The sequence below is a fragment of the Saccopteryx leptura genome, chromosome 6 (genome assembly GCF_036850995.1).
Source record: "Saccopteryx leptura isolate mSacLep1 chromosome 6, mSacLep1_pri_phased_curated, whole genome shotgun sequence".
Classification (NCBI taxonomy): Eukaryota; Metazoa; Chordata; class Mammalia; order Chiroptera; family Emballonuridae; genus Saccopteryx; species Saccopteryx leptura.
In genome coordinates this window covers 188,695,308-188,835,575 of record NC_089508.1, presented here as the reverse complement: position 1 = coordinate 188,835,575, position 140,268 = coordinate 188,695,308, and the positions used below count along the sequence as shown (strand labels likewise).

At 52.7% G+C, this 140,268-nt stretch overlaps 3 protein-coding genes across 5 annotated transcripts in view; 2 read left to right on the top strand and 1 right to left on the bottom strand.

Moving 5' to 3' along the window:
• UBTD2 (ubiquitin domain containing 2) overlaps positions 1–25,295 on the top strand; it is a 39,134-nt gene extending 13,839 nt beyond the window's left edge. For 2 of the 3 annotated variants that reach the window (XM_066342633.1, XM_066342634.1), the window contains exons 2-3: positions 15,294–15,530; positions 22,732–25,295. In XM_066342633.1, coding sequence (XP_066198730.1) covers positions 15,294–15,530; positions 22,732–23,129 — 635 coding nt within the window. In that variant the 3' untranslated portion in view covers positions 23,130–25,295. Of the gene's footprint in view, positions 1–9,321; positions 9,449–15,293; positions 15,531–22,731 lie in introns of those variants that run through there. The other variant, XM_066342635.1, reaches the window with a different exon arrangement.
• A 6,859-nt stretch (positions 25,296–32,154) lies between these two features.
• On the bottom strand, positions 32,155–37,894 carry EFCAB9 (EF-hand calcium binding domain 9). Its single transcript, XM_066343714.1, has 5 exons — positions 37,756–37,894; positions 34,656–34,804; positions 33,705–33,881; positions 32,421–32,565; positions 32,155–32,162 (listed from the first exon to the last, which is right to left on the bottom strand). Exons 1-5 carry the CDS (start codon positions 37,892–37,894, stop codon positions 32,155–32,157), a joined length of 618 nt encoding a protein of 205 aa, XP_066199811.1.
• Positions 37,895–44,022: 6,128 nt separating this feature from the next.
• STK10 (serine/threonine kinase 10) lies at positions 44,023–139,167 on the top strand. Its single transcript, XM_066388213.1, has 19 exons — positions 44,023–44,463; positions 63,902–64,066; positions 87,261–87,309; positions 89,740–89,889; positions 99,650–99,722; positions 101,280–101,474; positions 101,979–102,060; positions 108,411–108,545; positions 110,520–111,128; positions 114,191–114,321; positions 116,371–116,494; positions 116,956–117,135; positions 118,902–118,994; positions 122,178–122,307; positions 124,045–124,169; positions 126,904–127,092; positions 127,606–127,731; positions 131,697–131,810; positions 136,053–139,167. The coding sequence occupies exons 1-19, from the start codon at positions 44,308–44,310 to the stop codon at positions 136,191–136,193; spliced, it is 2,967 nt and encodes a 988-aa protein (XP_066244310.1). The 5' UTR covers positions 44,023–44,307; the 3' UTR covers positions 136,194–139,167.
• Positions 139,168–140,268: the final 1,101 nt, after the last annotated feature.

Here is a 140,268-nt window from a genome sequence, read left to right as displayed (position 1 = left end):
CGGCCTGGCATGCAGAAGTCCCGGGTTCGATTCCCGGCCAGGGAACACAGGAGAAGCTCCCATCTGCTTCTCCACCCCTCCCCCTCTCCTTCCTCTCTGTCTCTCTCTTCTCCTCCCGCAGCGAGGCTCCATTGGAGCAAAGATGGCCCGGGCGCTGGGGATGGCTCCTTGGCCTCTGCCCCAGGCGACTGAGCGACGCCCCCTGGTGGGCAGAGCATCGCCCTCTGGTGGTCGTGCCGGGTGGATCCCAGTCGGGTGCATGCGGGAGTCTGTCTGACTGTCTCTTCCCATTTCCAGCTTCAGAAAAATACAAAAAAAAAAAAAAAAAAAAGGCGGGTAGTCGTCTTTGATCTCAGTCAACAAATTATGTTGCATTTCACAAGATAAAAATTTTGAACCGAGATCTTAATTATCTAACTGGAGCAAATGCACAAAAGTAATATTGCTCATCTTCTTTTGTGTCCCTTTACTCGGTTATCTTTTTTCATCGTTACCTCTGCTGTCTCTCCCAGACTGAATGTTTTCATCTTAAAACCCAGTTTATTTAAGCTTGACTTGAATTAGCAGTTGAACTTTGTGGGGAAACAAGTTTTCTTGTGGTCTTTAAAGGGCAAGGGAAGAGGGCTTTGTCTCCTCGGGAGAGCTTCGTGAAGTTTTTCTAGGCCTGTGCTCCTAAGCCACACTGAGGGGAGTATAGAAAAATCCAGTTGTCTCATGTCATAAAGTGATGATTGCCTGAGGGACGAGTTGGAGATCGTATGGACTCCTCTCTGATTTATATAGCTGGTCATTAAAGGACGGGGATCAGAACCCAGAAGGGAGTGTCTGCACTTCCAGTGTCAGCATTTGGACCCACCTCCTGTTTTATAGCAGATTGAAGGAGCCGAGAACCTCTCCCTTCTGGAGTGCCTCACTCAGAAGCGGGACGGGATGGGGAACGTATCATGGTCCCGTAACATGGTTTCATTATAATAGCTTGTGCTTTTTCTGGCAGTCACCGATAATAAATTTCTGCCTTGGACTTCACTTACCCTGGGGAAAAGTTTTTTTTTTTTGTATTTTTCTGAAGCTGGAAATGGCAAGAGACAGTCAGACAGACTCCCGCATGCGCCCGACCGGGATCCATCCGGCACGCCCACCAGGGGGCGACGCTCTGCCCACCAGGGGGCGATGCTCTGCCCCTCCGGGGCGTTGCTCTGTCGCGACCAGAGCCACTCCAGCACCTGGGGCAGAGGCCAAGGAGCCATCCCCAGCGCCCGGGCCATCTTGCCTCCAATGGAGCCTCGCTGCGGGAGGGGAAGAGAGAGACAGAGAGGAAGGAGAGGGGGAGGGGTGAAGAAGGAGATGGGCGCTTCTCCTGTGTGCCCTGGCCGGGAATCGAACCCGGGACTTCTGCACGCCAGGCTGACGCTCTACCACTGAGCCAACCGGCCAGGGCTGGGAAAAGTTTTTTAACTTAATGATGATTAAAAACTTTTGGGCCTTTGATCATTGTTGAGTTGCCAAAATTTAACACACAAGTTCTATTTGAACAGACTCCTCTGTGAATGTGACTTTTGCTGCTGTGGGTTTGTGATGGTCACACCATGTCACAGATGATGACTCTTGTCCTAGTGACTCAGAATAGTTTATATGCCCTTTAAATTCTCAGAATTTTCAAGTGGAAAAGTGAGGTGTGCCACTACATATAACAAATAGGGCCTGACCAGGTGGTGGCGCAGTGGATAGAGCATTGGACTGGGATGCGGAAGGTCCCAGGTTCGAGACCCCGAGGTCGCCAGCTTGAGCGCGGGCTCATCTGGCTTGAGCAAAGAGCTCACCAGCTTGGACCCAAGGTCGCTGACTCCAGCAGGAGGTTACTCGGTCTGCTGAAGGCCTGCAGTCAGGGCACATGTGAGAAAGCAAGCAATGAACAACTAAGAAGTCACAACGCACAACGAGAAACTGATGATTGATGCTTCTCGTCTCTCTCCGTTCCTGTCTGTCCCTGTCTATCTCTGCCTCTGTAAAAACAAACAAACAAACAAAAAACAAATAAGACGTATTGAAAAGTAACCTGAGAAACAAAATGATACCCAACACTTCTGGAGTGAACATTGAATTCTTACAACACTTAAGTTGTAACAGGAGCTCTGAGAATGGGGAGAATTGCTTATCTGTTATTGAATGAAATGTAATACTCTTGGAAGCAAGATGGAGACTGCATTGATCCATCATGGGATAGAAAACAGGTTCTTGTGCTTGTTTGTATGTTTGTTTTCTACATACCAAGGGCAAGTGTACTGACTAGAAGTTACAATGTAACTGCAGAATGCAAGCAAATGATTAACATTTTCCCCTTTTTTTTTGGGGGGGGGGTGCTGCTTTGGCTCCCTGGGAAGTCAGAGAAAAGGGGGCCTTGGAGAGGTTCAGGGATTTAGCCCGGGACTCGCTGCAACTCCCATTGCTCCCCTGGTTGCAAGTCTGGGAGGATCGCTTAGCAGGGGTCCCCAAACTTTTTACACAGGGTGCCAGTTCACTGTCCCTCAGACTATTGGAGGGCCGCCACATACAAGTGCTCCTCTCACTGACCACTAATGAAAGAGGTGCCCCTTCCAGAAGTGTGTCGGGGGGGGGGGGGGAGGCTGGATAAATGGCCTCAGGAGACCACGGTTTGGGGACGCCTGGCTTAGAGTTTAGGAGATGCACGCCTGTGGGGGAAGGGGAGGGAGAAGGGAAGGGTGCCCGCATGCTCCTGGGAGAGAGAGCAAGCTCGTTAAGCATTTTATTTTATTTTTATTTAAAAATTTGAATGAATTTATTGATTTCTGAGAGAGAGCAGGGGGGAGAAAGAGACAAAACTTTGATCTGGTCCTGTATGTGCCCTGACCGGAGATCAAACCCGCACACTGTGTATTGGCACAGTGCTCTAACCAACCAAGCTATCAGGCCAGGGCCTTCTGTAATTGCTTTTTGGGTTTTTTAAAATTGATTTTTAGAGAGAGGAGAGAGATAAGAGAGAAAGAAGGAAGAAAAGCAGGAAGTAGTAGTAGTTGCTTCCTGCATGTGCCTTGACTGGGAAGCCCGGGGTTTCAAACTGGGACCTCAGCATCCCAGGTCAACGCTTCATCCACTGTGCCACCAGGGGGCAGGCCCTGTAATTTTAATAAATGGATGGTAAATAGGGACAGAGCTTAATTTCATTGTTGTAGTAGTAGTTGCTTCCTGCATGTGCCTTGACTGGGAAGCCCGGGGTTTCAAACTGGGACCTCAGCATCCCAGGTCAACGCTTCATCCACTGTGCCACCAGGGGGCAGGCCCCGTAATTTTAATAAATGGATGGTAAATAGGGACAGAGCTTAATTTCATTGTTAAAGGTAGGTTTTTAAATTTGGGACAAGGATGAATCTGAAAGTCTTATGTGTGGGAAGTTATCAGAGGGAGGAAAGTAAGTTTTCAAATGAAGCATGAGGGAGGTTAAAGAAGATACTGGGATGATGCTCTAACCAGTTGAGCTACCTGGCCAGGGCCTTACCTGTTCCTAAAAACAGAGGGCTTTGACTGCTTTTGGAAACCTATTAAGGAGAAGCACGTGGCAGATGAACAAAATTTCAAGTAAAATGTGTTTACTCACATTTTTGCCAGGCTCTTAAACATGAGAATTTCTCAAGCAAAGGAGGCTTTTCAGATTGAAAAGGGAGACCCCCTTGAATAGAGAAACTTACGGACTGCCAGTGGCGTTCCTGCCCTTGGCAGGGTTGGGACCAACCAGCATGATTTCTGTGATTGGTATGTGCTGGAAAATCGTGTTGTTTCAGCACTTAGGATCAATGCCACCATGTATGCCATGCTAAGCACTGGGTCACGCCTTTGAAACCCCATGGGGCCCCAAGACCTTACAGGTGGAGTGATCATCCAGTTTTGCTTTGGGAGGGTAGGTAAAAGTCTGGGACTATGTTGAAAAGTCTAGTAATTTTTATTTATTTTTTGAGAACAAGGGAGAGAAGGAGAGACAAGAAGGGAGAGAAATGAGAAACATCAAGTGATAGCTGTGGCACTTTAGTTGTTCCTTGATTGCTTCTCATGTGCCTTGACTGGGGGCTCCAGCCGAGCCAGCAGCCATGGGATCGTGTCTGATCCTGCGCACTCAAGCTGGCGACCTTGGTTTCAAACCTGGGACTTCAGTGGCCCAGGTTGATGCTCTATCCACTGCGCCACCACTCCTCAGGCTATTCTGGTAACCTTTTTTTGGCTTTATTTATTTATTTTTTGTGACAGAGACAGAGGGACAGATACAGACAGACAGGAAGGGAGAGAAATGAGAAGCATCAATTTTTCGTTGCGGCACCTTAGTTGTTCATTGATTGTTTTCTCATCTGTGCCTTGACTGGGGGACTACAGCAGACCGAGTGACCCCTTGCTCAAGCCAGCGACCTTGGGCTCAAGCTGGCGACCTTGGGGCCTCGAACTTGGGTCCGACACTCTATCTTCTGCACCACCACCTGGTCAGGCTATTCTGGTAACTCTTAAAGCCATGAGGTACTCTAGTTCTAGTGGCTAAGAATATGAACTTTGGAGTTAGTCAGTCTGGGTTTGAATCCCATCTATATTATTTAGCTGTCTGATCTTTGGGAGATTTTAAAAAATCTTAATTTTAGAGCATTTTTATTTTTACCTGCATTTAACAGACATTTATGTGTTGTTTTTTATATGTTAGGCACTGATCTAATTGTGTGATAAGCATTACCTCATTAAATTTTGTATCCTATCAATAGATATTATTGTTATCTCCCTTACCCTCTCCCCCAGGAGGTACTTGACCTTTTTAAGTTTGTTTCCTCCCCTGGCAGATGGGTCCATTGATTGGATCATTGTCCTGAATGCAAAGGTGGTGGATTCGGTCTCTGGTCAGGGTACATACAGGAACGGATGGATCTTTCTCTCTCAGTCTCTCTCCCTCTCTCTTTAAATAAATAAATTAAAAAAAAATTTTTAAGTTTCCTCATTTTACGATGGAGTTGAGTGGATTCAGTGGGACACTATATAGATGGCCCTCTGTATAGTGGGTAGACCAGGCGTGGCCAACAGTTTTTGCCCCCGGGCCAGATTAGAAAGAACTTTTTTCACAGGCCGGATGAAATATTAAAATTAAAAAATGTTAAATACAAAAACGATTCGTTTAAGTAAACAAAATTTTATTATGTAATTTATGAATAAATGTGAGTAAAAAATTTTAATATACAATATTATTTTAATAAATATTTTAATAAAAATATAATTACATACCGTATAAATATCCAAACTATCACAATCAATCAAGACAATATTTAATTAATATAATGAGTTTGAAGGGGTTATATCGCAAATAAAACAATTATTTCGTTTTACATACAGCCTGGACACGTTTTCAGTTATCAACTACAGCTATTGTCTATGCTACAATGCCACTTGATTCAGCACACTTGACCACAAAAATAACAAATTGTTGACCTTGGATGCGCACTGGCAAACTCCGCCTAAAAGAATGTGGGTTTCACATCACCGCTAAACGTCAAACAGTTCATATCGAGTACAGACGAGTACAAAAGTTGTAAATCTTTATAATGGAATTTTTTTAAAAAATAAAGAAGTATCGCAAATCCATTCGACCAATCATTGGAAGTTAACCCTAGATTAGTCACACACAGAATTCTTTTCCGCGTATCACTATCTTCTTACATATCTCGATTTCCAATAATCAAAGACGCTTCCGCTTCTGAGTAGCTGAGATTTTAAAGTAGCGGAGAATATTAAAAATTTAATCGCAGGCTGCATAAACTCATTATGCGGGCCAGATCCAACCCGCGAGCCGTATGTTGGCCAGGCCTGGGCTAGACCATAGTAATAGTAAGCATTCTTTGTTGATTATTATTTTTTCTGAGAAAAGCAACATTTTGTGGCAAATGGCTACCCTTTATCAATGATATGACAATCAGAGTGGTAGGGTCGTCCCTGTGAGGTCTTCTAAATGCTCACAGGAACATTCCTGAAGAGTTTTGAGTCAAGAGTCTAGTTCTCTCTAGACACAAACAGCACCCTTAACCGTAAGTGTGTTGGTTCTTTGGGAGGCCAAGTGGGGTTTAAGGCTAATACCGTAACCGCTGTCCCAAACACAAATCTGTATCCAAGGGATTGTCTATCAGAGGGTCACCGGTCTTTTTTCTGTTTTAAAACTTTTAATTTAATGATGTTTATTATCTAGCCTTATTCAGATTTATCCAGTTGTCCCAAAATGTCTTTTATAACTTTTTTCTCTACCATGTTTCAAAGTTCATGTTCTGTCTCATTTAGTATACTAATTCTCAACTGGGAACAGTTTTGCCCTCTGGGGTATAATATTTGGCACTGTCTGAAGATGTTTAAATTCTTTCCTTTATTCTTTGTATTTTCTATAAACAAGAAGGTTTACAAGTTTAAGTAGATTCAAGTTAAAACATTTTGGGTAACAATGCTTTGTGTTTGTTTTGTATACTTCATATTGCAGCACACTAGGAGGCTAAGTTTATCTATTGATGATCCTACCTTAATCACTTTTACAGGTTTGTAGAAGAGTGGTAGTTTTTTGTTTGTTTGTTTTTGTTACAGAGAGAGAGAGGCAGAAAGACAGGAAGGGAGAGAGATGAGACGCATCAATTCTTTGTTGCGGCACCTTCGTTGTTCTTTTTTTTTTTTTTTTTTTTTTGTATTTTTCCGAAGCTGGAAATGGGGAGAGACAGTCAGACAGACTCCCGCATGCGCCCGACCGACCGGGATCCACCTGGCACGCCCACCAGGGGGCGATGCTCTGCCCCTCCAGGGCGTTGCTCTGTCGTGACCAGAGCCACTCTAGCACCTGGGGCAGAGGCCAAGGAGCCATCCCCAGCGCCCGGGCCATCTCTGCTCCAATGGAGCCTCGGCTGCGGGAGGGGAGGAGAGAGACAGAGAGGAAGGAGAGGGGGAGGGGTGGAGAAGCAGATGGGCACTTCTCCTGTGTGCCCTGGCTGGGAATCGAACCCGGGACTTCTGCACGCCAGGCCGATGCTCTACCACTGAGCCAACCGGCCAGGGCCATCATTTTTTTTTTAATTATTTATTTATTCATTTTTAGAAAGCAGAGGGAGAGACAGAGAGAGAGAGAGAGGAGAGACAGAGAGAGAAGGGGGGAAGGAGCTGGAAGCATCAACTCCCATATGTGCCTTGACCAGGCAAGCCCAGGGTTTTGAACCGGCGACCTCAGCATTTCCAGGTTGAGGCTTTATCCACTGCGCCACCACAGGTCAGGCTTCGTTGTTCATTGATTGCTTCCTCATGTGTGCCTTGACGGGGGTTGGGGGTTGGCTACAGCAGAGTAAGTGACCCCTTGCTCAAGCTAGTGACCTTGGGCTTCAAGTCAGCAACCTTTGGGCTCAAACTCATGACCATGGGGCCCTGTCTATGATTCCACGTGGAAGCCAGCGACCCTGCACTCAAGCTGGTGAGCCCATGCTCAAGCCTGTGAGCTTGGGGTTTTGAACCTGGGTCCTCTGCATCCCGGTTTGACGCTTTCTCCACTGTGCCACCACCTGGTCAGGCAAAAGAGTGGTTCTTTTAAAAGGTTCTTTTAAATATGTCCTTCTTTCCTTTCTTTATTACTGGAGCTCTTCGGTAAGGAAGAGCCTTTCTTCTCTCATCTTCCCCTTTTAGTCATGGCTATCCTGTTTTCTTCAGAACTTCATTCTGTTCCCTTGATGTAAATATTCATATGCCTTACACATTTTTAATTGTAGTGGTTTCATAGTATGTTTTAATGCTTGTAGGCCAGCTCCCACGTTGTGCTTCTCAGAATTCTCTTAACTGTTCTTGCTTGTTTTTCCATGTGTGTATTTTTATATGCTTTTTTTAAGCACATGATTTTAATTGAGTGTATTCATCATCTGGAAGGCATTTGTAGAATTCTGTTAGATTTTTTGTGGAGGAGAGAAGTTCAGGGTCTCATCACCCTTTTTAAAATTGACTTTAGAGAGAGAAAGGAAGGAGAGAGATGAGAAATATCAACTCATAGTAGCTTCACTTTAGTTGTTCATTGATAGCTTCCCATATGTGCCTTGCCACTGGGGCCTCATGCTGAGCCAGTAACCACTTGCTCAAGGTGGCAACCTTTGGGCTCAACCCAGTGACCCTGGGATTATGTCAGTGATTCCATGCTCAAACTTGCGAGCCTATACTCAAGCTGGCAATCTCAGGGTTTTGAACTGTGGACCTCAGCATCCCAACTCCATGCTCTATCCACTGCGCCACCAGGGATCAGGCTCTGTGTGTATTTTATTTATTTATTTATTTATTTATTTATTTATTTATTTATTTATTTATTTTTCTGAAGCTGGAAACGGGGAGAGACAGTCAGACAGACTTACACATGCACCCGACCGGGATCCACCCGGCATTCCCACCAGGGGGCGACGCTCTGCCCCTCTGGGGCTTCGCTCTGTTGCGACCAGAGCCACTCTAGCGCCTGGGGCAGAGGCCAAGGAGCCATCCCCAGCGCCTGGGCCATCTTTGCTCCAATGGAGCCGTGCTGCAGGAGGGGAAGAGAGAGACAGAGAGGAAGGAGAGGGGGAGGGGTGGAGAAGCAGATTGGCGCTTCTCCTGTGTGCCCTGGCCGGGAATCGAACCCAGGACTTCCGCACACCAGGCCGACGCTCTACCACTGAGCCAACCGGCCAGGGCCTGTATGTATTTTAGAATCAATTCATCTAGCTTCAGAAAGTATTTAAAAAAATATTTTCATTGAAATTGTTAAATGTAGATATTAACATAAGAATTGACATTTTTATAATGTTAAAGTCCAAGTACAAGAGATGTCTTTTTTTTTTTTAAGCTAGAGAGACAGAGGGAAAGGGACAGACAGGAACAGACAGACAGGAAGGTAGAGAGATGAGAAACATCAGTTCTTCGTTGCGGCACCTTAGTTCATTGATTGCTTTCTCATATGTTCCTTGACCGGGGGTGGGGATGGGGGTGCCACAGCAGAGTGAGTGAGCCCTTGCTTAAGCCTGAGACCTTGGGCTCAAGCTGGTGAGCCCATGCTCAAGCCGGATGAGCCCACATTCAAGCCGGCGACCTTGGGATTTCGAACCGGGATCCCCTGCATCCCAGTCTGATGCTCTAACCAATGTGCCACCCACTGGTCAGGCGAGATGTCTTCATTTTATTTGAGTCTAACTTTTGCAACTTTCAGGAGTTTGATATATGTTTCCTGATATAGGTGTTGCATTACATTTTATATCCTGATACCATATTTATTTCTCTTATAGATTTGATGGGGTTAAGGAACTGGTGCTGCTTGCTTGACTTTTCCTTTGTCCAGTCAGATATTCCATTGGTTATAATGAAGCTGAGGAAAGATGGACCAGTGCTACTAGAAAAAACTCAACACATGTTTTATTATGCGGGACCCTTTGTGATTGATTGGGTATGTAAATGAAAACACATTTCTCAGTCCAGGAAAGGGTAAGACGTGGAGTGCTCTACGGGAAAGAGGACCCTGGACTTTGAATCTAGTGATAGGGTCAGTGTTCTACTCCTTTTCATCTTGAGCAAGTCTTCTATCCTTGGTAGCTGTTGCTCCTTTCCATACAGCAGTGAGGCTGGCACGTATCTAAGGGCTCCTCCACCTTCAAACCTCAGACAGTACAGAGGGTATGGGTATGATACCACCTGGTGGCAGGTTAATGCTCTTAATTTAGGCATTTTAGTTCCTTACTCCCATTTTTATTTTGGCAGTTCATTGCTTTAGATAGCAGGAATGTATGTATTATGTATGTATGCATATATAGTGCATTCTAAATTTACATGAGAAGAAAATATTTTACAAGCACCCTTTTAGGCTAGCACAATCTGTTATGGGATGGTTTTGTAGGATCTATTCTTAACTTGAGTGACAGGAAAATTTCCCTTTCATTTTCATGATCTTAAGACTCATTTTTTCATATAGGACTGTTTTTACAGCAGTCATAGTCCTTACTCCTTTACAGTGTTCAGAATTCTTTGAAACAACATTTTTATTTATTTATTTATTTATTTGTATTGTTCTGAAGTTGGAAATGGGGAGGCAGTCAGACAGACTCCTGCATGCACCTGACCGGGATCCACCTGGCATGCCCACCAGGGGGCGATGCTCTGCCCATCTGGGGCGTCGCTCTGTTGCGACCAGAGCCATTCTAGCGCCTGAGGCAGAGGCCACAGAGCCATCCCCAGCGCCCAGGCCAACTTTGCTCCAGTGGAGCCTCGGCTGCAGGAGGGGAAGAGAGAGACAGAGAGGAAGGAGAGGGGGAGGGGTGGAGAGGCAGATGGGCACTTCTCCTGTGTGCCCTGGCCGGGAATCAAACCCGGGACTCCTGCACGCCAGGCCGACGCTCTACCACTGAGCCAACCGACCAAGGCCTTGAAACAACATTTTGTCCTTTGAGGATCCTCTCTTTAAATATTAACACACATACCCCCTCCCCCGTGGGCTGTTGTTTTAAGGAAACTGCCTCCAGTTTTCAGTCTGTTGAAGCTGTTATTCCTGGAGTCATATCTTGAAATTTACCATGTCCATACATTATGGCCTCTTGTTTCTTCATCTGAAGAGTCCATTTATTAAATCAGGGTCTTCAAAGATGGTCCAAAAATAGGAAAATGCTGATAAACATATTTCACTTTGGAAATCATTATTTTTATTCAAGGAAATGTTAAAACTAGTTTTTTGCAAAATGCATATAATTGTGGAGTAAAAATATTTAAGACTATATTGCTATTTAGATCTGAGAAGCAAGACTTTCTTGGTTTTTTTTCCATGTTAAAGCTACTTATTTGTCACAGTACGAAGAAATGTTGAAAGGTCATAAGGGAAGATGGGAGTAGATGAATGTGATTAAGAGGCTTCTGAGAAGGGGTGTTTTTGGCAACATTTTGAAAGTTAGTTGCCCTGGCTGGTGGCTCAGTGTATAGAGCATCGGCCTGGGGAATGGACTTCCTGGGTTTGATTCCCAGTCAGGGCACACAGAAGTGACATCTGCTTCTCCCCCTCTCCCTCTCCCCCTTCTCTCCCTCTTCCCCTCCTGCAGCCAATAACTCGATTGATTCGAGTGTGGCCCCAGACACTGAGGATAGCTCGGTTGGTCTAAGTGCATCAGCCTCAGGTGCTAAAGATAGCTCAGTGCTTGATCATTGGCCCTAGATGGGGTTGCCAGGTAGATCCTGGTCAGGGCACATGTGGGAGCTTGCCTCACTATCTCTCTTCCTCTCACCTTAAAAAAAAAAGTTAATGTTGCTTGATAGGAAAAAATTGTGATTTGTTTTTTAAATGTTTATTTTATTGATTTTAGAAAGAGGAAGGGAGAGAACGAGAGAGACAGGAACATTGATCTGTTACTATATATGCCCTTACCAGAAATTGAACCAGCAACCTCTGTGCTTCGTAATGATGTTCTAACCAACTGAGCTATCTGACCAGGGCAAAAAAAAGGTGTTTTCTGCCTGACGAGGCGGTGGCGCAGTAGATAGAGCATCGGACTGGGATGCAGAGGACCCAGGTTCGAGACCCCGAGGTCACCAGCTTGAGCACAGGCTCATCTAGCTTGAGCAAAAAAAAACTCACCTGCTTGGACCTAAGGTCGCTGGCTCGAGTAAGGGGTCATTCGGTCTGCTGTAGCCCCACAGTCAAGGCACATGAGAAAGCAATCAATGAACAACTAAAGTGTCTCAATGAAAAACTGATGATTGATGCTTCTCATCTCTCTCCGTTCCTGTCTATCCCTCTCTGACTCTCTCTGTCCCTGTGTAAAAATAAGATGTTTTCTTTTTTTTTTTTCATTTTTCTGAAGCTGGAAACAGGGAGAGACAGTCAGACAGACTCCCGCATGCGCCCGACCGGGATCCACCCGGCACGCCCACCAGGGGCTACGCTCTGCCCACCAGGGGGCGATGCTCTGCCCATCCTGGGCGTCACCATGTTGCTACCAGAGCCACTCTAGCGCCTGAGGCAGAGGCCACAGAGCCATCCCCAGCGCCCGGGCCATCTTTGCTCCAATGGAGCCTTGGCTGCGGGAGGGGAAGAGAGAGACAGAGGAAAGTGCGGTGGAGGGGTCGAGAAGCAAATGGGTGCTTCTCCTGTGTGCCCTGGCCGGGAATCGAACCGGGGTCCTCTGCACACTAGGCCGACGCTCTGCCGCTGAGCCAACCGGCCAGGGCAAAATAAGATGTTTTCTGAAGTAACTTAGATTGCTTTGTAAAAATCAAATTTTTTCATCTTTTGTTTCTTATATGTTAAATCATGGACTGAAACTAATTATGGTTGCTTGTCTCTACAATTTAAAGATTTAGAAACAAATTTGGGAATTAAGAGCTATTTCCCATTCATTGTTAGAGCATTAGTACTTATTGCCAGACATGTGAATGATACTGAGCATGTCTGTTAGTACAGGAGTCAGAAGGTGTGTGAAATAGATACATCTGAAAGTTTCAGAGCATAAAATATAATATAATCGGGTATACATATTTCATATCTGCATAATTGATAATGGTTGATGGTGCAAACATAGCTACTTAGCTCCCAGGCAGATTTCTTTGTCCAACTATTTTCAGAAACCAGGTTTGTGATACCAGCTAAAATCAAAGCGCAAGATTTAGTGAGCAAATTCCTAGAAAAATGTACTCTGATAAATGCACAGGAAGTGCATGACAATCATAGAACAATTCTTTAAGTACTTTTATAATGGCAATGCGATAGTCAAATACTCTGTATTGCCTATGTTTGTGGTATAGAGAAAAATAATGAAGACCCGGACAGATAAAAGCAAGTTTACTTCCTGTCACAAACATTTGTTTTTGCCTTACTTTTGCACAAAGTAATTACTTTTGGAACTTTTGACAGCATATAGATTGGACAGTGGATGTGGAATGGTCATTATCCTTTGGCAGCATAATGTATCATCAGTCCTTTTTATGAGACTTTGTTCTTACGCCTCTACAGGTGCAGGAATGCGAAGTAAAGCTACCTCATATTTGTAAGGAAGGTGCTTTTGCTTTTTCCAAAGTATTGTCTACCTTACTCTGAGGTGATTTTCCTGGTGGGTCCCTCTGCTAGAGGGCCTCTTTCAGTTTCTCTGGTTTAAGTACCAGGTTGTGCAGGTTTTTGCTGCTATTTTGGCCTTTGCCTTGTGATTCTCACCATGACAGAATTATACCAAGTTATCTCTCCAATACGTGTAATACCTAGGAGGCTAGACAATTCTCTGGAACCACTCAGGTGTCTACCCTTCATGTCCTGTTGTTCATTCCCTGCTCAGTAAATTAATGCTCGATGTAATATATTCCCTAAATGATTTTTGACTCATCTAAAGGTTAATGTAGCAGAAGATAAAACTTACCTTTCATTTTACCTTTTTGGTGAAATTGGTAGGGGGTGGATTCTGATTAACTGATACATTCAGAATACCTTTTGGAGAGTAATGCTCTGCCTGCATTTATCTGTATTATTTGGAAGGTGCTGTGAAGTCATTAGTAGATTGTGTATTTTTCACTTTTGAATTAAACCCACTACCGAGTAGTTCTCCTAGTCTGCTGTATATCTACCTCCTTTAGAACTCCACTGGCTTGTATTTCACTGGGACAAGTTAGAGGGCCAAAAAGTACAGTGAGTCGAAGTATTGAGTGTTTTAAGAGAAAACCGGTGGGTGTGGCATGGTGTGTCACGCGCAGGTGAGAGGAGGAGACCGGATGTGTACGGCCTGGAAGTCAAGTGGCTGACCAGGTCAGAGGTGTGGTTCAATCCGAGTGTTGAACCGGATACACCTTGCAGCATCAGTTGGTCCTGTCCTCTGGGAACACCGTCTGGTGTAGGATATAGAGATTGCCCAGGAGCTGGAGTCATTTTTTTTATTTCTCTAATGAGTAGCCCAAATTTCATGTAGCCCTTGGCCACGGAGGGAGTGGTTAACTTCATGGATTCTTTAGAACCATTTTGGGAGTAATTTTTAAAAAATTAGTGTTCTTCCTACAATTAAATATAGAACATTGAATATTGATGCACACCCTCTCCTTCCCACCTGTTCTGTCATTTATGTCCCACCCACTCTCACCCAGCACTTTATTGGGCTTCAGTCTTTTTACCTCTTCTTCCATCGCTCATCTGTTTCCTGTCTGGCACTGTGTGAGGGAAGAGTGGCTGTGTCAATGTGAGAGCAGTGGTTAGGTGCCACCAAGTGTCTGGGTGCAGAGAAGCTGCTTCGGACTCTTTCTAGAACTTCTATGTAACAGTCCCCTGGGGTGAAACAGCAGTGGACTCTTGTCCTCTTTTCCTTCTTCTCTGGGGTTGAAACTAGAGTAAGGTGTTGTAGATCTCCTGTGCTTGGCGCTTCTCCGTTGGTCAGGTCTCAAGGTCACCTGTTCCAGTCCTGGCTCCTGCAGAGAGTAGAGCACTGACTGTGTCCCCTTTCGCACCCCGTTCTAAAGGAGCTCCTGTGTGAGGGTCAGGGCCGGGCAGTCACAGCTCCTGACTGAGGCCCAGAGGGGTTAGAGAAAGCACTCCTGCCGTCAGTTTCCTCGTGCAGCTGGTGGCCGAGTTGTTCCTCTGGACCCCGCAAAGCAGTCTTTGCCCTCCTTGGGGTTTCTCAACGCTCCTGCTTGCAGGCTTCCCGAGTTCGGGGTCCTGAGGCTTAACCTGCTTGTTGCCATTTGGTTCTTCCTAGTATCGCACTTCTCAAAGCATCTCTTTATGGCACTCTGACTTTTTAAATCCTGTCATTGTTTGGTCAAACAATTATATTTTTCAGTGTAATTTTCCCCCATTGATTTGTAAGATTTGGGAGGGAAGGAGAGACAGACAGTGGGGGAGAGGGCAGAGGAGAGAGAGAGAGAGAGAGAGAGAGAGAGAGAGAGGAGAGCATCAACTCACTGTTCCACTTAGTTGTGCTATTTAGTTATGCACTCATTGGCTGCTTCTCAGTATGGGCCCTGACCAGGGATTGAACCTGTGACATTGGCCAGGGGCTGGATATTTATTTATTTATTTCCTTATTTACGGATAATTGTGAACATCATCCTTTGGAGAAGGCATACCGAGGGGGAAGGAGGTGCTGACGTGTCGTTGAAAGTTTTGGATAGAGGCAAATGTCTCCATTTGCTCTTTAGGGGAATTGCCGAATGCAAGAATTAGCTGGTAGGCAAACTTCTAGCTATAATTTGGATGAAAGAACCAGAGTAATGACCAGATAATTCTTAACACATCTTTTGTAAATTTTGGTTTTGATGTCAGCCTTTTATTTTTTTCTCAGTTGCTTTAGGTCGCAACCAGCCTTTGAAGAAGGAGAAACCCAAATGGAAGAGCGATTACCCCATGACAGACGGACAGCTGCGCAGCAAGAGGGACGAGTTCTGGGACACCGCGCCTGCGTTTGAGGGCCGGAAAGAGATCTGGGATGCCTTGAAGGCGGCGGCGCACGCTTTTGAGAGCAACGATCATGAACTGGCCCAGGCCATCATCGACGGTGCAAACATCACGCTGCCACACGGTAGGTGGGCCTCAAGGACAAAGGGGGACAGGCAGCTCGTGCTGATGCCAGAAACCCAGTGCGAAGGGTTTGTTTTGCTTGCTGTGCATTATCCTCCTTCCCTCCCTCCCCCTTTTTTTTTTTTTTTTTTTTGCATTTTTCTGAAGCTGGAAACAGGGAGAGACAGTCAGACAGACTCCCGCATGCGCCCGACCGGGATCCACCCGGCACGCCCACCATGGGGCGACGCTCTGCCCACCAGGGGGCGATGCTCTGCCCCTCCGGGGCGTCGCTCTGCCGCGACCAGAGCCACTCTAGCGCCTGGGGCAGAGGCCAAGGAGCCATCCCCAGCGCCCGGGCCATCTTTGCTCCAATGGAGCCTTGGCTGCGGGAGGGGAAGAGAGAGACAGAGAGGAAAGTGCGGCGGAGGGGTGGAGAAGCAAATGGGCGCTTCTCCTGTGTGCCCTGGCCGGGAATCGAACCCGGGTCCTCCGCACGCTAGGCCGACGCCCTACCGCTGAGCCAACCGGCCAGGGCCCTTTTTTTTTTATTATAGCTAAAAAGGAGCATTTCTCTTTTCCTGTTTGTATATCTTTTAGCTGGAGATAGGTTTACTTGGTGTGTCTATATTATATAGAAGATTAAAAAGGATTTTTAAAGGTGTCTACTCCCTTTTCTTTCTAATTTTCTAGAAAGCTTGTTTTTATTTCATTAGCATCTACAATTAGTATTTTCCAGCTCCCTGTGATTCAAATGCGAAAGCTCTCCTCTTGCCCTTCCTCTGTAGGGGAGGGGCTGCTCCCGTTGCTCAAACACTGAACTCCAGCCTTCTTACTCCTTGTGGCTGAACCTGGCCAGTTCTTCATTTGAGCTTTTCAAGACTTGTTTCTTTTGTCCCTTTTCATGCTGAGAGGTATGGGAGGTAGAAAAAGGTAATTCTTAAAAACTACTCATTTTAAATCACTTTCAAAATGTAGGTAGGATAGGAGTCTCCCCTTTTTCCTGGTCTTATCTCAGAATATCAAATGTGAATAAATTAAATTATGTATTATGCAATTTAAGATTTTTAAGATTAAGACACTTAATCTTAAACACATAAAGCATAACTAAAAAAAAAAAGCATAACTAGAGCGTGTATCGGAGCCGTCATGATGAAAGAACACTTGGACTGAGAATCAAGAATAGAAGACTAATAACTCATGTTTTTTAATTGCTATTTCTCGAGCTTGTAATCATCACTTACAATAATCCTCTTTGAAACAGCTGATAAAACTAAAGCACAGAGAGGTTTTGTCAGTTTTTTCAAGATAAAATCATAGAATGAGGATTCTGAACTCAAGTCCTGAATCCAACAGTAACTAAGGCAGCTTGATGACATGGTCACCTCGTTTCTTCTGTTTTCTATAAAGTGACTACACAAGTAATCTTCAAAGTTAATTTCATATCTAACATTTGAGGACCTTCCTACACTATATAGAATACTGATGACCCTTGAATAACATGGGTTTGAGCTACTCAGGTCCACTTATATGCAGATATTTTCAATAAGTACCTTAAATGTATGTATGGTCTCTTCCTCTTATGATTTTTCTATTTTATTGTAAGAATATAGTATATAATACCTATAACATAAAAAATATTTGTTAACCTACTGTTTGTGTTATGGGTAAGGCTTCTGGTCAACAGTAGGCTATTAGTAAAGTTTTGGGGGAGTCAAAAGTTAAATATGGATTTTAGATTGTGTGGGGGACAGCACCCCTAACCCCCATGCTGTTTAAGGGTCAAGTGTACTTTACAATGATAGGCTTCTGTTAAAACAAAACAGTCCTGGCTGGATACCTCGGTTGGTTAGAACTTCGTCCTGAAGCATAGAAGTTGCCAGTTTGGTCCCTGGTCAGGGTACCTATGGGAACAGATTGATGTTACTGTCTTTCTCTCCCTTTCTCTCTAAAATCAAATTAAAAAAAAAAAAAAATACTGCCCGACCAGGCAGTGGTGCAGTGGATAGAGCATTGGCCTGGAACTCAAAGGACCCAGGTTTGAAACCCCAAGCTTTCCTGCTTGAGCACGGGCTCACCAGCTTGAGTTGCAGGGTCACTGGCTTGAGTGTGGGATCATAGACATGCCCTCATGGTTGCTGGCTTGAAGCCCAAGGTTGCTGGCTTTGAGCCTAAGGTCACTGGCTTGAGTAAGGGGTCACTCGCTCAGCTGGAGCCCCCCGGTCAAGGCACATATGAGAAAGTAATCAATGAACAACTAAGATGCATCAACGAAGAATTGATGCTTCTCATCTCTCTCCCTTCCTGTTTGTCCCTATCTGCCCCTCTCTCTGTCTCCCTTAAAAAAAAATACTAAAGAGAAACAAATGGATTCTCTAAGACACGGAGAGTCAGGAAACGTGTATGTGTTGGCCTTGTTTCTCTTTCCCTCAAGTGTCAGAGGCCCATTAAGAAGGAGGCCATGAATCCTGGTTTCCTTAAAGGTCTCTATAAGAATTTGTTATTTACTAAGCTTAATTAGTTAATTCATGAATGTCAAGCTTAGAATGAAAGTATGAAGATACTGCACATAAACAGGAGAGAGGATTTCACCAGACTGTGGTGTTTAGAAATGGAACAGAGCCTTAGTCCAGGATCCGATGGCTGAGTGATCATGTTGTTCCATCCTTCCCCTCCCTCTGTCCTCAAGAAGACAGCAATAACTGGGAGTTACAAAATGTCAATACCCACTTATCTGCTGCCTTCACCCTTTTCATGAGAGCAACAGAGCCCCTCAGATAGCTGAGGGGGGAGCTTGTCCCGGAGTCAGCGGGCTTACCTCTGTAGACGACCTCCTTCCTTTGCCGTCCTGGGTGGTGGGGGCGGAGGGCAAGCAGGGTTCTGACGTGTTCCCACCGAAGACGCTCTGCCAACGTCTACTTCTACAAAGCCAAGTCACCTTGAAGTAAATGTGCTATCCAAGTGCTTATGGCCTTTTCCTCTGTCCCTAATGAAGAGCTGGATAGGAAACTCAGCATTCCCCGGCCTGACCTATGGTGGCGCAGTGGATAAAATGTCTACCTGGAACACTTAGGTCGCTGATTCGAAACCCTGGGCTTGCCTGGTCAAGGCACATATGGCAGTTGATGCTTCCTGCTCCTACCCCCTATCTTTATCTCTCTCTCTCTCTCGCTCTCTCTCTCTCTCTCTCTCCACCCCCCCAAAATGAATAATAATAAAAAACAACTCAGTGTTCCCCTAGAAATGCAGCAAAGTGTTACACAAGCTCTTACTCATGTGCTAACCCATCTACAACTTGAGCTATTTTGGTGGGATGAGGTAGCTAAACCTGCTTCTCTTACAGTCTGACTATCAGATCTAAGCTTGATGTAATTCCTAGCAAAGTGTTTGCATGGAAGAGCCTACAATTTCTCAGTCTTGAAAGACTGCTCATTACATTAGGATGAAGGGTGACTTTGATGACCCTTTGGCATTGTGATTCAGCTTTATAGAGATCCCCAAGAAGCCGAAAGCAGTGGGCTCGCACTTCATGAAACTTTGATCCTGTGATATTATTGGTGAGCTCTCCCCCATAAGCCTAATTCTGAGATTTAAAGGAGGCAACGTTACTGTTTTCTCTGTGTTTGTTCGATACACCAAGCAATTTTTATGTGTTTTATTATTTAATCCTTAGACCAACTTTGTGAGGTAGATACTATAATCCTTGAAGAAACAGACCAATATGTCAAAAATTATGATCTAAATTAAAATTTAGGTGTGGTCGGCCTGACCAGTGGTGGCACAGTGGATAGAGCATTGACCTGGGATGCTGAGGACTCAGGTTCGAAACCCTGGGGCTGCCAGCTTCAGCATAGCACCATCAACATGATTCCAGGGTCACTGGCTTGAAGCGCAAGGTCACTGGCTTGCCTTGCGCCCCCTGGTCAAGGCACATATGAGAAACAATCAATAAACAACTAAGGTGCTGCAACTGCGAGTTGATGCTTCCCCTCTCTCTCTCCCCCCCTCCCTCCCTTCCCCCCCCTCCCCCTCTCTCTCTCACTCAGACAATTTCAGTGACCCACTCCAGAGCCACTGCTCTTTCCGTCAGACTCAGTGTTCTCCCGTGTCTGTCCCTCCACCGGACTGCACAGTGGGCTGCCTCCATCCTAGGTCTAACTACCCTTCCTTCTCTTACATTCTTTCTGTCGTTTCAGTGTTTTGCCCTTTTCAGCTGTATCCCACTCTGTGTGTGAACCTTCCTTTGCCAGAGGAAGTCACATTTGTTGAAAAGTAAAATTTGTGCCTTCTGGATCAGTTAGAAAAGAGAAGTCAGGAATAAAGATTATATTTCCACAGGCTTTGGAAGAAACCCCCATGTGACCAAAGCTTCGCCGTTTTAGGCCGTAGCCTGCTTAGTTGCCTTGAGGAGAGCAGCTTTCTGTAGCGGATTGCAGTGTATTCTAAATGGCACGTGTCTCAACTGTATTCAGGTGTGTGCAACAGCACCTAAGTGTACTGTGAACCCGTCACTACCATAAAGACAACATTTTCATGTCCTCAGAAACTTTCTTGTGCAAAAATTGATTTTTTGGCCCTGGCCGGTTGGCTCAGCAGTAGAGCGTCGGCCTAGCGTGCGGAGGACCCGGGTTCGATTCCCGGCCAGGGCACACAGGAGAAGCGCCCATTTGCTTCTCCACCCCTCCGCCGCACTTTCCTCTCTGTCTCTCTCTTCCCCTCCCGCAGCCAAGGCTCCATTGGAGCAAAGATGGCCCGGGCGCTGGGGATGGCTCTGTGGCCTCTGCCCCAGGTGCGAGAGTGGCTCTGGTCGCAATATGGCGACGCCCAGGATGGGCAGAGCATCGCCCCTGGTGGGCGTGCCGGGTGGATCCCGGTCGGGCGCATGCGGGAGTCTGTCTGACTGTCTCTCCTCGTTTCCAGCTTCAGAAAAATGAAAAAAAAAAAAAAAAAAATTGATTTTTTAAGTTTTACAAATTTCACTTATGTAGTCAGGCAAGTCTGAAGTGGTAAAAATTGTAAGAGTGAGCTGCAGTCTTACAGGAATGAGCCCCGAGGGATGAGGCGGAGGCCGCTGAGCGCTTACAAAGACAGGTTTCTTTTTAACCTGAAAGACTGCCTGAGAAAAAGTTGTTACTTCCCGGCATTTAGTATTATACATCTATTTTTATTACTTGGCATGTGATCTAGTTTTATCTTTATACTTTTGTGAAGTATTTTGAAGCCTAATTAGAAACAGCCATAGAAAAACAGTTGACCAAGGAAAAGAGAACATCTGAGCCAGTCAAGCAAGCATCTTTGGGAAATTGAGTCTGAAACCCGAACAGAAGGTGGAGTCCTGGCAGCTTTCTTCCTGCCGAGGGGAGCTTCCAGGGCTTCCTGACCCGGGGAGGCGAGGCCCTGGCAGCCCTTTATCCTGGCGGCCATCTGTCTCGGCCAGGACTCAGGGCTGCGGTGGGTTTGCAAGAAGGAAAAAGGATACGAGTGTGTCCTTCCACAGAGGACGCTTGGCTAGAACGCCTGTAGAACTAACGAAGACTTGCTAAATGACCCGCACCCTGTGCGGCCATTGGGGTGATTAAAACCTTTTACGAATTGCAAATGCAAACAAATGGAAGTGATTTTGGAAAGGTAGGAAAGTCTCTATGTTATGAACTGTTAGAGTGGTTCCTTCCCTTTTGTGTTTAAACATGCTGGGGTGTTTTTAAAGCAAAACTATCCATCTTTTAAATACACCCTATTTTTTTCCCCACATTCCTCACAAATACCATAGATAAGACAGTGACATTAATATGTCTATTTTGTCACTGCATGTGGTGGCCTCACAGCACTGAAGCTTCTATCAATAACCATTTTCTTTTGCCTAATTATCTGGTTCCTTTCTTGACCTGTGGTTAACATCACTGGCAAAGATGTTGTTGGACTATTGATTTCTTGCTACTTGTCATGTAGTTTTGGTTTTTCATCCCTCTTGTATTTGTCCTCTGCTTTTTTTCCGCCCAAGCTTGTTTTCTCCTTCCCGTTAACCATATCACTGACCCAGACACCAAAGCCTGTCGTTTTTTTTGTTTTTCGGTTTTTTTTGTATTTTTCTGAAGCTGGAAACGGGGAGAGACAGTCAGACAGACTCCCGCATGCACCCGACCGGGATCCACCCGGCACGCCCACCAGGGGCGAAGCTCTGCCCCTCCAGGGCGTCGCTCTGTGCGACCAGAGCCAGTCTAGCGCCTGGGGCAGAGGCCAAGGAGCCATCCCCAGCGCCCGGGCCATCTTTGCTCCAATGGAGCCTTGGCTGCGGGAGGGGAAGAGAGAGACAGAGAGGAAAGAGAGGGGGGTGGAGAAGCAAATGGGCGCTTCTCCTATGTGCCCTGGCCGGGAACCGAACCCGGGTCCCCTGCACGCCAGGCCAACGCTCTACCGCTGGGCCAACCGGCCAGGGCCCAAAAGCCTGTAGTCTTATTCCTGTGTTACGCATTTACTTCTTCAGGAATCACATTATTTCACTGTTACTTACTACCTGTGATCCTGGACAGGTTACTTTCTGCTTCAGTGTACCCATTTATAAAATGGGCATAATTGCCATAAAGCCTATTGTGAGTGCTTCGACAGAGCTAGAACTAGTAAGCACTCTTTTTTCCCAGTTATATTAAACTATAATTGACTTACATCACTGTAAATTTAATGTGTGCAGCATAATGGTTTGCCTTACATATAGTGTGAAGTGATTACTAAAGTAAGTTTGACAGCCATCGTCTCACATAGAGATAGTACTAAGCACTATGTGTTTGCCTTTATGTTTAAACCTGTACATTTAAAATTATTATTCTAAAAACTGCCTTCACCCTTTTTCCAATACGACACCTTTTCAGTTACCTGCAGATAATTCAACTGAAGTATCTCACTGAACCTGACACAGTTGAAAAACGAAGCGAAGAATCTTGTAACCCTAAATTCTTCTTTCCTTTTCGCTTTCTGTCATGTAACCTGCCACTTTCCAGAGACTGCCCCAGAGCCATCTCTTTCCATTGCCATGGTCAGGCAATTATTTTAACAAGGTCCCTGGATTCTAATCAGTCATTCTCCCTTCATACACATCATCAGTTGACAGTGACTGACCTTACTTTAATATTTTTCTCTACAGTGGCAAGCTAGCCGGAGATGCTCGAGCATTTTGTAAGGTGTAAACAAACATGCGTTCGTTGTAACTCTTCCGTCTTCTTCCGCAGGCGCGCTTACGGAGTGCTATGATGAGCTGGGGAACAGATACCAGCTTCCGGTCTACTGCCTGGCACCCCCCATCAACATGATAGAGGAGAAGAGCGACATAGAGACTCTGGACATTCCGGAGCCGCCTCCCAACTCCGGGTACGAATGTCAGCTCCGCCTGCGCCTGTCCACCGGCAAAGACCTGCGGCTGGCGGTGCGCAGCACGGACTCCGTGTATCACATGAAGAGGCGGCTGCACGCCGCCGAGGGGGTGGAGCCCGGCAGCCAGCGCTGGTTCTTCTCCGGCAGGCCTCTCACCGACAAGATGAAGCTGGAGGAGCTGAAGATCCCCAAGGACTATGTTGTGCAGGTCATAATGAGCCAGCCTCTGCAGAGCCCGACGCCCGTTGAGAACTGAGCTGGTCCTCTCGGCTGGTCCCCAGCTCCCTCCCTCCCTCCCCTGCCCCTTTTTATCGTTGTTTCCTACTCTATGGCGTGAAATGTATTTTCACTGCTCTGAATTCCGTATAATGGATTTAGTTCTGAGGAATTACCAGTGCGAAATTCCATCTGTGATGGAGACCAACAAAAATAATTAATTAATAAAACACAAAGAGCTAGCCCTTGAGACTCATGTAATGAACAGTTTCTAATTTGCGGGGCAGTTAAGAAATAGATAACCATTTATTTTAGAACACCCAGCAACTAGGTAACGGCTATATTTAAATGGTCTGGACTGTAAATAGAACATTGCATCCATGGAGAACAGCACCAAGCACCTTGTGAGTACAGAGTTTTTATAAAAATATAATTTCTAGACATCATCAATTACAGTTATAAAACTTGAGCTTTTTGAAATGAAAACTGTCAAGAGCAGCAGATGAGGGTTGCTTCTCTTCTGGTTGCTCAGTTGCTATTTAGTCATAAAGGGTTAGAGACGGGCACATTATGTTTCAGCATCGCTTTCCCTTCCCGCGTGGTGAGCTGTTTATTTACATTCACATGAAATGTTGGTGCCTTCCAGCACGCTGGCGGCGGCCCCTTCTGGAACACGAGGCCATAATTTAGTCAGTGCAATCAGACCTCTGATTTTCAACTGATACTCGGTTGAGAAGTCTCTTGTTCTCTGGCTGCACCAGTCTCCTGAAATGTCTGTAACGAAGCTGTTTCCATAGCCAGGCTTAGAAGGCCACTATTACATAATACCTAATTGTTCTCCCCACTCTGCGTGGAACTTTTCAGAGATAACTGTGCCCCCAAATGCATGGATCCTGGGCCAGGGAATGCAAGGAATCAAGTAGAGCTGTTCCCACTGTGGGGAATCAAGTCATTCTCTTTTCTCCCCTAGTGTGCAGGAAGGGTGTACAGAAACCCGTTCCATCTGTGCCCGGGAGAATCGTGCCTCAGTCTTTCAGAGAGCATTTCAATTCCTAATTTTCTAATGTGCAAGATAGACTGGTGTCACTTAAACAGCAGTGAGACCAAATGGTGAATGAAATGTTGCTTTATACTTGAGTACTTTCCAGTTTGCTGTTACCTTAGTGATGAGAGATGACAGTTTTTCTCTCTGATCTTTCCTGGCAAAGAGGCAAATTAAGAACCCGCAGATTGGATGATAGAGGAGTGAAAAATCCGGGGAGATAAGCTGATTCTTTAGTCCTGTGGCTGGAATAAAGCTGCCGAGGATTATATTTAACCTGGAGCCTTTCGAAGGTCGGTTCCATTAGTGAGGGGGGCTAGCACACGATTGCTGCCCCTCGGGAACCCAGAGCTGGGAAGTCAGGGGAGGGGTCCCCGGCTGTGTGCAGCGGGAACTCACCGTCCCTCCACACCTGTCTAGAGGGAGGCACCATTATTCATTTTAAAGGCGAAACAACACTGCTAATTAGTGTAAAGGCAATGTTTAAAACGGTATTAAACCTCCTGTAGCCTGTTAGATACAATATTTATAATTGTAACACGTCTTGTTTCTGAGAGCTTTACTTCCCTTTTTAATGCAGTTAATTTGAAAGATTGTGGCTACATTTAATTTAGGTTTGCTGATAATTGAATCTAAATCCAAGAGGATACAGCAGCATTAATTACAGAGGAGTATTTTTATATAGGGAGGTGGAGGTCTTTCAGTATAATGCTCCAACAAAGTTTTAATTTTCTGCCACATTAAATAGCAAGCAACTTCTCTCAAAGTTTGTCAACTGGGAAAAGAAAAGGGTTTCAACTTATTTTCTTAAGCAAATTTGGTGATATCATGAAGAATCTATGGTTGGTAGATTTTTGTTGTTGTTGAGGATTTGAGCTCTCAAAAGAGTTTATTTTAAAGGAACATATACTTTGAATAACAGTTTTCTGGGCATGTTTAACTAACCTAGGTGAGAAAACCATGGTGCTGTTTAATTGTAAATAGGTTGGTATAAGATTGGACCAATACTTGATGTGTATAATTTTAGTATGTAGGGTTTTTGTGCTTTTTTAAAAAAAAATGTTCAATTTTTCTCCTTGTCTTTGCCTTTTTTGTTTTATTATTATTATTACTCTCTACAATAAGGGTGATCTGCCTCACTCTAATAAAACCTCTAAAAAGGTTTTCTTCCTTTTTACAACCTCAGCTGAATAAATAAGTTTATTATCACCAGCCTTAGGCTCTGCTATGCCAAACCATACACGGTCGCTTATAGATACGCTTTATCTTCCCCATTGAAATCCTGGTCTGAAATATCTTAGTTGTTTTCTTTCCTGTTTCTCTAGCGAGAGAAACAGAAAGGGAGAGAGATGAGAAGCATCAACTGGTAGTTGCAGCACTTTAGTTGTTCAATTGGGTGCTTTCTCATACGTGCCTTAACCTGGGGGCTCCAGCTGAGCCAATGACCCCTTGCTCAAGCCAGCGACTTTGGGCTTCAAGTCAGTGATCATGGAGTCATGTCTATGATCCCACGCTGAAGCCAGCGACCTCAGGGTTTCGAACCTGGGTCCTCAGTGCCTCAGGCCAGTGCTCTATCCACTGCGCCACCTCCTGGTTAGGCTGCTTTTTTCTTTTAAGAATCTCCTAATTCAGTTTTTCAGAAGCCCTGAACTCATTTCTTAATCCATTTTGGATCAAAGTGACAACAAATTGTTACTTTTTAATTTAAAATAGGTGACACACATGCCTGGGGGGAAATCCAAACATAACAAAGGGAAAGGTCTTTCACTCTAGCTCCTCATCTCCTATTGCTCCTCCCCAGAGTAACATCTGTTAACAGTTTTCTGTGTGTCTTAAAAGATACTCTAGCACAGGCCTGACCCGTGGTGCTGCAGTGGATAGAGCCTCGACCAGGAATGCCGAGGTCACTGGTTCGAAACCCCAGGCTTGCCGTGCCGCACCAGGGCACATAGAAGAAGCTGCTGCAAATTGATGCTTGCTGCTTCTCCTCCTCCCTCCCTCTCTCTCTCTCTCTCCTCTCTAAAAATCAATAAATCTAAAAAACAAAAGTTCAAGATACTCTAGCACAGCAGTTCTCAAACTTGATCATGCCTCAGAATCGCCTAGAAGGCTTATTAAAGAAGAGATGGTGGGGCTCTTTCCCCCAGCGGCTCCAAGCACGCAGGTCTGAGTGGGCCCAATAATTGATATTTCTGTAAGTTCCAGGAGATTCTGCTGGTGGTGTGGGGATCCCGGTGTGAGACCTCTTCTGGTGTGTATGCGTATATCCAACCACCTGACTCCTGTTTTCCCATAAAGACATACGTGACTCTACGCCTTTGGTTTTTCTTTAAAACTGTGCATCTTGGGTTGTCCATGTAAACAGACCAGCTCTACCTCGTTCCTTTTCCCGCTGGTAGCATCCCGCTGACTGGACTGCCACGGTGACATCGGACTTAGTTCTGGGCATGGGGGCCCTTTCAGTCTGTTGCCGCTGTGACCCGTGCTGCCATGGAGTGTCCTTTTCTGGAGGACACTTGTCTGCACATCTGTTGAATGCACTTCTTAGGTAGAGTTGCCAGCTCAGAGCATACAGGTTCAGGGAGTAGGTGCTGAGCTGCCCTCCAGGTAGGTTGTACCGGTTTAATACTCGAGCAGTACGGCTGCTCCTATTTCCTGTACCCGACCCAGGTAAGGGACAGTCTGCGGCCTCTGGTTTTCACTGCGTTTTCTTTGAGTGAAGTTTAGCATTTGAAAGTCCACTGATACTTTTTCCCTGTGAATTCTCTTTATGTTTGCCAATTTCCTAGTGCCTTTTGGTCTTTATCCTCCTAGTTTGCAAATACTCTTTCTATATTAATGAAATTAGTCATTTTCTATCATGTGTTGCCATTTGTTTTTTGTTTTTATGTAATTTACCATGTACAGATTTCAAGTTTTCCATGGTCAGATCCATCAGTCTTGTATTTTATGACTTTGGGGTTTTGTAACTTCAAAAAGTTCGACCCACTATGAGATTATAAAAAATTTTCCTATGCATTCTTTTTTTTTTTTTTTTCCTGAAGCTGGAAACTGGGAGACAGTCAGACAGACTCCCGCATGCGCCCGACTGGGATCCACCCGGCATGCCCACCAGGGGGCGATGCTCTGTCCATCCGGGGCGATGCTCTGCCCATCCGGGACGTCGCTCTGTTGTGACCAGAGCCACTCTAGCGCCTGGGGCAGAGGACAAGGAGCCATCCCCAGCGTCCAGGCTAACTTTGCTCCAATGGAGCCATGGCTGTGGGAGGGGAAGAGAGAGACAGAGAGGAAGGAGAGGGGGAAGGGTGGAGAAGCAGATGGGTGCTTCTCCTGTGTGCCCTGGCCGGGAATCGAACCCGGGACTTCCGCATGCCAGGCCGATGCTCTACCGCTGAGTCAACCGGCCAGGGCCTCTTATGCATTTTTTATGGTGTCATTATATGCAGCTTATTTTGATGAAAGGAATGGAGTACCACCCAGATTTACTTTTTTCCAACTACCTACCCCATTTTTTTTCTTAATACTATTTATTGAATAATTTTTATCTTTCTTCCATTGATGTGAAAAAAAATCACTCTTAAGACACTTGTTGACGATCCATTTTCAATGATCTCTTCTGGTTAATTGGACCAATTCGCAGATATGCCTCACGTCCCCCTCCAACCCTCACGTGCTGTGATTTGGCACTTCCGGAGAAAGAGAGGAGAGTGCGGCTGCCCCCTCCCTTGCTGTGGCCAGTCTCCCCTGATCTCTCTCTCCTCTGGCTGGCTCACATCGGTGGCTGCCATCTCAGCAGGGGTCAGCAGAGGTGTTTTGGCTTTTCCTGGTCTTCGTTTTGGGTAGGAAGCACGTGATGACAATACACGAGAGCTAAGGACTGGTAGAAAAGCGACTGCACTTGGCTTCGTTAGCTTCCTTGCCACGCCTGTCCTCTTCGTGGCTGAGAGATGGTGGAGGACCCAGCCCCGTGGTCCTGGGCTGGAACTGTGGTCGTGTGCCCTCAGCCAAGCCTGCTGATCACCTGCCCCTGCAGCTGGGGCTCCTCTCACCCCGAACATGCTCTGTTGACCGGGGAATTCTAATGTAACTGGGACGTAGTCGTAACACAATGTTACTGCCATCCAAAGTGTACTATCGGTACTTGGTCTAATAAGCTAGACCCTTAAAGCACAGTGGGCCCTGGCTGGTTAGCTCAGTTGGTAGAGCATCATCCCGAAATGCCAGGCTTGCGAGTTCAACCCATGGTCAGGGCACATACGGATAGCTGCCCATGACTGTAAAACTAAATGGAACAAGCCTGACCTGTGGTGGCGCTGTGGATAAAGCGTCAACCTGGAAATGCTGAGGTCGCCGGTTCGAAACCCTGGGCTTGCCTGGTCAAGGCACATATGGGAGTTGATGCTTCCAGCTCCTCCCCCCTTCTCTCTCTCTCTCTCTCTCCCTCTCTGTCTCTCTTTCTCTCTCTCTGTCTCTCCCTCTCCTCTCTAAAAAATGAATAAATAAATTAAAAAAAACCCCAAAAAACTAAATGGAACAACAAATGAATGCTCTCCCTCCCTTCTTCCCTTTCTCCCTCCTTTCCTCCCTTTTCTCTCTCTCCTTCCCTTCTTTTCTCTGTCTTTCTAAAATCAGTAATTTTAAAAAGCACAGTGGATTGACTCAGTGTGAAATAATGAAATTTAATTGATTTATGCAAACTGTTTAAAAAATTTAAGTCACATAAGTGTAGTTGAGGAAAAAAGTCCTAATGCGAATGTTGACATTACTTTCTTTGTTGTACTTCTAGTCCCAAAAGAGTGTCATTTTACTAATGGTGCCGTTGAATTTTAGTTTTTACACTGAGTTTGAGCCCATCAGAGGTAAATTGTTCAGTTTCCTGACTGTATTCCAGAACCACATAGTTTATGAAAATGCTCTTCAAAGGAACCTTAGCAGTTGGGTCATGATACCTTTTAATTATTTACTTAAAAAAATTAAAGACTTTATTCATTTTTTTAGAGAGAAGAGAGAGAGAGAAAGGGGGAAGGGGCAGGAAGCATTAACTCCCATACGTGCCTTGACCAGGGTTTTGAACCAGCGACCTCAGTGTTCCAGGTCGATGCTTTATCCACTGCGCCACCACAGGTCAGGCCTCATAATACTAGTCACCCCGGTGGCTTCCAGGAAGGAAGGGAATATTGTACTACCTGCTCATATCTGAAACTCCAGCTATTAAATTTAATATTAACTTAAAATAAATTTGAAGTAATTGAATTGAGTAATGTAAATATTTAAGTTTTAGTTTACGATTTATTTAGTCAAAATTAAAACCTACTGACCTATTATCTTTCGCTCTCGCCTCCCTCACTGCCCCCATTCTGAAACAAAAGGTGTATAGTATCTTCATTACTTGAGAGACGATGTCCAAAAAGAAATACACCTTGGTGACCTTTTCTGTGTCTCAGGACTGTGCCCACTGGAAAATGGGCAGGAAGTCTTCCTAAGAGCCCAGGGCATTTCTCCTGCCGGAGCTCTTCCTAGAGCCTCAGGCGCTCTGGTGGCAAAGCCATCTCCCAGATGCTGCGGAAGAGGCAGAAACCTGGGCTAGGAAAAGCTTAGTTAGTGGTGAGACCCTCTGAAATGATGGCTTTTCTCTCGCTGTCATTTCCAGCTGGATAGCACTGGCCTCTCAGTACAATCCTCGGTGGTGTCCTGGTGTCCAGACTTGTTTGCCAAAAGTCTAGCAGTGACTTGGGTTTGTTTTTTGGGTTTTTTTGGGTTTTTTTTTTTTTTTTGCTAACTTCATTCAGTTTTTGTAGTACCCTTGTGGGGATGAGGAAGACGTTTAGGCTGCTAACCCCAGAGACTGAGAGGGGCAGACGGGAAGGGAGAGAGAGAAGCATCAATTTTTCATTGTGGCACCTTAGTTGTTCATTGATTGCTTTCTCATATGTGCCTTGACCGGGGGGCTACAGCAGACTGAGTGACCCCTAGCTCAAGCCAGTGACCTTGAGCTTCAAGCCAGCAACCTTTGGGCTCAAGCCAGTGACCATGGGGTCATGTCTATGATCCCACGCTCAAGCCAGCGACCCCTCACTCAAGCTGGTGAGCCCACGCTGAAGCCGGTGACATCAGGGTTTTGAACCTGGGTGCTCTCTGTGTACCAGGCCAACACTCTATCCACTGTGCCACTGCCTGGTCAGGCTGTTCATAGTAATGAACATGATTTCTGTAAGAACAGGTTTGACTTCTGAATGGCAACCTTAGATAAGCAGTGTTCTTTTCTGTTGCACCTTGTCAAAATGATTTTTGATGATTATTTGGTCCTCTGGAACTCATTGGATGCCTTATAATCAGTTATATTGCATAATGCATCCTTAAGAAATCCTTTGTTTATAATTTATTGATTTGAGAGAGAGAGAGACAGAAATATTGACCTGTTCCACTCATTTGTACATTCATTGGTTGATACTTTTTTTTTTTTTAATTTTTTAATTGATTTTAGAGAGGAGAGAAAGGCTTCGGGTAGAGGGAAACGGGAAGCATTGGCTCACAGTTGTTTCTCGTCTGTGCCTTGACCAGGCAAGACCGGGGCTTTGAACCGGTGACCTCAGCCTTCCAGATGCGTTTTCCAATGCGCCACCACAGGTCAGGCCGTTGGTTGATTCTTGTGTGTGCCCTGACCAGGGATCCAACCCGAACCCACAACCTCAGTGTATCGGGATGGTGCTTAACCAGCTGAGCTATTTGGCCAGGGCTGAACTGTATAGTTCTTGACTCGCCAAGTTTGTTCCTCAGAAATTTATGGTAGAAGAAGTAATTATTAGCATCATGCAGAAGGAACTTCTTCTGAGCCACTGAAATGCTAGCCTGAAACTTTTAACACAAGCTGCTAAAACCAAAGTGAGTTACTTGGCTCTCTTGCTCTGAGCCCAGGCATGTAGTTGACCTTGAATTTGAATCTTCTCCTACATTAGTGAGCCATATGTTCTTGGATAAAGTCTTAATTTCTATAGGCCTCAACTTTCTCATTTGTAAATTGAGGTAACACCTAATTCTGAGGCTTATGAGAATAAATAAATTCACGCATCTAATGTACCTGTCTAACCCACAGCAAGCACTTACTAAATCAGGGGTCCCCAAACTACGGCCCGCGGGCCACATGCAGCCCCCTGAGGCCATTTATCCGGCCCCCGCTGCACTTCCGGAAGGGACACCTCTTTCATTGGTGGTCAATGAAAGGAGCACATTGACCATCTCATTAGCCAAAAGCAGGCCCATAGTTCCCATTGAAATACTGGTCAGTTTCTTGATTTAAATTTACTTGTTTTTTATTTTAAATATTGTATTTGTTCCCGTTTTGTTTTTTTTTACTTTAAAATAAGATATGTGCAGTGTGCATAGGGATTTGTTCATAGTTTTTTTTTATAGTCCGGCCCTCCAATGGTCTGAGGGACAGTGAACTGGCCCCCTGTGTAAAAAGTTTGGGGACCCCTGTACTAAATGGTAGTTGTTATCATTAACTTCATGGTACAGTCAGGTAGAGAGGATTCCTAAGTCCCATGCTAAAAACGTTTAAAAATTATTCAAGGCATTAATTATACAAGAAAAATAAACTTATGAAAGTGCATGTAATACTTACTTTCCCCGAGCAGATTTGATATGTTTGCTTGATCACCTAACCCATTAGAGCAGCGGTTCTCAACCTGTGGGTCGCGACCCCAGCGGGGGTCGAACGACCAAAACACGGGGGTCACCTAGGCCCACAGATTGAGAACCGCTGCATTAGAGAGTAACTGAGGTTCTAGGAAGGACCTAGATGTCCTAATGTCCTAATGCCCCAAATGTCCTAAAACGTGGTTTCCCAGATGCTCGGCGCACTTCACCGTTTGCTGCTCTGCAGGTCTTGCCTCCAGGCAGTGTTAGCCTGAGGACTGGGGGGGTAGGAAAGCTTCGGAAAGCCCTGAGCCGCCAGCGACCAGTCCTGCGAAAGTGTCACCTCCTTTCCTCAGCTTGGCTCCAGGAAGCCTTAGTCACTGGAGACTCAGGGGCCTAACGGACAGGCGGCAGCAGACATGGGACATGTGTATGCACAAAGCCCAGGTGGCCACGTCACAGGACATTATTGCGAGTCAGTCGTGTATGAAGTCAGTAGGTTGCTAACGCTAAGGACCTGCGGAGGAACGCTGGTTTGAACCTTTCATATATCGAAGTCGGTGTAAAGATACTCATTTTGGTGTTCAAATTTATTTTTAAACGTGAACAGTTGTAATTATATTATAATTTCAGATTGATTTATTTCCAGAAGACTCTTCGGTTTCCTCATAAATCTGTGGGGCGCATTCTTTCTGAGCTGAGCTTGCTCTTTCTGTGTCTCCTCCTCCGCCTGCAGCCTCTTCTGGTACTTGTGCATGGTGAACCGAGTGAGCAGCTTAAATTCCTTGTAATTAAGACACTTTTGTGGGGGGGGTGGGAAGAAAAGAAAAAATGATTTCAAGAAGAATTTGATACTTTGTTTCAGATGACAGCAGGATTGTAATCATTTCTTATTTAAAAACTTGGAAACTTAAAGCAACTCGGTAATTAGGACAAAATTATCGTTTGATTGTCGTCTAGGAGCCAGGAACACAGAGTCTATTATAGACTCTAAAAGGGGCCCTGGCCGGTTGGCTCAGCGGTAGAGCATCGGCCTGGCGCGCGGGGAACCCGGGTTCGATTCCCGGCCAGGGCACATAGGAGAAGCGCGCCCATCTGCTTCTCCACTCCCCCCCTCCTTCCTCTCTGTCTCTCTCTTCCCCTCCCGCAGCCAAGGCTCCATTGGAGCAAAGATGGCCCGGGCGCTGGGGATGGCTCCTTGGCCTCTGCCCCAGGCGCTAGAGTGGCTCTGGTCACGGCAGAGCATCGCCCCCTGGTGGGCAGAGCGTCGCCCCTGGTGGGCGTGCCGGGTGGATCCCGGTCGGGCGCACATGCAGGAGTCTGTCTGACTGTCTCTCCCTGTTTCCAGCTTCAGAAAAAATACAAAAAAAAAAAAATAATAAAGGAACCAAGAGTCAAAAATAAATAAAATAAAATAAAATCAATACAAGGAACCAAGGGTCGCTTTCTCCTAACACGTCACGGCCAGATGCCTCAGACGCGAGCTGCCTGCCTTGGCCTCAGCGCCAGTTCCCCAGCAGGGACTCCGCCCTGCGCAGGCGCACTCCCTGCCTTCCCAAGGCTGTCTCTTACGCCTCTGCTCCTTTGCTCCCATCATAGAATTGCTTCTTTTCTGCTTACTCCAATCTGTATGTCCTCTCCAACGCCTGCTCCCAACCGTATCGGTATATATCTTTCTCTAAACGTCTTAAGCAGTATTTCCGTCACTAAGCTCCTGTAATTTTGTAGCCATATTATGGGATGTAGCACTCAGCTATTCAGCCGTCTCTCTTCCACGGGCCTGTAAATCTCCAGTGTGTTCTGATCCCAGCACCATGACGTGCTCAAGCAGGTTTTCCCGCCCTCCTCCTCACCCGTCTCTGCTGTAGGTAGTAGGACATTGTCCTCTGCCTTATGGTAGAGAGGCCACCAGGCTACACTGGGAGGGGCTGCACTTACACGGTCACCTGTGATGTCCAAGTCGCCATAGAACTCTTGGAGTTGCTCTTTTTTAATGTTGAAGAGGAATTCGTACATGTACAAGTCCTCTGCACCAATCCTCAGCTCCCCGTTGATGTCAAGCAGCTCAAAAACAAGCCTGGAATGGCGGAAGAGAAATTGCTCTTCCAACTGGTTCTGTGTGGAGAGACAAGGATAAGACAAGAAACGGTGTTGTTGGTGCAGCTCGCTAACCTTGCTGCCTCCAGTCTCCTCTGCTCCCTCATCCGTGCCCTAGAGAGCTAAAGGCAGATGGCAGAGTCACAGGAGCTCAGGGTGGAAAGGGCTCTGCGGTCAGTGCCTCAAGTCCTGCTTCAGCATCTGCCTTCAAGGGGAACTGAGGCCACCTGTGGCGATCAGCTCCGCCAGCCAGAGCCCGAGCCCCTAGGACCATCTCCTTTCAGGAAGCATTGCAGCATGGGAAGGAAAATGCTGAGGACGCCGATCCCTTTCCCCAGGGAGTGGGCGGTAGGGAAATACCCGTGAGAAGTGTGTGCCAGGCAAGGTGGGACCCAAAGAAGGGTGTTTCTCATCTCGAGCCTTCATCCCTCCAGAAGATTCTCTGAGAAGGGGTCATGAAGGGGGTAAGGCGCTTGGGGTTCCTGGTGGTTCTGAGAAACACCAGCTAGAACAGGCGAGGACAGGCATGCCGAGGAGGGGTGTGGGGTCTTCCTCGGAGAGGCAGTGTGGGCGGGTCGGAGACGGGCAGGTGGCCAGGGGGGAGGCTGGGCACCTGGTCCAGTGCCTAGGGTACTGATGTACCGTTTTGGAAACCGGTCATTCTCCCTTACATTGTTGAGTGAAAGGAAGACGATTTCTGGTGTACTCTTGAATTCGGTGTGACCTGTTAGTAACATGGCTGCAGCTGCCAAGCTAAGCCCCCTCTGTCCCGGGTCCTGGCTTGATACTCGCCTGCCGTGCCAGCAGCATGCAAACCAGCATGTAGAACTCTTCGAAACCGATCTCGCCCATAGTCTCCCAGTCCAGCAGGTCGAACACGCTCATGATTTGTTTCCGGTTCCAGTTGGTCACGTGACGAAGGAAGTGGTAGAACAGCACGTCTGTTACGGGGGGAGACGGGGGAGGGGGAGATGGGGGGTTCTGGACCAGATCCGGAGGGCTCAGCTCGGGAGCCTCGTCCATGGCCCTGAGGTTGGAAGCTTGTGAACCGGGAAGAGCAATGCTAGTCTTTTGTTCCTGGCTTTGCCACCGTACCTCCCACGATTCCTCAGACCGTAGCTGCCCTTGAGCGGCGTGGGAAAGCATGTGCCTCGGAGGGTGGGCAGGCTCAGACCCCGGACCCTGCTCACGCACACTCGATGGCGTGGACTGGTGTGGATAGGTGACCGGTGAAACGCACAGGGTGCTCTTGGTACGTGGAAGGAAGGGCTTAATTCTCACTGGGGACCTGGGACACTTGCAGAAGCTGACATTTTACCTGGGCCTTTCACTGGAGATAGTTAAAACAAGAGACATTAAAAAAAAAATTGGTCCTGGCAGGTTGGCTCAGTGGTAGAGTGTCAGCCTGGCGTGCAGAAGTCCCGGGTTCGATTCCTGGCCAGGGCACACAGGAGAAGCGCCCATCTGCTTCTCCACCCCTCCCCCTCTCCCTCCTCTCTGTCTCTCTCTTCCCCTCCCGCAGCTGAGGCTCCATTGGAACAAAGATGGCCCAGGCGCTGGGGATGGCTCCTTGGCTTCTGTCCCAGGCGCTAGAGTGGCTCTGGTTGCGGCAGAGATACGCCCCGGAGGGGCAGAGCATCTCCCCCTGGTGGGCATGCTGGGTGGATCCCGGTCGGGCGCATGCGGGAGTGTGTCTGACTGTCTCTCCTGGTTTCTAGCTTCAGAAAAATACAAAAAAAAAAAATCATTCCTCTTCTATAAAAGTATCAATACAGCTCATGCTTATTATAGGGAGTGCATTTGGCTATGAGGACAAGGAACAGTGCTATGGCACGCTGGTCCTGTTCCATGCTGCGTGACCTGCAGTAGGCATTCCACTCCCTAGAGGCACGTGTACCAAATCGGACTCGGGACATCTTGACATCTCCTATGGGACCCGGTCAGCACGTCTAACAAATCCCAGGTGGTGCGGCCGCTGCTGAGCACCCCCTTCAGTGGCAGAGCCAGGAACCTGAATGTGGTCGGCCTGACCCCGCAGCCTGGCTCCTCCCAGGGTGGAGCCATGCCTTTTGGACCTTAGCTGAGGCATATTCAGTCATATACAATCAGAAAAATACCGTCATTTAAAGAACAGGGGAGGCTTGTGCTAAAATCCCACTCACTCATCATCTGTCTCGGTGTAGGAGATGGGAGGAAGTTGGCGGTGCCGTTCTGCACTGGGGCGTGGCTGTCCACCCAGATCGCCCGCGCTAGCTGAAGGGGTTTGCATGCGCTCCTTTGTCTACACGTGTCCCCCCTTGCCCACTGGTTACAGAAACTTTCTACCACAAAAGATGGGGGCTCCACAAAACACATACAGCATCTCTGCAGTTTGGAGTCCCAGGGGAACACAGGGAACCAGTTGTCACGATGTCATGGTTTGGGGGCTTCTGATGGTTTCTTGATGTTCCTTTCCTGCCCACCCCCTGTATGAGCATGTGGGAACAATAACGTATCTGTACACAATGTTGTTTGTGGAGTTGCTCTTTGGCAGAGGTTTAGTGTGGGGCTCAGGAGCTACTTAACCAATGTTGTAAACCAGCCGGCCCTGGCCCACTCAAGTCTCCAAAGGCTTAAGTCACACGGCCTCCCCAGAAGGCAGCACTGAACACTGTGCCTTCACTCGTTCAGGTCACTACCTAATCCCCTGGCGACCAGAAGACACGAGCAAGTGTGGTTCCCTCTGCGTATTGCATCATCAGGGACTGACTTAGTTACTAAGGAGATCAGACGTTTGCTTCTCAGCAAACATTCCGGCGAGACGAAGAGGGGGCTCTGGAGTCAGAAAGCTGTGGGCTTTCGTTCAGAGTTCTCGGTTTACAACCCGGTGCCCTGCCGTTGCATTATCTAGGACTGAGTACCTGGGTTACTGGGAGGATTTGGGGACAGACAGGCCTTGTGTGAATCTACACATGTATGGAGAAAAACAGGCATGTACTCATGAGAAAAGGAAGGTGTCCTTTTATTACATTTTAAAGATTGAACGAACTCTTAAGAACCTTTAGGGGGAAACCCCTTACTCACAAATGACATTAATCTCTCTCAGGTCACAATGAGTGGATAGGACACCTTATTTATACCCAGTTCCAAAAAAACAACAACAACCCTAAAACCTAGCCTGACCTGTGGTAGTGCAGTGGATAAAGTGTCAACCTGAACACTGAGATCGCAGGCAGGTTCAAAACCCTGGGCTTGCCTGGTCAAGGCACATATGGGAGTTGATGCTTCCTGCTCCTCCCCCTTCTCTCTCTCTCTTTCTCTCTCTGTCTTTCTCTCTCTCTCTCTCCTCTAAAAATGAATTCAAACAAACAAACAAACAAAAAAAGCTAAAGTATTTTAACTGGTCTTCTGTAAGTTTGTGCTTTCAAAGGCAGGGTAAAGATTGTTAGTACTTTTTGGTCATTCACAAATACCAAGAATTAGTTGGGATCTTGTAGATCGTCTTTCTGATTCAAACCTCCCATTTGACAAATAAGAAGTCTTGCTGAGGTGTGTGTGTGTAGGGGGGGTCTCAGCCCCAAGGCATCATTATAATGATGACAAACACAAAGTCCTTACCATGTGCTAACCATCTTCCATACTTTGCCTCATTTAATTACCTTCCCCCCCCCAACTATGAGACGGGGGGGACTCCATTATAACCCTCATTTACAGAAGAGGGAAGTGAGATTGATTTAAAGAGGGTGATGATGACATGTTCTCCCAGATCACCCAGGGGTAGTGGGTGAAGCCAAGAATTAAGCCCACAGCCTGCAGTTCCATCCTCCTCACTGAATCGCCACCAGTCTTAAGTCTCAGTGGGCGATGAAAAACCAGGTAACAACCCAGAGGAAACCTTTCTGGAAGTACCGACCGTTCAAGGTGTTGTTGTTGTGCACATCCAGGAGGTGGAAGTACTGCAGCAAGGCATTCACGTTCCTCACGGACAGTAAGCAGTATTGCTTGTCCAGGTACAGGTACCACAGAAAGGACCCTTCCTTCAGCTGCACCATGGTGAGGCGACAGGTGAGGTAACTAACCCGGCCACCTGACAGAGAAGAGGGAATGTTCCGCCCCGGAACTAGAATGTTGGATGCAGAGACACTCCGCTCCGGGAGAAGGGGTCTTTCTAGATTAAAGTCATCATAGGAAACGGCTGACAAAAAAGGACGACGGCTCTCCAGGGATCACTCTGTCAAGTTATAGGACTGTCTCACCACCGTGCTGTTCTGCCGAGACATAGACTATCGAATGTCAACTATAATTGAAAGGAAAAAAAAAATGACACTGGCTTCCTCCCAGGTCTCCAGCCTTACCCCGATCTCTCGTTAACTCGATGATCTCTCTGTCATTAAAATCGAACCAGCTCTAAATGGAAACCACAGACTGGAAACGAGTGAGAGACTGGACACGTATGAAACCATGCTACACAGCCTAGGTCAGGAGTCCCCAAACTTTTTACACAGGGGGCCAGTACACTGTCCCTCAGACCATTGGAGGGCCGGACTATAAAAAACAAACAAACTAGGAACAAATCCCTATGCACACTGCACATATCTTATTTTAAAGTAAAAAACAAAATGGGAACAAATACAATATTTAAAATAAAGAACAAGTAAATTTAAATCAACAAACTGACCAGTATTTCAATGGGAACTATGCTCCTCTCACTGACCACCAATGAAAGAGGTGCCCCTTCCGGAAGTGCTGCGAGGGCCGGATAAATGACCTCAGGGGGCCGCATGTGGCCCGCGGGCCGTAGTTTGGGGACCCCTGGCCTAGGTGGTTCTTAGAGGAGTGTTTATTTGTAGTATACATGCATCCATTTTAGAAGACAAGAAAAAAAAAAAGAAAAATATATGAAGTATTAAAAGAACCTAGAATAAGTAAAATAAAACCAAAGAGAAGAAATTTTTAAAGAAGATGCAAACAAGTGAACCAGAAAACAAAGCAGTGAACTTGGTTTGATCAGGGCCTTTTCTCCTTCATGTTATTTTAATGGAAATTTTCAAATGTATCCCAAAGTCGATTAGTATAATAAAGTTACATGTAGTCATCACCCAGCACCTCAGGGCCAATCTTGTTTCCGTTTTTCCCACCCACTACCACCCGCACTGTTATTTATTTTAATTTTTTTTTTTTTTTAATTTTACAGAGACCGAGAGTGAGTCAGAGAGAGGGATAGACAGAGACAGACAGACAGGAACCGAGAGAGATGAGAAGCATCAATCGTTAGTTTTTCGTTGCGTGTTGCAACACCTTAGTTGTTCATTGACTGCTTTCTCATATGTGCCTTGACCGCGGGCCTTCAGCAGACCGAGTAACCCCTTCTGGAGCCAGCGACCTTGGATTCAAGCTGGTGGGCTTTCACTCAAACCAGATGAGCCCGCGCTCAAGTTGGCGACCTCAGGGTCTCGAACCTGGGTCCTCTGCATCCCAGTCCGACGCTCTATCCACTGCGCCACTTCCTGGTCAGGCTATTTATTTATTTATTTATTTATTTATAGGAAAGGAGAGAGAAGCAGCAACTCATTGATCCACTTAGTTGTGCATTGATTGCTTCTCATATGTGCCTCAACAGGGGTATCAAACCAACGACCTTGGGCGACCTCGGGGTTTCAAACCGGTGACCACAATGTTCCGGGTCAATGCTCTATCCTCCGCTCCACCACTAGCCAGGCGTCACTGTATTATTTTGAAGCAGATCTCAAAATTTGAATATATATTTAAAAAATGGTGACTTAAAAAAAAAAAAAAAAACACTACCACATACTATTATTATACCTTAAAATCAGTCACAATCAAATCAGCCTTGGCTGGGTAGCGCGGTTGGTTCGAGTATGGTCTCCATGTCCAGAGGTGGCCTGTTTGACTCCCAGTCAGGGCACATGCAGAAAGAGGTATTTCTGTCTCCCTGGCTCTCCCCTCCTTCCTCTCTAAAATCAGTCAATAAATTTTTTAAAAATATTTTATTTAGAGAGAGAGAGAGAGAGAGAGAAAGGGGGGAGGAGCAGGAAGTATCAACTCCCATATGTGCTTTGACCAGGCAAGCCCAGGGCTTTGAACCGGGGACCTCAGTGTTCCAGGTTGACGCTTTATCCACTGTGCCACTACAGGTCAGGCCTCTTTTTTTAATATTTATTTTTAGTAAGAATGGATCTTAAATGGTCACTACGTGAGGTGATAGATAAGTTAACTAGCCTTATTGTGGTGATCACTTCACAATGCATAGCTGAGGGGGGAGCTTGTCCCGGAGTCAGCGGGCTTACCTCTGTAGACGACCTCCTTCCTTTGCCGTCCTGGGTGGTGGGGGCGGAGGGAAAGCAGGGTTCTGACGTGTTCCCACCGAAGACGCTCTGCCAACGTCTACTTCTACAAAGCCAAGTCACCTTGAAGTAAATGTGCTGCTATCCAAGTGCTTATGGCCTTTTCCTCTGTCCCTAATGAAGAGCTGGAATGGAAACTCAGCGTTCCCCGGCCTGACCTGTGATGGCGCAGTGGATAAAATGTCTACCTGGAACACTTAGGTCGCTGGTTCGAAACCCTGGGCTTGCCTGGTCAAGGCACATATGGGAGTTGATACTTCCTGCTCCTCCCCTCCCCTAAAATGAATAAATAAATAAATAAATAAATAAAATTTTTTTTAAAGATCTGTTCTTTTAGCAACATTCAAGCATACAATACAGTATTGTTAAGGAAGTCCCCATGCTATCTATATATGAGTTGCCCCAGAATGTATTCATCTTCTTTTTTTTTTTTTTTTTTTTTGTATTTTTCTGAAGCTGGAAACAGGGAAGCAGTCAGACAGACTCCCGCATGCGCCCAACCGGGATCCACCTGGCGCGCCCACCAGAGGGTGATGCTCTGCCCATCCGGGGGGTCGCTCTGTCGACCAGAGCCACTCTAGCGCCTGGGGCAGAGGCCAAGGAGCCATCCCCAGCGCCCGGGCCATCTTTGCTCCAATGCAGCCTCGGCTGAGGGAGGGGAAGAGAGAGACAGAGAGGAAGGGGGGGGGGTGGAGAAGCAGATGGGCGCTTCTCCTGTGTGCCCTGGCCGGGAATCGAACCCGGGACTTCCGCACGCCAGGCCGACGCTCTACCACTGAGCCAACCGGCCAGGGCCTGTATTCATCTTCTAACTGAAAGTTGTGCCCTGTGACCACCTTCATTTCCTTATCCCTCAAAACCAGTCCACTCTCTGAGTTCAGATTTCAGTTTAGTTTTGTTTTGATTCTACATATAAGTGAAATCATACAACCCTTTTAAATACTAGCTCTGAAACCCAGGGTGTATTTTATACTTACAGCTCATCTCTATTTGGGCTAGTTACGTTTTGAGTGCTTGAACAAGCCACATTCGGCCAGTGGCTACCATATCGGACAGCACAGGCTTGGAGGATAACTTTGGTTTTCATTGATGGGTTGGGGGACAGAAGAAAGCCTATGAGTATGGTGATTACCAGAGGGCAAGGGGAACGGGGGTAGGCAATAAAGTAAAAAGTAAATAAGTAAAAGACGAAAGTTTCTCTCACTTTCACATGACTTTTCAAAGTGGTCACAATTTTTAAAGCTTGACTGATTTTAGAGAGAAGGGAAGGAAGAGAGCGAAACATTGATTCGTTGTGCCGCCCATCCATGCCGCCACAGGTTGACTACTGTATGTGCCCCTACCAGGGATGGGACACCCGCCATCTGAGCTATGCAGCCGGCTGGTCACACTTTTTATTCACATTAAGTATGAGCACGGCATTGAGCACTACAAAAGAGAGAAAAAGGAAGCCTATGACCCAGTTAAAGTGGGGAGTCGAACAGAACACTCACCATTTAAAGACCTGTATAGCTTGACCTGTGGTGGCGCAGTGGCGAAAGCATCCACCTAGAACACTGAGGTCCTGGGTTCAAAGAAACCCTGTGCTTGCCTGGTCAAGGTACATGTGGGAGTTGATGGTTCCTGCTCCCCTCATCCCTCTCTCTCTTTCACCCCCCCCCCCCCCGCCAATGAATAAATAAAATCTTTAAAAAGAGCTCTATAACCTTACCAGGCAGTGATGCAGTGGATAGAGCGTCGGACTGGGATTGGAGGACCCAGGTTGGAGACCCCGAGGTCGCCAGCTTAAGTGCGAGCTCATCTGGTTTGAGCAAGGCTCACCAGCTTGAGCCCAAGGTCGCTGGCTCAAGCAAGGGGTCACTCAGTCTGCTGTAGCGCCCCCCCCCCCCCCCCCCCCCCGTCAAGGCACATATGAGAAAGCAATCAATGAACAACTAAGGAACCGCAATGAAGAATTAATGTTTCTCATCTCTCTCCCTCCTGTCTGTATCTGTCCCTCTCTCTGACTCTCTCTGTCTCTCTCACACACACACAGAAAAGAGCTGTATACAGAACATAGCAGGTAACTGGTAGAGGAGCAAGTCAAACGACCAGGGTGGTCGAGAATGATGGTGCTCAAGGAAGCTTTCATTTTATCTTGTAACAAGCTCATTTTATTTAAATTGGGAAGTCAAACCAGAAACTTTTTTTTTTTTAACAGACAGACAGAGAGAGAGAGATAGACAGGGACAGACAGGAACAGAGAGATGAGAAGCATCAATCATCAGTTTTTCGTTGCGACACGCTAGTTGTTCATTGATTACTTTCTCATATGTGCCTTGACCGCGGGCCTTCAGCAGACTAAGTAACCACTTGCTCGAGCCAGCGACCTTGGGCTGAAGCTGCTGAGCTTTGCTCAAAGCAAATGAGCCCTCGCTCAAGCTGGCGACCTCAGGGTCTCGAACCTGGGTCTTCCACATCCCAGTCCGACGCTTTAACCACTGAGCCACCGCCTGGTCAGGCGAACCAGAAACTTTTTTTTTTTAATTTAAAAAAAAAATTGACCTGTGGTGGCGCAGTGGATAAAGCATCGACCTGGACTGCTGAGGTCGCCAGTTCGAAACCCTGGGCTTGCCTGGTCCAGGCACATATGGGAGTTGATGCTTCCTGCTCCTCCCCCTTCTCTCTCTCTCTCTCTTTCTCTCTCTCCTCTAAAATGAATAAATAAAAATAATTAAAAAAAATTTATTTATTCATTTTAGAGAGGAGAGAGAGAGAGACAGAGAGGGAGAGAGAGAGGAGAGACAGAGAGAGAAGGTGGGGAGGAGCTGGAAGCATCAACTCCCATATGTGCCTTGACTAGGCAAGCCCAGGGTTTCGAACTGGCGACCTCAGCATTTCCAGGTCGATGCTTTATCCACTGTGCCACCACAGGTCAGGCCCCAGAAACTTTTTTTTAAAAAGACTTTCCTTATTGATTTTAGAGAGAGGAGAGAGACAGAAAGAGGGCAGGGAGGAGCGGGAAGCATCAACTCCTCCTTGCTTCATAGTTGCTGTACTTGGTGGAGTTGCTTCCTAGTACAATAGTCGCTTCTCATTTGTGCCTTGACCCAGCAAGTCCAGGGTTATCCACTGCGCCCCCATAGGTTAGCCAAGAATCAGAAGCTTTTAATATGCAAATATCGCTGAAGTCCCATCATGAAGCTTGTGGTAAGTTTGTGCCAAGGGAGCTGTTCTTCCCAGCCCTCTGGTCCCGGCCGGCTCTGGATCTCGGTTTCGGAGTCCCTGGGAAGCAGGAAACGATCCGGGAAACCGCGGCCTCCAGGGACTGACCGCCGTCGCAGGGGCGCAGCATTCCGGCAGCAGGGGGCAGCACTGAGCCGGGGAACCCGCACCAGATCCGCGGGCAGGATGTGTCGCCCGGGGCTGGTGCAAGGGACGCCCCCACCTGGAAGTGGGCGGGAGCCAAGCAGCCTCGTGGGGGAGTTGCGGGGCGGATTCAATGCTTAATGCCAGTTCACCTTCACGGTTGGCCCTCGGGCAACAATTAGTGCGCGCTCTCGAAACGCCAATTCGCTTCCTCTCTCGTTCTCATAGAAATTTTGGGAGTCACAAGGAGCAGCTGGCCTCCCAAACCCAGGACGGTCCCGCCGAAGGGTCCCCAGAGCTTTTCAAAGCCCAGCCCTGAGCGCGCAGGCTGGCGGCGGACTACAGTTTCCAGAGTGCCCTGCGGCGACGGGCGGAGCCCGGGCACGCCCGCAGCCAATTAGGGGGTCTACGGCGCCGCCGGGGAGCGGCAGGTGGAGCCGGGCCGGTGGGCGGGCGCAGGCGGGCTCCCAGGCAGGGTGTGGGCCGCGGCGCTAGCGGGCCGGGCACGCGGTAGGCGTTCCCCGAGACGGGACCGGACGGGGGCGGGGTCCGCGGTCGCCGGAGCGGTTCCGGGTGCGCCCGCGGCACGCAGCCCCGGGCGCACTTGACCGGGTCGGGCTGCGGGGAAGGGCGGGTCTGGGGAGGACCCCCGAGCGCCGCAGCGTCCTCCAGCTCCTCCTCCGCGGCCGCGGGAGCCGCAGCCCGAGCCCCAGCAGGCGCCACCTCGCCGTCCGGCTCGCGCGCCCCCAGCCATGGCTTTCGCCAATTTCCGCCGCATCCTGCGCCTGTCTACCTTCGAGAAGAGAAAGTCCCGTGAATATGAGCACGTCCGGCGGGACCTGGACCCCAATGAAGTGTGGGAGATCGTGGGCGAGTTGGGCGACGGCGCCTTCGGCAAGGTTTACAAGGTGAGGGCGCTGGGGGTGGGTGGCTCCGGTCAGCCCGATCCACGGCTCCGGAGGGCGCAGAGGGGCTGCCCGGCCCTATACTCGGGGTTGGGGGCTCCTGTTCTGGGGACCCTTGTTCTGGGGACTCAGCCCGGCTGAGTCTGCGCGCTGGGCGCTCCTCTGGACACGGCTTCTGCTCCCCAGCTCCGTTTCTGAGCACTTCCTGTGCGTCTGGCACTGCGCTGGGTGCCGCAGGGGGAGACAGAGGGGCGCTTATAGGACCCTAATTAGCCTCTGTGAGGGCCGCCCGTGGCACCCGCGGTACGACCGCGATGCTCCGCAGACTTTTTAAGGAGCGCCCTCACACCAGGTGTGAGAATGCGCAGGACGGTGCGGCAGCGAGCCGGCGGCTTCTGGAAGGCTTAGGACCGGTGGAGTTGGGTCACACCTGAAGCTGATCCAGAGACTGGAAAGGGCGGGGGCAGGGGTGGGGGGTGGGAAGGAGAGGGTTGCCCTGCGGGCTCCTATTTGATTCTGTGCCTGAGTCACAGCTGGGGACTCTCCCCGCCCGCAGTCACCTTTCCCCTGCAGGAACTCAGGGCAGAGGGCTTTTTGTGGAAGGGTGGTTGGCGTAGAGCTGAGTAATTCTAGATATGTTTGCAGCAGGACATTGTTTGGTTCTTGCCTCTGTGAATCAATTCCGAGTTGTAGTGTAGACCCACACGCTGAGGGATTGACTCCACCCTTTTCCCGGTCTCCTCTTCTCCAGGAAAACCTGGAGAGAATCCTTCAGGAGGGCAGGCACCTCCTTCCCAAGGCACGAACCCTCCTTGGGGCTCCTGTAGCTTGTCGACCGCTCTGACCCCGAGATTGCCCTTTTCGGAGGCTGGACCTCTCAGAACGGGCTTCTCTTCCCACCCCGCCCACGTCCCCCTCAGGACTTGACCATTTTGCCTTGAAAGTGGCCGAGAGATCCGTTACCCAAGCGCCCTGTCTGGAAGGGTGGTGTTAGCACCACCTGGGCGCCCGTTGGAACGGCAGGTCCCACTCTAGACCTCCTAAGTCAGAGTCTTGTAGCACGATCCCCAGGTAATAGTTTAAGCACGTTCAAGTTTGACAAGCCTCGCTCTGGAGGCACTTTTGAGGCCAACTAGGCCCATCTGGGTGCCTGTTTTGTTACCTTCCCCTGCCCCCTGTGAGCTGGCACTTCCTGTTCCAGGGTGGAACCCCCACTGGAGCAAAGGTTCTCTGTTTGCAGAGGCAGGCCTCCGTGCCAGTCACACCCGGGGCTCTCGGGCTGCCTTGCTTTGCTGCCCTTCTCTGCCAGAGGGTTCTGCACACATTCGGGGCCATGGGCACCTTCTCTAGCAGGCACGTCTTTTCCTTTCCCTTCTTGAGCTTCACCTTCCTCCTAGCGGGACCAGGACAGTGAGCCTTATGGCTCCCCCTGGACACCCTGCCATTGTCCTTGCCTTCCCTGGATAGAGCCTGTGCTTCCAAATGTGCTCTGACCCCCAGGAGGGCAGCTGGACCCTCGGGCAGCTCGCCACACCCTTCCCTTTCTCCAGAAGGCTCAGTTGGTGTTTTCAGCGCATGCCATTGGCTGTCCAGCATCTAGTATTCTCTGTTAGGGGATGGCTTTCAATTGTGTTCTCGTCCCTCTCCCCCAGTATAGTTAGTACCCTGGCTTCGTGTCCTGGTTCATCTTCTTTCAAACCTAAATGCAGAACTTTTTGCTTTTATGCTGGTCAGATTTCCCCTGGTCGGTTTCAGTTGTCATTTCCTCCTGCTTGGATGGTATAAAACTCCCCTGCTACTCTGAAGTTTTCATGCAAAGGAGCTCATCTGTTCGCAAGTTATGTTGTCTCGTCCTGGCCCTTCAGAGCCGGGCTGACCCTTCTCAGAGTGTGTCTAGGTCTCCGCGCTGTGAACTGGCTGCACCACAGCCCCCTCCCCTCTACCTCCCAACTCATCATTAAGAGCAGGGAAAGCTAAGACCAAGAGATCTGTGTGATGGCTGATACGCCTGGACAAGTTTATTATGTTACCTCTCTGACCTCAGTGTGTGACTTTCCTGATCTAGCCCAGCCTTGTGCTGTGTACGGGGATGAATAGGACCCAGAGAGAGGAAGGAACTAGAACCCAAGGCTCCGGGCTTTAGTTTAACACTTCCCTTAGTTGCCAGCTAAGGAGGATGCATTTTGGATCAGAGGTCCCTGTCACCCAGGCCTCCAGCCCTGGAAACATGCTGCTTATTGAGGCATGTTTGAGAGTTGAAGTTGAAGCAGGTGTTGGTTTCCTCAAGACTCCTCAGGGGCCGTAACTCCTTCCCACTCCATGGTTTCCTGGCGTGGCCACCAGGGCGGCCCAGGGTAGAGGTGCCGATCAGGTTTATGGCTGAGACCAGAACTAGCGTTGTGACGTGGTCCGTGGGAACCCGTTGGCTGTGAGCTGGGAGAGTGAAGGCCAGCACCATTTTTCTGTGTTAGAACCAGCAGGTCCCGGCAGCCTCATGGGACGTCTTTCCGGGGGGACTCTCCCAGGTTGTTGGGTGCTGGTCAGGAGAGGACTGTGACTGGAGCTCTCCTGACGAGGGGCTTGCCCAGGCTCAAGGCCTAAGCACCAGCGGTCTGGAGATCTGAAGCCCCTGCTTCCTCTTCTCCCTGCTGAGCCATGTCTTGGCCTCAGAAGAAAAAAAAGAAGTGGGTAGGGTTGATTTTTGAGCCAATTCAAGCTCCTCCTTACCTAATCCTGTGCAGTTGCCAATTAATTTCCAAAGAAAATAAATTTCTAGTTCATTACTTGATGCAAAGTAAAGGTCACAAGCTACCTAGTTTCGAAATTCTTGCCCTGCATACTAATCCTTCCTCTGAAGACAAGGTTGAAAGGGGAGGAAGTGTTTGTTACCTTGTTGAGGAAGAAAAGCCACCATCAGCGGGGTGTGCATGCTGTCATAGCAGCGGGTTAAACAGTTACACACTTACGTGAACACAGAGCGCACCCACATGAAGTTGGGTTAGCAGGCCGAGGTGATTTTTCTGCTTCTTGAACATTGCTTGGGCTCTGGCTGGGTAGCTCAGCTGGTTAGAGCTCTGTCCTGATACACCAAGGTTACTGGTTCCATCCCTGGTCAGGGCACAGACTAAGAATCAACCAATAAGTGCATAAATAAATGGATCGACAGAGTCTTGTCTCTCTCTCTCTCCCTTCCTCTCTCTCTAACATAAATAACTAAATAGCTTGGGTTTTGATCTTATGTTGTCTTTAAGCTTTTAAAAGCTTTACAAGTTTGCAAAATTTGGGGTATACTACAATATATTTTAAATGAAAAAGCAGACAATTGCTCTAACACTCATCAACTGCTGTCAACATGTTGATGTATTTCCTTCCTGACCTTACAGATTTTTATGGTGAAAGCAATTTTTTTTAAAGGCAGGGTTCTAATCAACCATATCTACGGTGTTGCCTGCTGTCTTCCATTCCTAATGCCGCTTCCTGTATTATTCTAAATGCTTCACACATAACTTCCGGATGGCTCAGCACCTCTCGATACTCATCTTATTAGATATTTAAGTAGTTGCTCTCTCTCACCTTTCTACTGGTGAGAAGTTAAAATGGATTCGGTGCTGATCCTGGACCAGGCGTGGTGCCAAGTACTTCCTGTGCTACAGCCGCCTCTGTGGTAACACGAACTTGAACTTGGTTCCTGTGAACCTTGAGCTGAGCAAGGGCGCGCAGTCAGAAGGCCTTGTTAGGAAAATAGGGCTAAGGACTCAACACTCAGAAACTTCATCAGGAGTGCAGTTTTGTTTTTTATAAATAAATAATTTTTTATTAATTTTAATGGGGTGACATCAATAAATCAGGGTACATGTATTCAAAGAAAACATGTCCAGGTTATCTTGTCATTCAATTATGTTGCATACCCATCACTCAAAGTCAGATTGTCCTCCATCACCTTCTATCCAGTTTTCTTTGTGCCCCTCCCCCTCTCCCTCTCCCTCCCCCCCCCCCCAACCACCATACTCTTGTCCATGTCTCTTAGTCTCGTTTTTATGTCCCACCAATGTATGGAGTCATGCAGTTCTTGTTTTTTTTCTGATTTACTTAGTTCATTCCGTATAATGTTATCAAGATCCCACCATTTTGTTGTAAACGATCCGATGTCATCATTTCTTATGGCTGAGTAGCATACCCTAGTGTATATGTGCCACATCTTCTCTATCCAGTCTTCTATTTTTTTATTTTTTATTTATTTTTTTAGGAGCGCAGTTTTTTAGAACAAGATACAAACCTAAGAGAAGCAGTGGTCCAGTTTTAGACCCGATTTGCCGATAAGAAGTATAAAAACATAACAATCACTAGGGTGCCGTAACTGGGGGAAAAAGGCCTGCAGGGAGCGTATGGTGGGGGGCCTGGGGGCGGGTTGCAGGGGAGGAAGGAGGGAAGTCTGAAGTCAGGCTGGACCTAGGCCCAGATGTGGGTGGGTGTGGCCCAGCATGTCGAGCAGATGCTGGAGGTGTGCGCCTGCGCGTTCTGTGCGTCCTTTGCCGCTTGGTGAAGTTTTCTGCGTCCAGCTTGTGTTTCTGGAAGATAAAACTGCGCCTTCGCAAGTGCGAATATAGCCGTTTGGTGAAGTTGTTCCCTAATGCACCAGCGGTGTTGAGACGGAACTGGTGTTTGCAGAGTGAGTGTTACAGCCAAGTTGGCTGTACATCGATGAACAGCGATAGCCCTCCCATGGGGACCTCAGGTGCCCTCCGGCTCAGAGAGCCATTGTTAGTTAACCCACATCCTTCAAGTGCCACATCCTGCCCTGCTGGCCCGGTTCAGACAAAGCAGAAGTGGGTGAGGTAGGAGCCCTCCCTGCCTGGCCTTTTCCCTCCACCTCCTCTCCTGCCCCGCAGCTTTAAAGCCCGGTTTCCGTCCGTCCAGTGTGCCCCCTCCCCCTCCGGAAGGAGATCCGGCCCCAGGCAGTAACCTTGTTTCCGCTCAGCCTAGTGTTTTTAAGCACAAGTCCATGCTATTGTGAGTAGGTTCCTGGCTGGCTCCTAAAATGTAGGTGGCCTGAGCTTCCTGGGAATGTCGCCTGCCTAGAGGGTCAGCTTGCGAGTCCAGGATGGTGTGAATCAGACGACTAACAGAATCCCTGCCTGCAGGCTCCCCGAGGGCCCCCTGTCCTGAGGTTCCCGAGCTTGAGGGAAATCCCCAGGGCGGCCTCCAGGAAACGGCCCTGGAGAGCCACTCCCAGGCCCAGCTGAGGGCAGTGGAGCAGGGGGTTAAGGGAAGAAATTTGGGGCTCAGTAAGGACCTGGGTTTCAATCCCCCAAGCAAGTGACCTCTCCCTCAGAGCTTCAGGCTCTTGAATGTAAATAGAGGTGATAATTGGGAGGATTAGGGAGGGTTGAGAGGAGTTTAGGACCACCTGACCGGCCCCTGGGAAGTGGGCAGGAAAGGAAGGTAGTTTATGATGATGTGCTTGGTATATCATTCAGAGGGGGTCCTGGCCGGTCCCTGCTGTTTGCCTGGGGACGCAGCACAAAGATGACTGTTGACAGCTTGTTTCTTTTACCAGGCCTTCCCCACGTTGGCGCTATTTGGGGCAGGTAATCCTTCATTCTGGGGGCCGTCCTGCACAATGTAGAATGTTAAGCAGCATCCTTACCTCTACCCACTAGAAGTACCACCAGTGCCAGCACCCCCTGACCCATGACAATCAGAAATGTCTCCAGACATCACCACGTGTCCCCTGGAGGGCAAAATCACCCCAGTTGTGCGCCACTGCTTCACACAAACGAACAAGCCTCGATTCGGTTCAGCAAGCCATGCTGGCTCACCTCGGTGTGTCCAGTCGCTGGGTGTTCAGTCAAAGACTCGGGCCTTGTAGCCAGGCATACCAGGGTTCGAATCCCGGCCGTCCCTCTCAGCAGCTGTGTGATGTCAGGCGGGTGGCTTGTCTCCGAGCTTCAGCTTCCCCGTGGGTATGGTGGGGCTGAGACTGCTGCCCACCCCACAGAGCTGCTGGAAGCGTTAAACAAGCAGCTCACACCAGGGCTACAGCAGTCGGTCTGTCGGAGGTGCTGCGGATGGGCCAGTGGCCTTCCTGCTGCTCTCAGTGCCACGTGGGGGACAGGAAGGTCAAGTTCGGCTGGGATGAGAGAGTGTGTTGGGACAGAGGCTTGCACGAGCAGGGAAGACTTCTGCTTGGCAGGATGGGTGAGATGGTGACAGAAAGCTGGAGAGAGGCCGGACAGCGAGGCCTGAGGTTGCCAACAGGTGGCCCTGGAGCCTGGTGTGACTCCTCTGCAGCTGAACCAAGTTTGAAGCGACTGCCTGCATTTTGACATTCGAGGATTCCACACAAACGCTCAGGTTTCTCTCTGTCTTCTTGGGGAAGGTCAGATGAGCCGGCACCCCTGGCCTGCACGGCTGCGGACCACGTCGGCAGGAGCTGTGGAGCGGCCGTCCGAGCCAGCGCCATCCAGAGGAAATGGAACACAAGCCTCCTGTGCTAGTGGACACTTTCCAGTGGCTTCGTTCAAACTAGGAAAGAAACAGGAGAAGTGAATTTTCTTGAATAGTTTAGTTAACCCAGTGTACCTCAAGTATTATCATGTTAGCGTGTAATCACTATAGAATGCTTCAGGCTTTGAAATCGGTGTGTGTTTTAGCTCATCGTCCATCGCAGTCTGGACAAGCCCCCGGTCTGGGGCTCAGAAGGGGCGGGTGGCTACTGTACTGGGCAGTGCAGATCTGGTCTCTCCTGGTCACTCCCACTTAGTGCCCTCCCCCTACCTAGCCCACTCTACACATTTCTGTTGCCCGCGCAAGCCCGGTGGTCAGTGGGTGTGGAAACGGGGCTCAGCCTGGAAGGCTGGCCCGGCAGGGCCAGATCTAGAACAGTATTTGAGGGCCGAGTCTAGAGAGCCTTGAATGCCAAGCTCAGGGGTTAAGATGTGACCGTTTTAAAGCTCAGCTAATGGCCTGCTTGCCCCAAACCCTTGGGCCTGACCAGGTCAGCCTCCCGTAGTGTTAGAGAGGGGCGCTCATCCCCAGACGGGAGAGAGGTTTGCCCAGATAATTGGGGGATGCCAGAGCCAGGTTTCCTAGCTGTCTGAGGCCACCGATGAGTGAAGGCTGGGGCAGAGTGGCCATGTCCTGGTGGCCGAGGCAGGCAGGGGTGGTGGGAAAGGCCAGAGCCGAGGTTGGGTTCCAAGTCAGAGCCCAGGGAGGGGAAGTGACTGATGAAAGGTGACCGGCCTGAGGATGAGATGCGGTATGTGGGTAGGAGTCATGGAAGATTCTAGAGAGGGAGGCGGGGTACTCGGGAGGAGGAAGGGAAGCAGAGAAGGTGAGACGGGAAGGGAAGCGCAGGTTGGTCAGGGCCAGAGATGGCACGGGAACGGGGTGAGGGCTGGGTGGTAAGACCTGGCTCTGTCTCTTGTGGGCTCTGTGGTCCTGAGAGAATGACTGAGCTGTGACTCAGTTTCTCTAGCTGTGAAATGGCTGTAGGAATGGTGCTGCCTCGCTGGGTTGTTGGAGGATGAAATGACTGAGGCAAACCACTTGGCCCAGGATGTTGGAAGGGCTCATGTAAGTGTTAGTCATTAGACTTATTAATTGAGCACCTGCTGTGTGCCAGGCACTGTGAGTCCCAAGGTGAATGAGGTAAATGAATAGGCAGTTGACTTTTGCTCCATTCTTATCTGTCCAGTGTTTAGCTTATACTAGCCCCGTAAAAGGCGGGTTAATATCCTCACTTCACCTCTGATGAAGCCCAGAGAGGTACAGTGACTTGCTAAGGGTCACACAGCTGTTCTGTGGCAAGGTTGGGACTTGAACCCAGATCTCTAGCCAGGAGCCTGGCCCTTTCTTTCTTTTTTTTCAGATTTTGTTTATTGATTTTGGAGAGGGGGAACAGGAAGCATCAACTCATAGTAGTTATTTCTTGTATGTGCCTTTACCTGGGCACGCCCGGGGCTCGAATTGGTGACCTCAGCACTTGAGGTTGACGCTTTGCCCGCTGCAGGCAGGACCTTTTCTATTTTCTACTGTACAGGAGGTGGGGGAAGACAAAGGGGCTTATTGGGAGGATGGGGTCCTGGGTCGCTCCAGTGAGGCGTCTCCCCACACGCAGCCTTGGTGTTTCTGCGCCCAGGAATGTGTCCGCTCTTCCCAGGCCTCCCCAGCTGCAGCTGGGCTGAGCCCCCTGAGGGTGCTGGTGGCCTCTCCTGCAGAGGAAGTGGTGGCTGCGTGGGCAGGGCAGCAGAGGAAGTGACAGGGGACGGGTGGGGGTCAGGGTGGGGAAGCTGGGTGCTCCTGGGGCCCTGGAGGGCGTCTGAAGTGCTGCCTGCCACCAGCACAGGGGGGACCGACCCGAAGCAGCCTCCTCCTCCTCTCCCTCCCCCTCTCCCCTCCACTGCACGCCCCTCCCACTTCCTCCATCTCTCTCTTCTCCTTTCTCTCTGCTGTCCCCTTTGCTACATTTCTTTTTTTTCTTCCCTCCTCCTTCGTTTACGTAATTTCTTTTTACTTACAAGTCCTATCACAGCCAGAATTCAGGCTATGCCGGTGACTAGAGTGTTAACGCTAAGCGGCCTCTGTCCGGTGAGGAGGGGCAGGGGGTCCCCGTCTTCTACCTGCAGCTCTCTTCCTGTGACTGTGCACTGGTGTCTGGGTCTCAACGCACATGTCCCCCCCTCAGAGAGGCCTGCCCTGACACACACACACACACACACACACACACACACACTTACCGATCTCCTGGATAATGGGCCTGCTCCTGGTAGATGCCTGGCTAGTCTCTCTGCCCAACGAATGAACCACGAATAAGTGCCAGGCCCAGCTTCCTCCCCGTCCAGGGGGGCCTGGTGCTGTGGTGATGAGTGAGGTCAGTTCTGAGCCTTTCTCCTGGCTTCACCGCCTACTTCCTGTGTGGCCTCGGCTATGTTGCCTGACCTCTCTGAGCCTCAGCATCTTGATCTGTAAAACGCAGCCCCAAATAGTGTTTCCCTCAGGGAATTTGTAAAGATTGAGTCACGGAGCCAGACCTTGATGAGGCGTCCAGCACAGAGGGTGGACAAGTGACCGTGACTGTCATTGTCTACATGGTCGTGATGATGATGGTTTCTGTGGGTGGACTGGACTGGATTGCCCAGCTTCCTGCGGAGTGATGGAGGTGTGTCCCCAGGAGGCCGCTCCTGGATGCTGGGGTGTCGGCTTCCTGCGGAGCGGCGGGCATCTCGCCTCCCGCTGGGATTCTGGGAAGATGAAGGCTCCAGCCCAGCCCTTGGCAAGTTCGCTGCCAGGGGAAGGCTGTCTCCGCGCTGTGCCCGCCCCGTGGGTGGTCAGTGCAGGGTAGCCGAGGCTGCTCTGGGGGCCGGAAGAGCCGTGTTCGTGCCCTGGAGGGAGACACCATCTCTGGGGCCTTGTGTTCCTCCCCCCCGCCTTCCTGGAAAGTTCCTGCCTGACTTATCTGGCAGCCCGGCCCGGTTCTTGGCCCTCTGAGGCAGTCCCCACCGTCAAAGCTGGCTTTGTCACGCCGAGGCAGTGACCGTCACAGCTGGCGGTGTCCCTGGTAGTCCCGAGACTTTCTGCCTTGGGCTCGCCTCTCGGTGGGCTGTGCTTCTGCATAGGGGGGGGGGGTCCGAGCTCTTTCTCAAGCCTTCGTCCCCGGGCACCCTCACCACTCCACCCCCACTTTGGGGTGACAGCAGCCCCATCGCTGGGGCCGAGGAGAGGTGACCGGTGTGCCCCGTGAACGAGGGGCCTGGGCCAGTGCCCCTTCTGATCTGCCTGCAGGACCGGCTGCCGTGCCCAGCAGGGAGCCCCTCTGCAGGCCTGTGAGCACCCACACCTCCCGCAAGAGCCGGCCTCGGAGGCCCTGACTTGGTGGAGCTCCTCATCCTGCCAGTCCCAGCGTGGCCCCTGTCTTTGCCGCATGACCTAGGCCAAGAGACGCCACCCCTCTAGAGGGGTCTTGGTTTCCTTTGCTACAAAATTGGGATAACAGATTTGCTCTCAAGCGGGACATAGTGGTCTTTACACCCGCGATCTTATGAGGCCCGGGCCCAGGGACACATGGCCAGGATACGGCCGAAGCAGCCAGTGAACACTTGAATGATGCCCAGTGTTAGCAGGGGGACAGAGGGGACCGACCCGCTTGTATGATCAACGTCAGTGTAATGTGGCCCAGCCATTTGGAGGGCCGTCTGGCCACAGGTCATTCAAGTCCCGGGCTTCTGGGTGCAGCACCGTGGGACCGGTGTGGAGGGAGGGGCCTGACAGTGGGGGGGGCTGGCCAGCTCTGTGGTGGGCCCTCCGGCCAGGGGGACAGTCTGCAGCTGCTCCAGGTGGCGCTGAGGAAGATCTGGGTGATCCGAGGGGCTTTTCGTAACATCTGCCAAATAAAAGGGGAAAGCGGTAAGCTAGCGTGTACAGTTCCACCCCGATCTGTAGAGGATGGGGAACCGCACGACGCGCCCGGCCCTGTTCTGGGCATCGCCCACGGGTTAACCCAGCGAGGGCTTGCAGGAGCCCTCAGAGCAGGAACTGCCGGCATCTTGATTGTACCAGGGGGGCAGAGAGGTCACGGAGGTCCCCTGGGGTCACGTGGCTGGGAAGCCTGGGGCTGGCTTGCCCGACACACAGGTCCGGGTCCTCGGGACTACCGGGAGGCGGTGCTCCAGGAATGCTGAAGGGACTCGGGCTGGTTTTTCTTCTTTGTACTCTTCTATTTGGAAGGTTCTTTTAATGAGTACATGATGTTTTATAGAACAATAAAAAAAAAAAAAGAAAACAGGACCAGAAGTACTGCCGTTGGGAAACCCTGAGTAACCTTCGTCTCTTGAGGTTTGGGACTGCCCAGAAAGCAGGGCTGCGGGGTCCACGGTCCCCCAAGGTGGTGGTGGAGGTTGGGGCCATGAAGCCCGAAGGTGCCTGGGTGGCGCGCAGAGCAGGGGGGGGAGCAGGGGAGGCCTGGGAGCCGAGCTTCCTTCTCTCCCTCCTCTCCCTCCTCTTCGCCCTTGACCCTGGACGGCCCCCTGCAGGGATGACTCAGCACCAGTCCTCTGGCCCAGGGAGCGTGGGGAAGGTGGGAGCCCCTCTCACCTTCCTTATCAGGGATCGGCGGGCTCGAGTTCCTCAGCGCTTTTGAAGAGCTGAGATCAGCCGGCTCCCACGTCCCTGGCCAAGTTGGCCGGTTAGTCCGGCTCTTCGGCCAAGACCAGGATGCGGTATCTCTGGGGCCGGTCCTGTGTGGGTTTTGGTTTTTTCTAAGCTGGCCCCGGGAGGATTTTGAGGCTCGGCGTTTCCCTGCCGTGCCAGGATGGCTCGCCAAGCTTCTCCTCCCTCCCGAGGGAACGAGGGGAGGGAACGAGGGTCGTTACTATTATGACGTGCCTGTCTTTGGAAGCCGTGTCACTCCTCTGCTTTTGTGTCTCATACTCTTGGTCGTCCTGAAGCGACGCTTGTTCTGAAGCTCCGCCGTCTCTTGTGTGTCGCCAAGCCGAAACTTGGCCCTGGCGGTCATTGATCAGGATGGCGTCTCTCCACCTGCAGGCTTGTTAACTGTGTGTGTCTTCAAGAGGAAGAAGGCCCATCTGCCTGACCTGTGGTGGCGCAGTGGATCAAGCGTCGACCTGGAAATGCTGAGGTCGCCGGTTCAAAACCCTGGGCTTGCCTGGTCAAGGCACATATGGGAATTGATGCTTCCGGCTCCTCCCCCCTTCTCTCTCTGTCTCTCCCTCTCCTCTCTAAAGATGAATAAATTAAAAAAAAAAAAAAAAAAAAAGAAGGCCTATCTTCCAGAATCAGAGAACCGCTCGACATTCAGGAATCTAAATGTATTGAGGGGGAAATGGACTTCTTGTCACTTTTCTTTCTCCTCTTATGTGGAGGGCGTCATTTCTGTTTGCAAGGAGGTGCAGACACCCAATTCATTCATCCATCTACCTGCCAACCTTCCCTTCTTCTCTCTCTCTCATCCCTCCACCCACCCACCCTCCCTGCCATTTATCCATCCACCCACCTGCCCACCCTCCCATCAACCCACCCACTCCCTCCCCCATCTACCTGTCTGCCCACCATTCTCCGTCTTCCCCGTGACCTGCCCCCCCATCTCTCTACTGCCCGTCTGTGCCAGGCTCTGTGGGGGCAGCCTGAAACGAAGTCGTCGTAGGCTGAGCCTTCCGGAGCTCACAGCCAGGTTAGAGAGGAACTTGGGACACGAATGACCGGGTGTCCCGAGTGGCACCGGGTGGTCGGTGATAGGAAGGTGTGAAGAGACTCCAGTGGGGGCGGTGGGAAGGAGTTCTGGGAGCATTTCGTGGGGTGGGCTCCGGTCCGGTTAGACCTGGTGGAAGGGTTAAACTCGGGTGGGGGAAGGCAGTCCAGGTGGAGGGAGGGCATGAAAGTAGCATAGTGGGATGGGCGTGGGGAGATAGTGGAATCCTGGACAGGTAGACGACGTGGGCACATCACCAGGGCGGTGAGCACCAGGCCAGGGAGTGTGGGCTTCATCGTGTTGGCGGCTGGGGGCCGCTGGAGGTGTGTCCTGGGAGCGCTGGGGTTGGAAGCGGTGGAGGAGGAGGCGGGGAAGCAGGACTGGCCACACCAGCAGCTTCTGGTGGGGAGGAGCCACTGAGGGGAAGGAGCCCCAGGCAGACAGAGAAACCTGAGTTCAAGTCCTGGCAGCCTCTTTTTAGCGGTGTGACCTGGGACAGGCCGCAGTCTCCACCTGGCCCTTCATTTTCTGTTCCGGTGGAGGAGGTGGCAGGCAGTCCCTCTGCCTCAGGGACTTCTGCTGGGACAAGGCAGGGTGCTCCTTATCCTGCCCCGGGACTACAGGGGGCCTTGGCGGGCCTTTCTTAGCCACAGGCCCGCAGGACTCAAGCCCCCGGAAGGCCCCGTGCCGTGGTGCGTACACGGCTTCGCTCTGTGACCGACTCGTGCCCGCCAGCCAGGGGCGCTTTGGGAGTCTGACCCCAAGGCCACAGTGGCCCCGTCCTTCCTGGCTCTGTGCTGCCCTCCGACCACCCTCTGTAGTCTGTGTCGGGCCCGTCCCCTGCCTGTGGCTGGTTCTGTCGGGACCCTGGTTCCCTCTGACCCTGGTCAGATGTCCTCCCTCCTCAATCCAGGCCTTTTCCTGCGATTGGCAGCAGTCACCACCATGCAGGGACAGACACCACCGCTGCTGTGTATCTTGGGACCCAGACCAAGCCCCTCTTTGGTTCCAGGGGCCTGAACCACATTGGACACATGCCTGGCACAGCCGTCCGTCCGGAATCCAGAGCACAGGGAGAACGGAAAGCGTTAGCCTTGACTGCTCCGTTCTTTGGCTCCGACCCACCGGCCCAGGCTGCTCATCTGACGGGTCAGCTGGGAGCCGTCCCTTGCGCCGGGTTGCTAGGAGACCTCACTAGCAAGTGATCTCCCCTGAGCTGCCTCTTCCCACTCTCTGCTCCCAGCCCTTTGCTCCTTCCCAGAGAAAGAAATACCTGTGTCTGAGGCTGGGGTGGGGATATGGGATGGGGTTTTTAAGAATACGTTTGGGTTTTTTTTGTTTTGTTTTTTGTTTTTTCCTTGTGCAGCCTCGTGTGCACGGCTGCCTACTAGAACTTCCTGCAGGAATTGGAGTGTACTGTATGTGTTTTATTCAGGATGGTAGCTGCTCACCTCAGATGGTGATTAAGCACTTGAACTGTGTGTGGCTAATGCAAGTGGGGAATTAAATTGTCATTTCATGTAATTTACGTGGCCACGGTGTCGCATGTAGCCACCATGTTGGACAGTGCAGCTCAAGTGGGTTCCTGAGAGGATAGGCAAGGTCAGGATGAAGTGGTCACTGTCTGGACACCAGCCCGGTCTGTCCTCTCTGGGACCCCTGTGGATAACTGCCAGGGGTCACTGGGTGCAGTCACCATCTAAGAGCCACTGGCTTCGTTACGCTGTGTGTCCGGCTTGCCTCTCTGTATAGGCGCAGTTTTCCCAAAGTGATAACCTCGCTGTAATTTTATTATCCTGCTTTGTTGACTTACTACTTTTTGGCTTAATTACTTCTTCTCATTACTATGTCTTCTTCCTATTTATTATTTTAAAGGGTTGCTTACTATCCCACTGAGTTAATCCCGCCCTTGTCTTTTTTTTTTTTTTTTTTTTTTTTTTACAGAGACAGAGAGTCAGAGAGAGGGATAGATGGGGACAGACAGACAGGAACGGAGAGAGATGAGAAGCATCAATCATCAGTTTTTCTTAGTGACACCTTAGTTGTTCATTGATTGCTTTCTCATATGTGCCTTGACCATGGGCCTTCAGCAGACCGAGTAACCCCTTGCTCGAGCCAGCGACCTTGGGTCCAAGCTGGTGAGCTTTGATCAAACCAGATGAGCCCGCGCTGAAGCTGGAGGCCTCGGGGTCTAGAATCTGGGTCCTCTACATCCCAGTCCGACACTCTATCCACTGTGCCACCGCCTGGTCAGACAAACCCATCGTTGTCTTTTTTATTTTATTTTTTTTATTCATTTTTAGAGAGGAGAGAGAGGAGAGAGAGACCGAGAGAGAGAAGGGGGGAGGAGCTGGAAGCATCAACTCCCATATGTGCCTTGATCAGGCAAGCCCAGGGTTTTGAACCGGCGACCTCAGCATTTCCAGGTCGACGCTTTATCCACTGCACCACCACAGGTCAGGCCCAATCGTTGTCTTAACAGTTGAACAGCTAAGGTTATTTCCACTTTTTGGCCATTATTATGGATTAATATGAAGATGATCTTAGTACATTAACATTTTTAAAAAAATTATTGATTGTTTTTAGAGAGAAGTGGAAAGGGGTGGGGTAGAAACATCAATGTGTTGTTACACATATTTTGGCATGCATTGATTAGTTCTTGTATGTGCTGTGACTGGGGAGTGAACTTGCAACCTTGGCGTATCGGGTCGATGCTCTAAGCATCTGAGCTACCCGGCCAGGGCTGATCTTAGGGCATTTCATTTGTTGCCCTTTTTGAAATTATTTCCTGGCCTTAAATGATCAAGAATGAGAGATAGATATTAGGCTTAAGAAAAAAAAAAAAGACATTTTAAAGCAGGGGTCTCAAATTCGCGGCCCGCCGAACAATTTTGTGCGGCCCGCAGACTAATCCACGAAGTTCAAAATATTTTGGATAAAATTAAGTAAGCCTAGGGGCCTACTTGTATTTTTCATTTCTCTAGCATCCTAGCTAGATATTAGCTTAGTTAACAGCAGTTGTGATGCGAACTACAGTTTCTGGTCGTTTTGTGACACTGAGTAAACTGCATGTACGATTGTGCTTGTTGTACTGATTTTTTTTTGTTTTCAACTGCAGTGAGAAAAGTGTTGCGTAACAGTTGCCTTTTGTAGACCTAGTGCGGCCCGCCGAACGCTGTGATCTTGCTCTGCGGCCCACATGCTGAGTTGAGTTTGAGACCCCTGTTTTAAAGGCTTCTATAACCTCTTGCTAAGTTTTGTCCCTAAAAGATGGAATCTGTAGTCTCGTCAGTGATGAGCACCCACTCATTTGGTCGAGAGCGCTGGGTGTTGTCGTTAGTCCTTGTCTTGTTTATTTAATAAGCATGGAAATCCACGTTTTTGGAGGAAGATTCTTCCGGCAGAAGAATCTCGTGGCTTCTGTTTGCCTGTGGCCCGTTAGTGACCGTCCGGGTTATCAGTCAGCCCCTCCGAGGGGTCCCAGTGAAGGGCCCTTCCCAGCTCACAGTGCACGTGGGGGTGAGGGGGGCCCTCGTCACACGTGTCCCAGGGGCTGGAACCGCACTGGCGTGGAGAAGTGTACTTCCATACGTATTTGTGGAACACCCCCAGAGACGGGGAGCTAATTTCCATTTTAGGGGACAGTGGCGCAAGTCCAGAGGGGGCCGCGTGGTTCACGTAACTGGGGGGCAGACGGCCTTCAGGAACAGCCGGCTGCAGGTGTTCACAGACCGACCGCCCCTGCCCTCCTGCACGTGTGAGCCCTGTGCGCCCTGCTTCCCCGTCCTGACCTCAGCCTCAGGCGGGCTCTCCGGAGGAGTGGTAAGATGGGTGGGCTTCAAGACCCTCCAGCCTTCCCTCTGTCACTGTAGCAATCCCCCCCCTCCCCAGAAAGAGAAAAGCCTTTTTCCTCTTACCTTTAGCAACCCCCCCCCTCAAAAAAAAACCCAAAACAAACCAAAAAACTAACAGGTACAGCCCTGTGGCCTGTTTTGGGGCACATGACTGCATCACTGGCTGTGACTGGAAGGGGCCCGGCCGAGTGGCCGGGCCTGGGCTGTGCACCTGGACCAGGCGGGCTCAGCCCCTCATGAGGCCCTTGCACAGAGAGCGAGGGAGGTGGACGCGGTCCCGTTCCCCTGCTGCGCTGTTAGGACTCATCTCGGGGCAGCTCCGTGTCTCCCAGACCTGTGTGGCCCCGGGACCATCCCCTGCGGGTTCTTGGCTCCCGTGTTCTCATTGACTCTGCTCGGGGCAGGTGGTGGTCCCCTGTGTGTAGATGGGGCGGCTGTCACCAGTTGGACCCTGGTCACTGCACTCACCTCTGTGGACTGTGTTTCCCCATCTGCAGCAGAGTGGGGGTTAGGGAGTTGGTGTTAGGACTGTGGCCGGCGTTCTTTCTGGTCCCTAAGTTCTGTGATATCAGTTCTTCCTTTGGAGGAGGAGGCAGGGGACACAGTGCCTCCTAGAAAAAGACACCGTGATGCCAGCCTGCAGCCCGGAGGGCAGGGGAGGGCCTGGGGGCCGCCCCCTGCTGGCTGCCCCTGTGTGGCTGACTTTCAGGAGGCCTCTAGCCTCTGGCTGGCTGGGCCCCTTGGGTGGGGTGGGGCAGGGCTCCCAGTAGGCAAGGCTGTCCCCACCTCCTCCAGGCTGGGCCCCCAGCTGCACAAGGGGGAGGATTGTTCCTGCAGAGGTGCCAACGCTAGAAAACACAAGCGGCCACTGTCTCTGCTCTCCAGGGTGTGGGCCGAGGGTTTAGCCATGCCGGCCAGCAGTGGACGGCCGGGTAGGAGCCCCAGCCCTGCCTCGGCCAGGGGGAGAGACGGACGTCAGAGGCCGCTTGTTCTTTGTGTGACTCCTTGTCTGTCACCTCCCACGGGTGCCTCGTCCACGTGGACCACCCTTTGCTTTCCAAGACCTTCCCTCTCTCCCTATGATGCCCTCAGATCAGACCACAGAGATTGTGGGCATCCCTGTGCAGAGAGGGAAACTGAGGCCCAGAGAGGACCCTTGCAGAATTCATAGGCACCTCTGGCAAAGCGGTCAGGAACATGGACTTTGAAGCCACAGAGAAAGGCCTGACTTCAGCTCCTAGCCCTTTGCAACCCTGGGCAAGTGGCTTGACCTCTCTGAGCATCACTTTTCTTATATGTAAGATGAGGCTCTTAATAGTGGTTCCATGTGGGAGTCACTTAACGGAGGGGACCGAACAGTGTACTCCCTAGTTCGGTTCCAGGCTCAGCTAGTTTTCAGGTTGCCCCCCTCCCCCGGGAGATGGGGGGCGGGTAGGAATCCCCTCTCCCCCCCTAGTTCCAGGCCTGCCTCAGGCATAGCTGGATGCTAGCGGTACAGAAGGGCTTGGGACCATCTCCCGGGTCTCAGCAATTGTTCTGAGGCCGCATTTCATTGGCTGCCTGGATCGCATCCATACCTGAGCTGGTCCCCGTGGTCTGATTGGCCAGGATGAGTCATCCACCCGCCCACTTCCAGAGATAGGGGTAGAATTCACTCCATTGCCTCTTTGGGGCTTGGGAATGAGGGGAGGGGTTGCTCTGCTGCAGAGAAAAGTCTGGCTGGGGTGCGTTCTGTTCGAGGAGGGCAGTGACTCCAACCCACAGATGCCCCCTCTGTGCACAGACTGCCTTGTTCACTGGAAAAGTGCCACACACTGACACGGGCTCAGTAGATAACGGTTGAGTGACTGACTAGGGAATACGCAGCCGTGGGCAGTGAGAACAGGGGAGACCACAGGCCGATCCTGGGTGGGGCCTCTCCGCGCCTCTGCCTGCTCCTCTGGGAAACGGGCTCGATGGCTGACACCTGCCTGGATGGCCTGTGGGCCGAGCAAATTCTGGCAGCTGCACTGTTCCCCAGCTGCCAAGCGTGCTGTTGGCTGTGGTTGGCATTTGTCTTTAGCGAAGGGAGATGGAACGGAGCAGGGAACTGGGCTCTGTCCAGGGAGGGCCTGTTGGGAAGTGATTCAGAGCCCAGGCAGGCTTGTGTTTGGGTCCGGCCTGCACCGCCCACCCCCCCACTTGATGTGTGACCTGAGGCAAATCACTGTGCATCTCTGGAGCTCAGAGTCCTCTTCTGCAAATTATGCATGCTGCTGTTCGTGGCCAAGCCCTGGGTGGGAGACGGAGTGAGAGGCTCCCTGGGCGCCTGCTCACGCAGGGTTCGCTGTTTTTATCATCAGCCGTTACTGCGTCCTCTGTGGCCTCCGGGAGGTGGATGGCCACCTCAGCCAGGCTTTATTTTGGCCACGTCACTTTGTGTGCCACGGCTGCTGCTAACCCCTTCCTGGCAGGCGCCCGTCCCTGGAAGCTGAGCCAGGAGCTGGGCAGCGGTGTCCCCAGGGTGGATGGAGGCGCCCCGCCGGAGGCCCGCCCCGTGTTCAATGCTGCCTTTCAGGGTGGGTGGCAAGGCAGGCTGGGTGCGCTCCTGGGGTCCGCACCCCGCCGGGGCCTCCCCCGCCTCCAGGAGCAAACATCCCTTTTAATAAGGAAACCCAGAGAAAGGTGCCAGGCAGCCTCCTTCCTCCAGGCGTGGAAGGTGCTGGTGGAGGGCTGGCCTTTGCCCAGATTCTCCCCAGTGACTCCCTGGCCGGGGGCGGGGAGGGCATGGATGCCAGGGCCACCCGCAAAGCCTTCCACCTGAACATGGTACAGAGAGTGGAGTGCCCTTTGACCCTCTCTTCCCTCAGGCTGCCTCCCAGCCTGCTGGCAGGCAGTATCTTTCCAGAATTTTCCATGCATTCCTATTACATGTGAGCATCGACGAAAGTGTCTTTTCCAGTTTTTCTGTAAAAGGACCATGCCATGTTTATTGTTCAGTGTTGTACTTTTTTTTTTTTTTATATATATCTATATTTTTCTGAAGTGAGAGGCAGGGAAGGAGAGAGACTCCTGCATGCGCTGACCGGGATCCACCTGGCATGCCCACTAGGGGGTGTTGCTTTGTTGCAATCGGAGCCGTTCTAGCGCCAGAGGCGGAGGCCATGAAGCCATCCTCAGCGCCTGGTCCAACTTTGCTCCAATGGATCCTCGGCTGCGGGAGGGGAAGAGAGAGACAGAGAGGAAGGAGAGGGGGAGGGGTGGAGAAGCAGATGGGCGCTTCTTCTGTGTGCCCTGGCTGGGAATCGAACCTGGGACTCCTACACGCCAGGCCGCCACTCTACGAGTGAGCCAATTGGCCAGGGCCTTGTATCTGTTGACCTTCCATGTCCCTTCTTTGCAGGCCAAGAACAAGGAGACAGGTGCCCTGGCCGCCGCCAAAGTGATTGAGACCAAGAGTGAGGAGGAGCTGGAGGACTACATCGTGGAGATCGAGATCCTGGCCACCTGCGACCACCCCTACATCGTGAAGCTTCTGGGCGCCTACTTCCACGACGCCAAGCTGTGGGTAAGGCATCGCCCACCCGGCCGGGCCCCGTGGCCTGGGCCCCAGGGCTTCAGCTCTCTCTCAGCATCTGCCTGGAAGGCAGGGGCCGGGGAAGGACAGAGGGAGGTAGGGGGCTCCTGGTCCCCTGCCGCCCCCTTTCTGCACACCCCCTCCACTGGTGGGGTTGGCTCAGAGCAGGAAGGAACTCAAAAGCCTCTGGCCTGTCCTCAAATCCTGGCTCTGCTGCCTGTAAGGTGGATAACGCTGCGTGAGTTCTTTCCTGCTCTGTGCCTCGGTTTCTCCATCTGTAAAGTGGGTATGATAGTACCTAGCCCACAGCATTGTTACAGGGATTAAATGAGGTAATTTGTGGTAGGTACTTCTTTTTCTTTTTCTTTTTTTGTGACAGAGACAGAGAGAGGTACAGGTAGGGGGCAGACAGACTGGAAAGGAGAGAGATGAGAAGCATCAATTCTTTGTTGCACCACCTTAGTTCATTGATTGCTTTCTTATATGTGCCTTGACTGGGGGGGGCTACAGCAGACCAAGTGACCCCTTGCTCAAGCCAGAGACCTTGGGCTCAAGCTGGTGAGCTTTGCTCAAATCAGATGAGCCTGTGCTCAAACTGGCGACCTCGGGGTCTCGAACCTGGGTCCTATGCATCCCAGTCTGACGCTCTATCCACTGTACCACTGCTTGGTCAGGCCATGGTAGGTACTTGTTTTTTTGTGTTTTTTTTTTGTATTTTTCTGAAGCTGGAAACGGGGAAGCAGTCAGACAGACTCCCGCATGCGCCCGACCGGGATCCACCCGACACGCCCACCAGGGGGCGATGCTCTGCCCATCCGGGGTGTCACTCTGTCACGACCAGAGCCACTCTAGCGCCTGGGGCAGAGGCCAAGGAGCCATCCCCAGCGCCCGGGCCATCTTTTGCTCCAATGGAGCCTCGGCTGCGGGAGGGGAAGAGAGAGACAGAGAGGAAGGAGAGGGGGAGGGGTGGAGAAGCAGATGGGCGCCTCTCCTGTGTGCCCTGGCTGGGAATCAAACCCAGGACTTCTGCACGCCAGGCCGACGCTCTACCACTGAGCCAAACAGCCAGGGCCTTATGGTAGGTACTTCTAAGAGCATCTGGCACAGATAAGAGGTGAGTGAACAGTTGTGTGGTGTTGGCTACTGTGTTACTTGTACCAGTAAAATCGTTACTACCACTGCGTTGCTGCCACGTGGGTGTTCTTTCCAATGGCAGCCCTAAGGAAGGGAAGCCTTTAACAGCCCCCCCTCTTCCGTCTATGCACAGGGCAGGTGCAGCTTCGAGCCCCCCTTCCAAACGCAGCATCGCTCGTCCGCTCACGAGGTGTCCCGGGGTGCCCTGGTTTTTCTCGGACTGGCCTGCCCTGCATAGCGTCTCCCCCTTGACGTTCTCGTTGGTGTTCATGCCTCTCCGTTGAAAAACCCCACGCTTCCTAGACGGCTCGTGTCTCACCAGACGTTTTCTCAGCCAGTATTATATATGTAAACAGCGTGTGTGTATCCTCAAAACCCAGTACAATTGTAACAAAACGGTGTGCTGGCGACTTCTCTGGTGCATTCTGGATGCAATTGGAAGGCTGGTGGAGTCACATGTGGACACTCTGTGGAGGTTGCCCAGGCTCGGTGGACTGGAGTCCCCGGGAGGGGGGGGGCGGGACTGGGGGGGGCCTTTCTCTTGGCACTGCACACAGCGGGCTTACTGACAACTGTGAGTGATGCCTTGGGGGTCAGCAGGGGGTGTTTTCAGCATGTCACCTCCTAGCGTGCTAGTTTCCAATGCCTGGAAACAGTGTCACTATGTTTTAGTTACATTTTAAGAAATCAGTGGGGAGTTTGGAGTTGACATGTGATGCTTTACAATTTTTCCACATAATATAATGGGAAATAGACTCCTGCTTAGCTTTTTATTTTGTTGCACAGAATGCCTGAGTTTTAGGAGTAGAACTATTAATGTTTAATGTGGAAATTTGGGAAAAGGATCCTGTGGCCTCAGGCACCAAAGAAGGTTTAGAAACGACGTTGAAGGTCACGCCTTCGTTCAGCAGGGAGGAAGGAAGCAAGGCCGTCTCTGAGGTTGGGTGTGAACTGGACCCCACCCGGAGCTCTGGCCACTAAAACTGGCTCCCCTCCCCCGTGACACAGGGCAAGTTCCCTTCCTTCTCTGAGCGTCTCCTCAGGGGGTCTCCTAGTTGTCACTGCGGGGGGTAAAACCACTGCCTCCATCTGGTGTCAGCTGACGCCTCAAAGCCCTTCCTCATCCACGGTCTCCCGGCACCTCGGGAGGTGAGCAGGGCATGGAGACTGGTCACCCTTTCCCAGAGGAGGGGACAGAGGTCCAGGGAGGGTGGACCCCTCGCACAGGGTCACACAGCTGAGGCCCCTGAAGCTGCTGCCTACGGGTTTTCTCTGTCCTGATTCATGGAGCCGCTTTTTAAAATGTTCTTTCTTTCTTTTAAGAAATTAGCCTGACCAGGCGGTGGCACAGTGGATAGAGTGTCAGACTGGGATGCAGAGGACCCAGGTTCGAGACTCCCAAGGTCGCCGGCTTGAGCGCAGGCTCATCTGGTTTGAGCAAAAAAAGCCCACCAGCTTGAACCCAAGGTCACTGGCTCAAGCAAGGGGTTACTCGGTCTGCTGAAGGCCCGCAGTCAAGGCACATATGAGAGGGCAGTCAATGAACAACTAAGGTGTTGCAACGTGCAATGAAAAACTGATGATTGATGTTTCTCATCTCTCTCCGTTCCTGTCTGTCTGTCCCTGTCTATCCCTCTCTCTGACTCACTCTCTGTCTCTGTAAAACATAAATAAATAAAATTAAAAAAAAAAAGAAATTAAACGATTACAGTGGACCCTTCAACAGCACAGGTTTGAACCACGCAGTTAATATGTGGATTTTTTTCCCAATAAATACCTGTACTGTCTTCTCTCGGAGGTTGGGTGTCCGCGGATGTGGAGGGCTACTGCTGTGCATTGTTCTGCGCCATTTTATACAGGGGACAGTCAGCACCCGCAGATTTGGGTACAGCGGGGACCCTGGAACCGATTCCCCATGGATATCCAGGGACAACTAGTGCGGTTTGGGGGAGTTGGAAGTTACAAGCAGATTTTCAACTGCTTGGTGTCGGCACCCCTAGCCCCTGCATTGTTCAGGAGTCAGCTGTGATGTTTATGGTCATCAGGGGAAAATGAGAGTATGTAGAAAAGCTAAACAAACAAAAAAAGATGAATACCATCCAAATTTTTATACCAGAGATAACCACCGGTTCCTATAGACACACACTCCCCATACCCACAGGGTTTGAAAAAGGATGGATTGGCCTGACCTGTGGTGGCGCAGTGGATAAAGCGTCAACCTGGAAATGCTGAGGTTGCCGGTTCAAAACCCTGGGCTTGCCTGGTCAAGGCACATATGGGAGTTGATGCTTCCTGCTCCTCCCCCCTTCTCTCTCTCTCTCTCTCTCTCTCTCTCTCTCTCTCTTTCTCTGTCCCCTCTCTATAATGAATAAATAAAATCTTAAAAAAAAAAAATTAAAAAAAAAAAAAGAAAAAGGATGGATTTGTACCATACCTGTTACTCTCCTTAAACCTTTCAGCCTATTCTTTTTGTGTAAGATACATTTTGTGTAAGATTCCGTGTCAGGAGGGATTAGACTTGCTTCTTGACTGTTACATAGAATTCCATCATTCTGACCGTGCTGTGTTCTACTGAGGAGCATTTAGATCAGGCTTCCCCAAACTACGGCCCGCGGGCCACATGCGGCCCCCTGAGGCCATTTATCTGGCCCCCACCACACTTCCAGAAGGGGCACCTCTTTCATTGATGATCAGTGAGAGGAGCACTGTATGTGGCGGCCCTCCAATGATCTGAGGGACAGTGAACTGGTCCCCTGTGTAAAAAGTTTGGGGAACCCTGATCCTTCCCTTTTATTTTTATTTTTGGTTATAAAGAACTCTGGTGGACATCTTTGAATTTCTGTGTTGTTGCCTGAGGACCTCTTTAGGAGAACTTGAAAGGTTTTTAAGTGTCCACCGCCACACCGGCCCTGCAGAGCCACGTTTGATGTTAGTTATACAAAGGGGTTTCCCCATCTCCCCACTCCCCGTCCGCCCATTAATCTGTCCGTCCGTCCTGCCGTCCATCCACACAAGCCTGGATGGGACTGCTGGTTATATGCCCATTAAGGAAAAACACTGCCTTTGATGTGTCTGTGCCCATTACTGATGGTGGCTGGTGGTACCAAGGTCATGACTTTCTCGGGTCCCACAACAGCAGCCAGTTGTTATCAAGGGCGACCTGTGTGTGCTACGTGCATCGAGCCATTTCTTCTTCCTTCTGTGACATTGTTATCACCATCTTACAGATGAGAACAAGAAACAAAGAGGCTAAGCGCCCCCGCCCCTGCCCCCAAGGTCACATGGGCTGAACTGGAACACCGGATAGCGATAAAGGACACTTTGTAACTGGACTGTAACCGTCTGAGGTTATTTAAATAGATACAGCAGAATGTTTTTGCCCCCTGAGTTGTCACTTTAGGCTGGTCTTTTGTTACTCAGAGCTGCTGCTATCGCAGAACCGGGTTCTTACCCTCCCGTTTTTGTAGCTGCCCCAACAGCTGCCTACATTTGCTACTTTGTAAACCTTGTAAAGCGCTAGCTCCTCATTTTGGGGACTTGTTTTAGACCTTGTGAAATCAAGGAGGGTGGATCCAGTGGGACAGAAGGCTTCCAGCAGAAAGGATGGCACAGGCAGTGGCCTGGAGGCAGGAAGGCGTGGCCTGCTTGGGGGATGGGCAGACAAGGGTTTAGGCTGTACTTGGTCAAAACTGAGGATGGGGAAAGTCATTGGAGGCGGTGTTGCGCAGGGCCTTGAATGCCGCGGAGGTGAAGAGTTTGCACTTGATCTTTTAGGTCTGTTCTCCAAGTACAGCCCTCGGCCCCCAGAGCAGTTCCTGGGACCTTGTTAGCAATGCAAAATATCAGGTCTCAGCCCAGACCTGCTGAATTCGGGGACTCTGGGGTGGTGCCCAGTAATCTGTGTTTCTATGTGATGGGTGCTTGCTTAAGGTTGAGAACTAGTGTTTTAGGTAACAGGGACCCAGGGAAAATTTTCCCAGGGGAGAGACCCATGTTCTGTGTTTTAGAAAGAACTTATGTTTGAGGGAGCAAGATTAAAAGCGTTAAATTAAGGCTGGTAAGGCAGTGAGTGGTAAGGACAGGCGAGGCCAGAAGCCCACAGTTGGAATATGGGAATGTCACTGAGTCAAGACAGGCTTCAGAGGAAGGAGCATTTGAACTGGACCTTGAAGGATGCATAGGAGTTCTCCAGAGGGCTGCGAGACTCTCAGGTGAGGGACGGCATGTGTGGAAGAGTGGGGGGGATGTCTTGTTCTGTGATACAGGGTTGAGGGGTACACCGACCCTGCAGGATGGTTCTTGGCCCGTCTCGTGCCAGGATCGGGCCTCATGCGGGGCTGTAGGAGCCAGCTTTTCGGTGTGGGTGTCTTTGACAAAACCAATCCTAGACCGGGAGGTCTGCTCTCTGGGACTTTGGGATGAGAAGTTGGCTGTTGCCTAAAGTGTCTTTGGCCCCTTCCCCGACACGACATCCAAGAACAGACTTTCCCCCTGGACGGGGCAGAGGTCATCCACCATGCCACCCGCCTACAATCTGACAAGATTAGCTCATTCCCCCCCTCCCCCTAGAATTTGTAATCCTAGCAGAACCCTGTCAGTGGTTTCTTATGACCACTTCTGCTTTTGAACATCAAATGGCACAAGTGGAAGGAGAAAGCCCCAAATGGTTCTGGACCAGTGCCACCCCATTGAAATACAATAGAAATATAATTATAAGCCCTGGCCGGTTGGCTCAGTGGTAGAGCGTCGGCCTGGCGTGCAGAAGTCCCAGGTTCGATTCCTGGCCAGGGCACATAGGAGAAGCGCCCATCTGCTTCTCCACCCCTCCTCCTCTCCTTCCTCTCTGTCTCTCTCTTCCCCTCCCGCAGCCGAGGCTCCATTGGAGCAAAGATGGCCCAGGCGCTGGGGATGGCTCCTTGGCCTCTGCCCCAGGCGCTAGAGTTGCTCTGGTCACGACAGAGCGATGCCCCGGAGGGGCAGAGCATCGCCCCCTGGTGGGCAGAACATCACCCCTCGTGGGCGTGCCAGGTGGATCCCGGTCGGGCACATGCGGGAGTCTGTCTGACTGTCTCTCCCCGTTTCCAGCTTCAGGAAAAAAAAAAAAAAAAAAAATTAAAAAAAAAAGAAATATAATTAATATAATTATAAATGTTCTAATAGCCACAGTAAGAAGAGCAAAAAAAAAAAAAAAAAAAAAACCCAAAAGAAAAACAACCCCAGGTAAAATTAGTCTAAATAATATTATTTACTTAACCTGGCATATCAAAAATATTATCATTCTGACATGTAAAAATTATTGAGATAATTTACTTAAAAAAAAAATTCTAAGCCTTCAGATCCAGTGTGCATTTTACTTAGAGCACATCTCAAGGCAGGGACTGAATTTTCCTCAGAAATCTACGTTGAGATGTCGTGAGGCTTATGGTAGACAAAAGAGTCACATCCCCAGTGTTCCAACATTCCTTTTAAAAATTTTTTTGATTGATTTTAGAGAGAGGAAGAGAGAGAGAGAGAGAGAGAGAGACAGAGACACACAGAATGACCTGTTCTGTCATAGATGTGTCCCTGTATGTGCCCTGACCGGGGATCGAACCAGCAACCTCTGTGCTTCAGGATGATGCTCTTACCAACCAAGCTATCTGGCTAGGGCCCAGCATCCTCATATGTTTCCCAATAACAGAATCCCATGTCAGCTTTTAAATTTAAGTTAAATTGAAAGTGAATAGAATGATCAGTTTTCAACACCAGCCACATTTCGAGTGCTCGATACCCACATGTGGCCAGCGGCTTACCGTTTGGGACAGTGCAGACCGAGCAGCTCCGGACGCACAGCCAGGTCCCCGAAAGGGAGGGAGTTCAGGAAACCCTGGGCTGGCCGACCTCGTGAGTGTGCCCCGGGTTCTGATGGCCCCCAGCGTCACCCTGCCCCCACCTCCCACCCTGCAGCCCTGACCCAGATTTCGGTTCCTGGGAATGTCTTTCAAGGGTCGGATCCTTTTCCTACATGTACTGTGGGTGTAAGAGAGAATGGCATTTTTGGAAAATGTTGAACAATCAGTCCCCTGGGAAGAATAGCCCTGGCTTACAGCGTCTGCCAATTTCTGACGTGACTAGTCCTGCCACGGTTGAGTGTCAGGCTACATAGGTCACGTCACGGACACAGAGTTGGGAAGGATGTGCCGGCCGTGGTGAGGTGTTTCTGCCGTACAGGTAGAGGAGACGAAAATCAAAAATCGCTTCAAGAGCATCGCTAACAGGAGAACGCAGTCAAAGAATTAGGAAGGCGATGTGTTTTTGAGTATTTATCATCTTTGTTTTTGTTTTTAATATGATTTTTTTTTTTTTTTGGTATTTTTCTGAAGCTGGAAACGGGGATAGACAGTCAGACAGACTCCTGCATGCGCCCGACCGGGATCCACCCGGCACGCCCACCAGGGGGCGACGCTCTGCCCACCAGGGGGCGTCGCTCTGTCGCAACCAGAGCCGCTCCAGCGCCTGGGGCAGAGGCCAAGGAGCCATCCCCAGCGCCCGGGCCATCTTTGCTCCAATGGAGCCTCGCTGCGGGAGGGGAAGAGAGAGACAGAGAGGAAGGAGAGGGGGAGGGGTGGAGAAGCAGATGGGCGCTTCTCCTGTGTGCCCTGGCCGGGAATCGGACCCAGGACTTCTGCACGCCAGGCCGACGACCACTGAGCCAACCGGCCAGAGCTTTAATATGATTTTTAAAATGAAAAGATTATATAACTTCATTTTTTTTTTTTTTTTTTTTTTTCATTTTTCTGAAGCTGGAAACAGGGAGAGACAGTCAGACAGACTCCCGCATGCGCCCGACCGGGATCCACCCGGCACGCCCACCAGGGGGCGATGCTCTGCCCATCCTGGGCGTCGCCATATTGCGACCAGAGCCACTCTAGCGCCTGGGGCAGAGGCCAAGGAGCCATCCCCAGCGCCCGGGCCATCCTTGCTCCAATGGAGCCTTGGCTGCGGGAGGGGAAGAGAGAGACAGAGAGGAAAGCGCGGCGGAGGGGTGGAGAAGCAAATGGAAGCTTCTCCTGTGTGCCCTGGCCGGGAATCGAACCCGGGTCCTCCGCACGCTAGGCCGACGCTCTACCGCTGAGCCAACCGGCCAGGGCTATAACTTCATAATGGTTATATTTGCCCAGGCTGCATAGCTTGTTAGAGTATCATCCTGATAACCCAAGGTTGTGGGTTCGATCCCCAGTCAGGGCTCATACGATAATCAACCAGTGAGTGTGTAAATAAATGGAACAGCAAATCAGTGTTTTTTTTTCTCTCTCTCTCCCCCCCGCCGTCTCCCCTTCTTTCCCCCTTTCTCCATCTCTCTCCTTTCCTCTTTCTCTAAAAATCAGTACATAGAAATTAGCAAAAATAATTGTAGTGTTTAACAACTGACTTACAAAAATTCCTGAAAATGTAGCCTTCAGTTTTCACAAGCTGGTGACCGATGTCTCCAGAGTGCCACTGGAGCTGAGGAAGCCATAGACCTGGGATGTGACCACCGCCGTGACCTGCCCGGTTAGGAATTTGTGATCAGACCATGCTGTGTGGTCATTGTTGGTCACCGAGCTCGCGAGACCTGCCGAGTCGCCCGCTGAGCTAGTGGGGTCATTTGTGTTGCCCCTTTTCGTTGATCTATTCTGCGCCCACAACCTGGTGGACGGACAGGCTGGTGAGCGTGTTGTCCATGCCTTCCTGAGCCTTTTCTCCAGCTCGTCTAAGCTGCGTGCAGGTGACACTTCCAGGTCTCTGCCATCTAGTGCCATCTTCCAGGCAGCCCCTCTCTTGTGGCTTCTCTGGTGACCCTTCCCGAAGCCTTGCTGTGACCATGTCACTCCCAGACAGTCAGAACGATGACATTGGGGGTCGGCGACACCAGAGTGAGGGGAGGCCTTTTGCGTGTGCTGTAGGTCTGGTCACCCCGGACCTGCCCTGGACACCTGTACAGGTCAAGTTCAAGGTCAGAAGTCCCTTTGTCGACCTGTGGTGGCGCAGTGGATAAAGCGTCAACCTGGAAATGCTGAAGTCGCCGGTTCGAAACCCTGGGCTTGCCTGGTCAAGGCACATATGGGAGTTGATGCTTCCTGCTCCTCCCCCTTTTCTCTCTCTCTCTCTGTCTCTCCCTCTCCTCTCTAAAAAAAAAAAGAAGTCCCTTTGTCTCCGTCCCGCCCGTTTCCTCTGGGCAGAAAGTTTTGCAGGGAGTCTTAGATGCCCAGGAATCTCTTTGCTGAGTAGCAAACAAAACATAGACCCCTTTGCTTGGCGTGGGGTCCCGCCCCCTCCTCAGGTTTAACAAGATTGTTTCGGGTGCTCAATGTCCGTGGTATTCATTTATATGACACTCTAGGTAGGGCTGCCTCTCCCAAACCTCGTTCATTTTGCTCCTTCTGCAATAGTTAATAGAATTCTTCGAAGTGACTCACATTTTAGAAATTAAAAGACATTTATTTAAAAGGAGACTTGCGTCTCACTGCCCTACATGGAAAACTAGGTCCCACTCGCCATAAATAGAAATAAAAGAAAATAAACCGGTTCTGTTCAGCTCAAGCCCGATCCCTCTGCCTGCCAAAGCGTTCCGCTGCGCCCCGCGCTCCCTGTTAAAGGCAGAAAGGGAGGCTGGCGCAATGGGGACGCTCAGCTCGTGAGCGTGGGGTGCCGGGCGACGCCCCAAACTCGCCTTCCTGTCTCCGAGCCTTACTCGGGCCACGTGCAGAGCCAGCTGGTGGACGTGGGGCCTGGCCGAGCCTCGTGAGGTCGGAAGTGAGGGATGATGCGGCCAGGCTCAGTGGCTTGCCCGGGGTCATTCAAGGGGACAGAGACTGGGCTTCCGCCCACCTCGGCTGGCCAGGCAGCAGGAGGTCTTGTCCTCACAGCTCATTTCTCAACTCGCATCGTCTACACCCGGGCTTCTCCAGTATGTGTAGCTGTGGAATCCTCTGCTGTGGAAATCTTCCCAGAAGTCCTCGTGGGCCACAGAGAGAACGACATTTGCCCGAGCTGAGGTGATGGGCCTCCTTGACCCTCAGTCCCCACTCCCAAGGTGGCCCCCAGAGGAGCTCTTGGCTTGTGCATTCTGTTTGGTCTCCATCAGGATTTGCTCACTCCTGGTGGGGGGGGAGCGGTCCCAGGACATTATTACGTCCTGCCTCTTACTGAGTAGGCTCCGGTAGAACCCCCACCTTCCTGCTCAGCTGTGACAACCAAAACCTTCTCCAAATGTTGCCCAATATCCCCTGGCGGGGGGCACACTTACCCCTGGCTGAGAACCACACGTCTCTACCACTCATAGCTCTTGCTGTTGGGAGTGGGAGGCTGTGAGCCGCGGCCCCGCCCGTGCAGTGGACCTCAGAGCAGGTCGCAGGCTGCTGACCTCAGGCCAGCTCAGGCCTGCAGATGCATTTTGTTTGGCATGTGTGATACTTTTAGAAATTTCTTAGTGTTTTGCCAGATGTCACATAGAAGTCTGCCCTCTGGCTTTTCTTGAACAACCAGACTACCTTTCTGCATGGCTGCAGTTACCTGGGCTGAGCAGCAGTTGCCCCTGGGTGGGGATGTGACCACCAGCCAGTTAGCCTCAGACCGCACCACTCCCTAATACCCCCAATGGAGGGAGGGCTCTTTGCCATTGGCATGTGGCACTGCTTTTCTTCTCTTTTCTTTCTTTTTTAATCTTTTTTTTCTTCTTTTTCTAAGTAAGAGGAGGGGAGATAGAGAGACAGACTCCCGCATGTGTCCCTGCAGCAACCCCCATCAGGGGCTGGGGCCGACGTCTGCCCATCTGGCCATGCTCACAACCAAGCTAATTTTAGCACCTGAGGCGGAGGCTCCGTGGAGCCATCCTCACTCAGCGCCTGGGGCTGATGCACTTGCACCAATCAAGCCTTGGCTGTGGGAGGGCAAGAGAGAGAGAGACAGAGAGAAGGGGGAGAGGGAGGGGTGGAGAAGCAGATGGTCACTTCTCCTGTGTGCCCTGACTGGGAATCAAACCCAGGACATCCACACGCCAGGCTAAGGCTCTACCACTGAGCCAACCTGCCGGGGCCCTGCTTTTCTTAAAGTAGAATTGAGAGGAAGTATTTCCCATCCCAGGTCTCTGTCAAAACTGAGGAAAGGAAATTAACCAGGAGGACTGAGTTCCTAGGGAAATGTGTGAGGGGCATTTTTCCATCTCGGCAGCCTGCTCCGCCCCATTGGTTAGCTGACCCAACGCGGGGGGGTATGTGAGCGAGGCCACCTGGCCTAGGGAGTCCAAAAATAGGCTTGTGAAGGGTCTGTGAACTTCTGTACATGCGCAGTAAGTTGTGTGTGTGTCTGTGTGTGTGTGAGAGAGAGCGGGATCCTGGAGGAGCGCTGTGGGCCTCTCAGGGTGTGACTTCTTGTCTGAAAAGGAACATTTTGCAAAGAGGCAGAGTAGGCCCCAGGGTGACAGCAGGGTGTGGGCGGGCGGGCCTGCTGGCCACACAGGTCCACGTGACCGCATGTCACCCACCAGGGTTTCTGTGGCTTGTCCCCTTGGGCTCTGAGGCCAGCCGTTGTCACTGACAGAGATTGCATCTCTGGCCTGAGAGGAGCCGGAGTTATAGAGACCAACGTCAGACGGCGGCCGGCGGCCCAGTGAGCTTCTCAGACGTCACTCGGTGTGGCGGACGGGGCGCTGGGCCGGGGCCGGGAGACCTGAGGTCATACAGGTTGCGTGACCCTAGCCATCCTCAGACACAGTGGGCCCTCCTGCCTGTGTGCCCAGAGATGGGGACAGACAAGCTGGGGACCTGGGGTGTGACTGGGATCCTGCTGTTGGAGCGGCCAGGTTGGGGGGTGGTCTCTGTGTCACAGTCAGAGGAGCAAGGGCGATTCTGTGGCCTGGCCACATTCCCCAGCACAGACGTCCCCAAACTACGGCCCCCTGAGGCCATTTATCCGGCCCTTGCTGCACTTCCGGAAGGGGCACCTCTTTCATTGGTGGTCAGTGTACTGGAGTACTGTATGTGGCAGCCCTCCAACGGTCTGAGGGACAGTGAACTGGCCCCCTGTGTAAAAAGTTTGGGGACCCCTGCCCCAGCATCTCCACGTGGAGACTATGTGACCCGGTTCACCAGGGTCACCGGCATACTCCATGTGCCCCTCACATCCCTGCTCACCTCTCCTGCTTTCACTCACACCTCATTTGCTCACTACCTAGGGGGCAAGTCTGAGTTATCCCCACTTCACAGGTGAGCAAACTGAGGCCCAGACCTCTGACTTTGTCCCAAAGTCCGTTCTGTGAGTGTCAGAAGGATGGGAAGGCAGGTGCGTCTGACTCTAGGGTCAAAATCCTGCGTATGTCTAGTTGACTCGGGTGTACTGGTCCCTTGGAGGCCGGTGTCCCTCAGGAAACGAGTTGAGGAAGGCTGGGGGGCTCCCCCAGGGATGTGACAGGCACGCGTGCCCCCGCCTGCGCCACCTTCCTGGCCCCGCCCGCTGTGCCCGTAGCTCTGCATCGCCATCCACCTCCACGTCCCTGGAGGACCACGTCACATGCCCCACACCTGTAGCAGTTTTAGGTGGAGATGCTGTTTCCTCTGGCGGTGTGTCTGTATTTCCTGGGACCCTGCTTACTCTTGACGGACTTTTGAGTCTGTCTCCTGACCCCTCCCCCCCCCAGGGCCGTGTCCTCAGGGGCAGCAGCGTGGTGCTCGCTCTTCCTTCTCTGTGTCCCCAGCAGCCGGGCACAGCTGACCTTAGGGAATGGAAGCTGGACAGACGCTATCAAACTGATCAGAGTTGTGCGGACACGGAGTTGTCTGTGTCATGCCCCCCGCCCCCGCCCCGTATCCCCAGGGGCAGAAAGCCCTGTTGGCCTCTGCCTGGGGTCTGATCCCAACCCCCTTGTGTTGGTGTTCCTGGAAGGTGGTGAGATGAGACCAGGGTGAGGGAGGTGGCCATCAGGATGACGACAGTGACTTTTTTTTTTTTTTTTTATTCATTTTATTAAATATTTTTTTTTATTCATTTTAGAGAAGGTAGGGGGGGAAGAGAGAGAGAGAGAAGAGAGGAGCAGAAAGCATCAACTCCCATATGTGCCTTGACCAGGCAAACCCAGGGTTTTGAACCGGCGACCTCAGTGTTTTCAGGTTGACACTTTATCCACTGCGCCACCACAGGTCAGGCGACAGTGACTCTTGTCTTGTCACGCCCTGGCGAGGTGTCAGGCGCTGTGCCCGTTGCTCTTACATGTGCTGTCGACATCATTCGGTCTCCCAAGACCGCGTCAGGTTGGGAATGTGTGTTCCCATTTTACAGATGAGAACATGGAGGCTCAGAGAGGTTTAAGCATGTGCCCAGAGGCCCCCATTGGCAGCATTTGGACCTGAGGTCAGGGAATGTTGACCCCAAAGTCAGTACTCCTGACCTCTCAGCTAGACAGGGTCAGAATGAGGTAGACATTCCTGAATTTGAATCACCTCTGGGCCTCCCCAGAGGTGTCCTGGGACTTGGGCCAGCGCCCTGGGACGCCCTGGGACGTGGAGCCACCTCGGGCTCCTCATCAAGTAATCCCTGTGCCAGGGGTTGTGGCAAAAGGGCCAAGGAGGCCCAGAGGCTCCCCGATCGCCGCTGGGGAGCCCCAAGCGTGCCCTGTGTTCACGTGCCCGTCTTTCCCGCCGGGGGCACTCGCTCACGCAGGCTGAGGGGGCAGCATTCCTTCCCCGGCGTCTGTGAGGCTGTGGGGGGGCAGGGACGGGGGCGGAGGGGCCAGGCCCGACTTCCTGGGCGGCCTGTGGGTGTGGGCCGCCCCGCTCAGTGGCCGCAGTGTTTGGACTGGAGCTCAGGTGCGCGGTTCTGGGACTCCACCCCAGGGACAGGCTGCTGAGAAGCCGGAGACATTTGGGTGTTGACTATTTTTGTGTTTTTTTTTTTTGGTGGCTGATTCTGTGGACTCCTTTCTACAGGTCTCTGTTAAGTAACCAGGAATTTCTGTCTTCTGTGCTGATGGGGTCCCCATGCCCAGGGGGACAGTACCTCTTTGTTCGAAAGGCCTGGGGGCTGATGGGCAACATGTGCCCGGCTTCCTCAGAAACGGGCCCAGAGAGGGAAGGGGGTTTGCTCCAGGCCGCACAGCTCAGCGTCTTTGTGGCTTGGAGTCAGGGCGACCTGGGTCTGTCGCTTTGGGGAAGCCCTTTCCCCCACCAAACCTCAGTTTCCCCCTCTGTAAAATAGGGACGGACGTAACTGCTCCCAGGCGTACACAAGGGGATGCTTACAGAATGCTTCCCACGGAGCCAGGTCCGCCTTGGTGCTCAGTGTGGGCAGCCACCGGCTTGCTGTCTCGGGACAGAAGAGGCAGGGACGGGCTTCCTGTGTCTGGCTGTCTTTGCAGAACCGGACTCGTCGGCTATGTTAGTCACCTTCTGGCTGTTTTGCCCTGATTTCTGGGCAAAATCTTAAGGTCACTGAGACGTTGCATTTCATAGTCATTCATTCATTCATCAAACATTTATTGATCGTGTACCAGGTCGCGGGCTCTGTGAGTGGATGATATAAATGGACTTTTGTAAATACAGGCTGCTTGTTCAATGGTAAAGTGACTTCATTTACCTCAAACCCTAAAATGTCATTGTTGCAAATTACTTTACAGCTGTGGTTTTTTGTTGTTGGTGTTTTTTTTTTTTTTTCCTTTGTCAGAGATAGAGAGTCAGAGAGAGGGACAGATAGGGACAGACAGACAGGAAGGGAGAGAGATGAGGAACATCAATTCTTCGTTGTGGCTCCTTAATTGTTCCTTGATTGATTTCTCATATGTGCCTTGACTGTGGGCCTTCAGTAGACCGAGTGACCCCTTGCTCGAGCCAGCGACTTTGGGCTCAAGCTGGTGAGCCTTGCTCAAACCAGATGAGCCCATGCTCAAGCTGGTGACCTTGGAGTCTCGAACCTGGGTCCTCCACATTCCAATTCGATGCTCTATCCACTGTGCCACCGCCTGGTTAGGCACTTTACAGTTGTTGAAAGTTTCATTTTCGCCTGACCAGGCGGTGGCACAGTGGATAGAGCGTTGGACTGGGATGCAAAGGACCCAGGTTCGAGATTACGAGGTCGCCAGCTTGAGCGCAGGCTCATCTGATTTGAGCAAAGCTCACCAGCTTGGACCCAAGGTTGCTGGCTTGAGCAAAGGGTTACTTGGTCTGCTGAAGGCCCACAGTCAAGGCACATATGAGAAAGCAATCAATGAACAACAAAGGCGTCGCAATGGAAAACTGATGATTGATGCTTCTCATCTCTCTTCGTTCCTGTCTGTCTGTCCCTGTCTATCCTTCTCTCTCTGACTCACTCTGTCTCTGTTAAAAAAAAAAAATTTATTTTCCAGGTGGGGAAACTGAGGTTCAGAGCAGGAAAGCGGATGTGACCGCCCCACAGAGGCCAGTGGCAGATCTGGGACCATGTCCAGACCTCCCGGCTGTGACTTACTTAATTTAGTTCCGGGAGCGTGGCCAGCATTTACTTTTTTACTTTCCGTGTACTTTTGTGTACCCAGGAGCCCCCCTGGCTTCAGGGTTGGGGAGGGGACCCAGGCCCAGCGCGCTGTGTGGCCACCAGCGTGTTGATGCCACACCTCTTGGCATGAGCGTGCCGCAGTGGTCTCTTGGGAACTGCTGGGCTGTGCTGCCACTTGGCCCTGTGGCCTGTGGGCTGCAGAACTTAATGTCTACACCCTGTGGGTGGTCCCAGGGCACGGTTATCTGGGCTGGGACATCCTGGCTCCCTTATCGCCGGGTGAGCAAGTGCACTTGGTATGTGTGAGCTGATCGGGGGGCCCAGTGAGGGTTGGAGCAAGGAGGCAGAGAGGCCTCCTCTCTCACCCTCCCCCCACCCCCCAGCGCCTGTGTGGGACTCGAGCATGTTGGAGCTTCCTCGTGGAGGCACAAGGGAGGCGGGACGGGGCTCACTAAGTCTCTTTCATCGGGCAGATGAATGGAGCCCAGACTTGGCACCCAGAGAGGTCCCAGTTCAGATCCTGACTCTGCTACTAACTATTTGCGTGACCGTTATAATCTCCCCGAGCCTCAGTTTCTCAGTCTGTAAAATGGGGGTAAAAGACCACCCCATGCTGACAGTAATTTGTAGCATTGATCCAGCGCTTTACTTAACTGTGTGCCAGGTAATGTTCTAAGCGCCTGGCACATGCTATCCCGTTGAATCCTCAACAGCAAACCCCACGAGGTGTGGGCATTGTTTAGGGTCCTTGCCTCAAACAGTGAGTGTAAGATAATCCAGGCGTAGCGCTTGGCAGGGGGCCCGGCAGAGAGGGGAGGTTTGACTCCAGTGTAGTGTCGTGCATGGGGAAACTGAGGTGGACCCAGGCTAACCTTGTGAAGAGGCGGAGAGCGTGGAGTGAGACTGTGGAGGCGAAACAGCTTCGCACGTGAGGTTTTCTCTGTGCGTTCTTGGGAAGGGCGGCCGTCAGCTTGGCGTAGCCCCTTGGAGTCAGTTTTCGTTCTGAAGGGTCGATGGGGCAGGGAAGAGAGATCTTAAATATATAGCATTTTTTTTTTTTTTGTATTTTTCTGAAGCTGGAAACGGGGAGAGAGAGTCAGACAGACTCTCGCATGCGCCCGACCGGGATCCACCCGGCACGCTCACCAGGGGCGAAGCTCTGCCCACCAGGGGGCGACGCTCTGCCCACCAGGGGGCGATGCTCTGCCCCTCCGGGGCGTCGCTCTGCAGCGACCGGAGCCACTCTAGCGCCTGGGGCAGAGGCCAAGCAGCCATCCCCAGCGCCCGGGCCATCTTTGCTCCAATGGAGCCTTGGCTGCGGGAGGGGAAGAGAGAGACAGAGAGGAAGGAGAGGGGGAGGGGTGGAGAAGCAGATGGGCGCTTCTCCTATGTGCCCTGGCCGGGAATCGAACCTGGGTCCCCCGCACGCCAGGCCGATGCTCTACCGCTGAGCCAACCGGCCAGGGCAGAAGAGAGATCTTAAATTCTGGTGCTCTCAGTCCCGAGGAGTGTTGAGTTGGGTCCTTGTTCGCACAGCACCAAAGGAGGCTTAGCGTAACCTGTCCCAGGGCCCAGCCGGGAGAGAATGCTTTTTGAATGGAGTTTGTGGGTACAGTGCTGTATTCCCCAAGGCTAAATAAAATAAAATACTGCAGGTCCTGGGCAGGTGCCTGATGGATCCACGAATGAATGAGGGAATGAATGTATGATCAGAGGGGTGAGGTGCCGGCCGGGATCACGTAGCAAGGCCCTGACCCTCGTGCTGCACCATGACAGCTGCTGAGTCTAAACCGATGGGATGGAGTCAACACAGGCTTCCAGTTTCCTTTGGCCTCCAGCCAGAGGGGACAGCCCGCGAGTGCAGGCTGCTGTCCAGTGCCCGTCGGCCCCTCGAAGCGCGTGCATGGGCCAAGGTCTCCAGGGACACGGAGCTCTTGAGAGCTGAGGAGGAGATGCCGGTCGTGCGGAGGGTACTGGTCCGACTGACAAGAGGACCCAGGGGAGGCCGGCGCCGCCCTGACCAGCGTGTGTGTGCTCCCTGCGTCCAGGGCGCAGCCAGCCCGCCTGTTCTTTCTCTTTCAAAATGCTCGTTGAAAAACACAGTCTGTTTCAGTTTTATCATCATTCATAATGCAGATCCCCAAAGCCTCTTTGCCGGCACCCAGGGCTTCTCAAACCACGTCTTAGGAAAGGCTCACCGGGATCCTCTGCCTCCTGCTCTCGCCCTTGCTCTACGGACCGTGAAGTTCAGCTTATTAATAAGGTGCATAAAGGAGATGAGAGTTCTGCTGGTCTGTCTCCAGGATTTCCCTGCAGCTGTCCTGCCCCTGTTTCTGTCAGGGGGAGAAGAGATGCAGCCCCCACATGCAGGCCTCTAGCTCCTTTGCAAATTCCCATCGAGCAGTGGTTCTCACCTGGACCAGCCGCAGCGTCCTGGGATGATTTGTTAGACACGCAGGTTCTAGGCCCTGGTCTGGTGGGTCGATTGATTTGAGTGTTGTCTTTTTTTTTTTTTTAACAGATACAGAGAGAGAGTCAGAGAGAGGGATAGACAGGGTCAGACAGACAGGAACGGAGAGAGATGAGAAGCATCAATTATCAGTTTTTTGTTGCGACACCCTAGTTGTTCATTGATTGCTTTCTCATATGTGCCTTGACCGTGGGGCTGCAGCAGACCGATAACCCCTTGCTCAAGCCAGAGACCTGGGGTCAAAGCTGGTGAGCTTTGCTCAAATCAGATGAGCCCACGCTCAAGTTGTCGACCTTGGGGTCTTGAACCTGGGTCCTCCACATCCCAGTCCGACGCTCTATGCACTGCGCCACCGCCTGGTCAGGCTTGAGTGTCATCTTGATATGCCAAGGTTGCAAATTTGAACCCAGGTCAGGCCACATGCAAGACTCCACCAACAAATGCATAAATAAGTGGAACAACAAATTGATCTCTCTTTCTTTCTCTCTCTTGCTCTAAAAAAAAAACAAAAACAAACAAACAACAAAAAAAAAAACTAGAGAAAAAAAGTGCAGACTCTTGGACTGCACCCCAGACTCGCTGAACCAGAAAGTCCAGGTTGGGGCTCATCGCCGGGTTTACCAAGCTCTCCAGCGGATTGTGATGCCTGGTCACGTTTCAGAACCACTGGTGTAGTGTTTTTAGCTGGTCCCTCCTAGAGATTTCTAGGAAAATCTTATTTGGGGGTTGGGAGGTTGGGAAGGGACTGAGAGAAGCATCAACTCGTTGTTCTACTGAGTTGTGTTGTTGGGTGTTTCTCATATGTGCCCTGACCGGAAGCCCGGGCGACCTCAGGGGTCAAGCCGGTGCCCTCAGGCTCCAGCCCTGACTGGGGTTCACACCAGCGACCTCAGGATCAGGCTGACACTCTTGGGATTGACCTTGAGACCCTGGGATCAGCGACCCCCAGGCTTGAGCTGGTGACCGTGGGATCAAGTCGGCAACCTCGGTGCCCCGGGATGACACTGTACTGCGCCAGGGGCCAGGGCACTAGGGAAAATCTTATTTGCCCAATGGGATGGCATCCTTGTCCTCCTCGCTCCTTGCCCTAATTCAGCCTTATTATCTGGACATTCGTTGGCCTGCGTGTTCTGTGTGAAAAGCCCAGAGAGAGGTCTGGTTTGGCGGGGCGCTGGAGCAGGGCTCTGGACGCTGTGATTCCCTCTGCCCTCCTCCTCCTCCTCGTATCAGCCTGGTCTGTGTGCTGGTTTCCGCATGGTTGCAAGGTGGCTGCCCATCAGGGCGTCCCGCAACATCAAGGAGAGCTCATCGCTCTGCTCCGGGCCAAGAATTTCCCTGTTGGTTTAGGCGCCCCATTCCCAGGGGATGACACAGGTGTCCTGTCCTGTCCCGTCCGCCCCCACCCGCCCCCGCTCTTCTGCCTGGTTTAGGAGGGGAAAGGCAGAAATGCTGTGGGGGCAAGGCAAGGGCAGTCTTTGATGCCCAGGGCACCAGGACTGATAAAACAGCCTTTTTACTGTCTGCCCCAAACCCACTGTCCCTCCGCTTCCCCTGCTGCCAGAGGTAACACGTCCAGGGGGGTCTCCCTGAAGCAGAAGCCCATGTGCGTGACACCCCTTGTTAAAACCCTTTGGTGCCTCTCCCCAGACACACGCACACAGCTCATGGGATCACGTTCGTGCTTTGAGATGCTCCAAGTCCACCCTTTGCGGCTGGCGCTCTTCCCGTCCTCTGAACCCCACGGAACACTGCACTGTTCCCCCTTCCACACGCCTCCGGAGGCTTGTTGTGTTCTGCCTGGAATGCGTTTGTCTTCCTCCACTTGGTCCATTTGCCTTCAAAAACCAGCCCAGATGTGGGTGTCTCCTGTGGGAAGCCCTCCAGGATTGCTCCAGGCCTGGTTAACCACTTCAGTCACAGGCTCTGGGTGATGCAGTTACCACGTGCCTGTGCTTCTCACCCCTGCCTCTGCCTGTGGCCTTGGAGCAGGGACCTGTCTGATTTGTCCTAGGTCGCCAGTCACAGACAAGGAGCCCAGATAGTGTTTATTGTCCGAGTACTACTTTTTTTTTTTTTTTTTTTGTATTTTTCTGAAGCTGGAAACAGGGAGAGACAGTCAGACAGACTCCCGCATGCGCCCGACCGGGATCCACCTGGCAGGCCCACCAGGGGCGATGCTCTGCCCACCAGGGGGCGATGCTCTGCCCACCAGGGGGCGATGCTCTGCCCCTCCGGGGCGTCGCTCTGCGGCGACCAGAGCCACTCTAGCGCCTGGGGCAGAGGCCAAGGAGCATCCCCAGCGCCCAGGCCATCTTTGCTCCAATGGAGCCTTGGCTGCGGGAGGGGAAGAGAGACAGAGAGGAAGGAGAGGGGGAGGGGTGGAGAAGCAGATGGGCGCTTCTCCTATGTGCCCTGGCCGGGAATCGAACCCGGGTTCCCCGCACGCCAGGCCGATGCTATACCTCTGAGCCAACCGGCCAGGGCCCGAGTACTACTTTTACGGCTCCCGTTGAGCCTAGCAACATGGAGCCCCTGGGAGACCCTCTGTGTATCCTTGTTGGTGGGTTAACGTGATCACAAGCCTCAGCCTGAGCCCCACGCTGCTCGCCACTCTGAGGAGAGAGCACAGAGGACCAGCCCCTGATGGGGTCACGGAGTTGGTACCAGGAGCTGTAGCAGTTGGGGTTGGCTGAGGGCTCAGAGGCCTTGAGCTTGGCCCCCAGGAACCCTCGGTCCCCAAGAGCCTCCTTTCACCCCAGGATGCTGTGGGCTTTCTTTATAGATGGGTCCATACACCCCTCCCCCAGGCCCCTCAAATGATAGATGTGTTTTGCAGCATGTAAGATTTTTATAACACCTGTCGATGGACAGACGACCTCTGACCCTCCCCTGGGCATCGATGTCTGTGCTTCCCTTCTCTTTCCTGAGCATGTAGATACAGTAACTCCCTAAGGCACTAAGGTGACAATTTTATTTTTATTATTAATTTATTTCTTGAGGTGGTTATTCTGTTCATTGAACTCCCTACATTTTGAGAAGCTGAAAGGTGTTAATACCCCTATCAAGTAAGAACAAAGTCCTGAAAGGGTCTTTTTTTGGTTCTTTTTTTTTTTTGTACCACACTAAAGGCATAAAGCTGTGAAACATTTAAAACCAAACCACTCTGCCACCCGAAGGGGTGCAGTCAGGCAGTTTTTGTGAAAAGGTCTCCGGCCTGTCACTCCGTCACTGCCGCGTGCTCGGGGTCACCCGGGGCCGGCGGGGGCAGGAAAAGCCTCCCATGTTTTCAGTGCAGGGCAGAGGGCAGCGCCTTCCTTGAAGCACATCGTCGAGGTCCGTACACCGGTTGTGAGATGTCATGGGCTGAAGCCTGGCATAGAGCCAGCCGTTGGGGCATTTATTTATGGGAATAAAACCTAAGCTCAGAGCTTCCCAGCAGCCAAGGCAAAAAATAAAAATAAATAAAGGGGAAGCCCGGGGGTGGGGTGGGGGGGCGTGGAGCTCTCGCAGTGCAGAAGAGGAAGCCACCAGATTGGTTGACTGCTCCAGCGCTGCTAAGTGCTGAGCTCTGGGGAGTGGGTCACGGGGACCTGGGGGAAGGGTGTTGTGCAAGGGACAGTCCCTCTGAACCAGGCAGAATCGCTGGGCCTGATCACTTCTCACGTTGGCTCTTGGGACAGTTCCTCTGAACCAGGCAGGAATCGCTGGGCCTGACCACTTCTCACGTTGGCTCTTGGGACAGTTCCACCGAACCAGGCAGGAATCGCTGGGCCTGACCACTTCTCACGTTGGCTCTTGGTAATAACTGTCGTTCTCGGGAAGGCGTATTTTAGGAAGAAGCTTCTGTGACACGGTCTAAGCGTGGCGCTCTCTAGTGACTTTGCTAGCAGTGTAACCAGCACATATTAACTGGTGTGGCTCTCACTTAACTGTCTTGATGACATTGGAGGCAGGGTGATGAGCTCCATTTCCCAGATGGGGAAACTGAGGCGTAGGGTGATGGAAGGGGCTTACCCAACATCCCACTGCCAGTTCAGTGGCACGACCAGGGTGTGGACTCCAGTCTGCCACCTTTTCCATTTCCACTGCGTCCGTCCGGTCAGAAGGGCCGACACTCCCTTCTGACCGACTGTCCCACACAGGCAGTGTGGCCGCCTCTGAGGTGGAAGGGACTTCCCAACCAACCAGCTGGGGCCAGAGGGCAGGGGCTGGAGGTCGGGGGAGATTCCCAGAGGGCCACTTCCTACCTTTCCCACCTGCCCGAATCCGAACTTTAAGGAAAAAGCAAGTGTGTTTGCACATGTGAGCCCAGAGTGGGCAGGGAAGAGGGAAGATGGGAGGGGCCCGAGCGGGAGGGCCTGTCGGTGCTCATGGCTCTAATCGTCCTGCTCGGCCCCCTGCCCTGGGCTGGGCGCCCCTCGTGGGCCTGGGCCTGGTGCTGCTCTCGGGGGCTGCCACCTGTGGGGTGTGTCCTGAATGAGTGAGTGAATGGCCTTAAGGTTAGAAGACCTGCTTTCCAGTCTGGGACCTGCCACTGAACAACCCGTGTCCCTGGTCAGTCACATCCCCTGTCCGGGCCTCGGTTTCTCCCCCTGAGCTGCTCTTCAGGGTCCCGAGGACCTTGGCAGCTGGGTCCCCGGGCTGTGGAGGGTGGAGAGAGGCCAGAGCTGGGGCCGGGGTTCTGGGAGGACTTGGGCAGATGGTGTGTGGGCTGCCGGTGTCCTCTGGGACCCTCGGCCGTGCAGCGCAGAAAGTGAGGCAGCTGGCAGGTGGGGACAGGTGAGCAGGCCAGGCCAGAGGGGGGCAAGGAGGGTGTGGCCTTGGCCGAAAAGGCCGTTCTCTGAACCTGTGAGTATCCTTGGCAACTTGGTTTTTCTTTTTCTGTAAAATGAAGTGTCCCAGCAGCTACTCTGGGTGTCCGAGCCGCCTGTGAGGGCTGGTGGGGGGTAAGGTGGGGAGGGGGTACAGACTGCACAGGCCCCGGGGCAGAAGGAGAGGCCGGGGAACACGGGCCTCGGGTGCTGGCCGGGCCGTGGGGACCGCCCCATCTCGCAGGCTGTGTGCCCTGCTGACTGGTCTTTTGCCTTCTGTTTTCTGCAGATCATGATCGAGTTCTGTCCTGGGGGAGCTGTGGACGCCATCATGCTGGGTGAGTCTTCCCTGGTCCAGTGCGGTGGTGCTGTGGTCACCTCTGTCCATGGCAGGGGTCCTTCTCTCCGCTACCCCAGTGATTCACCTGGCCTGTGAACACCTCCCCACTCTGCCCCCTTTCGGGAGCGGGGGGAGGGGTTGGATTCTTGGAGAGGAGGCGGGACACTCATGGGAAGACCAATCCCTCCTGTTCAAAAAGCCATGTGTCCTTGAGCTGGTGATCACTCGCCCCCTTGAGCCTTCTCGGCCCATAACACAGATGTGATGACTCCTTTGCCCGGCCCCACTGGACTCTAGGAGGTGAGAGGGAGACACCAGAAGGAGGTTCTTTGAAGAGTGGGGATCCCCACCCATTTTGTCAGGGCTTAATGAATATGTTACCAGGTCTTGATGTCCCGGCAAGCTTGAGCAATAATGAAGGATATAGTAGCAGCCACCGCTCTTTTGTGGACGGTCACCATATGCCAGAGATCGTGGTGACCGCTTTCAGGCATATTATCCTCGTGTAGAAAGCCAGAAGGATGCCTGACCAGGCAGTGGCGCAGTGGATAGAGCGTTGGACTGGGATGTGGAAGGACCCAGGTTCGAGACCCCGAGGTCGTCAGCTTGAGCGCGGGCTCATCTGGCTTGAGCAAAAAGCTCACCAGCTTGGACCCAGGGTCGCTGGCTCCAGCAAGGGGTTACTCAGTCTGCTGAAGGCCCGCGGTCAAGGCACATATGATAAAGCAATCAATGAACAACTAAGAAGTTGCAATGCGCAACGAAAAACTAATGATTGCATGCGGGAGTCTGTCTGACTGTCTCTCCCCGTTTCCAGCTTCAGAAAAATACAAAAAAAAAAAAAGAGAGAGAATAATAAATTTTTAGGTCTGGAAAAAAAGAAAAAGAAAAAAAGAAAAACTAATGATTGATGCTTCTCATCTGTCTCCATTCCTGTCTGTCTGTCCCTGTCTATCCCTCTGACTCTCTATCTGTCTCTGTAAAAACAAAAAAAAAAGTCAGAAGGAATGTCTTTCATTCCCGACCTGACCTGACACTGAGAGAGGTTAAGGAACTGGCCCGGAGTCACACAGCAGAGCTGAGACGTGAAACCAGGTCTGGGGGACCCAGCTCCTAACGGCCGCCCTTCCTACCTGAACCCTTGCGCTCGCCAACCTGGTGGGCAGCAGGCGAGGAGAGGCGGAAGGTCGAGGGCCCCAGAAGACGAAGTGACGTGCCCAGGTCCCTGGAGTGGCTCAGGAGAGGAGAAGCCCCAGTATATAATGTAGCACCGTACAACCACTTTTTTTTTCACTTGTGAAGGTGTTTTCCCAGTTTATCTCAGGAATGTCTTGAATTTATGGCCGCCCTTTCCCACCCTGAGTCATGGACATGCTGGCCTTCTTGGCCGAGGCCCTTGCTACTCCCAGGGTCCCCAGGTGGGAAATGACAGTAGGGAACAGGATAGGGCACTTCTGATATGGCCTTGGGTGTGGCTTCTCTCAGCAGAGACTGCCTGTGAAGGTTTTTATTCTGGGGAGACGAGTAACAAACACCCGGTGGTCTGGTATGAGTTGGGACTCTTTAGGTTGTAAGGAGTCAGACTATTCACACTAGGTTGCGGGGGAAGGTGGGGGTATGTGGAAGGGGGAATTTATTTGCACAAATAACTGAAAAGTTCAAGGGTGCCTGGCTGGCTTCAGGCACAGCTTGATCTAGGAGTTTTTGCAGACGTTGTCATAAGAACTTGGTTTCACTTTCTGCATCTCCAGCAACACCACCGCCAGCCCGCTGACATTTCTTCAACGCCAGCTCACGTCAGCCTCCAGGCCTTTGCTTCTGCCGGGTCTTTGACCTGGGGTGACCTGGAGTGACCCCTTTCTCCTCTCAGACACCCCTTCCTTCCAGACACAGCTCGAATGTCCTGGCCTCTGGGGAGCCTCTCGTTACGCAGGCAGAGGGTTTGCTGCCCACCCCGCCCTCTGGGCACCCCAATCCCACCCGGTTCAAGCATTGCCCACCATTTCCGTGCCCCTCTCCGTGTCCCCGCACTAAGCACGGAGCCTGTCGCTTGGTCCTGCTCAGAGAACCCTCTCTGCCTCTCTGAAGGGGTGGGTGTGTTTGCGCACCTGAGGTCTGAAGCCAGACTGGCTGGTTTGAATCTTAGATCTGTGACTTCCTACCAGTGTGACCTCGAGTAGGTGACCGGACCTCTCTGAGCCTCAGTGTCCTCCTCTGTAGAATGGGGGTAATAAATCGTGCCCGCTCCGCAAGGTGACTGTGAGGAGGAAATAGGGAACAAGCGAGGTGCTCAGGAGTGCCCCTGGCACCCAGCACGGGCTAGGTGACGTGGGCGGTGCCGTGTTGGGGGGGGGCAGGGGCGGGGCCTGACGTCGACTTGCCCGCAGCGAGCGCTTGCTGAGTTGACCCCAGTTCTCTCTGTTCCCAGAGCTGGACCGAGGCCTCACCGAGCCCCAGATTCAGGTCGTTTGTCGCCAGATGCTAGAAGCCCTCGACTTCCTGCACGGCAAGAAGATCATCCACCGGGACCTGAAGGCCGGCAACGTGCTGATGACCCTGGAGGGCGACATCAGGCTGGGTAAGGGCGGCTGCCGGTGGGGGGGCGTCAGGGAAGGCAGGGCCCCGTGGCGTCTGCCGGAGGGGGGCGAGTGTGGGAGCCCCAGGATGTGACCACCTTCCTCCACCTGCTCTGGACCACCTGGGGACGGGGGTGGGGAGAGGCCCCAGCAGCCGTGGGGGGCTCTCATTTCCCATGCTGTCTCTCCACACCCTCTCCCTCCCCATACCCTACCCCAGGCTCCTGCTGCAGCCAGCGGGGGGGTGGGGGGGTGAGGGGGTGGGGGGTAGGAGGGTGGGGGGGTTTCCCAGGGACTTGGCACTTGTGCTGGAGAAGACCAGGAAGCTAGTTAAGGAGGGAAGAGTTCAGGGAGAGTTGAGTGTGTGACTGCTGACACAGTTCCCACGGGCCCTGGTGCCGCAGGGTGGACGCGGCCGGGGCCTGCTGTTCTGTTTTGGAAAATCCTCCTTCCTTGGGGCCCAGAGTCCGCAGGCTGGCATGTGGAGGAGGCCTGTCTGTCTGACTCTTCCTAGCTTCCTGGGACCCCACTGGGCCCCTGGAGGACCCCACCCCCACCCCATGTCCTTATGCAACTCAGGGAGGCATAAGAGAACCCTCCTCTGCAGGGGCGTCACCTCCTGGGAGACCGTGTCTGTGCCTCTCCAGAGAGGGCACACAAACAGGGAGGCGCGGGGGGAGCTGAGCAAGGAGCGTGGGCTCCGAGCACCCCGCGGCCTGGGTCAGATCCGGGCTCCGCCAGAACTCAGTTCTGTAACCTGCGCGCTGGGTAGAACCATAGACCAGCCTCCCAGGGCTGTTGTGACCGGTGGGGTGAAGTCCACACAAGACTGTCCCAGGGACGCTCACCCTGCTCCTGGGCGTCGGGCTTCTTCCTCGTGTGAAATGTTTGCGTCCGTCTAGGATTGCAGGTGTCCTCGGAGATAGATGCCTTTGATGGTTGCCAAGGGAGGCACAGATTGCAGCTCTGGGTGGGTGTGGGGTGGTTCTCCACGGCTGCTGGGGCTCCGTGCGTGCAGGAAGGAAAAGGGGCAGAAGTACCTGCCGCCCAGGATGGTTGGGATATTACTATTATTATTATTATTATTATTAAATTTTTACTTACTGGTTTTAGAGAAAGAGGGGAGAGAGAAACATGGATCTGTTGTTCTGCTTATTTATGCATTCACTGGTTGCTTCTTGTACGTGTCCTGACTGGGGATGGAACCCGCAACCTCGCTCTACGGGGATGCTGCTCTTACCAACGGAGCCACCCGGTTGTGGCTGACAGTTGGGATGTTAAGTGGGGTGTGGACTTTGAAACCCAGAGATCTGTGGTCTCGTCCTGGCATCTGTGGTCTTGGCGTTGGGTGCCCTTGGGCAGGTCACATAACAAGTCTCTGAAACTCAGAGTGGGGTAATGGTTCCTGCCTGACGGGGTCATGAGACAGGGCACACAGGGCACCTGCAGTGCCCGGCACGTTGGAGAGGGCCACCCGGCACTGTGAGGTGTCTTTCCCGGGCTGAGGCATGTCTCGGAGCCGCGGCTATAAGAAGGGCTGTTCTCGGCCCTGGCCGGTTGGCTCAGCAGTAGAGCATCGGCCTGGCATGCGGGGGACCTGGGTTCGATTCCCGGCCAGGGCACACAGGAGAGGCGCTCATCTGCTTCTCCACCTCCCCCTCCTTCCTCTCTGTCTCTCTCTTCCCCTCCCGCAGCCAAGGCTCCATTGGAGCAAAGATGGCCCGGGCGCTGGGGATGGCTCCTTGGCCTCTGCCCCAGGCGCTAGAGTGGCTCTGGTCGCGGCAGAGCGACAGCCCAGAGGGGCAGAGCATCGCCCCTTGGTGGGCTGGGCGTCGCCCCCTGGTGGGTGTGCCGGGTGGATCCCGGTCGGGCGCATGCGGGAGTCTGTCTGACTGTCTCTCCCCATTTCCAGCTTCAAAAAAAAAAAAAAAAAAAAAAAAAAGAAGGGCTATTCTCTGTTCTCCACACAACCCGTGTCCCTCTCCCCGAGGTGCTTCTCTGAGGGTGGCAGGTGAATTTCACAACTTCTAAGGTCTTTCAATGTCCAAGCAGAGGTCTGAACTGACTGCCGTGAAAATTAATGCCCAGCACAGAGCCTGGCACAAAGTTGGTGCTCAACAAATAATCGCTCCCAAGCCTTGGCCAGATAGCTTATTGGGTTGGATGTCATCTGATATGCCAAGGTTGCAGGTTCGATCCCCAGTCAGGGCACATATAAGAATCAATCAATGACTGCATGAATGAGTGGAATAGCAAATTGGTGCTTCTCTCCCTCTCTTTCTCAAATCAATCAATCAATTAAAGAAACCCAAGTGACTTTCAACAAATTAAACAGTAGCTTCCAGCACTTCATTACTTTATATCAGTTTATGATTTCTGCAGGGTCCCTATATCCCAAAGGCCCACTGATACACAGGGTGCCTGGTAGGCAGGCCTGGCAGGAACCAGTCATGTGCCTTGTACCTCCACTTATACCCCAACCCAGAATTCCTGTTCGCTGCTGCCCGCAGGGTGGGGGTCCGGTTCTTCCACTGTCACTATTGTACACTGATCCAGTGTTCGATATGTAGTAATTCATTGGCTCCTCAGAGACCACTGGTAACATTTAACAGAGGAGGGAATTGGGAACCAGAGAGGTCAATTGATTTGTCCAGAGTACACAGCTATAAGAACAGCTGGGGTTCAAACTAGTGCATCTGTCTCCAGAGCCCATGTGCTTAACCAGCGCCCTCTCTTAGACTCTTTTGGTGGCAAATGATAAAAAAAACCGTCTCCTGTGATAAGGCCAGCAGGAGAACGTGTATATCGTATAGGAACCGCGCTGGGCAGAGATATAGCTGGTTGGCTGTGAAGTGAGTCGGACCCTGTAACACACATGCCCTGACTTCCCGGTGTCTGTGCCTGTGGGTTCAGCTTTCACACCAACTCCCCCCACAAAGCGAGCGTCGCCTCCTGCAGGACAAATGGAACCTCATCAGTTCAGATCTGAAGCAGCAACCCCATGAAGGGCTCTGATTGGCCCAGCTTGGCTCCGGTACGGCGTTTTATAACAGCAAGAAATCAGAAATGGTTCATGTGTGTTCCAGTAGGGAAGTCAATAAGTAATTTACGATACTGTCATACAACGCAATCTTTTACAGCTGTGGAAAATTACATTGTAGAAAATGTGTTATCTCTTGATGAGATGTACCATGGACCCTTGAACGACGCAGGTTTGAACAAGGCAGGTCCATGGAGTCAGAGATTTTTTTTTCCCCAGGAAGCATGTACAAGGTGGTCCGTCATAGCTGCAGGCTTTGCATCTTTGGATTCAACTGACCGCGGATTGAAGGCGGTGGTGTTCCCAGCCGTGGACCAAAGCGGGTCAGAACTGCTGCTTCCAATCGTGGTTGGTCGAATCCACTGACGCGAGTGAAGGGCTGACTTACTGTAAAGCCCAAAGTTACCTGTGGATTTTGACTCCACCCCTAACCCCGAGTTGTTCAAGGGTCAAGTGCACATATATACCGAGTAGGGGAAAACCAGGTTGTAAAACAATACATTTAACCTGATTTCATTTTTTTAAACGTAGCAACTACGTTACAGTGATATAATTTCAGTTGACATAAATAATTTAAATTTATATAAATAACTACATCTGAGTTGCGGGCAGCAAACTCCTAAGTGTTTCTTTCTACCGGATGACGGAGACTTTGTAGTCTGTGAATGTTTGAAGTTTTGGGGTGTTTTTTTTTTTGTATTTTTCTGAAGTGAGAAGCAGGGAGGCAGACAGACTTCCGCATGTGCCTGACTGGGATCTACCTGGCATGCCCACTAGGGGGGCGATGCTGAGGCAGAGGCCATGGAGCCATCCTCAGCACCCGGGCCAACTTTACTCCAATGGATCCTTGGCTGCGGGAGGGGAAGAGAGAGCTAGAGAGGAAGGAGAGGGGGAGGGGTGGAGAAGCAGATGGGCGCTTCTCCTGTGTGCCCTGGCCGGGAATTGAACCTAGGACTTCCACACGCCAGGCCGATGCTCTACCGCTGAGCCAACCAGCCAGGGCGAATGTTTGAAGTTTTGGTAAGCAGTATTGCCTTGGTGATCGGGAGAACTGTGTATGTAAGAGAGCTTAGAGACAGACACAGTACTGTAAACAATCCGGAACAAGTGAACGCAGGAAGAAGGAAATGGAAGCCGCTCCTAATCTTGCTGGAATGCATGGCTGCGGCCCCCTGCCAGGCTCCTGTGCACGCTCCAGGTGGGACCAGGGGGCTGGGCAGAGCACAGACGGAGTGCCGCCTCTGTCCTTAGAGCTGGGTGACGTCTACAAGCCACTCAAGTCTCTCGACACTTCAGTTTCCTCATCTGTAAATTGGGGATAATAATTTTCCCTGGCCACAGGGTCACAGATAGGCACAATATGCATAGGCATATATATGCAGATGATATGCAAAGTGAAGGTGGGGCAGATATGAATGAAATGCATAGAAACATGTATATATGCAAATGATATGCAGTGACAGATATAAATGAGATGCATAAATCTCTCTGCACAGTGCTGTACACCGCGTAAGTTTTCAGTAAATAGTGGTTTTATTAGATAAATATATGTCATATACATCTTTCCAGTCTGCCTTTTTTTTTTTTTAAACTTTTTATTCATTTTAGAGAGGAGAAGGAGAGACAGAGAGAGAGAGAGAGAGAGAGAGAGAGAGAGAAGGGGGGAGGAGCTGGAAGCATCAACTCCCATATGTGCCTTGACCAGGCAAGCCCAGGGTTTCGAACCGGCGACCTCAGCATTTCCAGGTCGATGCTTTATCCACTGCGCCACCACAGGTCAGGCTTTTTTTTTTTTTTTAATTGAATAATATCAGGATGTTTTTCTCAGACCCTTCTGTATTTCTCGGAAGCATGATTGTTGATTAGTTAGTGTTTTTCTTGCATTCGGTCACATGAGTAAGCCACGGTTGACCTGTGAAACCCTAACGCTGGATGTTCAGGTTTCTCGTGAGGCTTCCTGTATTCTTCTCGCACAGATGCGGGAGTCAGCATGTTTGGTTGCGGTCCGAGGCGCTTTCTGTGGACACCTTTAGGGAGAGTTCTCGGAAGTAGAACGTTGGGTTTGTGCAGCGTTTCAGGTTTTTGTTAAGATCTGGGCCCGGTGTGTCCTTCCCACTGGTTGTACCAGTTTCCAGCCCCTCCCCCCCAAGGACTGAGAAGTTCTTTCACCACATCCTGGCTCCCACTGCGTTTATTTATTTTTAAGTGAGTGTGACAGAGCGAGAGAGACAGACAGGGACAGACAGACAGGAAGGGAGAGAGATGAGAAGCATCAATTCTTCATTGCGGCACCTTTGTTGTTCATTGATTGCTTTCTCTTATGTGCCTTGATGGGGGGGGGGGCTACAGCAGAGCCAGTGATCCCTTGCTCAAGCCAGCGACTTTGGGCTCAAGCCAGAGACGTTGGGGTCCTGTCTATGATCCCACACTCAAGCCGGATGAGCTCGCCCTTAAGCTGGCAACCTCCAGGCCCTTACCTGTGTGTGTGTGTGTGTATGGGTGTGTGTGTGTGTGTATGGATGTGTGTGTGTATGGATGTGTGTTTGTATGGATGTGTGGGTGGGTGTATGTGTGGGTGGGTGTACATGCACACACAATATGTATGTGTCATTCTTTTAAGATGCTCCTGGAGTCATGCTTGACATTCTCTGACACGCACCAGTCAGTCAGTAGCCTGTTTGGGACATGTTACAGACAGCTCTCGAGTTAGCACATACAATCGTGGGCCCCATTCCTTTTTCATGGCTGCATATTATCCCACAGTCGAGACGAACCATCATCTACCTTACCATTCCCCAGCCAGGCTCCAGAAGCCGCTTATGTTTATTTTCAATGCTTCGTGCTTTTGGATAATGCTTTAGTAAGCTGCCCTGTGTGTTAAAATCTGGTTTGGGGATCTAATTCTAGAAATAGCATTGCTGTCAGACATGTTTCTATACAGCCATTGTTGTCATTTTCCCCTAAAAGCTCCACGAGGAAAGGCGTTTGAGCAGAGCCTGTCTGTTCCCTTACTCGCTTGTTTATTCGATCACCCTGTTGCGTGCTTCCTGGGTGGCCCGACTCGGTGCTAGGGGTGCTGTGGGCAGAGCATAAAGTGGTCTCTTCCTTATGGCAATGGTAGTTCATGAAGAGCCCCCCTCCCTTCCTGCTGCCCTCGTCTCTGCCTCTTGTTTTCTTTTTTTTCTTTATTCTTTTTTTTATTTATTCATTTTAGAGAGGAGAGGGAGAGACAGAGCGAGAGAGAGAGAGAGAGAGAGAGAGAGAGAGAGAGAGAGAGGAGAGACAGAGAGAGAAGTGGGGGAGGAGCTGGAAGCATCAACTCCCATATGTGCCTTGACCAGGCAAGCCCAGGGTTTCGAACTGGCGACCTCAGGAGGCTTTTCATTACAAGAGACTGCCTGGCAAAACTCCCCCCATCCACCCATCAGAGAGCAAACTCCATTCAGGGAGCAGACAGCTGGGGCCACCACGCCCCATGCCCCGGGCTGCAGGCAGGGGCCCCATCTTGTGGGGCTGCAGGGGAAGTAGCAGTTACTCAGAACGCCATTGGCACTTGCCTCAGGGGGGCCTTGGGACCAGCTGGGTGGCTTTGTGAAAGCTGGTGGTTTCTGCTCTTCCTGCCCCTTCTCTGGAAGGGCCCAGCAGGGCGTGGTGGGGCCGGGCAGCTCCCTCCTGGGAGCCTCACTCTGGGTCTGAGGGGCGGCCATGGTCCCCAAAAGATTTCTTGAAAGATTTCGTGGGGTGCGGTGCTCTCCTGGTTGGTTTTTGCAGGGGCGGGGGCTCGTATGGATCCAGCAGGGGGAGGGGAGCCTGAGGCTTGGTGACTCACCCGTGCCACCGGGGCTGGGAGTGGCTGGGCTGGGTTCTCTCACCTGGGTGGCACCTCTCCCTGCAGCAGCTGGGGGGTGACAGGGCCCTGCTCTCTTCCCTTTCACGGCCAGACTGTCCCTGCGAAGGTCACTTTCTTAGTTAGCGGCCGGCCGGGGGCTCAGAGCCCAGCTTCCCCTGTCTCCGCCCTGCCCCAGCCTGGAAACCCCGGGCTGCTGGCTCAGGTGCCTGGAGCCTTTGCTGAGGGCTGGGCTCGGGGCTGGGTGTTTCCGTGTGTCATTGAACCCTGGCGGCAACTCAGTTCCGCGGTATCCCCATCCTCGTGTTACTGGCGGGGAAACTGAGGCTCAGAGGTTTGGAAAGGGTCCTGGCCCCCGCCTGTCTCCTGCCTGACCTGCCCCACCCCCCACCCCGGTCCTGCAGCCTGCCTGTCCTGTCTCAAGTCTCCCCACACGCCCCGTCCCTCTGCCCTGCCTTCTCCCCGTGTGGGCCCGCTCGCTGCCAGGAGTCACCTGGGGTTTGAGGATTCTGGTTCACGCCTGTGCCGAGAATAGTGCCTGGTATGTCACAGGTTCAGTGTAATATTTGTGGAGTCAATGAAGAGTCCGGAGGAGCTCAGCTGTTCTTCCTCTGGCCCCCGGACCCCCCCCCACCCCCCACCCGCCCTCCCCTCGCTTACACAGCTCTGAGCACACTCGCTGGTGTTGATCTGATGGCCTCTGCTTCCACTACTAAACTTTGAGCGGCCTTTGAGCAAGGACTTGGTTTGCTCCGGCCCCCGCTGTAGTCTTCGCTCCTGGCTCCTGACGGCTCCGGAATGGAGAGGTGGACGCGTGGACCAGTGAAATGCAAGGCAGCCCGGTTTCCCCGTAGCCTGGGCCCGCTCTGAGCAGGATTCTCCCTCCTGGTTTGAAATCGTGAGCGATTAAATACAGCGACTGTCACCTGCTTACAGTGAGGGGCCAGCTCATTCTGAGACGCAGGCAGAGGCGCCCAGAGTGGCTGGCAGTTATAACTGCAGTTTCTTGCCGCAAAGCTCTATCTATTTTTTTTTTTTTTGTATTTTTTTTTTGGTATTTTTCTGAAGCTGGAAACGGGAAGAGACAGACAGACTCCTGCATGCGCCCGACCGGGATCCACCCGGCACGCCCACCAGGGGCGACGCTCTGCCCACCAGGGGGCGATGCTCTGCCCCTCCGGGGCTTCGCTGTTGCAACCAGAGCCACTCCAGCGCCTGAGGCAGAGGCTCCAGAGCCATCCCCAGCGCCCGGGCCATCTTTGCTCCAATGGAGCCTCGGCTGCGGGAGGGGAAGAGAGATACAGAGAGGAAGGAGAGGGGGGGAGGGGTGGAGAAGCAGATGGGCGCTTCTCCTGTGTGTCCTGGTCGGGAATCGAACCTGGGACTCCTGCACGCCAGGCTGACGCTCTACCACTGAGCCAACCAGCCAGGGCTTGAGCTTATTTTTTAATCAAGATGAAACTTTCAAGATGGAACTTTGTCTCAAAGACCAGCAGGAGCACTGGAGAAAATTCCTTTCCCGCACTGAATTCTTCTCTGTGTGTGGAGTGGTGTCCAGTGTGGGTTTAAAGATAAATTGTATTTATTTAGTTTTTGTCCTGAAAGTCACGCATGTTCATTGCAGCCAACTTAGGGAATTCAGAAAAGTAGAAGAAACCTCCTCTAGTCTCTTTACCCACAGATCAACGTTTCAATGGTTTGGTTATTTCCTCCACGTCAAGTTCAGTGTATATTTTTTGCCCTTTTTTGGGGTGGATGGGGCATAATTTTGACCACACACTATATTCAACTATGCATCTCCCTTTTCCCCACTTAACCTTATAAGTATATAAATAAAATAGTATTATTAAATATTAAAGTATTTATCTACAGCCCTGGCCGGTTGCTCAGTTGGTGAGAGCACTTTCTCAACATGCCAAGATTGTGGGTTCGATCCCTGGTCCGGGCACATAGGAGAGACAGCAAGTGACTGCATAAACAAGTGGGTTAACATAATGGGTTTCTCTCTCCCTGCCTTCCTCGCTCTAAAATCAATAACAAAAAATTTTAAATTGTACTGTAGCCAGTGAGGTATACCCTGAGATGTGATTATTTCTAATTAAAACTGCTTCCTGAAAACTAAACAATTGTTTTTAAATTGTCAGTATTATAGTGGCACATGGATGAACATCATTATGCAAAATTTATGTAAGATTATTTTATTAGGGTAGATTCCTAGATATGGAATTACTGGATCAGAAGAATCTGGATATTTTGAGGATTCTTGCAATTTATTGTCAAACTGCTCTTCTTTTTCTTTTCTTTTTTTCTCTATTTCGTGGGAGGCAGGGAGGCAGAGAGACAGACTCCTACCAGCACCCTGACCGGGATCCACCCAGCAAGCCCTCTATGGGGCAATGCTCTGCCCATCTGGGGCTTGCTCTGTTGCTCAGCAACTGAGGCCAGGCCATGGAGCAACCCTCATCGCCTGGGGTCTACTTGCTCTAATGACCTATGGCTGCAGGAGGGGGAGAGAGAGAGAAAGAAGAAGGGGAGGGGTGGAGAAGCAGATGGTTGCTTCTACTGTGTGCCCTGACCGGGAATTGAACCCAGGACTTCCACACACCACACTGACACTCCACTGCTGAGCCAACTGGCTATGGTCAAACTGCTTTTCTAAAGGGCTCTTTAATTTATACTCTTGTTAACAAGTAGGAAAGGGCGTGCCTTGGTACGTCCTGACAGCAGTAGGTGTATTTTTAATGGTCACCAGTTTGCAAGATAGGAGATGGCATTTGGTTAGTTGATTTGGAACACATGTCTCTGAGTCCACACCCCAGGGCTGTGGGTGGAAGAATGTGTGTCCAGGACTCTATCTGAGATTTTCGTCTTGCAGCTGACTTCGGAGTGTCTGCCAAGAATCTGAAAACTCTGCAGAAGCGAGATTCCTTCATCGGAACGCCTTACTGGTGAGTTGAGTAGCTTCTGGAAGTGGAATGGTGTGTGGGTGTGTGTGTGTGTGGGGGTGGAACGTTAAACCTCAGACTCCCCAAGGTGACCTCGGGCTGGTACCGAGGGGAGAGGACGGGACGCAGGACAGGTGGTACGGATTCCTGAGTCAGCCCGCCGCGTCTGAGCCCGATCTCCACCACGTACCTGGGCCAAGTAGCTTGGCCTCCCTTTGCTTCCATGTCCTGATCTGTAAATTCAGGGACATAATAGCTCTGAGCGGGTAGCTCATTGGGTTAGAGCAGGGTTAGTCAACCTTTTCATACCTACCACCCACTTCTGTATCTCTTTTAGTAGTAAAATTTTCTAACCGCTCACCAGTTCCACAGTCATGGTGATTTATAAAGTAGGGAAGTAACTTTACTTTATAAAATTTATAAAGCAGTGTTACAGCAAGTTAAAGCATATAATAATAGTTACTTACCAAGTACTTTATTATGTCGGATTTTCACTAAGTTTGGCAGAATAAATCTTTATAAAACAATTTACTATAGTTAAATCTATCTTTTTATTTATACTTGGGTTGCTCCACTACCGTCCACCATGAAAGCTGGAACGCCCACTAGGGGACGGTAGGGACCAGGTTGACTACCACTGGGTTAGAGCATTGTCTCCATATGCCAAGATTACGGGTTCGATTCCTGGTCAGGGCACATACAAGAATCAATCAGGGAAGGCATAAATAAGTGGAACAACAAATCGAGGTTTCTCTCTCCCTCCCTCTTAAAAAAGAAAAACCAGGGACATAATGGCACCCACTTACTGGGTTATTGTGAGGATTAAACAGGATGATGCACATAGAAAATGCTCCATTAATAACACTTGACCTGGAATTCCTAAAGACTGGTTTAACTCTTGATTAGTTCACCAAGTGGAGATTGTGGGCTGGGGTTGGAGCTCCGGACAGGAGTGACCCAAGTTCACTTCCTACCCCCACGGAAGTCTCCCCGGACTTCTCTAGTCCTTGGTGTTTCCTTCTTTCCCCAAACTATTGCTTCAAAAGACCCAGAAAGCTCTTCTGTTCAGGTGCACACCTCACTGCCTTCTGTTTTCATGTGCATTAATGTTCATTGTGGAGTTGAGTCTCCTGGCTTGCTTGCTTATTACTCACCCTTTTTTTTCTCTCTCTGCCCTGTTATTCCTCTCTCTCCTTTTCTCTCCTATCTCTGCTCCTCTCCGTGCTGTGTTGTGTTCTTTCCACTGCCCTTCCCACCCCACCCCCGTTTTTTTCTGGGCCCCTTCCCCTCTGCCCCCACCCACCTTCCCCAGGACTCTGTGTTCTGGATTGTTGCTGCCACCTTGTGGTCGGCCTCGGGAACTGCAGCAGGACGCGGCGGCGTCTTTCTGTATGAAGACCACCAACAGGAAGACAGTGGGATGGACAGTAATGCCAATGGTGATTCGGGAATGCTGCCAGCCCCTGACGGTGGCTTGTGCGGGTCCTTGACCCTGAGTCTCCTAAGACGCGCCTGTGGAGGCCAGGTTCTTAGCCCTCTGTTGTCCCTTGGTTGGTTCAGGATGGCCCCCGAGGTGGTGATGTGTGAGACCATGAAGGACACCCCGTACGACTACAAAGTGGACATCTGGTCCCTGGGCATCACTCTGATTGAGATGGCCCAGATCGAGCCCCCGCACCACGAGCTCAACCCCATGCGGGTCCTGCTCAAGATCGCCAAGTCAGAACCTCCCACCCTCCTGACACCTTCTAAGTGGTAAGGATCGAGGGTGTGTCGCCGGAGGGCCCGTGGCCAGATGGGGACCGGGGGACGTGGAGGGCCTGGGGCCTCCGGGCCTCTCAGCTCCCTGGGCCCCCTTGCCTCTCTGTCTTCCCTCTGAGCAGGCTGGTGATTCAGAGACACCGGGTCCTGCTGTGGGAATAGAACCCAGGGAGCCCAGCAGCCACCTAGCCGACCCTGGGCTGGGGTTCGGGGCTCGGGCTTGAACCCCAGCTCTGCTGTGTTCTGCTCTGTGTCCTCAGGCAGGGCGAGCCCCTGCTCCTCTGATTCCCACGGCCCCGTCTGTCCCGTGATGTCCGTGGCGAGAAGGTCACCTTGAAGGCCGGGCGCCTCCGCCTTGTAGCTCATGAAGGCGCCCTTTGTCCTTTGTGGGCGTGTTTGGGAAAGCCAGGACTCCCGGGAGGGTGGCGTCTGTGACCCGGGGAGTTGTCTCGGCCCTTGCCCCACTCTGAGCTTACGGCTGCCCCCCTGTGCCCCCAGGTCTGCGGAGTTCCGAGACTTCCTGAAGACAGCCCTGGATAAGAACCCCGAGACCCGGCCCAGCGCTGCGCAGCTCCTGGCGGTGAGTGGGTCCCCCGTCCCGGGGCTGCCTGCTCCTTGGCCCTGTCCCTCCTTGGGAAAGGCGGACAACAGATGAGGTCAGCCATGACCTGGAAGCCGATGCCTTCCTCACCCAGCCAAGGTGACTGCCCAGGCTGACGAATGTCATTCATCACTGGACGTTCCCTGGGGGGCCTGTAAACGCCAGCTCTCGTGCTGGGGGTGCTGCCATGAAGGAAGCCCCCCCAGAGCCCCGTCCTCAGTGGAGCTGACGTCGTGGTGGGTGCGGTGGGCGGATGAGCAGACATGTGCACATGGCAGGGGTGACGCGGGCTGTGGAGAGAGCAGTGCGGGTGGGTGGCGGGCCCGGGAGGGGTGGCTCTCCTACAAGGGGAGGACACAGAGGGCTCTCTGTGTGAGCCGACACCCAGAGGAGGCGCGGGAGCTGGGCCAGAGCCAGGCTGACATGTGGGACATGAGCGTGAGTGCACGAGCGTGGGAGAGTGGGAGGCCCGGGCGCGGGATCCGGGGTGCGGGTAGCAGGGTTGAGGACGGGATCGTGGTGGTGCGGCGTGTCCACCCCGGATCGGATAGTTTGCAAAGAGGCCACGCAGGACTCAGCATGTCCTACCCGTCGCCATGACCTGTGGTGCCCAAAGGATGCAGAGGAAAAGGCGTGTGGGAGAATCCTAGCTCAGGCTCTCAGAGTCACAGCCACGGGTTGTGTCGTGGATGAGGTGTGTGCCCACCGCGGTGTGCGGCGCAGTGGCGAAGTGCGGACTGGGGTTGGAAGGTCCTAGGTTCAAATCCCAGCTCTGCCACCCTGGGCGAGTGGCTTGCCCTTGCTGACTTGGTTCTTGCTCTGAAGTGGGGATTACAGCAGGGTTCCCTTGACAATGTGATTGTGAGGATGCAGTGAGAAGACACTATAAGGAGCTTAGCATAACTATTAATCACTGTCCCGAATGCATGTTTGATGTGTTGTGCTGAATTATTAAAAAAAAAAAGAGAGCCTGCCTGACCAGGTGGTGACGCAGTGGATAGAGCGTCGGACTGGGATGCAGAGGACCCAGGTTTGAGACCCCGAGGTCACCAGCTTGAGCCCAAGGTCTCTGGCTCGAGCAAGGGGTTACTTATTCTGCTGAAGGCCTGTGGTCAAGGCACATATGAGAAAGCAATCAATGAACAACTAAGCTGTTGCAATGAAAAACTGATGATTGATGCTTCTCATCTCTCAGTTCCTGTCTGTCTGTCCCTATCTGTCCCTCTCTGTGACCCTCTCTCTGTGTAAAAAAAAAAAAAAAAAGTGGAAAAGAAACCAGGCCCCACAATGGGGATCTGTCTGTGGGAAGGTCACAATTGTTCCTTGCAGATCCCTGCAGTGTGTTCGGAAGCAGATGTTTGAAGGACCAGAGGCCTTGTTTTCTGGGTATTGTGCTTTGGGGACAGTGTTGGAAGGGGGGGTTGGACTGGGCCAGCCAGGGGTAGGGTGTGTGGGGGGTGGGCCTGCTGTCAGAGTCAGACCAGGAGCTCCCGCCACTTAGGGCCAATTGTTTCCTGTAAGCCGCCACCTCCTGGCCCGATGCATCCGGGCTTTGGGAAAAGGACAGCTGTCCTCCGTCCCCATGTGGCAGCCCCGGCGCCCTGACCTGAGCCAGGAATTTCCGTTCCATGGTTGGAAAAAATGTTCTGCCGGAGGGTTCTCAGCATGAGACAGAAAGGGTTTCGGAAGAAAGGAGAGAGCCTCTGAGATCAATAAAACACCTCTCAGAGCTCAGGCTGCCGGCGGCCTTCACGGTGGCCTTCTCATCCCCGCATGGGGGAGCGCGAAGCATGTCACCTGCCCCCTCGGGTGGGGACGCCGACGAGATTTACAGCAGGTGTGCTGAGGCCACCTGGCTTGGAGAGACAGAGGTAGTTCCGGATCTTGACTTCCCAGCACCCCCTCCAGAGCTGATCATGTCCTGGCCTCGGCCCTCGAGTCTGCCTGCTTCTGGAAGATTTCCTCCCAACCCTGGTCTTTCTCTGCGTTCCGCCTCAACTGACTGACTCACGCCCCCTGTGGCTCGTGGCTCATTCATTGACTGGTGCAGATGTTCCTTGACTGCGGACCACCCGGTGGTAACCCAGGCTCTGATGTCAGGCTTGCCCGCCCAGCATCTTGCTTCTGCTTCTTGGTTTCCTCCTCTGTATGTTCCGGGTCTCCCTGACTAGCCTCTCCGCTCCCTTAGGACTGCGGTCTTTATTTTGTTCCCTGATGTGTCCCAAGCATCCAGGTGGTGCCTGGATGTGTGTGTGTGTGTGTGTGTGTGTGTGTGTGTGTGTGTGTGTGGTGGGGCAGGGTGAAACCAGTATTTAATCTTTTTTTTTTTTTTCTGAAGCTGGAAACGGGGAGAGACAGTCAGACAGACTCCTGCATGCGCCCGACCGGGATCCACCCGGCTCTGCCCACCAGGGGGCGATGCTCTGGCCCTCCGGGGTGTCGCTCTGCCACGACCAGAGCCACTCTAGCGCCTGGGGCAGAGGCCAAGGAGCCATCCCCAGCGCCCAGGCCATCTTTGCTCCAATGGAGCCTCGGCTGCAGGAGGGGAAGAGAGAGACAGAGAGGAAGGAGGGGGTGGAGGGTGGAGAAGCAAATAGGCGCTTCTCCTATGTGCCCTGGCCGGGAATCGAACCTGGGTCCCCTGCACGCCAGCCCGAGGCTCTACCGCTGAGCCAACCGGCCAGGGCCCAAAACCAGTATTTGTTGAGTACATTTACTTATTTTTATGTAACAAACTGTTAGGTGACCCTTCCTCCATGCCAGGTTTTGTTTGAAATGTTTAGCATCAGCTAACTGAATGATCATAACACCCCTGTGAAGCAGATACTCTTCCGATCTCCACTAAGTGGAAGACGGAAGCACAGAGTGGTTAGGTAGCCTACATAAGGTCACACAGCTTCTAAGCGACAGAGCCTGGGTTTTGATCTTGGTTGTCTGGTTCCAAAGCCTATTCTCTTGACCCCTCTGGGAAGCTGTCTCTGAAGGAATGGAGGAGAGAGAGACGACACAGAAGAGAAGAGGTTAGAGGTGCCGAAGGGAGGGCGGAAGGGAAGGTGCTGAGCCCTGGAGGCTTGGAGGCATTGTTAGAGGCCTGTCCCAGGGCCAGTGTTGGGGTGTGGGACTCCCTGGCTGCTGGCTTCTAGGCAAATGGGAAAATGGGCTCAAGATCTTGGACGGGATGTCTGTGCAGATAGCCAGAGAAATCCTGGCCAGAGGGGGGTGTCCATAGTGTGGCATCTTGGGGTTTCCCGCAGAGACCGATGGATAGACAGACACCTGGGTTCTCCTGGGACTTGGGTTCCACAGGTGTGCCAAGCACTTTCTGGGGACCCACATGCTTGCCGCCCGGGCAGTGCCCTACCTGCGTGGCTTTGTCTCTGAACGGCCTCGGCAGTTTGGAGTTGGGGAGGGCGTCTCCTAAACACAGCCCTGGATGTGGTGGAGCGGATGGCGTAGCAGCCGTGGTCTGTGCGTAGTGCCCTGCAGCGGCCGACAAAACCGTGTTCTGGGTCTAATCGGCTACAGGAGGGCCTGCCCACCTGCCCGCCAGCCTGCTTGTCTGGGCTTCTCGGGGCTCACCTGTCCCTCCATCAGCCTTTCCTCCCCTGGCTTCCTGCTCCGCTTCCCAAGGACCCCGGAGGGCTCGGGGGAGGCAGTGGAGCAGATGGGTCAGCCTGGAGGAGGCTCCTGGCCAGGCCGAAGAGCCACTCGTCTGGTCAGTGTGTGCTGTGCCCCGGCGCAGACCTGGCATTTCCAGGAGCCTCTGCCTGCGTGGTTTCTGCTGCGTCTGCTTCTGCCGCTGCAGGGGCGTGTCCCGTGGCTTCTTACTCAAGTTCACGTGTGTGAGGTCGTGCAGTGCGAGGCTAGGCAACCCTTGGGAGCTGGTTCTCTCCCTCTGTTCCAAAAAGCTATGCTCTGTGGAGATGCAGGAGGGAACAGGGATGGTAGGGACCGCAAAACCAGTGCCTTAGCGGCTTCTCTGACTGTTGATAGTGTTGCTGGTGGTGATGGTGGTGGTGATGCAGGTGATTGATGGTCGAGATGAAGAGGACCAGGTATTGATGATGGTGGTGATGACGCAGATGACCGCTATCATAGTTTGAGCACGTACCAGAATGCTTAGAACAAATATGCCTTTATTCCCGGTATACAGATGAGCAAACTGAGGCTCGGAGAGGTGAATGCCTTGCCCAGGTTGGTGGTGGAAGCGCGATTTTATCCCAGGCGGTCTGGCTCTTTACTGCTGTTCTCCCCGGCTTCCCACGATGAGTCAGCCCTTATTAACGGTCCCACTCAAGACCTTTACGAACCACGCAGCAGCCAGACTGACACCTTTAAATGATGCTGTTAATATCACCTTGACTGACATCTCTAACGTCCCTGCTCCGTTGCAGCGCCTCCTGAGAATTAAGTCTCACCAATGGCGGGGCGGGGCGGGGGGCGGGGCTGCTTGCAAGCCCTGGAGTCCTCCCCGCGCCCCGCCCACAATTCCTGCACCGCCCACAGTCGTCCCCCGCCCCGCCCCCCCCTCCCCTCGCACGCGCATAGTCCTGTCTCAGGACCTCGCACTGGCCCTTCCCTCTGCCCGGAACTCTCTGCGCCCGCCCAGCCAGCCCATTCAGACCCTCGGGGCTCAGGGCAAATGTCACCTCTTCAGGGAGGAAGTCCCTGATGACCAGAGACCTGAGCAGCCTCCACGGCCCAGGCCTCCTGCTCTCCTGTCACCAGATCTGCAGTGACCTCTCTTGTCATGCGGTTACATCCCCGTGGCCCCTCGGGAACCTTACCCCTGTTCTTCTTCACCTTGTTTTAGCGCCTTCCGTGTGGCAGGCCTTCCGTGTGGTCGTGGCGTGAATCAGTGAACGCTCAGAGACGAGGGAAACAGAGATAAGACGTGAAACTCTTCAAGTGTGTCTGCACCGGTTGGGAGTGACCAGAGAAAGTGGCCCGAGTCACAGGGCTGTGTAAGGGGAGTGAGTGAGGCCCGCAGCTGTCACGTGTGTGAGGCAGGGTGACCGAGTTGGATGGGTGTTGCCTCCTGGCCTCCCACAGATGAACCAATTGAGATGAACACACAGATGAAAGTGACCGATCAGTTGTGAATGTGTTTTCAGGTGCTGGAAAATTTGTTTCCTTTAGTCATTGGCATCCTTCCCAGCAAGCTTGACACTGTTCCCTCCGCTGATCAATTTTCTGATAGTGAAAACGGGGTATTTCATCAGAGCCTTCCTGTAGATTTCAGATGAGGAAATTCCCATGTAAGGACAGCCCCCACCCCCAGCATTCCTTCCGGGCTGCCCGGGTGAGTGTGGCAACCGGAGGAAACCCCGTCCCGTCCACACCCTGGTGCTGGGGGGAAGACGCCCAAGGACAGGTGTTCACCTGGGAGGTGTTCGTGCTGGTTTCACGTCTGCCGAGGCCGTCAGAGCTCTGGGGTTTGGCAGGGTCTGTGAAAGCTGTGACATTTCTGTAAGCACCATGGAAGAGAGCACACACCACCCTGCCTCAAGCTTTCTGGCTTACACACGTGCCCATCCGAAGACACGTACATGCGTGGTCTCAGCAGACGTATTCATAGTAACGAAACAGAAGGCACACACGTCCACCCGCAGGAGAATGAATGAACACATGGACGTGTTCACGCAGTGCAACACTGCGTAGGAACGAAAAAGGGACAGTCCACCGATACACGCAACAGTGTGGGCGAATGAATATGAGTTTCAGCTCATGGGGTGAAAGAGGGCCGAGCACAGAAGACAAGATCCTATTGGGTTCTGTTCACATGAAGTTCAAGAGCGGGCGGGACCAGTCTCTGAGCCAGGGGGCTGGGGAGTGGGGTTGACAGCAGGGGGTCCGGGGATCTTTCTGAGGTGATGGAAGTGTTCTGTGTCTTGGGTGGTGGTTACTCTGGGTCTGTAGCTATGAAGAATATGGAAAAAGCCACTGAGCTTAATGATATGTGGACTTCTTTTGAAAAGAGAACAAACAATATAGAAACAAACCGCCCCAAACATTGTTTCAGCTCCTGCTTTGGGCTGAGCCTTCCCGTGCCCATTTTTAATAGTCAGGACCTCCCTGTGGGTTTGGCGTTCTTGTCTCCACTTCAGAGGCGAGGTGCCTGCAGCTCGGAGAGGGGAAGTGACACGCTCACTCGGTGTCACAGAGCCGGTGATCGGCGGAGGGGGGGTCTGCCCCCTTTCCGTCACACGCAGGACTTCCTGAGCTGCCCCTGGCTCTCCCGTTCCAAGTCCACGTGGCCCCAGCCTTTGCCTGCCCTCCCCACCCCCCCAGCCCCCAGTGGCTCTAACCCAGGTGTCTTGTCCCCTCAGCATCCCTTTGTCAGCAGCGTCACCAGCAACAAGGCCCTGCGGGAGCTGGTGGCTGAGGCCAAGGCCGAGGTGATGGAGGAGATTGAAGACGGCCGGGATGAGGGGGAAGAGGAGGAGCCTGCGGATGCCGCCTCTGTAAGGCCGGAAGGATGGGTACGGGGTGGGCGGGGCCTGGAGGAGCGGGGAGGGACCTGGAGGAGTGGGGCGGGGCCTGGAGGAGCGGGGAGGAGCCTGGAGGAGTGGGGAGGGGCCTGGGGGAGCAGGGAGGAGCCTTTCTGTGTCTGCCCGGCTCGGAGGTCGCAGGCTCCCAGCCCCGGGTAACAAAAGCTGGCACACAGGCCAGGGCGTGTTGGCCGCATCTTGTATGTTTTCGGGGAAGACCAGGAATCTAGATTTTCACACGAGGTCTTCTGGGGAGGTCTTCTGGGTTTTGTTGTTTTTTTTTTAGATTTCTATTTTTACTTATTTTAGAGACGGGAGAGAGAGAGAAAGAGAAAAAGAGAGCGAGAATGAGAAAAAGAGAAAGGGGAAGGAGCAGGAAGCATCAACTCCCATTATGTGCCTTGACTGGGCATGCTCAGGGTTTTGAACCAGCAACCTCAGCATCCCAGGTCAACGCTTTATCCACTGTGCCACCCTAGTCAGGCCATGTCTTTCAGGTTTTTGGTGTTTTTTTTTTCAACTTTTCTTTTATTAATTTTTAGAGAGGAGAGAGAGAGAGAGAGAGAGAGAGAGAAGGGGGAGGGAGGAGCAGGAAGCATCAACTCCCATATGTGCCTTGACCAGGCAAGCCCAGGGTTTTGAACCGGCGACCTCAGCGTTCCAGGTCGATGCTTTATCCACTGCCCCACCGCAGGTCAGGCCCGTCTTCCAGTTTTTAAAAGTTGCTCCCAGCCTTTTCCGCGTTGTGGCTCACGTACAAAACGAGCATGTTCTGAGCGCACCATGGGATAAATGCAGATGAAGGCTGCACACGATCAGAGGCAACAGGCTGAGGCGCCCTGGCCACCTCCGGCCGTGCCTGGCGGCCCCGAGTGCCCAGGGGGCCCATGTCCGGGCACAAGCGTAACCCATCGACAGCTTCGGTGCTTGGCTGGATTTAAATTTAAATTAAAGCTAATTTTTTTTTTTTTTTTTTTTCCCTGAAGCTAGAAACGGGGAGAGACAGTCAGACAGACTCCCGCATGCGCCCGACCGGGATCCACCCAGCACGCCCACCAGGGGCGACGCTCTGCCCACCAGGGGGCGATGCTCTGCCCCTCCGGGGTGTCGCTCTGCCGCCACCAGAGCCACTCTAGCGCCTGGGGCAGAGGCCAAGGAGCCATCCCCAGCGCCTGGGCCATCTTTGCTCCAATGGAGCCTTGGCTGCGGGAGGGGAAGAGAGAGACAGAGAGGAAGGGGGGGGTGGAGAAGCAAATGGGCGCTTCTCCTATGTGTCCTTGCCAGGAATCGAACCCGGGTCCCCCCCGCACGCCAGGCCGACGCTCTACCGCTGGGCCAACCGGCCAGGGCCTAAAGCTAATTTTAAAATATGTGAAACCATCTGAGCCAAGTCAAACATGTCTGCGGGCTGGACACTGTCCTGAGCGGCTGCTTTGGAATCACTGGTCTAGTTTGTGGAGGGCCCCTTCCAGGAGGGGACATTTGCTGTCCAGATGGCACTGTGGGCGGTCACTGGGCGCTAGTGAGGTGGTCACTGGGCGTTAGTGTGGGATGACAGGATCAGGCCTGAGTTTTTCATCTCTCGTTCTGGGCGTTGAACAGAAAGCAGATTAGAGTTGCTTCTGGAAACTTCCATATCCAAGGTCAAAAAACCAGTGGCCATCAGGACCCAAGGGAATGCTTATAGCTGGCCACAGTTGCCTGCATTCCTAGGGGGAAGGGCAGGTATTAAACTAAGGTAAGATGAGAGACAATCAGGAGGTTCCTATGCCTCAAAACAAGCAGTCATTTCATTGGTCAGGCAGTAGGGAGCAGTGTGGACTATGGCTTGCTGCAGAGTGATACCCACCTTCAGCCATTGGTGCCTGACTTTCCGACTCACTGTGTCTCTGAAGTTGTCTTGCACACACAGCAGCATGGCCTTGACTGTCCTTACTCTTCTTCTAGCCTCTGGAGAACCACACCCCCGTCTCTTCCGAGGTGAGTCAGGTGAATCTCGATGCTGACAAGCCTCTCAAGGAACCACCTTGCACCCCGGTGCCACCCAGCCAGCCTCAGGACAGTGTGGACGGGCCCAGCCAGCCTCAGGACAGTGTGGACGGGCCCAGCCAGCCTCAGGACAGTGTGGACGGGCCCAGCCAGCCCTCTGCGGACACAGCCCTCCAAACCAGCAGCCCCCCCGATGTGGCCCCTGGAGTTGAGAATGGCCTAGCAGTGCCCGTGCCCCTCCGGAAGTCCCGACCAGTGTCAATGGACGCCAGGATTCAGGTAGCCGAGGAGAAGCAAGTCTCTGACCAGGGTGGGGACCTCAGTCCAGCAGCCAACCGGTCCCAGAAGACGAGCCAGAGCCGTCCCGTCAGCAGCGCCCTGGAGACCTTGGGCAGCGAGAAGCTGGCCAACGGCAGCCTGGAGCTCCCCGTCCAGGCATCTCCTGGCCTGTCCAAGAGGGGCTCGTACTGCGGCAGCCTCTCCACCTCGGAGAGCATGGACTACGGCAGCACCTCCCTGTCGGCCGACCTGTCCCTGAACAGAGAGACGGGCTCTCTGTCCATCAAGGTAACACCGCATCTGACACAGAGGCTGGGAGAGGGATGTCCTGTTTGGTTTGGGCATTTTTTTTTTTTTTTCAGAGACAGAGAGAGGGATAGATAGGGACAGACAGATGGGAACAGAGAGAGATGAGAAGCGTCAATCATCAGTTTTTCGTTGCGACACCTTCGTTGTTCATTGATTGCTTTCTCATATGTGCCTTGACCACGGGCTTTCAGCAGACTGAGTAACCCCTTGCTCGAACCAGTGACCTTGGGTCCAAGCTGGTGAGCTTTGCTCAAATCAGATAAGCCCACGCTCAAGCTGTCGACCTCGAGGTCTCGAACCTGGGTCTTCCACATCCCAGTCCGACGCTCTATCCACTGCGCCACTGCCTGGTCAGGCAGTTTGGACTTTTGAAGGCAGTCGGTGGCTGCCTTCCGAGTCTCAGTGGCTGGCGCACAAGGATTGTTCTTTCTTTCAGGGGCTTCTAGTTCGACTCAGAGTTTAATCTCCAGAGTACCTGAGTTCAGCCTGGGGTTCAGTCATGTCGAGCAGTTTGCCTGGGTTTAAATTTCAATTTGGTTTGCCATTTCAGTTGAGTTTGTGTGACCCAACCGGTGAGATTTGGGGGAGAGGACTGGAGAAGAGGAAGCTCTCGTTAGCGGGTCAGCTGTGGGGTCCCGCTGGTGACTGGTGGGGTGGGTGGGCGGGAGTGGGCTCCGGGCTCCCTCCTGGCTCAGGGGCCTTTCTAGAAGAAGGTAACTCTGTGAGTGACAGTAACCTCTGTGCTTGAGGGCCTGGCATCACAGAGTGCTTTATAAATCAATCAATCAATCAATCAATCAACCAAGAGAACGGCCCCTTTATCAGTGCACAGGTGCACAGACAGAGCCTCACGTGGAGAGTGGGGAGCGGCCCGACCCCACACTCTGGGCTGTGACCTCGCTCCCCCTTCTGCCTTCCCAGTTGAGGCTCTGCCCCCCCCCCCAGGTGGTGGGGGGTGGTGCTGGCCCTGTTCCCAGCCTGCTCTGACAAATCTTGGGGTGTTCTAGACTTCACTGCTGGCCCGTTCCTTGACTAGGCCACACCGAGTGTCCCATTCCCTTCCAATGCCGATCTTTGGGAACTGACTGGGTCTTTCTGATTCTTCCGTTCATTGGTTACTCGGTGAGAAACACACAGTAGAACCTCAAAGATGTTTTGCTTCGGGAATGGGAGCGAGGCAGCCGGCCAGCGCCGTGGGCTCTGGGAGGGACAGCGGCGGCTCTAACGGGCCTCCGGCCGCATGGGGGGACGGCAGCTTTTCTGTGTAATCAGCATCCAGGCCCATCATCTTAACAAGACATGAAAAGAGTGAAAAAAAAATTCTTAAAAACAAAAGAGGCGACCCTGGCTGGTTGGCTCAGTGGTAGAGCATCGGCCTGGCGTGCAGGAGTCCCGGGTTCAATTCCCGGCCAGGGGACACAGGAGAAGCGCCCATCTGCTTCTCCACCCCTCCCCCTCTTCTTCCTCTCTGTCTCTCTCTTCCCCTCCCGCAGCCAAGGCTTCATTGGAGCAAAGTTGGCCCGGGCGCTGAGAATGGCTCTGTGGCCTCTGCCTCAGGTGCTAGAATGGCTCTGGTTGCAACAGAGCAACACCCCAGATGGGCAGAGCATCGCCCCCTGGTGGGCATGCTGGGTGGATCCCGGTCAGGTGCATGTGGGAGTTTGTCTGACTGCCTCCTCGTTTCCAACTTCAGAAAATACAAAAACAAAAAAGGCCGACCCACCCAGAGCGGGCCCCGCCTCTTCCCCAGGGTGTTGCGAACTTTTCTCGCTGACTGACTGGCCGGCCCTGAGTCAGGGGACACGGCTGTTCTGGGAAGAGTCCCTGGGTTGCATCGGAACCCTGGGCAGGACAAGGGGCCCGTTGCCTCAGAGACGGGCTGCCCTGTGACCACCTTGAGTGGAGTCCTGGAACCCACGGGCTAGACACTGGAGGGAGGGAGAGGAGGGTCAGGTGTGACCAGTGCCAATGGCATCCAGAGCCCCCAGGTCTCCACGAGCAGGAGTTGGAGGTCAGAGAAGACTTTGAGGGCACAGAGACTTACTGATGGAGGCCAGCCTTGCTCCCCCCCACCCCCCCACCCCTCTCTGGGAGGCCCCCAGGCAGTGTTGGAAGGCTGGGCTGGGCGACACCAGGAAGGGCCTTGGAAGTCAGTTGAGGTTGGAGAGGGAGATGCCCGCAGGCCCACACTGGAACCGGGGAGGACTTCCGAAGGGCACTCGAGCACCTCGGCCACTCTGCAAGCGTGTGAAATGCGTGCTTGTTCCCAGGGAAGGGTCAAGTCTATGACTAATCTTCATGGTGCCCCAGATGGGTGTGGCCTCCAGCGGGGGTCAGGTCAGGTGAGAGCAGATGTGGCTGCCCAATCAGTCATGACCTTGGTTTTTAAAGCTGGCATCGTGGACAGAGAGACTGCGCTCTGCAGTAGTAACTCAGAAACGAACACCATGTGCTGAGGGCTCGCCACGAGCCGGGCGCCGTGCTGTGCGCTGCCCCACGTGTTGTTCCACGGAACCTCAGTAACCGTGCCGGGAGCCAGGGACTGTTTCTCTCCTCCTCCGACAAGATGAGGATGCTGAGGCTCGGACAGGACAGGGACTTGTCCAGGGTCATGGCGCCCATTGGGGTAGAGGGTTAGAAATGTCGTGTGTGTGAGTGTGCTGGCATCCAGGTGGGGGAGGGCATGGGGCAGTGTCTGAAGGCCAAGATCAGCGAGAGGAAACGGGGTAAGTTCAGACACTCAGAGCCCCAGACTAAATGAGGAGACCGCTCCTTGGCAGGTTAGCCACTCAACCCTGGTCCCTCAGATGAGAAGGGGTCGAGCTGCTATTGTCACCAGGCCTGTCTGTGGGAGGACTCCAGTCGTGAGGCCTCCTGGGGGCTGCTGGGCACAGGGACACAGAAGCTTGAAGCAAGGCGACCAGTGGACAGCCATGTCCTCCCTGGGTGTGGGGCCAGGAGGTTCTGTGGGCCACACCTTCTGCCACGCATGGATTATTAGCCGAAAGGCTGAGCTTTGCCTAATGATTCTCCCCTTTCAGGACTCCAGGCTGCACAATAAAACCCTCAAGAGGACACGCAAGTTTGTGGTGGATGGCGTAGAGGTGAGCATCACCACCTCCAAGATCATCAACGACGATGAGAAGAAGGATGAGGAGATGCGATTTCTCAGGCAAGCCTGGGGGAAGGGTCACTGGTGGCACGAACAGGGTTGGGGTGTGGCCAGGGGTATGCGCATGCGCACACACTTTTAGTGAGAGAGCTGTCAACAGCATGAAGTGATGGATCAGGGAGACAAAAGGACACTGGTTTTGCTTGAGATCCTGCATTCCCCAACCCATTCACCCATCCACCCATCCACCCACCCACCCAGTCATTCATCTATCCATCCATCCATCCATCCATTCATCCATCCATCCACCTACTCACCCACCCAGTCATCCATCCATCCATCGATCTACCTGCTCACCCACCCAGTCATCCATCCATCCATCCATCCATCCATCCATCCACCCACTCATCTATCCATCCATCTACCCATCGATCCATCCACCCAGTCATCCATCCATCCATCCATCCATCCATCCATCTACCTACTCACCCACCCAGTCATCCATCCATCCATCCATCCATCTATCCATCCATTTACCCACTCATCTATCCATCCACTCACTCATCCATCTATCCATCCATCCATCCACCCACCCACCCACCCACCCACCCACCCACCCACTCATCTATCCATCCATCCACCTACCCACTCATCCATCCACCTACCCACTCATCCATCTACCCACCCACCCATTCACCCACCCATTCACCCACCCATCCATCCATCCATCCATCCACCCACCCACCCACCCACCCATTCACCCATCTATCCATCTACCCATCCATCCATCCATCCATCCACCCACCCACCCTCTCACCCATCCATCCATCCAACCCACCATCCATCCACTCATCCATGTTTCCACCCACCACCAGGTTGGGGGTCATGTGGTGACCCAGATAGCTGAGGCTGTTGGCTTTGTAGAACTTACACCTAACGGGCCAGCACCCAACACAAGAGCATTCCCAGCTGTGGTACAGGCGGAGGAAGGAAGGGCTGGTAGGACAGTGCGCGCCTGGCGGGGGCTGCTCCGAGGGAGCCCCCGGAACAGAAGCTGTAGGGGAGGCGTGCCGGCCGCCGCAGAGCTGGGGAGCACAGAGCACTGTGAGGCGGAGGCCTGAGGAGTGAGTGCCCGGCCTGTCCAGGGAACCGGGAGGACGGGCTGGGGTGTGGTCATGGCGCCCTCAGGGCTGCAGAAGAGTCAGGGTGAGAGTGTGCACCTCACCCCCGCTGGAGTCCAGCAGCTGGAGAGCGACCAGCCCTAATGTCCCTTTTGAAAGGCAGCTCTGGCTGCGGTATGAGTCTGGGCTGTAGCGGAGACCCCATCCGGGACGGTGGCCGGGAAGTGGTGGTCAGACTTCACATGCATTTTGGAGGCAAAACCCCGTGAAACCGAGAGGGACGGGTGTGGGGCGGAGGTTGTGAGGCAAAGCTGTCTGCTCGGAACTGTCTTTGCACTTCTGAGGTGCCTGGCCCCTGGCCAGCCCTTCTTAGGGGTCCCTATTTTCACCATTTTCTAAATGAGGAGACCGCTCCTTGGCAGGTTAGCCACTCAACCCTGGTCCCCCAGCTGAGAAGGGGTCGAGCTGCTGTTGTAACCAGGCCTGTCTGTGGGAGGACTCCAGTCATGAGGCCTCCTGGGGGCTGCTGGGCGCAGGGACACAGATGTCCTTACTCAGTTCTGCTGTGTGTCTGTGAAAGCTGCTTTTGACCAGTATCCTGAAGTGGAACTGCTATCTCAAAGGCCATGGTACCACTTTATAATTCTCAGCAGGTTACAAAAGTATTTCTTTTTAATATACATTTCAGATCCGCCTAGGTTACTTAAATTTTCTTTTTGTTTTTTGTTTAATGTCTGTTTATGTTTCATGTCACTTTTCAAAATTAGGGTATTCCTGCTTTTCTTATTGATTTGTGAGTACTCTTTATATATTAAGGTTATTAAGGCGTTGTCTGTCCATAACTGTCAAATGAGGTCTGAGTGCTGATCCTGTCCCAGACTGGAGTGATGCTGTTCCACGCACCAGCATTCAGTGTCCCTAGCCGTGACTTGTGTGATCTCTTGAGGCCACTTTCTGACTGAGAGGTCCACATCTTTCAACCCTTCAGGCGCCAGGAACTCCGAGAGCTTCGGCTGCTCCAGAAAGAAGAGCATCGGAACCAGAGCCAGCTGAGCAGCAAGCATGAGCTGCAGCTGGAGCAGATGCACAAACGCTTTGAACAAGAGATCAACGTGAGTGTGAGGAGAGACGGGTCCCCGCAGGGCTTCCTGCCTCGTGTTTTCCTTAAGCAGAAGCTGCAGGGGAGTGATTGCACAGTGGGGAGCAGTTCACGGTTGCCCCATTGCTCTGATTTCCTCATCTCGTTAGGCATTGACTTGTAAACACGGTGACACGAAGGTCACAGCTCTTAGCGCTCCCCTGAGTCACACGGGAGTATCTCTTGAGGGGAATTAATGGTGTTGACAGCAGGCAAGAACCCTGCAAGACAGATGGTCTGGTCTCCCTTTTGCACACGAGGAAACAGATTTGGGTTAAGTGCCTTGTTTTGGGTCACACGGTCAAGAGCTGGGACTTAAAAGGCCCCCGGTCTGCAGATAAACTGGGCTCCCCCATCCTGCTCCCTACCCCCCACCTTCACCCCCTGGTGACATATCAAGTGACTTTGCTGAATTCCCCTCTCTGCTCCTTCTAGGCCAAGAAGAAGTTCTTCGACACGGAGCTGGAGAACCTGGAGCGGCAGCAGAAGCAGCAGGTGGAGAAGATGGAGCAGGACCATGCTATGCGGCGCCGGGACGAGGCCCGGCGGATCCGCCTGGAGCAGGAGCGGGAGCACGCCCGGTTCCAGGAGCAGCTCAAGCTGATGAAGAAGGAGGTGAGGGCGTGCGGGTGCAGGCGGGGCGGTCTCGGGTCGGTGGGCCCTGGGCGTGCGGGTGGAGGCGGGGCGGTCTCGGGGCGCTGGGGTCCTGGGCGTGCGGGTGGAGGCGGGGCGGTCTCGGGGCGCTGGGGCCCTGGGGCCCTGGGCGTGCAGGCGGGGCGGTCTCGGGGCGCCGGGGTCCTGGGCGTGTGGGTGGAGGCGGGGCAGTCTTGGGGCGCTGGGGTCCTGGGCGTGCGGGTGGAGGCGGGGCTGTCTCGGGTTGGTGGGTCCTGGGTGTGCGGGTGGAGGCGGGGCTGTCTCGGGTTGGTGGGTCCTGGGTGTGCGGGTGGAGGCGGGGCTGTCTCGGGGTGGTGGGTCCTGGGTGTGCGGGTGGAGGCGGGGCAGTCTTGGGGCGCCAGGGTCCTGGGCGTGCGGGTGGAGGCGGGGCGGTCTCGGGGCGCTGGGGCCCTGGTCTCGGGGCGCTGGGGTCCTGGGCGTGCGGGTGGAGGCGGGGCGGTCTCGGGGCGCTGGGGTCCTGGGCATGCGGGTGCAGGCGGGGCGGTCTCGGGGCGCCGGGGTCCTGGGCGTGCGGGTGCAGGCGGGGCGGTCTCGGGGCGCTGGGGTCCTGGGCGTGCGGGTGCAGGCGGGGCGGTTTCGGGGCGCTGGGGCCCTGGGCGTGCGGGTGGAGGCAGGGTTCTGGGGCCCTGTGGGTAGCCGGCGATCGAGACCTCAGCCCAGCCACGGCCCAGCCACAGAGGCGTCTGGGGAGCTCGTGGACCCGAAAATTACCCATCTGGGTCAGTCTGGCTCTGTGTGTTCCCGCTGCACTATTGACGACCGCTCCTCTGCGCCTGGGCTCTGCTTTCCTCTGTGCCGACCTGGACCCCAGGCAGGCCCACACTGTGGGGTCTCCCGCAGCTCCTGTGGACCCTCCGGCTTAGCCCCCCGAGCTGGAAGAGCAGGAGGGAAGGATGGTGGCCCAGGGGGACTAGAGATGTCACCAGCAGGGGTTGCATGCCGCGTGGGCAGACACACTTGTCCCCTGGGCCCGACCCTCTCTTCTCCCAGAGCGGCAGTCCAAGCTTGGGCCCATGCAGCCTTCTCCTCTTTTCCCCGCCCAGCTGGAAGGGGAGGGGAGCTGGCTGAGAGAGAGGTGGTCGTGAGACAAGGGGAAGGAGGAGGCGTAGCTCTCAGCCTGCCCTGGGGAGGGGACCTGGGTCCCAGAGCACAGCCCTCAGCTCCCTCCCTGGGTGCGCTGGAAGCTGGGAGGCTGGACACAGGTGCTTTCCTAGACTCTCAGGAGGAAGGAGGGAGACCGGAGGTGGAAGTCCCCAGGGCGGGCGTGCCAATCCAGGCCAGTCCCGATTTCCAGATGGGAGCGGTGTGTGAACGGCCTCTTGGGGTTGTCCGCGGTGCGGGGGCCCCAGAGCCCAGCTCCCAGGCTTTGCCCGGAGAGGCATGGCATTTGGTGTCTCCCACGGGCCTTTGTGGGGAGCAGGGCTGGGGTGGGAAGCACTGCCCTGGAGGAGATGGGTGCTGTCCCCCGAAGAAGGGGGTGGACACCAGGCAGCAGACAGCATGAGTCTGCCCTGGGAGAGTCTGGAAACTGAGTCAGCAGCAGACAGGATGGACCAGGAGGTGCCACCGGTCTGAGCAGCTTGGTGGAGAACCGGGCTGTGGGCCATGCCTGCCAAGCCATACCTTGTCTTCGGTCTCCCCGGCCCAGGAGTTAGGAAGTATGAGGGGGGCCCTGACTCGGCCACTCTCTGCTGTCCCTGGTGCAGGTCAAGAATGAAGTGGAGAAGCTCCCCAGGCAGCAGCGGAAGGAGAGCATGAAGCATAAGATGGAGGAGCATGCGCAGAAAAAGCAGCTTCTTGTGAGTTCTTGCCCCTGACTTGGGATGTAGAGGGTTTGGGAGTCCCAGGTTTGAGACCCTGCATGATGACCCGTTTCCCTCTCTGTCCATGCCTACCGTTGAATACCCATCTATTTGTGTGTGTGTGTGTGAGAGAGAGAGAGACAGAGACAGAGAGAGGGACAGACAGACAGAAAGGGAGAGAGATGAGAAACATCAATTCTTCGTTGCGGCCCCTTAGTCGTTCATTGATTGCTTTCTCATATGTGCCTTGACCAGGGGGCTACAGCAGACCGAGTGACCCCTTGCTCGAGCCAGCAACCTTGGGCTCACGCTGGTGAGCTCTGCTCAAACCGGATGAGCCCACGCTCAAGCTGGCGTCCTTGGGGTCTCGAACCTGGGTCCTTCACATCCCAGTCCGACGCTCTATCCACTGCGCCACTGTACTACCACCTGGTCAGGCGAATACCCGTCTATTATTCTGAATACCTCAATCTAGTCTATCCTTGTGTCATCCCTGTTTTTGCCTCTCCCATGCAGTCTTCCTTGATTGCCCTCCAGCTGGAAGTGAGCGCTCCCGTCTCTGGACACCCCTGCCTTCATAGCCACCTCTCCCAAAGCCTTGAGTGCTTCCTGCTTGTTCTGGAATTGTTTGTACGTCACGTCTCCGTGACCAACCCAGGACCTCCATCTGTCTAGTTGGCTTCCTTTGGAGTCTCGAAGACATCAAACCCATGATCTCCCAGTCCTGGTCTTGCTCCGGTGTTTTGAGGGGGCCACCATCCTCCGTCCGGTGGTCAGGCCAGAAACCTTGTCATCCCTGACAGCTCCTGTCCCTCCAGGCCTTCATCACCTCCTGAAGCATGTTTTCTTTTAAATCTCCAAACTTTGTCGGGATGCACAAATTTGCCCAGATCTCCGTGACCCCAGAGCAACTGTCATCTTTTGCAGTCTCCTCCCAGCTGGTCTCCCTGCCTCTTGTTCCTCTGCAGCTCTGTGTCCCACCAGCAGGTGTGAGCGTGTCACCCTTCCCCCACAGCCCTGTGTCTTGAGATCGTTCAGTGACTGTCCCCTGGTCCGGAAGATAAGACCAGCCTCCTTGTGTGCTTAGAGCCCCCGCCGGTCCGGCCCCGGCCAGCCTCCCCCCGGGGCCTGGGCCCTCTGCCTCAGCCTCAGCAGGCTCTTCAGCCCTGTCGGCCACGCTCTCATTTTCTCCCACCAGGGAGGGAGGCTCTGCACACTCTGCTCCCAGTGCAGAGAGAGTCCGAGTCCGCCTTTACAAGAGCTCTGGCCTAGCGCGTCGTCCCCTCTGCAGAGGAGGGAGGGCATTCCGTCTCAGAGAGCTGACGCTGCGGAGGTCACAACCCAGTCTGTCTCCAGAACACCATCATATGTCCCCACAGCCTGTCCCTTGACACTATGATTAGAAAAAATTCAGGGTTGGGCAGGGTGAGAGAGACAGGCCCTCCTGCCCACAGAGGGACAGCAGATTGGCCCTTTCTTTGGGAGGACAGTCTGGCAGTTTTATCAAGTACCTCAAAATTATGCACCTCCCCTGGCCTGGATTTTCTGCTTCTAGAGACTAACCCTGAGGATTGATCATCACAGGGGCTCCTGGACATTTAGCTCTAAAATAGACCAGGAACCAAGCTGTTATATCTGCGGTCAGTGAGTTAGGGCGTAGCCTTACCCTAAAATAGTCTCGGTCGCTAAAACTCATTTGATAGAATAATACATTATAACATGGAAAGGTCTTTTACATAACTTTAAAAATTGTGGTAAAATAGACATCATGTAAAACTGCCGTCTTCACCATTGTCAAGTGCACGCAGCTCAGTGGCATTAGCTCATTTCCACAGGTGTGCGGCCGCCACCACCGTCATCTCCAGAGCTCTTTTCGTTTGTAAGACCGAAACTCTGTCCCCTTGAAATACTTACTCCCCACCCCCCCACCCCACAGCCGCCGGCACCCAACATTTTAGGTTCAGTCTCTACATTTTCTTTCTTTCTTTTTTTTTTTTTTGTATTTTTCCGAAGCTGGAAACGGGGAGAGACAGTCAGACAGACTCCCGCATGCGCCCGACCGGGATCCACCCGGCACGCCCACCAGGGGCGACGCTCTGCCCACCAGGGGGCGATGCTCTGCCCCTCCGGGGCGTCGCTCTGCCGCGACCAGAGCCACTCTAGCGCCTGGGGCGGAGGCCAAGGAGCCATCCCCAGTGCCCAGGCCATCTTTGCTCCAATGGAGCCTTGGCTGCGGGAGGGGAAGAGAGAGACAGAGAGGAAGGAGGGGGCGGGGGTGGAGAAGCAAATGGGCGCTTCTCCTGTGTGCCCTGGCCGGGAATCGAACCTGGGTCCCCCACACGCCAGCCGACGCTCTACCGCTGAGCCAACCGGCCAGGGCTCATTTTATTTTCTTTAATCTCTACTGATTTGACCTCACGTACAAGTGGGATCATACAGTATTTGTTCTTTTGTGACTGGCTTACTTGACGTTAGCAATGTCCTCACGATGCATTTACGTGGGAGCGTGGAGAAGAAGGCCCTTCTTCCTTAAGGCTGAGTCATATTCCACTGTAGGTAAAGACCATGTTGAGTTTATCCACTCAGATCTAAGGACACGAGTTGTTTCCAGCCCATGGCTACTATGAATAATGTTGTTGTGAACACAGGTGTATAAATCTTAGGCATCTTAAAAAAGTAACTATAACCTGGCCTGTGGTGGCGCTGGGGATAAAGCATCAACCTGGAACGCTGAGGTCACCGGTTCAAGACCCTGGGCCTGCCCGGTCAAGGCACATGTGAGAAGCAACTATGAATGGATGCTTCCCACTCCTACTCCCACTTTCTCTCTCTCTCTCTCTCTCTCTCTCTCTCTCTAACATCAATAAAATCTAAAAAAAACCCCGAAAACAACACCATAGGCACACCTAAAAAATGTAAATATTTCACACGTAGCTGCTTCAGAACATCATTTGCAGTCAAGTCAGTATTTACAGTTCCAGTTGTCTCATAAGTATTTTTAAAATCCATTGTTTGAACCAGGGTCCGTATAAAGCCCAGACATCACCAGTGGTTACCGTGTCTCTAAGTCTCTCTTGAATTTCCCTTCTGTATTCTTCCTGTTTTCTTTGGGACCATGATGACTTCCCTTCTGTAACAAAGACCAGAGCCCGCACTGAGCAGTCTGCCCTCCTCCCCCAGGACCGGGACTTCCTGGCCAAGCAGAAGGAGGACCTGGAGCTGGCGATGAAGAGGATCACGGCTGACAACAGGCGGGAGATCTGCGACAAGGAGCGCGAGTGCCTCACGAGGAAGCAGGAGCTCTTGCGAGGTGGGGGCCCCGAGCAGGGGCGGGGGCCGAAATGACACGTCGTCCTTCATTGGGGAAACATGAGGAAGGCCCCCACTGGGGTCAGGGCGAGGCAAACAGACCAGGCGTCCTCAGTGCTCCCTGGCGCCATGCAGATGTCCGGAGAAACGGGGAGGTGAGGAAGGAGGCAGTGTGGGTGGGAAGTGGGGGTGAGCTGTGTGCGGCTGGCGAGGCCGCGAACGGGACCTCCCATACCGAGCCGCCGCCCTACTGGGCGCCTTCGTGCCTCAGTCTCCCCAGATCCGCGCCTCACCCACCGGCATCAGGGCGGGTCCCGCTCTCCTCCCGTGTTGTAGATGAGGAAACAGGCTTAGCAAGCGACTGTCCTTCGGCTGGGGCTGCACAGTTACTGAGGGGACAGGCCGCGAAGGCAGACGTCCCCTTGGCGCCGAGTGCGGTGCCGCTTGGACCCGTTCGTACGCTGGCAAGTCCCTCACAGCATGAGACCTCCCAGGGACAAGAGTGTGGGCCACCGGCCAGGGGGAGGAGGCAGGGGGCGCCCCCAGGGAAGAAGGGGACCGGACACGGTGTCCTTGTGCCTGGCTGGGGTCACTCAGCTCCCTGGGGGAACTCAGATAGGGGCGTCTCTGCTTTAGGGAGCTCTGGGGGGGTGATGGGGTCTCCTCTGGCCCGGGTTTTATCGTGTCCTCGGCCAGCAGAGGGTGGGTGCAGCTTTGTGGGGTGGGCTCTAAGCGGCCACCAGCCTGGCACAGGGGCTCCACTGAGAACAGCTGGGTGGGGGGAAAGCAGCAGCTGGGTGGGGGGAGCTGATTCGGCGCCTGTGGGCTTCCGCATGGGTACACAGGCCAGAGCACCAGCACTGTCCCCGGCTGTCACACGATGGGCGCCCGGCAGGCTTCGATGGCCATAGCAGCTGAGCCGCCGACACCCCTCTACTCGGCATGGACCACAAAATCGGGCCCTTGGTGTTCTGACATCCCGACTAGAGTCAGGGTGTCTCGGGAGAGCCCCGTTTCCTTTGTATAATGATGTCCGTTCGAACCACGCTGCCTGTGGAAGGTGGTTCTGACATTGTCCCGATGTGCCGTGGGTAGATAGTGATGTTCATAGGACAGAAGGACAGTGAAGTCACCTGCCCATTGGCAGTGGGCTGAGCGCCCTCTGACCTGTGAGGTTGCCTGAGGTTCTCTGTATGACACCAGCTCCCCGCCCTGTCCTGAGCACCAGGGTCTATTAACAGGCTTCAGTGATAAAATGTCATACTGTTGTCTCGGTAATGCACCTAGGGGACAGAGAGGGTCTCACCCATTTCCCCAAGGAGAGAACAGTGACACGAGGTCATCCAGTTACCGTCACCGAGTTTCCACAGCCCTTCCCGTTGACCCGTCAGGAGAGCAGAGGTGCTGTGGAGACGGAACGTAAATGTCTCCTAAGGACAAGTCTCCCTCCGTGGGACGGTGGTGCCCAGTGGGCAGAGGTGGACACTGAGGCTGGGAGGTCTTCCACCCGCCCCAGACCCCAGTGATGGAGCTGGGTTCCAGCCCAGGCCCCTGGCTCTGAACACGTCTCCTGGTAGCGTGCCGTTGCCAGTAGGCCGTGAGGAAACGTCTAGGTGTTAGAGCGGGCAGCCCCTCTGGCCTCATCTAACCAGGCAGCACGGGCATCCGCTGCCCTGGGAGGAGGGTCCGGCGGGGCGGGCTCTGGCCAGCAGCGCCTCACAGGCCGGTGTCCCCGCAGAGCGGGAGGCGGCCCTGTGGGAGATGGAGGAGCACCACCTGCAGGAGCGTCACCAGCTGGTGAAGCAGCAGCTCAAGGACCAGTACTTCCTGCAGCGTCACGAGCTGCTCCGCAAGCACGAGAAGGTGAGCTGTCCCCGTGGGAGACCTGGGCGGGGCTACCCCCTGTGCTCCCAGGAGGAGTCAGGCTAGTGGGAGACCTGGGCGGGGCTACCCCCTGTGCTCCCAGGAGGAGTCAGGCTAGTGGGAGACCTGGGCGGGGCTTCTCTGTGTTCCCAGGAGGAGTCAGGCAGGTGGGAGACCTGGGCGGGGCTACCCCCTGTGCTCCCAGGAGGAGGCAGGCTAGTGGGAGACCTGGGCGGGGCTACCCCCTGTGCTCCGAGGAGGAGTCAGGCCAGTGGGAGACCTGGGCGGGGCTACCCTCTGTGCTCTCAGGAGGAGTCAGGCCGGCCAGTGGGAGACCTGGGCAGGGCTACCCTCTGTGCTCTCAGGAGGAGTCAGGCCGTCTCCGTGGGAGACCTGGGCGGGGCTACCCCCTGTGCTCCCAGGAGGAGTCAGGCCAGTGGGAGACCTGGGCGGGGCTACCCCTGTGCTCCAAGGAGGAGTCAGGCCATCTCTGTGGGAGTCCTGGGCGGGGCTACCCCCTGTGCTCCCAGGAGGAGTCAGGCCAGTGGGAGACCTGGGCAGGGCTACCCCCTGTGCTCCCAGGAGAAGTCAGGCCGGCCAGTGGGAGACCTGGACGGGGCTACTCTGTGCTCCCAGGAGTCAGGCCGTCTCCGTGGGAGACCTGGGCGGAGGTACCCCCTGTGCTCCCAGGAGGAGTCAGGCCGTGTCCGTGGCAGACCTGGGCAGGGCTACCCCCTGTGCTCCCAGGAGGAGTCAGGCCGTGTCCGTGGGAGACCTGGGCGGGGCTACCCCCTGTGCTCCCAGGAGGAGTCAGGCTAGTGGGAGACCTGGGCGGGGCTACCCCCTGTGCTCCCAGGAGGAGTCAGGCTAGTGGGAGACCTGGGCGGGGCTACCCCCTGTGCTCCCAGGAGGAGTCAGGCTGTCTCCGTGGGAGACCTGAGTGGGGCTACCCCCTGTGTTCCCAGGAGGAGGCAGGCCAGTGGGAGACCTGGGCGGGGCTACCCTCTGTGCTCTCAGGAGGAGTCAGGCCGTCTCCGTGGGAGACCTGGGCGGGGCTACCCCCTGTGCTCCCAGGAGGAGTCAGGCCAGTGGGAGACCTGGGCGGGGCTACCCCTGTGCTCCAAGGAGGAGTCAGGCCATCTCTGTGGGAGTCCTGGGCGGGGCTACCCCCTGTGCTCCCAGGAGGAGTCAGGCCAGTGGGAGACCTGGGCAGGGCTACCCCCTGTGCTCCCAGGAGAAGTCAGGCCGGCCAGTGGGAGACCTGGACGGGGCTACTCTGTGCTCCCAGGAGTCAGGCCGTCTCCGTGGGAGACCTGGGCGGAGGTACCCCCTGTGCTCCCAGGAGGAGTCAGGCCGTGTCCGTGGCAGACCTGGGCAGGGCTACCCCCTGTGCTCCCAGGAGGAGTCAGGCCGTGTCCGTGGGAGACCTGGGCGGGGCTACCCCCTGTGCTCCCAGGAGGAGTCAGGCTAGTGGGAGACCTGGGCGGGGCTACCCCCTGTGCTCCCAGGAGGAGTCAGGCTAGTGGGAGACCTGGGCGGGGCTACCCCCTGTGCTCCCAGGAGGAGTCAGGCTGTCTCCGTGGGAGACCTGAGTGGGGCTACCCCCTGTGTTCCCAGGAGGAGGCAGGCCAGTGGGAGACCTGGGCGGGGCTACCCTCTGTGCTCTCAGGAGGAGTCAGGCCGTCTCCGTGGGAGACCTGGGCGGGGCTACCCCCTGTGCTCCCAGGAGGAGTCAGGCAGGTGGGAGACCTGGGCGGGGCTACTCAGTGCTCCCAGGAGGAGTCAGGCCGTCTCCATGGGAGACCTGGGCGGGGCTACCCCATGCTCGCAGGAGGAGTCAGGCCGGCTGCTGGGAGACCTGGCCGGTTCCCGGGATGCTGTGCCTCTGCTCAGAGGGCCCGGAGGAGGGGAAGCCATGCAGGGAAGCCAGTGGCTGGAGCAGCTCCTTCACAAGCTCTGACACCCATGCGTGTGTCCCTTTCATGCTTCTTTCTTTTCCTGCATCCTCTCGTCCTGCCTTTCTTTACATTGTCTTTCCCACGGACTCCTTCAGCATCTTTTAGGTATCAACTTAAACACCACCTCTGCCAGGAAGCCTTCCTTAATCTCCCCAGACCCATTGAGGGCCCCTGCTGTGTGGCTAGAGCCCCCTCTACTGTGTAATCGTCTTGAGTTTAGTCCCCTTAGTGGGGACACAGACTGATAACTGACTGCACAGCTGACACGGGTTAATCACAGTTTCTAATCTCCATGCAGTGATGGGAGTCAGCATAGGGCTGTGGTGGCTCTGAATAAGGGTACCCAACCTACTGACAAAGTCAGGGAAGGCTTCCTGTAGGAGGTATTGCCCGTGCCAAGTTTTGAAATACAAATAAGTGTAAGGTAAAGGAAAAATTCAAATCTTGATTTTTTAAAAACATGAATTGATACCTGCCATCAAAATGATGAACCATCTGTTTTAGTGCACATTTGCTTCGAGTTAGGAGCGTGTGACCAGCATGTCACCGCTAATAAGAGAAGAGAGCATTTAGAAGGATCTAAACACTGTTAACAATAATGTTTAAAATGTTACTTAATGGTGGACGTGAAATGACACAGCCTTGCTCTACTGAGCATGCTGGGCCACGTGGGTCCTGGGCTCCTGACTGAGTGGCAGCCTCTGTGCCCTGACGGCACCCCTGTGCTCGGAGCGCCGCTGACCTCGGCCCCGGCTGGCTGTCGCCCCGCCCCCTAGGAGCTGGCACAGATGCAGCGCTACAACCAGCGCATGGTGGAGCAGCTGAAGGCGCGGCAGCAGCAGGAGAAGGCGCGGCTGCCCAAGATCCAGAGGAGCGAGGGCAAAACGCGCATGGCCATGTACAAGAAGAGCCTGCACATCAGCGGGGCGGGCAGCGCCGCCGAGCAGCGTGAGAAGATCAAGCAGGTGGGCCCCGGGCTGTGCTGGCGGGGGGTGGGGCGCCCAGGCTGGGGGGGGCCTGCACCTTACTCGGGTGGGGAACACGAAATCGAGGGTGCAGCAGAGGGTCTCGGAAGGAGGTCTGCAAGTCACAGCTCGGCAGCTTTATTAGCCTCCCCGACCTCTCTCTGGTGCACAGAGGAGAATCGCGCCGCTTCCGGGCACTGCGGTGCTTCTGTCCCGCGCGTCCTCTGCCGCTAACCCCTTCCTGTCATCCCCTCACATGTCCTCAGTGTGGCTCGGGGACTTGGAGTCGCTCCTTGATTCCTGTGTGGGACATGTCCTAGCACATGTCACAGCATAGGGCTGTGTCTCCATAAGCCTTGAGGGCAGAGGCTGGGTCTCAGCTCGGGTGGAGGACTCTAAATGGGGGGGGGGGGACGTCCCTCTGACCGGGTGTCCCTGGGTCAGGGCGGAGGTGGGTCCCCAGCGCCCCCAGCCAGCCCCCTGAGTAACCCCCCTCCCCCCACTCTGTTGCAGTTCTCCCAGCAAGAGGAGAAGAGGCAGAAGTCGGAGCGGCTGCAGCAGCAGCAGAAACACGAGAACCAGATGCGGGACATGATGGCACAGTGCGAGAGCAACATGAGCGAGCTGCAGCAGCTGCAGGTACCCGGCTCCCGCTGCCCCCATGGCCTCAGTTTCCCCCGCGGCTCTCAGCTCAGGGGCAGAGACTCAACCAACAGGGAAGGCTTCTCAGGGTGGAAGGGCTTCAAACCCGCAGGGCAACATAACCTTGGCCAGATCACTCCCCTCCCAGGCCCTAGTTCCCACACCCGTGGGATGGTGTGGGAAGTGGTGATAAGTCCTATTTTGTAAGAGAAGAGTAAGGCTTTCCAAATGAACGGAAGTGCCTTGCCCAGAGCCTCACAGTGGGCCTGCTGCTAGACTTCTCAGTCATCACTGTGTTGGGAAAAGGCGTCCCAATTACCCTAATACAAAAACCGGACACAGACAAGAAAGGGAAACTACAGACCAGCGTCTCTCGTGAACACAGATACGCAAACCCCCAACAAAATATTAGCAGGCCGAACCCCACAATGTGTAAGAATTATACGCCGCGACAAAGGGGATTTGTACAGGCTGGTTCAACATTTGAAAATCAGTCAGTGTAACCTGTGACGTCAACAGGCTAAAAAAGAAGACTGAGGTGATCAAGTGCAGGAAAAGCACTAAGCAAGAGCCAGCGCCTGTTCGTGATAAATACTCGCAGTGACTAGAGGGGAACGTCCTCAATGTGATAAATAACATCTGCAAAAAACCTGCAGCTGACATCATCCTTAGAGGGGAGGAGTTCAACGCTTTTCCATGAAGATCAGCAAAAGCAGTCCTGGTGGCCCTTGCCAAGCGCCTTGATGGCCCCTCTCCCTCGGAGATCCCTGACCTCTAGTTTGCTGGGTCCTGAGTGTGCCCCACTTCAGGAGCTGGGGGAGCCCCCGTGTGGTGCAGCGAGGCATTGCCATGTTGAGGGATGGGCCGACCCAAACCTCTGTGACCTCAGGAAATTGCTCGGGCTGTTGGGATCCATCTGGCAGTTTCTGGAGATGGAAAGGTTACAGGCGTTGAGGCCTGCCAGGCTGGGGCTCTGCCCTTTGCTGCCGTGTGGATTTCAGCCCAGCCACACACCTGCATCTGTTTTCCCGTCCCCGCCTCACGGGGTCACCGTGAGGAGTAACTGGGCAAACCCATACAGAATGCTGGGACCCTGGGTCCTAGTAGGTCTGAGGCATTCAGTGCTGCTCTGACACAATTCCTGACTAAAACAACAGCTCCTAGAACTCGTGAGATTGAATCCCAAAAAGAAAAATTCCCCAGGGGGGGACTTCAGATCAGGGTGGTGGGGTAGGGAAATGGGCCCCCCTCCTCTCACGACCACATCGAGGTTACCAGGACGTTACAGAACAGCTGTGGCTGAAACCACCTGAGGATTAGCTGAGCAGAAGTCCTAAAACAGGCTGTAAAGCAACCGCATTGAGACGGCTAGGCTGGCTGGAGGCGTGGACCAGGCGGGGCCCACTCCCGTGGTTTGGCAGTTAAGATTCAGGAAGGGGGGGTTTCTCAGCTCCAGAGGTACCAGTACCCCCCGATGTGTCCCAGCCCACAACAGCTCGGTGCTGGGAGGAGGAGGCCCACTATCACAGGGAATGCGTCTGAGTCAGGCGGGGGCTGCTGAACACCAGAGCGGATCAGTCCAATTAAAAACGGGCAGAGGACCTGAACAGACCTTCCTCTTGAGGATGAGCAGCTGGCCACCAGACAGAGGGAAAGGTGCCCAACACCACAACTCATCAGGGAAACGCAAGTCAAACCACACAGTCAGATACAGTCTCACACCTGCCAGAACGGAACGGCGCTCATCAATAAACCAACAGGCAGTAAGTGTCGGCGAGGATGTGGAGCAAATGGAAGCCTCGTGTGCACTTGGGTGGGATACAGATTGGTGCAGCCACTGTGGAACACGGCATGGAGGGCTGTCAGAAACGTAAACATCGAACGCATGACCAGCAGGTGCACACACATCCTGGTATTTATTCGAAGAATCCCCCAAAACACCAATTCGAAAAGATACATGCACCCCCCTGTGTTCACTGCAGCATTATTATTTACAACAGCCAAGAACAGAACCAGCCGAAGCGTCCATTAATGGCCGAATGGATAGAGAAGATGTGGCACGCCTATACCGTGGCCATAAAAAACCATGAAGTCTTACTATTTGTGACAACATGGATGGACCAGAGGGAATTATGCGGAGTGACATAAGTCAGCCAAAGACAATATGATTTCACTTATATGTGGAATCTGAAATAACCAGAATAAACAAACAAAGGAAACTAACAAACTCCCAGGTACAGAGAACTGTTGGTTGCAAGACGGGAAGGGGCGGGTGGAGAAGGTGAGGGGATTAAGATGTCCGGAGGAACAGTGATAGAAGCAGTCACAGTGGTTTCAAGTACAGCATAGAAAATACAGCTAGTGATGTTCTAATAACTGCATATAGTGCCAGGTGGGTGCACAATGGAAATCACTATGCTGTACACCTGAAACAGATATAATATTCTATGTCAACTGGAATGGAAAATTTTTAAATATTTAAATATCCCCTAAGGGTTCCACTCTTCCAACCAGTAGGGTTCAGGTCCCTGGATAAGGATACTCCCCGCCTGCTTCATAAGCTCCTATAAACCACAAGATTGGTTCCCTGTGCGGACCCCACAGGGGCCTGTCGCTTCTGCCTGTGCGAGGCACTGAGGTGGGCGTTGAGATAGTCCAGTTACCGCAGAGCGAGAACAGTGAGGTGGGGTCCAGGGTCCCCGCACCCCTTGCCATAAAAATGTGTCCTGATGAAATGACATATGAGGCAGAAAAATGTGACTTATATAAATATATCTAAAATATGTATGCATACAGATGATCTTAGCTAGCTCAGGCTGCTAAACAGTAGGAGTTTCGTGTCTTCACTGATCTGGAGCCCAGAAGCCCAAGGCCAGCTGACCGGCATGGCTCCAGTCTGGGGAAGCCCGCTTCCGGGCTCGCGGGTGGCCGCCTTCTCCCTGTATCTGCACACGGCAGAGAGAGAGGGAGCGAGCGAGCCCGTTGGCTTCTCTTCTTCTAAGGGCACTAAAGCCGTGAGGGTCCCGCCCTCATGACCTCGTCTAAACCTAATGATCACCCAAAGGCCCCACCACCAGATACAGTCCCGTTGAGGATGAGTCCTTCAACATACGAATTTGGGGGAAACACAGTTCAGTCCATAGATCGATGTTTAGCACAATGTTAAATAGGAAAAATTAAGAGCAACCCAAGCGGCCAAACACAGCGGAAAGCTGATGGACCCGTACTGTGGGTGATTCCGTCAGCGCCAAAAATGATTATGAAGATTGTTTCTTTATAGAAATACTTCCGTTCCCATACTAAGTGGGAGGCGAGCAGGGGTCAGAGCTGTGTAAATAGAGGGAGCTGAACAACACATGGACAGAGCCCGACGGGAAATAACAGCTGAGGTCCCATGGCGGTTGCTGTGTGTGGTGGGGTGAGGGCACGTAGTGTCTTGGTTTATTGTTAGTTTTACTGTTTCGTTACAATGATGTGTTGATGAGGCTAAAATGACGTGTTGAAAAATTCAAATGATGGCCTGACCTGTGGTGGTGCAGTGGATAAAGCATCGACCTGGAAATGCTGAGGTCGCCGGTTCAAAACCCTGGGCTTGCCTGGTCAAGGCACATTTCTCTCTCTCTGTCTCTCCTCTCTCTCTTTCCCTCTGTCTCTCCCTCTCCTCTCTAAAATGAATAAAAAAAAAAAAAAGAAAGAAAAATTCAAATGATGTACAAAGCAGAAAGCTGCGAAAGTACTGTTGACCGCACTCCACAGTAAGAAATATTAATATTAATATTCTGGAATAATCCCCCAGGCACCTTTTGGTGAATTATACATTTACTTGTATGGAGTTTTCTATAAACGGGGTTTATAATCCAGGAGAAACAAAGAGGGAATGGGGCTAGTGTCCACGTGGCTACCGTGCGGGGTGTGTGTCTCCCTCTGAGCTGCTTACCTGTTCTGCCTGCAATGTGTTCCAGAATGAGAAGTGTCACCTGCTGGTGGAGCATGAAACGCAGAAGCTGAAGGCCCTGGACGAGAGCCACAACCAGACCCTGAGGGAGTGGCGGGACAAGCTGCGGCCGCGCAAAAAGGTAACCACGTGGGGGCTGGTGGGCTCAGCGGTAGGCTGTGCTCCAGGGCGGGCCACAGGTGTCTGCCTGCCTAGGAGGTGGATACAGACAAGATACACATTTATCGATTTGTTTTAAAGAACTGGCTCATGCAGTTGGGGCTGGTAAGTCTGAAATCTGCAGGGCAGCTCGGATCAATCCAGGGAAGAGTTGATGTTGCAGTCTTGAGTTCTAGAGTAGTCTGGAGGCAGAATTCCTTTTTCCTTAGGGGGCCCTCAATTGATTGGATGAGGCCCACCCACATTAGGGAGGGTAATCTGCTTTACTCAAAGTCTACAGCATTAAATGTTAATCACATCCAGCCTGACCAGTGATGGCACAGTGAATAGAACATCAGCCTGGAACGCTGAGGTCCCAGGTTTGAAAACCCGAAATCACCGCCTTGAATGTGTGCTCAACTGGCTTGAGCATGCAATCATAGGTATGATCCCATGGTTGCTGCCTTGAGCCCAAAGGTCACTAGCTTAAAGCCCAAGGTCACTGACTTGAGCAAGGGGTCCCTGGCTCAGCTGGAGCCCCCCAGTCAAAGCATGTATGAGAAGCAGTCAGTGAACAACTAAGGTGCCGCGACTCTGAGTTGATGCTTCTCATCTCTTTCCCTTCCTCTCTGTCTCGCAAAAAAAAAAAAAAAAGTTCACATCTAAACAGTTTCTTCACAATGACGTCTAGACTGGTGTTTGACCGAATGACAGTACCATGGCCTCGCCAGGTTGACAAATCAGCCACCACAGGGTCTCAGTGGAGACAGGGGTACTGTACAGTGTTGCGCAAGAAGTCACCGTCCCCTAGTTCAGGCCGAGGACACACTCATTTCCTGACGCTCTCCCAAACTCTCTGAGCAGAGCGCGTCCCTGATCGCCCCTGGTGACGTGTCCCGAGGCCCTGAGGTTGGGTCTGCCATCACACATCAGCTCGGCTCGCTGTGACTGAGGTCTGGACAGGAGGCAGCCGCCCACCTCAGCTACGGAGTGGCCTCGGAAGTCCTTGAGTTGAGGCTTCCCTCCCTGTGCTGATGGAGCCGTCTGGCTGGAAGCTGGCCAGGGTCCCAGAACTTTCTGTTAGCCGGCCCGCGCTCGGCGGTTTCTGTAACTCCAGCCTGCTGGGACTGCTGATACTTGACATGCAAGTCAGTCATGCCCCTGCTGACACGAGTCGACTCTGGCACGGGAAATAAACGTTAACCTGGTGCCTCACTCGGGGGTTCTGTAGACCCTTGGCACGTCCTCAGAGAGCTCGAGAATGAAGGATGACGTTGCCTGTAGCAACCGCCTCACATCCCAGATGGCGCCACGGGGCTCCCGGGGCCTGGGGGGGGACGGCATGCGCCCTGCTGCGGGGCTGCCTCCGCCGATTCCGAGTATCTGGGAGGGTCGATGAAATGTTGCTAGGGGCCCAGTTCACACAGGATGTGGCCTCCGACAGAGTCAGGGCTTCCCTCCTGAGCCTTGCTGCTCCGGGCCCACCACCTGTGTTCGAAAATAAAGGTTTTATTGGAACACAGCCACGCACGTTCATTCACACACTGTCTGGTTGATTTCGCACTGCAGCCGCAGGGAAGGTGTGACAGAGAACTTACAGCCCGCAGAGCCAAAAATATCTACCACCTGGCTCTTTCCAGAGATAAGACTGCCCTCTCCTGTCTTAGGTCACGTGGAGGACTATACATGGTTAGCAGGATAGAGTGGTATTTAAGAGCTCAGGCTGTGGATTAAGACGTGGGAGGAAGTCCTAGCCCTCCGGTTACTGCCGGTGAGACCCTGGGAGAGTTACTAACCCTCTCTGTGACAGTTATTAGAATTAAATTGGTATTCCTGTAACAGAAGTCCCAAACTGATGGCCCGTGGCCTGAGACTGGCTTACAGACATTAGGTTTGGCTACTACCTAACAATTAAAATTTTTTTTTTTGCAATTTCCCAACTAAATTTTACATAAATTTCTGGATTTCCAGTGTCTTTTGAAAACTCATGAGCTCTGTCAACACTGGACCCATCAAATGACGTGGCAGCCGTCAGCTGGATCTGAGAAAAACTGTTCTCTTCAGACAGAGCATGTGCTCTTCACCTCACCCCAGTCCCCACCACTCCCTACTGCCTCTCTCTTCACTCATTTAATCACCTGGCTGGCTCCCACAGGCGCTGGGTTTTGTAACCTGTTTGGTACAGGAGCTTAATCACTACTACTTTTGTATGGCTTATGTCTACATTTGCTTGCCCAAAACACTGATATTAATCTGTGCAGCGAAGGAGAACTTGAGCCCACTGTCTGGTGCATTGCCATCTGTGAGATGGGGCTTACAAATTTCAAATCAGTCATGTCCAACCAAGATGAGGAATGGCTTCAAAAACCTTGCCTTGGCCTGACCAGGTGGTAGCGCAGTGGATAGAGCATTGGATTGGGATGCCAAGGACCCAGGTTTGAGACCCCGAGGTCGCCAGCTTGAGCGTGGGCTCATCTGGTTTGAGCAAAAGCTCACCAGCTTTGACCCAAGGCCGCTGGCCCAAGCTAGGGGTTGCTTGGTCTGCTGAAGGCCCATGGTCAAGGCACATATGAGAAAGCAATCAATGAACAACTAAGGTGTCGCAATGCGCAACAAAAAACTAATGATTGACGCTTCTCATCTTTCCATTTCTGTCTGTCCCTGTCTATCCCTCTCTCTGACTCTCTCTCTGTCTCTGTCAAAAAACAACAAGCCCTGGCCAGTTGGCTCAGTGGTAGAGTGTTGGCCTGGCGTGCAGGAGTCCCGGGTTCGATTTCCGGCCAGGGAACACAGGAGAAGCGCCCATCAGCTTCTCCACCCCTCCCCCTCTCCTTCCTCTCTGTCTCTCTCTTCCCCTCCTGCAGCCAAGGCTCCATTGGAGCAAAGATGGCCCGGGCGCTGGGGATGGCTCCTTGGCCTCTGCCCCAGGTGCTAGAGTGGCTCTGGTCGCAACAGAGCAACGCCCCAGATGGGCAGAGCATCCCCCCTGGTGGGCATGCCGGGTGGATCCCTGTCGGGCAATACGAGAGTCTGTCTGACTGCCTCCCCGTTCCAACTTCAGAAAAATACAAAAAATAAAACCAAACAACAACAAAAAAAACCCTTGCCTTCCTTCACGTGGTTGTCTTACAACAGGGAGAAATTGGTGTTGTGACTCAGCGTCTTTTCCGGTCATTCTTTAGAGGTAGAGAGAATTTGCTGGAGTTTAGTACTATTGAAGCAAATAGTTATTTGTTAAGTAGAGACTATTTCAGGGCATTCAAAGAATTGTCTTAAAAAGGACATGTAATGCCAGGCCTGTGGTGGCGCAGTGAATAGAGCACCGACCTGGAATTCTGAGGTCGCTGTTTCAAATCCCTGGGCTTGCCCGGTCAAAGCATTGCCCCTCTTTGTAAAATCAATAAGTACATTTTTTTCTTTTTAAAAAGGATATCTCTAATAGAATGCTGGTCAATGTGAAAATAGATACTTCTGTAAGAAAAATAAGGAAATCTGATCAACCGTCAAATATCTCTAGATCAGGGGTCTCAAACTCAACTCAGCATGGGGGCCACAGAGCCAGATCACAGCTGTTCGGCGGGCCGCACTAGGTCTACAAAAGGCAACTGTTACGCAACACTTTTCAGTATCACAAAACGACCAGAAACTGTAGTTCGCATCACAACTGCTGTTAACTAAGTTAATATCTAGCTAGGATGCTAGAGAAATGAAAAATACAAGTAGGCCCCTAGGCTTACTTAATTTTATCCAAAATATTTTGAACTTCGTGGAGTAGTCTGCGGGCCGCACAAAATTGGCCGCAAGTTTGAGACCCCTGCTCTAGATAATGAAGTCACATTAACTGAGCAATCCTTGTGTGCCTAGCTTTGCAGATGGTAAGCACAGGGTTTCAGGGTGTGAACTCCTGAGTCAGACCTGGGTTCACACCTTGGCTATGTCCTGAGCTAGGCGAGTGGCCCTGGGCAGGTAACCCAAGCTCTCTGAGCCTCAGTGTGTCCATCTGTAAACGGGGAGAAGGGTGTCTCCCACACAGGGCAGAGGTGAGATGCAGCGCACAGTGCCTGGTGCAGCGTAGCGGAAGGAAAGTGGGAAGACCCAGTCACCTAAGCAGTGAGGCCTGGGAGGGGAATTTCTTGGGAAGGCCGCTTTGGTGGGGGTCCCGAGGCCGGCAGACCCATGTCCTGCAGAATCTGACTGAGCCCCGTGTCCCCTCTCTCTGTCTCAGGCTCTGGAGGAAGATCTGAACCAGAAGAAGCGGGAGCAGGAGATGTTCTTCAAACTGAATGAGGAGGCCGAGGGCCCGAGCCCCACCACCCCAAGCAGGGCCACCAAGTTCTTCCCCTACAGCTCTGCGGATGCTTCCTAACGGTGCCCCGGCGCCCCCACTTCTCTGAACAAGTAACTCAGGACCCCCTCCCTCCTGCTTCCACGCCCGCTCCAGTCCAGCCCCTCGCCTGCGCCACCCGGTGCTCCCGACTTCTCGCTCACTCGTGGATGGTGAGGTTTCACTACGTGTCGCCTAACCTTAACATACCTTCTTCCTGAAGGCGAGGTCCCTCCAAGCCGGCAGTGACTTGGGTTGTGGGTGGGGTCGGGGTCTAAGAGGAATGAGTGTCCTGTGGCCTCCAGCACCTCCTATTTGCCAAAACACCGGTGTTGCTGTCTGTGGGCACAAAGGGCTTCTGCTGAAGTCGCCGTGGGCTCCTCGTCCACATATTGCAACTCGTGGTGGCTTTTCAGCCATCCCCCGCAGCGTCAGACAAGAATCACGGGTCCCGACAGCCAGCCGCTCGGGGGGGCCCTCATTTCTCCAGTTCCCCCGACTTTTCTCTCTCTCTCGGGGCCGTGTCCACAATGGGGTGGAGCCGGAATCGTTCAGTCTGCTGGTCTCGGGTGTTTCAGGCTGTGTGTGTCCCCCGCTTGCTGCACACTCGTGCACAGAGGGCTTGGGTCCCTGGCACTACCCGGGCCTGCCTCCACCCTGGCCCTCTTGTGCCAGGTGGGTCGGAATGGGTTTGCCTCCTGAGCCATTGGTATGGGGCGTGCTGGGTACCGGCACCAGAGGCACAAGGTGGCACAGGGCTTTGGGCCCCCACATGGTATCTTCGGGGATAAATTCCTCACCACACACTTCCACAACCCGGTTCATTTCTGTTTCGCACCTGCCCAGGTAACATGGGAAGGCCGCCTCCCTCTGCCCTGGGCCCATCCTAGTTCAGGAGCCCAGCCTCACACTTGGGACAGCGGCTGGCAGTCACTGGGACTTCTGTTCGGGAAGCAAAGCGTCAGGGAGAAACATGCTTCCTGCCCCCGGAACGGGGCAGAAGCAAAGCTCCTATAGCTCAGGCAGAATCCCGGGCGTTCCAGCCACTCAGCTGGCCTCCCAGATTCTCTTATTACTTTTTAACTTATTGATATTAGAGAGAGGAAGAGAGAGACAGACAGAAACATCGATTTGTTATTCCATTTATTTATGCATTATCTGGTTGAATCTTCTATGTGCCCTGACCGGGGATCGAACCCACAACTTTGGCGTATCAGGACAATGCTCTGAGAGCTGTCAGGCCAAGGCAGGCCTCCAGATTCTGATCCCCAAGGGCTGCAGAGTGGTGATAACCCAACAAAAGCAAATGCTCAAACTGACATGTGGCTTATTTACAAAGAAAACTTTTTCACCTTGATTTCTAACTGGAGAAAAATATAAATGAATGGCTTTGTCAGGAAGACGCCTGCCTTAAAGAAACGAGACAGCGTGCTGAAGGGGATTGTGAGGAGTCACCTGGGCACCGTGAGTCTGGGTACTACTTTGCTGGTGACAAAGCGACTGCCACACCTCAGGATTTTCTCCTCCTCTACTCCATGTGGTTAGGTTCGCAGCTGGTCCTTCTGTGGCAACTCCCTGGAAGTCTCAGCACTGGCTGTTGATCTTCTCTCCTAGATCTTGCGGAGGGAGGACAGCCATTCGGAAGGAGAGTGGCTCGGGTTCCCAAGTCTTACAGGTGCCGAGAAGGTGCTCCGGAGGCCGTGGGAAGGCAGGGGTGCCCCGAGGTTAGAAGCATTCTGCTAGCCTGGCTCAGTATTTGACCCAGGCGGGACCCTTGTCAGGTATCGGCAAAGGGGACATGTACAGTGCCCCTTTTGATTCCCTTAGGCGCCCTGGTGCAGGTAAACGTGACCGGGGAGTACTGTAACTACAGACGAGAGCCCAGTTCCGCCCGGGGAGGCTAGCGAAGGCGCTGTAGGGCCGACCGGGGCTTGGCGTGCAGCACGTCGCCTTTGGCAGCCGGGGCTGTGACGCTGGGTATTAGGTGAAATGCCAGGTTTATGGCTCAGGCAGATCTTCTTGTTCACATTGGAATCTTGTTCAAGGAGTTGCCGCCTCCCTGCCCAGGCCCCGCCCACCAAGTCCTGATAGGTCCCCTGTTCTGTCTGGATGGGGTCCGATTGGGTCTCCCGGCCTCAGGACCTCGCCAGAGTGCAATGCCCGTCATGGAGAGGGCCCGCGCAGCATTCCTCGTGCCCTGTGCTAATGCTTCCTCCGTAAGGGCCGGACGCCCCGTTTTCATCCCGTTTGTGGCAGAGTAAATATAACTAACTTATATTTTCCTTTTATGAAGAAGTTATTTTTATGTAGTTTCCAAACTTTGTACAAGACTTTTGTAAAATGTTCTCGGCAAAGTTAACCGCAAGAATGTAAATATTCTTCTAATAAAGTAAGGAGGGCAGAAACCCTACTCGTCTTTGGGGTTGTTGGGCACACTCATCCACATGTGCCCGGCCTCTGAGCACACTGGTGCCTCCCCAGGCCATCCAGCGCTCTGACTTTGGGGGTTCTGTGGGGAAAGAGGTTATGCCTGGCTGTGTGTGTGTGTGTTTTCTCTCTACAGACTTTTAATTTTTTTTGAGAGACAAGAAAGGAGATGAGAAGCATCAACTCATAGCTGCGTCACTTTAGTTCATTAAGTGCTTCTCATATGTGCCTTGGCGAGGTGGGGAGGGGCTCCAGCTGAGCCAGTGACCCTTTGCTCAAGCCGGTGACCCTACGCTCAAGCCAAATGAACCCGCCCTCAAGCTGGCGATCTTGGGATTTCGAACCTGGAACCTCAGTTTCACAGGTCAATGCTCTATCCATTGCACCACCACAAATTTACTGTTATTCTCATTTAACAACAAACATCCAGCTACCAAGAGTTTTCACAGGCTAACTTATTGAATCCTTTCAACAACCCACAAGGAAGACGTCATTCCCCTTTTATAGATGAGGAAGTGGAAACTCAATTCAGTCACTATTGTTGAGGATCAAGTATTGGGAAGCACCTATTAAACGGATTTTTTATATAGTCGACTGGTGAAATTCACTTTCTCAATTTCTGGGAGCATACCAGAAACTCTTTACCAAGACTGACTGATTAATTTTCCCATTGATAGGGGGGAATGGAGGGAGAAAGGGTGAGGGGAGAGAGGAGTAAGAGGGGTAGGGAGAGGGAGAGAGAAGTAGGGGAAGGGGGAAGAGAGAATGGGGAGGGGAGAGGGGGGACGGGAAAAGAAAGGGGGGGAGATGGGGAAGGGGGGAAGAGAGGAGGGAGAGAGAAATAACTCACCGTTCCACTTGGTTGTGTACTCATTACTTCTTGCACGTGCCCCCGTGTGCACAGGGATTGAACTCCTGGCCTCAGTGTGCCTGGATGATGCTTTATCTACCGAGCCACCTGGCCAGGGCCCTTAGTAAATGAATATTAATTACACCTGTGTAGTAGAGAGAATCCTATTTGTCTGGCAAATCCTACTTCATCACATCCCTCAGCAGCCCCTCCAGCCTCTCAGGACGGATGAGGCACTGACCAATGAACTGTGCAGGAGTGAGGTTCCAGGTGAGGCAGTTCACAGCTGCTGAGCCTCCCCCGGCCCAGCAGTACTGGAGACCATGGTTTCCAGATGGTCCGACTCTAAGATGGGGGCTGGCTGACCACGCTGGACTTACATGAACCAGATTGTGTATTAAGGTGTGAAAACCTAGTACAGGCAGTCCCTGGATTACAAACGAGATAGGTTCTGTAGGCTTGAAAATGTTTATGTGCACAGAAAGGTAAAAAATACTATATTAAGCCCTGGCCAGTTGGCTCAGCGGTAGAGTGTCGGCCTGGCGTGCAGGAATCCCAGGTTTGATTCCCGGCCAGGGCACACAGGAGAGGTGCCCATCTGCTTCTCCACCCTTCCCCCTCTCCTTCCTCTGTCTCTCTCTTCCCCTCCCGCAGCCCGGGCGCTGGGGATGGCTCTGTGGCCTCTGCCTCAGGCGCTAGAATGGCTCTGGATGCAACAGAGCGATGCCCCAGAGGGGCAGAGCATCGCCATCTTCCCCTGGTGGGCATGCCGGGTGGATCCTGGTCGGGCGCATGCGGGAGTCTGTATAACTGCCTCCCCGTTTCCAGCTTCGGAAAAAT

Excerpts from the sequence above, each read along its gene's own strand:
- EFCAB9 (XM_066343714.1), bottom strand. The coding sequence starts at position 37,894 with ATGGTGCAGCTGAAGGAAGGGTCCTTTCTGTGGTACCTGTACCTGGAC. Across the intron at positions 34,805-37,755 it reads CAACAACAACACCTTGAACG|ACGTGCTGTTCTACCACTTC; the intron begins GTCGGTACTTCC and ends CCCCCGTAACAG. Across the intron at positions 33,882-34,655 it reads GCATGCTGCTGGCACGGCAG|AACCAGTTGGAAGAGCAATT; the intron begins GCGAGTATCAAG and ends CTCTCCACACAG.
- STK10 (XM_066388213.1), top strand. The coding sequence starts at position 44,308 with ATGGCTTTCGCCAATTTCCGCCGCATCCTGCGCCTGTCTACCTTCGAG. Across the intron at positions 117,136-118,901 it reads TCAAGCTGATGAAGAAGGAG|GTCAAGAATGAAGTGGAGAA; the intron begins GTGAGGGCGTGC and ends TCCCTGGTGCAG. Across the intron at positions 127,093-127,605 it reads AGCGTGAGAAGATCAAGCAG|TTCTCCCAGCAAGAGGAGAA; the intron begins GTGGGCCCCGGG and ends ACTCTGTTGCAG.